Source organism: Ranitomeya imitator, chromosome 5, assembly GCF_032444005.1.
Source record: "Ranitomeya imitator isolate aRanImi1 chromosome 5, aRanImi1.pri, whole genome shotgun sequence".
Taxonomy (NCBI): domain Eukaryota; kingdom Metazoa; phylum Chordata; class Amphibia; order Anura; family Dendrobatidae; genus Ranitomeya; species Ranitomeya imitator.
In genome coordinates this window covers 451065757-451209935 of record NC_091286.1, presented here as the reverse complement: position 1 = coordinate 451209935, position 144179 = coordinate 451065757, and the positions used below count along the sequence as shown (strand labels likewise).

Sequence of the window (144179 nt, the reverse complement as noted above, 5' to 3'; positions counted from 1 at the left end):
CTGATATTCATAGCAGGCTACAAATATTGGCCCCCGGCTGTCGGCTTTCCCCCTCTGGCGCAGAGAATTGCGCGGGAGCCCACGCCGTTTTTTTCTTTATTAAAAAATTCAACGCTCATTAAGGCCTCTTTCACTCTTGTGTCGGTACAGGTCCGTCGCTATGCGTCGGGTCGACGTACCGACGCACGTTGTGAAATTTGTGTACGAAGTGGGCAGCGGATGCAGTTTTTCAACGCATCCGCTGCCCATTCTGAAGTGCGGGGAGGAGGGGGCGGAGTTTCTACCGCGCATGCGCGGTAGAAAATAGCGGGCGCAACGGCCAAAAAAACGTTCACTTGAACGTTTTTTCGTGCCGACGGTATTCCAAAACACGACTGATCCGTAGCACGATGGACGCGACTTGTGGCCATCTGTCGCTAATACAAGTCTATGGGTGAAACGCATCCTGCGAGCACATTTGCAGGATCCGTTTTTTCCACCGGAACGTTTTTTTTCCGTCGGATCCGTTTTTTTCCGCCGGATGTTTTTTTTTTTCCACCAGATCTGTTTTTTCCACCGGATCCGTTTATTTTCGCCGAATCCTTTTTTTTACGCCAGATCCGTTTTTTCTCATAGAGTTGTATCAGCGTCGGATTACACCTGATGGCCACACGTTTCATCCGTTTTTTGCAGGATACGTCAAAAAAGCTGTTTCCGCCGGACGGAAAACACATACAGAGAAACGGTTTTTCGGTACGTCGAAAAAATGTACAGCGACGGATCTAGCAAAAAACGGGTGAAATGTGTGGCCATCAGGCGCACTCCGGCGCTAATACAACTCTGAGAAAAAAACGGATACGGCAGGAAAAAAAAGATCCGGCGAAAAAAAACGGATCCTGCAAATGTGCTCGCATATAGTATATAAGACAGCCTCCCCCATAGAATATAATATACCCCCCATAGTATATAAGACAGCCTCCCCCATAGAATAGAATATACCCCCGCAGTAGTATATAACACAGCCACATCTATAATATAACACTGGGAGCGTCACTCTGTCCGAAGCCTTTATAGACTGCGCAAGCGCCGGCGCAGTCTGGACCCCAGAGTGACGCTCCCAGGAGATCGAGGTATGCGTAAACACTGAACGCACACCGCGATCTCCAACGGAGAGGCAGGGACGCGCCAGGAGGGTAAGTATAAGCTATATTCACCTGTCCCCCGTTCCAGCGCTGTGTGTGGCTCCGTCTCCCGGGTCCTCTGCCTGTGATTTTCACAGTTCAGAGGGCGCGATGACGCGCTTAATGCGCGCCGCCCTCTGACTGAACAGTCACAGCCAGAGGACCCGGAAGAAGTGGCGTGCAGCGCTGGAACAGGGGACAGGTGAATATAGCAAGTGTCGGGGGCCTGAGCTAGCGGCAATACCGGCACCTGACCCCCACAGCGCGCCGATGTCCCCGCCTGCTAAGGCCCCCCAGCACTCGGCGCCCAGCGACGATAGGTGAGTATGTTATTTTTTTTTATATATATATATCGCAGCAGCATACGGGGCATATAATACTATGGAGCATCTTATTTCAAAAATAATTGTAAACTGTTTCTAGCTTTGAAACCCCGCTCCTCTGGTGACCCCGTTCAACAGGTAAAAATCATTATTTCTTTATTGCGTGGTGACCCTCAAGACTGGGCATTTTCCCTTGCGCCAGGAGATCCGGCATTGCGTGATGTTGATGCGTTTTTTCTGGTGCTTGGATTGCTTTATGATGAACCAAATTCAGTGGATCAGGCAGAGAAAATCTTGCTGGCTTTGTGTCAGGGTCAGGATGAAGCGGAGGTGTACTGTCAGAAGTTTAGAAAGTGGTCTGTGCTTACTCAGTGGAATGAATGTGCCCTGGTGGCAATTTTCAGAAAGGGTCTTTCTGAAGCCCTTAAGGATGCCATGGTGGGATTTCCCACGCCTGCTGGTCTGAATGAGTCTATGTCTTTGGCCATTCAGATCGATCGGCGCATGCGTGAGCGCAAAGCTGTGCACCATCTGGCGGTATTCACTGAGCATAGGCCTGAGCCTATGCAGTGTGATAGGACTTTGACCAGAGCTGAACGGCAAGAACACAGACGTCGGAATGGGCTGTGTTTTTACTGTGGTGATTCCACTCATGCTATCTCCGATTGTCCTAAGCGCACTAAGCGGTTTGCTAGGTCTGCCATCATTGGTACGGTACAGTCTAAATTTCTTTTGTCCGTTACTCTGATTTGCTCTCTGTCGTCCTATTCTGTAATGGCATTTGTGGATTCAGGCGCTGCCCTGAATTTGATGGACTTGGAGTTTGCCAGGCGCTGTGGTTTTTTCTTGGAGCCCTTGCAGTATCCTATTCCATTGGGTGGAATTGATGCTACGCCTTTGGCCAAGAATAAGCCTCAGTACTGGACTCAATTGACCATGTGCATGGCTCCTGCACATCAGGAGGATATTCGCTTTTTGGTGTTGCATAATCTGCATGATGTGGTCGTTTTGGGGTTGCCATGGCTACAGGTCCATAATCCAGTGTTGGATTGGAAATCTATGTCTGTGTCCAGCTGGGGTTGTCAGGGGGTACATGGTGATGTTCCATTGCTCTCAATTTCACCTTCCACTCCTTCTGAAGTCCCTGAGTTTTTATCAGATTACCGGGATGTATTTGAAGAGCCCAAATCCGGTGCCCTACCTCCTCATAGGGATTGCGACTGTGCTATTGATTTGATTCCTGGTAGTAAGTTTCCTAAGGGCCGTCTGTTTAATTTATCTGTGCCAGAGCACGCCGCTATGCGGAGTTATATAAAGGAATCTTTGGTACCAGAGATTTAGTGGCTAGATCCTTTCGGTGGCCTTCTTTGTCACGGGATGTGTGTTCTTTTGTGCAGTCCTGTGGGATTTGTGCTCGGGCTAAGCCCTGCTGTTCTCGTGCCAGTGGACCTATGGAACACATTATGGATGGCAAAAGAAGCTGGAAAGTCCAAACGAAATGACACAGGATTAAGAACTTCAGAAATCTTATATGGCCCAATGAAACGAGGCATAAACTTAGGAGAGGAAACCTTCATAGGAACATGACGAGATGACAACCAAACCAAATCCCCAACATGAAGTCAGGGACCAACACAGCGCCGGCGGTTAGCGAAACGTTGAGCCTTCTCCTGAGACAATGTCAAATTGTCCACCACATGAGTCCAAATCTGCTGCAACCTGTCCACCACCGTATCAACACCAGGACAGTCCGAAGGCTCAACCTGCCCTGAAGAGAAACGAGGATGGAAACCAGAATTACAGAAAAAAGGAGAAACTAAAGTAGCCGAGCTGGCCCGATTATTAAGGGCGAACTCAGCCAAAGGCAAGAAGGACACCCAATCATCCTGATCAGCAGAAACAAAGCATCTCAGATATGTTTCCTAAGTCTGATTAGTTCGTTCGGTTTGGCCATTAGTCTGAGGATGGAAAGCCGAAGAAAAAGACAAATCAATGCCCATCTTAGCACAAAAGGACCGCCAAAACCTCGAAACAAACTGGGAACCTCTGTCCGAGACGATGTTCTCTGGAATGCCATGCAAACGAACCACATGCTGGAAAAACAATGGCACCAAATCAGAGGAAGAAGGCAATTTAGACAAGGGTACCAAATGGACCATCTTAGAGAAGCGATCACAAACCACTCAAATGACCGACATCCTTTGAGAAACAGGGAGATCAGAAATAAAATCCATGGAAATATGCGTCCAGGGCCTCTTCGGGACCGGCAAGGGCAAAAGCAACCCACTGGCACGAGAACAGCAGGGCTTAGCCCGAGCACAAGTCCCACAGGACTGCACAAAAGAACGCACATGCCGTGACAAAGAAGGCCACCAAAAGGATCTAGCCACCAAATCTCTGGTTTCAAAGATTCCAGGATGACCAGCCAACACCGAACAATGAACCTCAGAGATAACTCTACTAGTCCATCTATCAGGGACAAACAGTTTCTCCGTAGGACAACGGTCAGGTCTATCAGCCTGAAACTTCTGCAGCACGCGCTGCAAATCAGGGGAGATGGCAGACAAAATTACCCCCTCTTTAAGAATACCTGTTGTGAATTCTGTGGTCGAGCTCCCTCCTGTGGTCATGAGTGGTACTTCGGCTGGTTCTGTCCATGAGCTTCCTTTGGTGGATGTGAGTGGGGCTGCGGCTTCTGAGTTTCCTTCCTCAGGTGACGAGGTTAAGTTGTTAGGTGCTGCTCTATTAAACTCCACCTAGTTCTTTGTTCCTGGCCTCCAGTCAATGTTCCAGTATTGGTCTTGTTCTCTCCTGGATTGTTCTTGTGGCCTGTTTACCCTGCATAAGCTAAGTTTTGCTGGTGTTACTTTTGTTTGCTATTTTTTCTGTCCAGCTTGCTATATTGGTTTTTCTTGCTTGCTGGAAGCTCTGAGACGCAGAGGGAGCACCTCCGTACCGTTAGTCGGTGCGGAGGGTCTTTTTGCGCCCTCTGCGTGGTTGTTTGTAGGTTTTTGTGCTGACTGCAAAGCTATCTTTCCTATCCTCGGTCTATTCAGTAAGTCGGGCCTCACTTTGCTAAAATCTATTTCATCTCTGTGTTTGTATTTTCATCTTTACTCACAGTCATTATATGTGGGGGGCTGCCTTTTCCTTTGGGGAATTTCTCTGAGGCAAGGTAGGCTTATCTTTCTATCTTCAGGGCTAGTTAGTTTCTCAGGCGGTGCCCGAGGCGCCTAGGTCTGGTCAGGAGCGCTCCACGGCTACCTCTAGTGTGGTATTATAGGACTAGGGATTGCGGTCAGCAGAGTTCCCACGTCTCAGAGCTCGTCCTATGTTATTAGTAACTATCAGGTCACCTTGTGTGCTATTAACCACTAGGTCCATTGTGGTTCTGAATCACCAGTTCATAACAGTACTGGAGGTCCAAAGTACTAATGCTTCTCAATAGAGGGAAAAGAGAAGTTCTAAGACCATTTTTTTTTCTTTGCACTGTGTTTTGTCTCTCTTTTACCCTTTACATCAGGGTGGTTCAGAACACAGGTGTAGACATGGACATTCACGGTCTGTCCTCTTTGATGGATAATCTCGCTATAAGTGTACAGAACATTCAAGATTTAGTGGTTCAGAATCCTATGATAGAACCTAAAATTCCTATTCCTGAGTTATTTTCTGGAGATTGAGCTAAGTTTCTGAATTTAAAAAATAATTTTAAACTATTTCTGGCTTTGAAACCCCGCTCCTCTGGTGACCCAGTTCAACAAGTAAAGATCATTATTTCTTTATTACGTGGCGACCCTCAAGACTGGGCATTTTCCCTTGCGCCAGGAGATCCTGCATTATGTGATACTGATGCGTTTTTTCTGGCGCTCGGGTTACTATATGATGAACCTAATTCAGTGGATCAGGCAGAGAAAATCTTGCTGGCTCTGTGTCAGGGTCAGGATGAGGTAGAGATATATTGTCAGAAGTTTAGGAAGTGGTCTGTGCTCACTCAATGGAATGCATGTGCTCTGGCAGCAATTTTCAGAAAGGGTCTCTCTGAAGCCCTTAAGGATGTTATGGTGGGATTTCCTATGCCTGCTGGTCTGAATGAGTCTATGTCTTTGGCCATTCAGATCGATCGACGCTTACGTGAGCATAAAACTGTGCACCATTTGGCGGTATTATCTGAGCATAAACCTGAGCCTATGCAATGTAATAGGACTTTGACCAGAGCTGAACGGCAAGAACACAGACGTCGGAATGGGCTGTGTTTTTACTGAGGTGATTCCACTCATGCTATCTCCGATTGTCCTAAGCGCACTAAGCGGTTCGCTAGGTCTGCCACCATTGGTACGGTACAGTCGAAATTTCTTTTGTCCGTTACTTTGATCTGCTCTTTGTCATCCTATTCTGTCATGGCATTTGTGGATTCAGGCGCTGCCCTGAATTTGATGGACTTGGAGTTTGCTAGGCGCTGTGGGTTTTTCTTGGAGCCCTTGCAGCATCCTTTTCCATTGAGAGGAATTGATGCTACGCCTTTGGCCAAGAATAAGCCTCAGTATTGGACCCAACTGACCATGTGCATGGCTCCTGCGCATCAGGAGGATATTTGCTTTTTGGTGTTGCAGAATCTGCATGATGTGGTCGTGTTGGGGTTGCCATGGCTACAAGTCCATAACCCAGTGTTGGATTGGAAATCAATGTCTGTGTCCAGCTGGGGTTGTCAGGGGGTACATGGTGATGTTCCATTTCTGTCTATTTCATCATCCACCCCTTCTGAGGTCCCAGAGTTCTTGTCAGATTACCGGGATGTATTTGATGAGCCCAAGTCCAATGCCCTACCTCCTCATAGGGATTGCGATTGTGCTATCGATTTGATTCCTGGTAGTAAGTTTCCTAAAGGTCGACTGTTTAATTTGTCTGTACCTGAGCACGCCACTATGCGGAATTACGTAAAGGAATCCTTGGAGAAGGGTCATATTCGCCCGTCGTCGCCATTGGGGGCAGGGTTCTTTTTTGTGGCCAAGAAGGATGGTTCGTTGAGACCTTGTAGTGATTACCGCCTTCTAAATAAAATCACAGTCAAATTTCAGTACCCCTTGCCGCTGCTGTCTGATTTGTTTGCTCGGATTAAGGGGGCTAGTTGGTTCACCAAGATAGATCTTCGTGGTGCGTATAATCTTGTGCGTATAAAACAGGGCGATGAATGGAAAACAGCATTTAATACGCCCGAGGGCCATTTTGAGTACCTGGTTATGCCATTCGGGCTTTCCAATGCTCCATCAGTATTTCAGTCCTTTATGCATGACATCTTCCGAGAGTACCTGGATAAATTCCTGATTGTATATTTGGATGATATTTTGGTCTTCTCGGATGATTGGGAGTCGCACGTGAAGCAGGTTAGAATGGTGTTCAAGGTCCTGCGTGCGAATTCTTTGTTTGTGAAGGGGTCAAAGTGTCTCTTTGATGTTCAGAAGATTTCATTTTTGGGTTTCATTTTTTCCCCTTCTACTATCGAGATGGACCCTGTTAAAGTTCAGGCCATTTATGATTGGACTCAGCCGACATCTCTGAAGAGTCTGTAAAAGTTCCTGGGCTTTGCTAATTTTTATCGTCGCTTCATCAATAATTTTTCTAGTATTGCTAAACCATTGACTGATTTAACCAAGAAGGGTGCTGATGTGGTCAATTGGTCTTCTGCTGCTGTGGAAGCTTTTCAGGAGTTGAAGCGTCGTTTTTCTTCTGCCCCTGTGTTGTGCCAGCCAGATGTTTCGCTCCCGTTCCAGGTCGAGGTGGATGCTTCTGAAATTGGAGCAGGGGCTGTTTTGTCGCAAAGAAGTTCTGATGGCTCAGTGATGAAACCATGTGCCTTCTTTTAAAGGAAGTTTTCGCCTGCTGAGCGTAATTATGATGTTGGCAATCGAGAGTTGCTGGCCATGAAGTGGGCATTCGAGGAGTGGCGTCATTGGCTTGAAGGAGCTAAGCATCGCGTGGTGGTCTTGACTGATCACAAGAACCTGACTTATCTCGAGTCTGCCAAACGGTTGAATCCTAGACAGGCTCGTTGGTCGCTGTTTTTCTCCCATTTTGACTTTGTGGTTTCGTACCTTCCAGGCTCTAAAAATGTGAAGGCGGATGCCCTGTCTAGGAGTTTTGTGCCCGACTCTCCGGGTTTGCCTGACCCGGCGGGTATTCTCAAAGAGGGGGTAATTTTGTCTGCCATCTCCCCTGATTTGCGGCGAGTGCTGCAAAAATTTCAGGCTAATAGACCTGACCGTTGCCCAATTGAGAAACTGTTTGTCCCTGATAAATGGACGAGTAGAGTTATCTCTGAGGTTCATTGTTCGGTGTTGGCTGGTCATCCTGGAATCTTTGGTACCAGAGATTTGGTGGCTAGATCCTTTTGGTGGCCGTCTCTGTCGCGGAATGTGCGTTCATTTGTGCAGTCCTGTGGGATTTGTGCTCAGGCTAAGCCCTGCTGTTCTCGTGCCAGTGGGTTGCTTTTGCCCTTGCCGGTCCCGAAGAGGCCTTGGACACATATCTCTATGGATTTTATTTCGGATCTCCCCATCTCTCAAAAGATGTCGGTCATTTGGGTGGTTTGTGATCGCTTCTCTAAGATGGTCCATTTGGTACCCTTGTCTAAATTGCCCTCCTCCTCTGATTTGGTGCCATTGTTTTTCCAGCATGTGGTTTGTTTACATGGCATTCCGGAGAACATCGTTTCTGACAGAGGTTCCCAGTTTGTTTCGAGGTTTTGGCGAGCCTTTTGTGCTAGGATGGGCATTGATTTGTCTTTTTCCTCGGCTTTCCATCCTCAGACAAATGGCCAAACTGAACGAACCAATCAGACCTTGGAAACATATCTGAGATGTTTTGTTTCTGCTGATCAGGATGATTGGGTGTCCTTTTTGCCTTTGGCTGAGTTCGCCCTTAATAATCGGGCCAGCTCGGCTACTTTGGTTTCGCCGTTTTTCTGCAATTCTGGTTTCCATCCTCGTTTCTCTTCAGGGCAGGTTGAGTCTTCGGACTGTCCTGGTGTGGATACTGTGGTGGATAGGTTGCAGCAGATTTGGACTCATGTAGTGGACAATTTGACATTGTCCCAGGAGAAGGCTCAAGGTTTCGCTAACCGCAGGCGCTGTGTGGGTCCCCGACTTCGTGTTGGGGATTTAGTTTGGTTGTCGTCTCGTTATATTCCTATGAAAGTTTCCTCTCCTAAGTTTAAGCCTCGTTTCATTGGTCCGTATAGGATTTCTGAGGTTCTTAATCCTGTGTCTTTTCGTTTGACCCTTCCAGCTTCTTTTTCCATCCATAATGTATTCCATAGGTCATTGTTGCGGAGATACGTGGCACCTGTGGTTCCATCCGTTGATCCTCCTGCCCCGATCTTGGTTGAGGGGGAGTTGGAGTATATAGTGGAGAAGATTTTGGATTCTCGTATTTCGAGACGGAAACTCCAGTACCTGGTTAAGTGGAAGGGTTATGGTCAGGAAGATAATTCCTGGGTCTTTGCCTCTGATGTTCATGCTGCCGATCTGGTTCGTGCCTTTCATTTGGCTCATCCTGGTCGGCCGGGGGGCTCTGGTGAGGGTTCGGTGACCCCTCCTCAAGGGGGGGGGTACTGTTGTGAATTCTGTGGTCGAGCTCCCTCCTGTGGTCATGAGTGGTACTTCGGCTGGTTCTGTCCATGAGCTTCCTTTGGTGGATGTGAGTGGGGCTGCGGCTTCTGAGTTTCCTTCCTCAGGTGACGAGGTTAAGTCGTTAGGTGCTGCTCTATTTAACTCCACCTAGTTCTTTGTTCCTGGCCTCCAGTCAATGTTCCAGTATTGGTCTTGTTCTCTCCTGTATCGTTCTTGTGGCCTGTTTACCCTGCATAAGCTAAGTTTTGCTGGTGTTACTTTTGTTTGCTATTTTTTCTGTCCAGCTTGCTATATTGGTTTTTCTTGATTGCTGGAAGCTCTGAGACGCAGAGGGAGCACCTCCGTACCGTTAGTCGGTGCGGAGGGTCTTTTTGCGCCCTCTGCGTGGTTGTTTGTAGGTTTTTGTGCTGACTGCAAAGCTATCTTTCCTATCCTCGGTCTATTCAGTAAGTCGGGCCTCACTTTGCTAAAATCTATTTCATCTCTGTGTTTGTATTTTCATCTTTACTCACAGTCATTATATGTGGGGGGCTGCCTTTTCCTTTGGGGAATTTCTCTGAGGCAAGGTAGGCTTATCTTTCTATCTTCACGGCTAGTTAGTTTCTCAGGCTGTGTCCGAGGCGCCTAGGTCTGGTCAGGAGCGCTCCACGGCTACCTCTAGTGTGGTATTATAGGATTAGGGATTGCGGTCAGCAGAGTTCCCACGTCTCAGAGTTCGTCCTATGTTATTAGTAACTATCAGGTCACCTTGTGTGCTCTTAACCACTAGGTCCATTGTGGTTCTGAATCACCAGTTCATAACAAATACCTGCCGGCTCCGGAACACCCAGAGAGTCAGGCACAAAACTCCTTGACAGGGCATCAGCCTTCACATTCTTAGATCCCGGAAGGTATGAAACCACAAAATCAAAACGGGAGAAAAAGAACGACCATCGAGCCTGTCTAGGATTCAACCGTTTGGCAGACTCGAGATAAGTCAAATTCTTGTGATCCGTCAAGACCACCACGCTCCTTCAAGCCAATGTCGCCACTCCTCGAATGCCCACTTCATGGCCAACAACTCTCGATTGCCAACATCATAATTGCGCTCAGCAGGCGAGAATTTTCTAGAAAAGAAGGCACATGGTTTCATCACCGAGCCATCAGAACTTCTTTGCGACAAAACAGCCCCTGCTCCAATCTCAGAAGCATCAACCTCGACCTGAAACGGGAGCGAAACATCTGGCTGGCACAACACAGGGGCAGAAGAAAAACGACGCTTCAACTCCTGAAAAGCCTCTACAGCCGCAGAGGACCAATTGACCACATCAGCACCTTTCTTGGTCAAATCAGTCAACGGTTTAGCAATACTAGAAAAATTAGCGATGAAGCGACGGTAAAAATTAGCAAAGCCCAGGAACTTCTCCAGGCTCTTCACAGATGTCGGCTGAGTCCAATCATAAATGGCCTGAACTTTAACAGGGTCCATCTCGATAGTAGAAGGGGAAAAAATGAAACCCAAAAATGAAACCTTCTGAACTCCAAAGAGACACTTTGACCCCTTCACAAACAAGGAATTCGCACGAAGGACCTGGAACACCATTCTGACCTGCTTCACATGAGACTCCCAATCATCCGAAAAGACCAAAATGTCATCCAAATATACAATCATGAATCTATTCAGGTACTCTCGGAAGATGTCATGCATAAAGGACTGAAACACAGATGGAGCATTAGAAAGCCTGAATGGCATAACCAGGTACTCAAAATGGCCCTCGGGCGTATTAAATGCTGTTTTCCATTCATCGCCCTGTTTAATTCGCACAAGATTATACGCCCCTCGAAGATCTATCTTGGTGAACCAACTAGCCCCCTTAATCCGAGCAAACAAATCAGACAGCAGCGGCAAAGGATACTGAAATTTGACTGTGATCTTATTAAGAAGGCGGTAATCAATACAAGGTCTCAAAGAGCCATCCTTCTTGGCCACAAAAAAGAACCCTGCTCCCAATGGTGATGACGACGGGCGAATATGACCCTTCTCCAAGGATTCCTTTATATAACTCCGCATAGCGGCGTGCTCTGGCACAGATAAATTAAACAGACGGCCCTTAGGAAACTTACTACCAGGAATCAAATTAATAGCACAATCGCAATCCCTATGAGGAGGTAGGGCACCGGATTTGGGCTCTTCAAATACATCCCGGTAATCTGATAAAAACTCAGGGACTTCAGAAGGAGTAGAAGGCGAAATTGACAACAATGGAACATCACCATGTACCCCCTGACAACCCCAGCCGGACACAGACATAGATTTCCAATCCAACACTGGATTATGGACCTGTAGCCATGGCAACCCCAAAACGACCACATCATGCAGATTATGCAACACCAAAAAGCGAATATCCTCCTGATGTGCAGGAGCCATGCACATGGTCAATTGAGTCCAGTACTGAGGCTTATTCTTGGCCAAAGGCGTAGCATCAATTCCTCTCAATGGAATAGGATACTGCAAGGGCTCCAAGAAAAAACCACAGCGCCTGGCAAACTCCAAGTCCATCAAATTCAGGGCAGCGCCTGAATCCACAAATGCCATAACAGAATAGGATGACAGAGAGCAAATCAGAGTAACGGACAAAAGAAATTTAGACTGTACCGTACCAATGGTGGCAGACCTAGCGAACCGCTTAGTGCGCTTAGGACAATCGGAGATAGCCTGAGTGGATTCACCACAGTAAAAACACAGCCCATTCCGACGTCTGTGTTCTTGCCGTTCAGCTCTGGTCAAAGTCCTATCACACTGCATAGGCTCAGGCCTATGCTCAGAGAATACCGCCAGATGGTGCACAGCTTTGCGCTCACGCAAGCGCCGATCAGTCTGAATGGCCAAGGACATAGACTCATTCAGACCAGCAGGCGTGGGAAATCCCACCATGACATCCTTAAGGGCTTCAGAAAGACCCTTTCTGAAAATTGCCGCCAGGGCACACTCATTCCACTGAGTAAGCACAGACCACTTTCTAAACTTCTGACAGTACACCTCCGCTTCATCCTGACCCTGACACAAAGCCAGCAAGATTTTCTCTGCCTGATCCACTGAATTTGGTTCATCATAAAGCAATCCAAGCGCCAGAAAAAACGCATCAAACGCAATGCAGGATCTCTTGGCGCAAGGGAAAATGCCCAGTCTTGAGGGTCACCACGAAACAAAGAAAAAATGATTTTTACTTGTTGAACGGGGTCACCAGAGGAGCGGGGTTTCAAAGCTAGAAACAGTTTACAATTATTTTTGAAATTCAGAAACTTAGATCTATCCCCAGAAAATAAATCAGGAATAGGAATTCTAGGCTCTAACATAGGATTCTGAACCACAAAATCTTGAATGTTTTGTACCCTTGCAGTGAGATGATCCACACAAGAGGACAGACCTTGAATGTCCATATCTACACCTGTGTCCTGAGCCACCCAAAGGTTTAGGGGAAAAGAAAGACAAAACACAGTGCAAAGAAAAAAAAATGGTCTCAGAACTTCTCTTATCCCTCTATTGAGATGCATTAATACTTTGGGCCAGCTGTACTGTTATGGACCTGGTGGTTAGGAGCACCCGGCACGACCTGATAGTTAAACTCGCACAGGACAAGCTCTGGGATGTGGGAGCTCTGCTGACCGCAGGCCCTAATCCTATCACAACAACTAGAAATAGCCGTGGAGCGTTCCTGACACTCCCTAGACGCCTCTTCACAGCCTAAGAGCTAGCTAGCCCTAGAGATAGAAAATAAAGCCTACCTTGCCTCAGAGAAATTCCCCAAAGGAAAAGGCAGCCCCCCACATATATTGACTGTGAGTAAAGACGAAAGTCACAAACGCAGAAATGAAACAGGTTTCAGCAAAGGGAGGCCAGACTTACTAAACAGACAGAGGATAGGAAAGGTATCTTTGCGGTCAGCACAAGAAACTACAAAAGACCACGCAGAGTGTGCAAAAAGACCTCCGCACCGACTAACGGTGCGGAGATGCCACTCTGCATCCCAGAGCTTCCAGCTAGCAAGACAAAATCATGATAACCAGCTGGACAAGGAAACAATGAACAAATAATAACTATCAGGAACTTAGCTTCTGCTGGAGAAGACAGGTCACCAGAAAGATCCAAGAGTGAACTGAACCAATGCAGGAACATTGACAGCTGGCATGGAGTAACGATCTAAGTGGCGTTAAATAGAGCAGCCAACCAAAGGATAAACCACGTCACCTGTGTAAGGAACCTCAGAGGCAGCAGCTTCACTCACAGCCACCAGAGGGAGTCCATGGACAGAACTCGCCGAAGTACCATTCACGACCACAGGAGGGAGTTCGACAACAGAATTCACAACACCCAACCAAGTAATGAGTGCATTTACTGAACATACATTTCAGTAGGCCAACATTTCGGATTTTAAAATCATTTTTCAAGCTGGTGTTATAAAGTTTTCTAATTTACTGAGATAATAATGATTTTTGGGTTTTCATTGACTGTAAGCCATAATCATCAACATTAACAGAAATAAATACTTGAAATAGATCACTCTGTAATGACTCTATATAATATGAGTTTCACTTTTTGTATTGAAGAACTGAAATAAATTAACTTTTCGATGATACTCTAATTTTGTGAGAAGCACCTGTACACTATTATATACACACTGTAAGATAGCCCACTGGACATGTTCTTGAGGGGAGATATGCATCATGCAGGTTGTATAAACACCTCTTGAGAAACACATGTATCACAAATACAAATACTCTATGATCTATAATAATATAATTTACATGATCATGCATCCATGGACAGTGCTGGAAAAAATCACCAAAAACATAATAATTCAAAAGAAAAACCGCGATCAAAAATTCCAAGGAATTTTTTTATCTATGCAAAAAATCATTTTATTAAATACATAGGTACAGGAAGAAAAAGGGGGGGTTACACCAAATAGCACATGCAAAAAATAGGGCGCTCACAAAGACATAGTATGTGGCTAGAGAAATCTAATATTACATATAATCATCCTCAGTATTGCATCTTCCCCATATGGCCACATCTAACCCCATAGTAAACTCCTATACTAATCAAAACTGTTTACCAGAGTGCATCAACTGATGCTTTTACCTGAATAATAGCCAGGAGTAAGGCCAGAAGCGTCCTCCCCGACGCGTGTTTCGCCGGTAATGCCTTTTTCACCCCTTGAGGCGATCCGTGGCAGGACAACAGCCCCAACTATAAAGCCAAGTGATGACTCATACGTGAGTAAAATGGTAAGGAAAGTCTTACAAAAGATGCCCTGGGTGATGACGACGAGGCGTTCCTGTCAGTTTTTGAAAGGGTGGCGGAATGGGAGAAATTGCTTTTGGAGCATTGGGTAGAGGTTCTGGTGCCATATTTAACACGGGAACCGCAGAAGGTCTATTATGATCTGGTCTTGCAGGATGCAAAAGCGTATGCCAAGTTGAAAACTGAGATCTTGGTGCGCTTAGTAGTCAGTCAGTCAGTGACTGGGCTTATTGCAGTGACAAACCTCACGAGTCCCAAATATTCGACCTCCTACACCTGGTCCAAAAGTGGTTGCAACCTGAATCCTCCTCACGGTAGGTGAGTAAAGGCTTTTTTATTTTATCGGGGCCATGCGTGGGGAATGAGAGTAGTGGACAACCCCTTTAATACTTGCGCATATAAGACATTTGGACAATTGAATGTTCCCAACTTTATGAGGACAGTTTAAGAAAGTCCCTTTTTCTGTTCCAGCATGATTGTGCCCAGTGCACGGTCCATGAAGTCATGGTGTTCAAGAACTTGAATGAGCTCCATAAACCCCTGATCACTTTTAGCTCCACGCCGGAGTCCTGCTCTGACAGGCAGGGTCTCCAGCATGTCTCTTCACTCACCCGTGCTGTGGTCAGTTCTTCCCTTCCCCACACTCTGCATAGTCCTCTGGCTATGTTCTTAGGGCACGTGCGCTGGACCCCGGATCCTGTCCATGTACCAGATGCTTTGCAGACAGAAAGATGCACAGAAAGAGATGTCCATTCAGTTGCAGTCCTGAACCACTAAGTTGGAGGCCTTAGACATCCCTCCAGAGTTCCAGCATGTTCAAGCAGCTGCATCTTCTCCAGAGACTTCCCAGCCAGTCTGCTTAGTTCAAGATCCAGTTCCCCGACTTGCAGCCCCATCACGTTTTGACGGCAAGCTCTGTCGCGAGTTCATCAATCAGTGCCAGCTACACTTTGAACTCCTTCCTCATCACTTCCCATTAGACCGAACAAAGGTGGTATTTCTTATGTCACATTTTGGAGGTGAGGCCCTGGCGTGGTTTTATCCATTATGAGAGAGAGGACCCTATCATCTCCAATTTGTCCGTATTCTTGTAAGCCTTCCACAAAGTATTCAACAAACCTGGGCAAGCCATCTCTGCAGCTTCCCCTCTTCTTCACTTACGCCAGTCCAACTCGTCTGTGGGACAATATGCGGTATGCTTCTGAACTCTGGCGTCCGAGTTTGGTTCATCTGTAATGAAGCGTTGGTGGCAAAATTCTTGAAGGGCCTCTCTGGAAACATAAAGGATGAGCTAGCTGGTCAAGACTTACCAACTACCTTCGACGACCTGATCTCCCTCGCCATCCATATTGATCTTCGTTTCCATGAGCGTGCCTGTGAGGTGGCGTGTGAAAGAGGACCGCAGCACCTGGCTCCGTCTTTTCAAATGCTGTTTGTTCCATCACCCTCCCTTGTCGAGGACTCATCTGAACCCATGCAGATCGCCCACCTGGCCCGTGCTAGACAGTGATCAACGTGCTAAAATCCAGTGCCTGTATTGCTGAGACATGGGTCTCTCCATTCGAGTCTGTCCGGTAAAGCCGGAGAAGCTCCGGCATCTAGCATCGGTAGGAGAGGGCTTCCAAGACGGAAAAGACATCTCCCTACCCCTGACCCTTACTGTGACCGTGACAACCGGTGAATCCCAGTTTGTTGAGTAAGCATATTTGAATTCGGGGCAGCCGGAAATTTTATCCTCCAGGCTGTAGTGGATTGGTTCCAAATCCCAGTTCATCCGCTCAAGAACCCCCTGGCAAAAACATATGTCGATGGGAGAACTCTTCGAGAGACCGTTTGTCTGGCTACTGAGCCGCTTATGGTCCGTATTGGGATGCTTCATACTGAGAGGATTGCCTTCTATGTTCTTTCCCACATTTCTCACGCCTTTCTCTTAGGCCTACCATGGCTACAGCAGCATGAACCTGTGTTGGACTGGAGAACTGGAGAGGTGCTTTGCTGGGGACATTCCTGTCATGAGAAGTGTCTGGCTCCAGTACGTGTGGCTAAGGCCCTGTCTTGTCTGGCATTGCTGCCTGGTTTGCCATCTGCCTATTGGTCCTTTGCCAATGCTTTTGACAAGAAGGATGCAGAGACTATGCAGCCACACAGGCTGTATGACTGCCCTATCGACTTGATTCCCGGACCTACACCCCCTAGAGGACGAATTTACCCTCTGTCCCCAGCTGAGACTCGAGCTCTGTTGGACTATATTCAGGATAATTTGGCCGGGGGTTCATTTAGAAATCCTCCTCTACTGCTTGGGCCGGGATTTCTTCGTTAAGAAGAAGGATGGATAACTCTGACCCTGTATTGACTATCGAGGTCTTAACCAGATCACGGTGAAAAATAAATACACTATCCCACTGATTCCTGAGTTGTTCGACTGATTAAGAGGTCATGTCTGCCCAGAGACTTAATCCACGCCAAGCTAGGCGGTCTTTGTTTTTTGCTAACTTTTTTGCTTTCTTTTACATTTCAGGTCCGGTGACAAGAATGTCAGAGCCGATGCCCTCTCTCGCTCTTTTCTATCTAAGGATCAAGAGGAGGATGCATAATTTATCATTGAACCATCCAAGATGGTCACTGTTGCTCCAGTCAGTCTGTCACGAATTCCCCCAGCGAAGACCCTTGTGGCTGAATCTGAGAAGGAGCAAGTTTTGTCTTGGGGCCACTCATCCAAGGTGGCTGGTCACGCGGGACAAAGGAAGACTCTACAGTTGATTTCTTGCCACTACTGGTGGCCGTCCATGAGGAGACAGATCTATGCTTACTTGGCTGCCTGTCCGATTTTTGCCCACAATAAAGTCCCCAGACGACTTCCTGACGGTTCTCTCCTGCCATTACCCGTACCATCGGGTGCATCACAGCACATAGCTATTGACTTCATTACGGATTTGCCAGTATCTGAGGGTTGCACTGTCATCTGGGTTGTCGTGGATTGCTTCTCCAAAATGGGGCACTTTACCCCGTTATCTGCTCTTCCGTCCACTCCTAAACTGGCTGACAGCTTCATCAAACATATTTTCTGCCTGCACGGATTTCCTCGTCAGATTGTGTCTGATCGAGGTTCACAGTTCACTTCCAGATTCTGATGAGCTCTCTGTAAACATCTGGATATCGCCTTGGATTTCTCATCAGCCTATCGCCCCCAGTCACCCCAGTCCAATGGGCAAGTGGAGCGTGTCAACCAGGTCCTGGGCAATTACATGCGACACTTCATCAATGCCCACCATATTGATTGGGTGAAGTTGCTTTCCTGGGCTGAGTTCTCGTACAACAAACACGTTGGTGAAGCCTCAGGAGAATCACCGTTCTACATTGTGTTAGTTCGGCAACCCAAGGTTCCCCTCCCGGTGACGGTTCCTTCTGATGTCCCTGCGGCGGATGTAAGTTGTGGGAGAACACCAAAGGCACTTTGGAAGCATCCTCTGCCTGTATGAAGAGACATGCAGACAAAAGGTGTCTGGATCCTCCGTGCTTCCGTCCTGGTAACAAGGTATGGCTCTCGTCCAGGTACGTTCTACTGAACATTCCTTCTTACAAGTTGGGTCCTCGTTTTATCAGGCCTTTCGAGGTGCTGAAGTGGATCAACAAGGTCTCCTATAAATTGAAGCTGTCTCCTTCTTTATGGATTCCAAATTGCTTCCATATATCTCTACTAAAGCTGGTCATCCTGAGTCCCTTCTTCAAGGATCCCAGGACCACACCCATGCCAACAGCCTCGGATGATGTTTTTGAAGTGGAGAACATCTTGGCCATGAAGAGGGTGAAAGGCAAGACCTTCTTCATCGTTGACTGGAAGGGATTTGGTCCCAAAGAGAGATCCTGGGAGCCAAAGGAGAACATTCACGCTCCGATTCTCCTACGGAAATTCCTTGATGGCCTGAAGAGGAGGGGGCATAAAGGGGGGTACTGTTAGCACAACGCCGGAGTCCTGCTCTGACAGGCAGGGTCTCTGGTGTGTCTCTTTCCCCACCCGTGCTGCAGTCAGTTCTTCCCTTCCCCATGCTCTGCATGCTTCCATCCGGTCTTCTGGCCATGTCCTTAGGGCATCTGCACGTGGCACTCCCGCCCTCTTAAAGGGTCAGGGCGTGCACTTGCTATTTATGTATATACTGCTTCCTCCCCATTGGGGAGGTGCCTGAGCAACCTTCCTGTTTTGCAGTCTAAGTTGTGTAAGGTTGCACACCAGTCCCTGCTGCACTCTGGTGCAAATCCTGCCTGCTGCACCCTGATGCAAATCCTGCCTGCCTGCACTCTGATGCAGATCCTGCCTGCTTCACTCTGATACAAACACTGCCTGCTGCACTCTAGAGTAGATTCTGCCTGCTGCACTCTGGTGCAAACTCTGTCTGCCGATTCCTCCAGACTATCATAGTAACATAGTAACATAGTAACATAGTTAGTAAGGCCGAAAAAAGACATTTGTCCATCCAGTTCAGCCTATATTCGATCATAATAAATCCTCAGATTTACGTCCTTCTACAGAACCTAATAATTGTATGATACAATATTGTTCTGCTCCAGGAAGACATCCAGGCCTCTCTTGAACCCCTCGACTGAGTTCGCCATCACCACCTCCTCAGGCAAGCAATTCCAGATTCTCACTGCCCTAACAGTAAAGAATCCTCTTCTATGTTGGTGGAAAAACCTTTTCTCCTCCAGACGCAAAGAATGCCCCCTTGTGCCCGTCACCTTCCTTGGTATAAACAAATCCTCAGCGAGATATTTGTATTGTCCCCTTATATACTTATACATGGTTATTAGATCGCCCCTTAGTCGTCTTTTTTCTAGACTAAATAATCCTAATTTCGCTAATCTATCTAGGTATTGTAGTTCTCCCATCCCCTTTATTAATTTTGTTGCCCTCCTTTGTACTCTCTCTAGTTCCATTATATCCTTCCTGAGCACCGGTGCCCAAAACTGGACACATTACTCCATGTGCGGTCTAACTAGGGATTTGTACAGAGGCAGTATAATGCTCCCATCATGTGTATAGAGACCTCTTTTAATGCACCCCATGATCCTGTTTGCCTTGGCAGATGCTGCCTGGCACTGGCTGCTCCAGGTAAGTTTATCATTAACTAGGATCCCCAAGTCCTTCTCCCTGTCAGATTTACCCAGTGGTTTCCCGTTCAGTGTGTAATGGTGATATTGATTCCTTCTTCCCATGTGTATAACCTTACATTTATCATTGTTAAACCTCATCTGCCACCTTTCAGCCCAAGTTTCCAACCTATCCAGATCCATCTGTAGCAGAATACTATCTTCTCTTGTATTAACTGCTTTACATAGTTTTGTATCATCTGCAAATATCGATATTTTACTGTGTAAACCTTCTACCAGATCATTAATGAATATGTTGAAGAGAACAGGTCCCAATACCGACCCCTGCGGTACCCCACTGGTCACAGCGACCCAGTTAGAGACTATACCATTTATAACCACCCTCTGCTTTCTATCACTAAGCCAGTTACTAATCCATTTACACACATTTTCCCCCAGGCCAAGCATTCTCATTTTGTGTACCAACCTCTTGTGCGGCACGGTATCAAACGCTTTGGAAAAATCGAGATATACCACGTCCAATGACTCACCGTTGTCCAGCCTATAGCTTACCTCTTCATAAAAACTGATTAGATTGGTTTGACTGGAGCGATTTCTCATAAACCCATGCTGATATGGAGTTAAACAGTTATTCTCATTGAGATAATCCAGAATAACATCCCTCAGAAACCCTTCAAATATTTTACCAACAATAGAGGTTAGACTTACTGGCCTATAATTTCCAGGTTCACTTTTAGAGCCCTTTTTGAATATTGGCACCACATTTGCTATGCGCCAGTCCTGCGGAACAGACCCCGTCGCTATAGAGTCCCTAAAAATAAGAAATAATGGTTTATCTATTACATTACTTAGTTCTCTTAGTACTCGTGGGTGTATGCCATCCGGACCCGGAGATTTATCTATTTTGATCTTATTTAGCCGGTTTCGCACCTCTTCTTGGGTTAGATTGGTGACCCTTAATATAGGGTTTTCATTGTTTCTTGGGATTTCACCTAGCATTTCATTTTCCACCGTGAATACCGTGGAGAAGAAGGTGTTTAATATGTTAGCTTTTTCCTCGTCATCTACAACCATTCTTTCCTTACTATTTTTTAAGGGGCCTACATTTTCAGTTTTTATTCTTTTACTATTGATATATTTGATGAACAGTTTGGGATTAGTTTTACTCTCCTTAGCAATGTGCTTCTCTGTTTCCTTTTTGGCAGCTTTAATTAGTTTTTTAGATAAAGTATTTTTCTCCCTATAGTTTTTTAGAGCTTCAATGGCGCCATCCTGCTTTAGTAGTGCAAATGCTTTCTTTTTACTGTTAATTGCCTGTCTTACTTCTTTGTTTAGCCATATTGGGTTTTTCCTATTTCTAGTCCTTTTATTCCCACAAGGTATAAACCGCTTACAGTGCCTATTTAGGATGTTCTTAAACATTTTCCATTTAATATCTGTATTCTTATTTCTGAGGATATTGTCCCAGTCTACCAGATTAAGTTGTATCTGGTAGACTGGGTACAACTGCTGCAGGTCCATTGGTCTGTCTTGGAGTGGCACCTGGCATTCATCGGGAGTCTCTGACCTCACAAAGGCTCTTCTCGATGAACTGGCATAAATTCTCATAAACGGTCTCCAACATTTTCTAGAACCTTCCCAGAAGAGTGAAATCTGTTAGAATCTCAAAGTGGGCACAAATTCCATATTACCATATTACCTTTGGAAAGGGAAGTCAAAAAACTGTGGGTGTAATGAGCAAGTGTAAAGTGCAGGTGTCTCAGTACTTTTGTCCATATAGTGTATTTAACTACATGGAAACAACTTTTAGGTGAAGACAATAATGTAATTAGAAGGCTTTTACATGATGTGGAAAATTTTAGAATAGTAGAAGAGGTTATCATGTTACATTGTAAGAGCATTAGTGACTGACATCATAACTCTGCTTAATTAAAGTGCTGGCAGTTCAGGATATGCAAACCACCATCAAGCTATGAGAATGTCTTTTATTCCCTCCTGAGACTTGGCCACATTTCTTTCAGTTTATTTTAATTCCTTTAGGCTTTAAGTGAGCCTCTAGTGAGACATTTTACTATAACAGCAAGCAATCACCGCCAGGGAGAAAATTACAGAGGTCTAAGGACTGGTTTCCATGGTAATGAGTGCGATAAACTTGCAAAAATATCTGTGTCATTAACGTTATGGATGAATTCCCAGTAACTTTATTTAAAGCACTAAGGCTACGTTCACATTAGCGTTGCGCGCCGGTGCGTCGGCGACGCAACGCACGACGCACAAAAAAACGCGCGCAAACGCACGCAAAAACGCTGCGTTTTGCGACGCATGCGTCGTTTTTTGACGAAAATCGGACGCACGAAAAATGCAACTTGTTGCATTTTCTTGCGTCCGACGCTAGCGTCGGAAACGACGCACATGTCGGAAAACGCAACCAAAAAAACGCACGCGTCCCCCATGTTAAACATAGGGGCGCGTCGCCGCTGCGTCGCCGCTGCATCGCCGATGCAACAGCGACGCACATTAGCGGAACGCTAATGTGAACGTAGCCTAAACATTATCATATGCAGAAAGCAGCAATATACTGCATTCAGTCAGTTTTGTCCCACCTTTATTTTTTCCTATGATTCTTCTCTTACTGAACTTAAAGGGGTTGTCTGGTCTTCTGATGAAAGTCTGCAGGAACTCTATGTGGCTGCAGATTTCTGAATCCCTACAGTGTGCACGTTGTCAGGATTCTCTGGTGTTGTATGTGACAGTGGGCAGTCATGTGACAGCAAGCATGCGATTTGTCCTTTCTCAATAAAAGTGCATTGAAAGCGGACAATAACGTCTAGTTGGAATGTAGTTGGAAGTATGCACATTGCAGCCACGAGATCACCCTCTCTCCCTGGAGAATCCTGTCAGCGTGCGGAGAGTGCACAATTCAGAAGTCTGCAGTCACCCAAAGTAACTGCAGGCTTTTAAAGGGAATTTGTCACCCCAAAAATGGCATATAAACTAAGGCCACCGGCATCAGGGGCTTATCTACAGCATTCTGTAATGCTGTAGGTAAGCCCCCGATGTATCCTGAAAGATAAGAACATCAGGTTATATTATACTCACCCAGGGGCGTTCCCGCTGCGGTCCAGGTCCGGGACCTCCCACCTTCATACGATGTCGTCCTCTTCTTGTCTTCTTGCCGCGGCTCCGGCGCAGGCGTACTTTGTCTGCCCTGTTGAGGGCAGAGCAAAGTCCTGCAGTGCGCAGGCGCCGGGAAAAGTCAGAGAGGCCCAGCACCTGCACACTGCAGGACTTTGCTCTCCCTTCAACAGGGCAGACAAAGTACGCCGGCGCTGGAGCCGCAGTGTGAAGACAAGAAGAGGACGTCATCTGATGAAGGTGGGAGGCCCCGGACCGGACTGCGACGCCCATCTGACCGGACCACAGTGGGACCGCCCCTGGGTGAGTATATTATAACCCTTTTTTCTTATCTTTCAGGATACATCAGGGGCTTATCTACAGCAATACAGAATGCTGTAGATAAGCCCCTGATGCCGGTGGCTTTAGTTTATAGGCCATTTTTGGGGTGACAGATTCCCTTTAACCCCTTTACCCCCAAGGGTGGTTTGCACGTTATGGACTGGGCCAATTTTTACAATTCTGACCACTGTCCCTTTATGAGGTTATAACTCTGGAATGCTTCAACGGGTCTCGGTGATTCTGACATTGTTTTCTCGTGACATATTGTACTTCATGATAGTGGTAAAATTTCTTTGATATTACCTGCGTTTATTTGTGAAAAAAATGGAAATTTGGCGAAAATTTTGAAAATTTTGCAATTTTCCAACTTCCAATATTTATATCACAGAGATATGTCACACAAAATACTTAATAAGTAACATTTCCCACAAGTCTACTTTACATCAGCACAATTTTGGAACACAAATTTTTTTTTGTTAGGGAGTTATAAGGGTTAAAAGTTGACCAGCAATTTCTCATTTTTCCAACACCATTTTATTTTAGGGACCACATCTCATTTGAAGTCATTTTGAGGGGTCTATATGATAAAAAATACCCAAGTGTGACACCATTCTAAAAACTGCACCCCTCAAGGTTCTCAAAACCACATCCAAGAAGTTTATTAACCCTTCAGGTGTTTCACAGGAATTTTTGGAATGTTTAAATAAAAATTAACATTTAACTTTTTTTCACAAAAAAATTACTTCAGCTCCAATTTGTTTTATTTTACCAAGGGTAACAGGAGAAAATGGACCCCAAACGTTGTTGTACAATTTGTCCTGAGTATGCCGATACCCCATATATGGAGGTAAACCACTGTTTGGGCGCATGACAGAGCTCGGAAGCGAAGGAGCGCCATTTAACTTTTCAATGCAAAATTGACTGGAATTGAGATGGGACGCCATGTTGCGTTTGGAGAGCCACTGATGTGCCTAAACATTGAAACCCCTCACAAGTGACACCATTTTGGAAAGTAGACCCCCTAAGGAACTTATCTAGAGGTGTGGTGAGCACTTTGACCCAACAAGTGCTTCACAGAAGTTTATAATGCAGAACCCTAAAAATAAAAAATCATTTTTTTTCACAAAATATATCTTTTCGCCCCCAATTTTTTATTTTCCCAATGGTAAGAGAAGACATTGGACCCAAAAATTTGTTGTACAATGTGTCCTGAGTCCGCTGATACCGCATATGTGGGGGTAAACCACTGTTTGGGCGCATGGGAGAGTTCGCAAGGGAAAGAGCGCCGTTTGACTTTTCAATGCAAAATTGACAGGAATTGAGATGGGACGCCATGTTGCGTTTGGAGAGCCACTGATGTGCCTAAACATTGAAACCCCCCACAAGTGACACCATTTTGGAAAGTAGACCCCCTAAGGAACTTATCTAGAGGTGTGGTGAGCACTTTGACCCACCAAGTGCTTCACAGAAGTTTATAATGCAGAACCCTAAAAATAAAAAATCATTTTTTTTCACAAAATATATCTTTTCGCCCCCAATTTTTTATTTTCCCAATGGTAAGAGAAGAAATTGGACCCAAAAAGTTGTTGTACAATTTGTCCTGAGTACGCTGATACCCCATATGTGGGGGTAAACCACTGTTTGGGCGCATGGGAGAGCTCGGAAGGGAAGGAGCGACGTTTGACTTTTCAATGCAAAATTGACAGGTATTGAGATGGGACGCCATGTTGCGTTTGGAGTGCCACTGATGTGCCTAAACATTGAAACCCCCCACAAGTGACACCATTTTGGAAAGTAGACCCCCTAAGGAACTTATCTAGATGTGTGGTGAGAACTTTGACCCACCAAGAGCTTCACAGAAGTTTATAATGCAGAGCCGTAAAAATAAAACAAACATTTTTTCATACAAAAATTATTTTTTAGCCCCCAGTTTTGTATTTTCCCGAGGGTAACAGGAGAAATTGGACCCCAAACGTTGTTGTGCAATTTGTCCTGAGTGCAATACCCCGTGAGCGCGGCTGATCGCCCTGGACGTACTATTCCGTCCTTGGGAAGTAGGGCCCACCCCACATGGACGGAATAGTACGTCCAATGGCAGAAAGGGGTTAAGCAAAGCCTGATCAACCCTTTTAGAGGGGTTGTCTAACATAGAAACATGATACCATCAATGACTTGTCCCTCCCCAGCACCAGTAGCAGTCGTTCACCCCACATAAGGACACTGACACCACTATGTTTCACTGTAGTCAACATGTATTTTTCTTTCTACTCTCCACCTTCACACTATGCAGTTGTAGTGCCATCATATCCAGGGCTGGTTTCAGACAAAGTTGGGCCCTGGGCAAAAGTTTAAAGTGGGACCCCAAATACTCACATATTGCACCATCACACCGAAAAATTTCTGTTGCATTTACATTTGCTGAGTTCAGGCCACTAAATGAGCGTGATTGACAATATTGAAGTTGTTCAATGCTTGTTTCCCAGCCTCTTTACACCAGCTGAGGAAGAATGATGGGTACAGATAGTCCTCGATACAGTATAATGCAGGTCTCATATAGAATACTGCAGCACCCCTCATAGACTATAATGCAGCACCCTTGTTAGGTGTCGAGTTCCCGCCTCTGCACAGGGGGAATCTCGAACCATCTCTGCTGCGGTCTCCCTTTCTTCTTCAGCCACAGTGGAGTCTGCTCAGTGGAGACGTCGGTCCCAGCATCTAGCTCAGGCTGATACTGGACGACTGGTTACTACTGCCTTTCCAGGCTCTGTCCTTGTAGCCAGCAATGTTCAGCAGCGAGCAGGTCTTTCTGGGACTAAGTCCTGCTTTTCACATACTGAGCATGCCCACAGGACGACCTCCCATTGGAGGTCAGGGGTCACATGCTCAAGTCCTGTTGCGGCTCCTATTGGTCCATCTGGAAGGTCTTGTAGCACTACCGCTATAAAAGGTTCACATGGCCGCTCGGCCATGCGCTAGTGTACACTTGTGAACGTGTGTGTGTTGATGAAAGTTGCTCTTTAATTATCTCCTCCCTTGTGTTTGACTGCTGGCGAAAGGGGATGATTGCTATCTAGCGCCTGACTTGTTATCTGCACTAGAACACACGAAACAGCGTCTATTTGCTGTGACCGCCAGTGTGGCGCTGGGCGCTATCACAGGGCTTTCCTAACCCAAGTCTGCGTGGTTAGTGGTGTCCGCCAGTGCGGCACCGCATGCACTCTCGTGCATCTTAACTATTATTTCTGTTACTCTGACACCCCAGTTGCGGTGTCGAGCGCAAGAGGTTTAGTTGTACTCTTTCACGAGTCTTGGGGTAGAGTTCTGTGACTCCTTGCTTGCGCTCTTTGTGCGGTACTGCGGCCCTGTGACGCAACAGGGTTCGCTTCTTTCATACAGGGTGAAGTTAACCCATGTGTGAATCCATATTATACTGCCATATAGTCCGTTATTACTTAGCAGCAGGTTCCATCTCTGCGCGGTGGACCCCGTGCTGCGAACGCACCTTACACTATCTTTCTAATTATTTGGTGTGTTCCGCTAGCCCTAATACCCCTCAGAGTATAATGTACTCCCCTCAGAGCATAATGCAACCCCCCTCAGAGTATAATGCAGCCCCCCTGACAGTATACTTCAGCCCCCTCAGAGTATACTGCAGTCCCCTCAGAGCATAATGCAGCCCCCCTCAGAGTATAATGCAGCCCCCTGAGCGTATAATACAGTCTCCTCATAGAGTATAATGTAGTCCCCTCATAGAATATAATGCAGCCCCCTCAGAGTACAGTGCAGCCCCCCACACACAGTATAATGCAACCTCTTCAGAGTATAATGTAGACTCCTCAGAGTATAATGCAGCCCCCCTGAGTATAATGTAGTCCCCTCAGAGCATAATGCAGCCCCCTCAAAGTATAATGCAGCCCTCCTCAGAGTATACTGCTGATCCGCACACACAGTATAATGCAGCCCCCCAGATTATAGTGCACCCCCACACAGAGTATAATTCAGACCCCTCAGAGTATAATGAAGCCACACACGCAGTATAATGCAGCCCCCCACACAGTATAATGCAGCCCCCTCCTCTCACAGTATAATGCCACCCCCACACACATTATAGTGCAGTCCCCTCACACACACAGTATAGTATATCCTATAAGAAGGCCAACACCCACAACCAATGTGAATTAACAAAGATGGGTAGAGCAGGTTCAGTGCTAAATTGTATAAAGATCATAAAGGAGCAAGCACCAAAAAGAACCAAGTAGTAAAAAATAGAAACTTTATTGATTACAATAAGTAAAATCATAAAACTAGTAGTACATAGGGATGTGACAGTGGTAAGCTAAAAAAGGGATGGAACCACAAGCAGGGCAGGTAGCCAAAAGGTATATAAAAATAAACACTTTAGCTCAAATATTGCACATACATGATAACAATATGACATATCTACTAATAGCCTGGGAAATCATTAACCAGACCGTAAAGTGCGAGAAGTATCCAAGAGGGCTGTAAACCACATCTCAGGAAAGCGGTGCAGAGCAAAGAAAAAATAGCAAGAGATATTAATTACCTTAATGGTATCTGACACTCTATGGTGCCACCTGCCCCAACGTACGTTTCGGCAATGTGCCTTCTTCTGGGGGAGTAGTTAGCTGGTTCACTCCTGACCCATAAACTGTAGACTTTTTTTGCCCAGGAGAGGTGACAAAACAGGACAGTGACCCAATTACAAAGGACGCCTTAACATGGCAATTGATCTCACATACATTGGCCAATTTATGGGCGAAGTACCTTCCTTTCTTAATAGCAATTTTTGCAGATAAATATTTCATGTGTACATTATTTAGCGCTCTTTTCCTATTTTCTATGGCAGCAATGCATTTTCGATGTTCTAGAGTAATCATTCTTGGTAAATAAAGGTGCAACCTTTATTGTTTTTCAACTTATATGTTTTTTTGGTTGGCGCCTGTTCACACTAGCTTGGATATGCTGGTCTTTTTCTCTATTTGTATTAAAGGGAACCTGTCACCCCGAAAATCGCGGGTGAGGTAATCCCACCGGCATCAGGGGCTTATCTGCAGCATTCTGTAATGCTGTAGATAAGCCCCGATGTTACCTGAAAAAGGAGAAAAAGACATTATATTATACTCACCCAGGGGCGGTCCCGCTGCTGGTCAGGTCGGATGGGCGTCTCCGGTCCGCTCCGGCGCCTCCTATCTTCTTTCCATGACGTCCTCTTCTGATCTTCAGCCACGGCTCCGGCGCAGGCGTACTTTGCTCTGCCCTCTTGAGGGCAGAGGATAGTACTGCAGTGCGCAGTACTGCAGTGCGCAGGCGCCGGGCCTCTGACCTTTCCGGCGCCTGCGCAGAGCAAAGTACGCCTGCGCCGGAGCCGTGGCTGAAGATCAGAAGAGGACGTCATGGAAAGAAGATAGGAGGCGCCGGAGCGCACCGGAGACGCCCATCCGACCTGACCAGCAGCGGGACCGCCCCTGGGTGAGTATAATCTAACGTCTGTTTCTCCTTTTTCAGGTAACATCGGGGGCTTATCTACAGCATTACAGAATGCTGCAGATAAGCCCCTGATGCCGGTGGGATTACCTCACCCGCGATTTTCGGGGTGATAGGTTCCCTTTAAGCCTTTTTGGACATGTGCTGTTGTGAATTCCGCTCTTGGGCTCCCTCCGGTGGTTGTAAGTGGCACTTTTGTGAGTTCTGCTCTTGGGCTCCCTCCGGTGGTTTTAAGTGGAATGGCTGCTCCTTGGATTTAGCAGTCTGCAGCTGCTTCCACTGATTGTCTTTCTGCTTGGCTATTTATGCCTGGCTCTTCCCTTCAGCCAGTGCCACTTGTCAATGGTTCCTGGTTGGATTCACATCTCTCTTGGATTTCCCTGATACCCTGACCAGTTCAGCAAAGATAAGTCCTTTCTTTGCTCTTTTCTGTCCACATGTTGTGGACTTATTCGTTCTGTGCATTCTATGTTTTGTCCAGCTTGTCTGTATGGATTAATTCAGTTAAGCTGGAAGCTCTGGGAAGCAGATTTACCCTCCACACCTTTAGTCAGGTGTGGAGATTTTTGTAAACTCTGTGTGGATTTTTGTAGTTTTTAATACTGACCGCACAGTATTCCGTCCTGTCCTATCTATCTAGCTAGACTGGCCTCCTGTGCTACATCCTGGTTTCATTCTACGTATGTCTTTTCCCTCTCCACTCACAGTCATTACTTGTGGGGGGCTATCTATCCTTTGGGGATTTTCTCTGAGGCAAGATAGTTTTCCTGTTTCTATCTTTAGGGGTAGTTAGTTCTCAGGCTGTGACGAGGTGCCTAGGGAGTGACAGGAGCATCCCACGGCTACTTCTAGTGTTGTGTTGAGCTTAGGAACTGCGGTCAGTACAGGTACCACCTCCTTCAGAGCTCGTCCTATGTTGCTCCTAAACCACCAGATCATAACAGTACAAGCGGCCAAAAATGAATTAAATGCATCTCAAAAGAAGGAAAAAAAAATTCTGAGCCATTTTTTTTTCTGTGCTCTGTTTTGTCTTTTTTTTCCTCTTGATCTCTGGGTGGTTCAGGATTTATGCTCTGGCATGGATGTTCAGGGTTTCTTTTCTCGTGTGGATCAACTTGCTGCAAGAGTACAGAGTATCCAAGATTATGTTGTCCAGACTCCGGCTTTGGAGCCTATAATTTCTACTCCTGATTTGTTTTTTGGGGACAGATCCAAGTTTTTGAACTTTAAAAATAACTGCAAATTGTTTTTTGCTTTGAAACCCGTTCTTCTGGTGATCCCATTCAGCAAGTTAAAATCGTCATATCCTTGCTGTGTGGTGACCCTCAGGACTGGGCATTCTCCCTTGAATCAGGGGATCCGGCATTGCTGAATGTAGACGCATTTTTTCAAGGGCTCGGATTATTGTATGACGAACCTAATTCTGTGGATCATGCAGATAAAAACCTGTTGGCCCTGTGTCAAGGTCAGAAAGCGGCACAATTATATTGCCAGAAATTTAGGAAATGGTCTGTGCTCACTAAATGGAATGAGGATGCTCTGGCTGCTATTTTCAGAAAAGGTCTTTCTGAAGCCCTTAAAGATGTTATGGTGGGCTTCCCTACGCCTGCTGGTTTGAGCGAATCTATGTCTCTAGCCATTCAGATTGATCGGCGTCTGCGCGAGCGCAAAGCTGTGCACCATATGGCAGTGTCCTCTGAGCAGAGTCCTGAGCCTATGCAATGTGATAGGATTTTGACTAGAACAGAATGGCAGGAATTCAGACTTCAGAATGGGCTGTGTTTTTACTGTGGTGATTCTGCTCATGTTATTTCTGATTGCCCTAAGCGTACTATGAGGGTCGCTAGGTCTGTTACCATCAGTACTGTACAGCCTAAATTTCTTTTATCTGTGACCCTGATTTGCTCATTGTCGTCCTTTTCTGTCATGGGATTTGTGGATTCAGGCGCTGCCCTGAACTTAATGGACTTAGAATTCGCCAGGCGCTGTGGTTTTTCCTTGCAGCCTTTGCAGAGCCCTATTCCTTTGAGGGGCATTGATGCTACACCATTGGCCAAGGATAAACCTCAGTACTGTACGCAGATGACCATGTACATGGCTCCTGCACATCAGGAAGATTGCCGTTTTCTGGTGTTGCATAACCTGCATGATGTTGTGCTGGGTTTTCCATGGTTACAGGAGCATAATCCGGTGCTGGATTGGAAAACTATGTCTGTGACTAGTTGGGGTTGTCAAGGGGTACATAGTGACGTTCCTTTGATGTCAATTTCCTCTTCCCCCTCTTCTGAGGTCCCTGAGTTTTTGTCGGATTTCCAGGATGTATTTGATGAGCCCAAGTCCAGTTCCCTTCCTCCACATAGGGACTGTGATTGTGCTATTAGCTTGATTCCAGGTTGTAAGTTCCCTAAGGGCCGACTTTTCAATCTGTTTGTGCCAGAGCATGCCGCCATGCGGAGCTAAGTTAAGGAATCTTTGGAGAAGGGGCATATTCGGCCGTCTTCGTCACCATTGGGAGCGGGTTTCTTTTTTGTTGCTAAGAAGGATGGCTCCTTGAGACCCTGTATAGATTATCGTCTTCTTAATAAGATCACGGTCAAATTCCAATACCCCTTGCCTTTGCTTTCTGATTTGTTTGCTCAGATTAAGGGGGCTAGTTGGTTTACTAAGATTGACCTTCGAGGGGCATATAATCTTGTTCGTATTAAACAGGGTGACGAATGGAAAACTGCATTTAATATGCCCGAAGGCCATTTTGAATACCTCGTGATGCCATTCGGGCTCTCTAATGCTCCATCTGTGTTCCAATCTTTCATGCATGATATTTTCCGCAATTATCTTGATAAATTCATGGTTGTATATTTGGATGATATTTTGATTTTTTCCGATGATTGGGAGTCTCATGTGAAGCAGGTCAGGATGGTATTCCAGATCCTTCGGGATAATGCTTTATTTGTGAAGGGGTCTAAGTGCCTATTCGGAGTTCAGAAGGTCTCTTTTTTGGGTTTTATTTTTTCTCCCTCGTCCATGGAAATGGATTCTGTTAAGGTCCAAGCTATTCATGACTGGATTCAACCCACATCTGTGAAGAGCCTTCAAAAATTTTTGGGCTTTGCTAATTTCTATCGCCGTTTCAATGCCAACTTTTCCAGTGTGGTTAAGTCCCTTACTGATTTGATGAAGAAAGGCGCTGATGTGACGAATTGGTCCTCTGTGGCTGTTGAGGCCTTTCGGGAGCTTAAACGCCGATTTACTTCTGCCCCTGTGTTGCGTCAGCCGGATGTTTGTCTTCCTTTTCAGGTTGAGGTTGACGCTTCTGAGATTGGGGCAGGGGCAGTTTTGTCTCAGAGGGATTCTGATGGTTCTTTGATGAAACCATGTGCTTTTTTTTCCAGAAAGTTTTCGCCTGCGGAACGCAATTATGATGTCGGCCATCGGGAGTTGTTGGCTATGAAGTGGGCGTTTGAGGAGTGGCGACATTGGCTTGAGGGAGCTAAGCACCGCGTTGTGGTCTTGACTGATCATAAGAATCTGATTTACCTCGAGTCGGCCAAGCGGCTGAATCCTAGACAGGCTCGATGGTCCCTGTTTTTCTCCCATTTTGATTTTGTGGTCTCGTATCTTCCGGGATCTAAGAATGTTAAGGCTGATGCCCTCTCTAGGAGTTTTTTGCCTGATTCTCCTGGAGTCCTTGAGCCGGTTGGCATTCTTAAGGAAAGGGTGATTCTTTCTGCCATCTCCCCTGATTTGCGGCGGGTGCTTCGGGAATTTCAGGCTGATAAGCCTGACCGCTGTCCAGTGGGGAAGCTGTTTGTTCCTGATAGATGGACAAGTAAGGTAATTTCTGAGGTTCATTGTTCAGTGTTGGCTGGTCATCCTGGGATTTTTGGTACCAGAGATTTGGTTGCTAGGTCCTTTTGGTGGCCTTCCTTGTCGCGCGATGTGCGTGCTTTTGTGCAGTCCTGTGGGACTTGCGCCCGGGCCAAGCCTTGCTGTTCCCGCGCTAGTGGGTTGCTTTTGCCTTTGCCGGTCCCTGAGAGGCCCTGGACGCATATTTCCATGGATTTTATTTCGGATCTTCCTGTTTCCCAGAAGATGTCTGTTATCTGGGTTGTTTGTGACCGGTTCTCTAAAATGGTCCATCTGGTACCTTTGCCTAAGTTGCCTTCCTCCTCAGATTTGGTTCCATTGTTTTTTCAGCATGTGGTTCGTTTGCATGGCATTCCGGAGAATATTGTGTCTGACAGAGGTTCTCAGTTTGTCTCTAGGTTTTGGCGGGCCTTTTGTGCTAGGATGGGCATTGATTTGTCTTTTTCTTCGGCGTTTCATCCTCAGACTAATGGCCAAACTGAGCGAACTAATCAGACCTTGGAAACCTATTTGAGATGCTTTGTGTCTGCTGATCAGGATGATTGGGTGGCTTTCTTGCCGTTGGCCGAGTTTGCCCTTAATAAGAGGGCTAGTTTGGCTACTTTGGTTTCACCTTTCTTTTGTAATTTTGGTTTTCATCCTCGTTTTTCTTCGGGGCAGGTTGAGCCTTCTGATTGTCCTGGTGTGGATTCTATGGTGGACAGGCTGCAGCAGATTTGGACTAATGTGGTGGACAATTTGACGTTGTCTCAGGAAAAGGCTCAATGTTTTGCTAACCACCGTCGGTGTGTTGGTCCCCGGCTTCGTGTGGGGGATTTGGTTTGGTTGTCTTCTCGTAATGTTCCTATGAAGGTTTCTTCCCCTAAGTTTAAGCCTCGGTTTATTGGTCCTTATAAGATTTCTGAAATTATCAATCCAGTGTCTTTTCGTTTGGCTCTTCCAGCCTCTTTTGCCATTCATAATGTTTTCCATAGATCTTTGTTGCGGAGATATGTGGTGCCCGTTGTTCCCTCAGTTGATCCTCCTGCCCTGGAGTTGGTTGAGGGAGAGTTGGAATATGAGGTTGAGAAAATTTTGGATTCTAGTTTTTCGAGGCGGAGGCTTCAGTATCTTGTCAAGTGGAAGGTTTATGGCCAGGAGGATAATTCTTGGGTTGTTGCCTCTGATGTCCATGCCGCCGATTTGGTTCGTGCTTTTCACTTGGCTCGTCCTGATCGGCCTGGGGGCTCTGGTGAGGGTTCGGTGACCCCTCCTCAAGGGGCAGGTACTGTTGTGAATTCCGCTCTTGGGCTCCCTCCGGTGGTTGTAAGTGGCACTTTTGTGAGTTCTGCTCTTGGGCTCCCTCCGGTGGTTTTAAGTGGAATGGCTGCTCCTTGGATTTAGCAGTCTGCAGCTGCTTCCACTGATTGTCTTTCTGCTTGGCTATTTATGCCTGGCTCTTCCCTTCAGCCAGTGCCACTTGTCAATGGTTCCTGGTTGGATTCACATCTCTCTTGGATTTCCCTGATACCCTGACCAGTTCAGCAAAGATAAGTCCTTTCTTTGCTCTTTTCTGTCCACATGTTGTGGACTTATTCGTTCTGTGCATTCTATGTTTTGTCCAGCTTGTCAGTATGGATTAATTCAGTTAAGCTGGAAGCTCTGGGAAGCAGATTTACCCTCCACACCTTTAGTCAGGTGTGGAGATTTTTGTAAACTCTGTGTGGATTTTTGTAGTTTTTAATACTGACCGCACAGTATTCCGTCCTGTCCTATCTATCTAGCTAGACTGGCCTCCTGTGCTACATCCTGGTTTCATTCTACGTATGTCTTTTCCCTCTCCACTCACAATCATTACTTGTGGGGGGCTATCTATCCTTTGGGGATTTTCTCTGAGGCAAGATAGTTTTCCTGTTTCTATCTTTAGGGGTAGTTAGTTCTCAGGCTGTGATGAGGTGCCTAGGGAGTGACAGGAGCATCCCACGGCTACTTCTAGTGTTGTGTTGAGCTTAGGGACTGCGGTCAGTACAGGTACCACCTCCTTCAGAGCTCGTCCCATGTTGCTCCTAAACCACCAGTTCATAACAATGTGCACTCCCATTCCCAATAGCCACAGGTGATTTTTAGTAGTTAGCTGGTCCACTCCTGACCCATAAATTGTAGACTTTTTTTGCCCAGGAGAGGTGACAAAACAGGACAGGGACCCAATTATGAAGGACGCCTTAACGTGGCAATTGGGCTCACATACATTGGCCAATTTATGCGCGAAGTACCTTCCTTTTTTAATAGCAATTTTTGCAGATAAATATTTCATGTATACATTATTTAGTACTCTTTTACTATTTTCTATGGCAGTAATGCATTTTCGATGTTCTAGAGTAATCATTCTTGGTTAATAATGGTGCAACCTTTATCATTTTTCAACTTATATGATGTTTTTTTGGTTGGCGCCTGTTCACACTAGCTTGGATGTGCTGGTCTTTTTCTCTATTGGTATTAAGCCTTTTTGGACATGTGCACTCCCATTCCCAATAGCCACAGGTGATTTTAAGTAGTTAGCTGGTCCACTCCTGATCCATAAATTGTAGGCTTTTTTGCCCAGGAGAGGTGACAAAACAGGACAGGGACCCAATTACGAAGGACGCCTTAACATGGCAATTGGGCTCACATACATTTGCCAATTTATGCGCAAAGTACCTTACTTTTTTCATAGCAATTTTTGCTGATAAATATTTCATGTGTACATTATATAGCGCTTTATTCCTATTTTCTATTGCAGTAATGCATTTTCAATGTTCTAGAGTAATCATTCTTGGTAAATAATGGTGTAACCTTTATCGTTTTCCCCTTATTTTTTTTTTGGTTGGCGCCTGTTCACACTAGCTTGGATGTGCTGGTCTTGTTCTCTATTTGTATTAGGCCTTTGATGGAACAGCAGTATGTATTGCCGCGCAGAGGTCTATGTGCTGCTATACACTTCATCTGCACAGGATGCACATCCAGTTGCAGTTTGTGATGCCATTGGCAGACTCTTTACCTGCACAGGCCTGGTCGCAGTCTTTAAGACCGTGGTTGTTACCCCCTGGTATTGGGCATATATTGTGTATGTACTGGTCATGTGTTAACTATGTATTGGTCATACAGTATATTGGATATTTGTATCAACTATGTATTGATCATAAATTGGGTATGTACTGGGCATGTAATAACTATGTAGTGGTCATATATTGGGTATTGTGAGGCAGTAACTGGTGTTACATGTGAGGGTCACTGTGTGTTCCCCCCAGGATACGCACAGAGGCGTACTGAGGCCATGGGAGTGCATTGCAGTCACAGGTGTAGCTGTGATTGCAATGCAGAATAAAAGTGAGAATTGGTCCTGGGCATGCTATGTGTACAGGGCAGATTTAGGGAAAACCTGCTCTGAGCTTTTTTGTTTTGAAACAAACTGCAGGATGGTAGTGTGGCAGTCTGTTTCATTCCCAACCTGGGTTTTCCGTGTGGCCCATTGCCACAGATTCTAGTTAAAGTCCCTACAGTAAAGGGTTTGGGTGTGTCAGGGCCAGAGTCAGTTTGGTGTTTGCTAGAGTGCAGAGCAGTCAGCTCTGCAGAGCTCCACCTGTGTGAGGCAACACGGGCGAGCGGAGCCAAATAGCCAAGGGAGCTGAGAAGTCTGACACCCAGAGTATACACAGCGGTGCAGTCGCCCACGGCATCTGGTCTCGGAGGTGGACTGGCGATCCAGAGGATGTCATGTGCTGTGCATTATTTGTGAGTTAAACATTAAAGGGAACTTGTCACCCCCCCAGGGCGTTTTTAAATAAAAGAGCCATCTTCAGTAGCACTAAGGCTGCATTCTGTGAAGGTGGCTCTTATGCTTAGAATCCCTAGGAATGCTGAAATAATCACTTTTATAAATTTGGCGCCATACCTCTTCACAAATCTCATGAGACTTCGGCACTATCTTCAATGGAGCATGGTGACCCACTCCACTGCGCAGGCGCCAGATTCCCAGCCCCACAGTGCGGGGTGGGATCTGGGGTCTCAGCTACACGAAGGCGCCGGTGGCATCATGACAGAGAGGAGGCAGTGCCTGGTGGCATGATGGACGGCTGCGAGGCGCTTGAGTAAGGGAGAAATCATATCTCCCTGAATCAGTAGAGGTATGGCGCCAAATTTATAAAAGAGATTATTTCAGCATTCCTAGGGATGCTAAACATAACAGCCACCTTCACAGAATGCAGCCTTAGTGCTGCTGAAGTTTGCTCTTTTACTTAAAACTCCCTGGGGGCGTGACAGTTTCCTTTTAAAGAGACTTTTGTTTTGAACTTTGCTTGGTCACTGCCTCATCACTACAGTATGTGCAGGGCATTAGCTATGCATTGGTCACATATTGGGTATGTACTGTTCATATAGTAGCTATATATTGGGTATACTAGCTGTTTCCAGCCAGCTAACGCTCGGCACGCTCATTGCTATCTAATATAAACCTTGTGATATCTCTCTCTGTCCTTATCAATCTGCTCAGGTGTTCGTTGCTGATAACCAATCCTACGATTTTGTCGATATTGTTGTTGTTGATCAGCTACTGCATCGTTGTCCGGATTTTCCTACGGCCTGTGAGATGGACCTGGCGACTTTTCTTGGCTCATTTTGTTTGGGAGAATGCGGATGCAATTAAATGTACATTTACCTTGGCTGAAGTGGTTGAATTACATAGAAAGGAAGTGCTGCTTGTGGTAATGTGGGGGGCGGAGCCTCATGTGGTAATGTGTGGGGATGGAGCCTCATATGGTAATGTGTGGGGACAGAGCCTCGTGTGGTAATATGTGGGGACGCAGCCTCGTGTGGTAATGTGTGAGGACGAAGCCTCATGTGGTAATGTGTGGGGATGCAGCCTCGTGTGGTAATGTGTGGGGACGGAGCCTCGTGTGGTAATGCGTGGGGACGCAGCCTCGTGTGGTAATGTGTGAGGACGAAGCCTCGTGTGGTAATGTGTGGGGGCAGAGCCTCGTATGGTAATGTGTGGGGACAGAGCCTCGTGTGGTAATGTGTGGGGACAGAGCCTCGTGTGCTAATGTGTGGGGAAGCAGCCTCGTGTGGTAATGTGTGAGGACGAAGCCTCGTGTGGTAATGTGGGGGGACAGAGCCTCGTGTGGTAATGTGTGAGGACAAAGCCTCGTGTGTTAATGTGGGGGGACAGAGTCTCGTGTGGTAATGTGTGGGGATAAAGTCTTGTGTGGTAATGTGTGGGGACAGAGCCTCGTGTGGTAATGTGTGGAGACGCAGCCTCGAGTGGTAATGTGTGGGGATGCAGCCTTGTGAGGTAATGTGTGAGGACGAAGCCTCATGTGGTAATTTGTGGGTGGTGATGGGTGGGGGGCGGGATTGTGGGTGGTGATGGGGTGGGGGGCGTTATTGTGGGTGGTGAAGGGGTGGGGGGGCAAGATTGTGGGTGGTGATGGGTTGGGGGGCGGGATTGTGTGTGGTGATGGGTTGGGGGCGGGATTGTGTGTGGTGATGGGTTGGGGGCAGGATTGTGTGTGGTGATGGGTTGGGGGGCGGGATTGTGTGTGGTAATGGGTTGGGGGCGGGATTGTGTGGTGATGGCTTGGGGGCGGGATTGTGTGTGGTTATGGGGTGGGGGGCATGATTGTGTGTGGTGATGGGTTGGGGGGCGGGATTGTGTGTGGTTATGGGGTGGGGGGCAGGATTGTGTGTGGTGATGGGTTGGGGGCAAGATTGTGTGTGCTGATGGGTTGGGGGGGTGTGATTGTGTGTGGTGATGGGTTGGGGGGGCGGGATTGTGTGTGGTGATGGGTTGGCAGGGCGGGATTGTGTGTGGTGATGGGTTGGGGGGCGAGATTCTGTGTGGTGATGGGTTGAGGGGTGAGATTGTGTGTGGTGATGGGTTGGGGGCATGATTGTGTGTGGTGATGGGTTGGGGGGCGTGATTGTGTGTGGTGATGGGTTAGGGGACGTGATTATGGGTGGTGAAGGGGTGGGGGGACAGGATTATGGTTGATGAAGTGGTGGGGGGCGGGATTATGGGTGGTGATGGGGTGGGGGCAGGATTATGGGTGGTGAAGGGGTGGGGTGGGGGGCGGGATTATGGGTGGTGATGGGGTGGGGGCAGGATTATGGGTGGTGAAGGGGTGGGGGTGGGATTATGGGTGGTGACGGGGTGGGGGGCGGGATAATGGGTGGTGATGGGGTGGGGGCGTGGGATTATAGGTGGTGAAGGGGTGGGGGGCGGGATTATGGGTGGTGATGGGATGGGGGTGGGATTATGGGTGGTGAAGGGGTGGGGGTGGGATTATGGGTGGTGACGGGGTGGGGGGCGGGATAATGGGTGGTGATGGGGTGGGGGCGTGGGATTATAGGTGGTGAAGGGGTGGGGGGCGGGATTATGGGTGGTGATGGGATGGGGGTGGGATTATGGGTGGTGATGGGGTGAGGGGGCGGGATTATGGGTGGTGAAGGGGTGGGGGGGCAGGATTATGGGTGGGGGGTGGTATTGTGTGTGGTGATGTGGTGGGGGGCGGGATTGTGGGTGGTGATGGGGTGGGGGGCAGGATTGTGGGTGGTGATGGGGTGGGGGGCAGGATTGTGGGTGGTGATGGGGTGGGGGGGCAGGATTGTGGGCAGTGATGGGGTGGGGGGGCGGGATTTTGCGTGGTGTTGGGGTGGGGGGGCGGGATTGTGGGTGTTGGGGTGGGTGGTGGGATTGTGGGTGGTGTTGGGCTGGGGGGGCGGGGTTGTGGGTGGTGTTGGGCTGGGGGGGCGGGGTTGTGGGTGGTGTTGGGGTGGGGGGGTGGGATTGTGGGTGGTGTTGGGGTGGGGGGGGTGGGATTGTGGGTGGTGATGGGTGGGGGGGGCGGGATTGTGGGTGGTGATGGGGTGGGGGGGCGTAATTGTTGGTGGTGATGGGTTGGGGGCGGGATTGTGTGTGGTGATGGGTTGAGGGGCGAGATTGTGTGTGGTGATGGGTTGGGGGGCGTGATTGTGTGTGGTGATGGGTTGAGGGGCGAGATTGTGTGTGATGATGGGTTGGGGGCGGGATTGTGTGTGGTGATGGGTTGGGGGGGCGGGATTGTGTGTGGTGATGGGTTGAGGGGCGTGATTGTGTGTGGTGATGGGTTGGGGGTCGAGATTGTGTGTGGTGATGGGTTGGGGGGCGAGATTGTGTGTGGTGATGGGTTGGGGGGGTGATTGTGTGTGGTGATGGGTTGGGGGGTGTGATTGTGTGTGGTGATGGGTTGTGGGGCGAGATTATGTGTGGTGATGGGTTGGGGGGCGGGATTGTGTGTGGTGATTGGTTAGGGGGCGGGATTGTGTGTGGTGATGGGTTGGGGGGCGGGATTGTGTGTGGTGATGGGTTGGGGGGCAGGATTGTGTGTGGTGATCGGTTGGGGGGCGGGATTGTGTGTGGTGATGTGTTGGGGGGCAGGATTGTGTGGTGATGTGGTGGGGGGCGGGATTGTGTGTGGTGATGTGGTGGGGGGCGGGATTGTGTGTGGTGATGAAGGGGGGGCGGGATTGTGTGTGGTGATGTGGTGGGAGGCGGAGCTACTGTGCAGGGGGTGGGACTAGCGAGTAATCACGATGCCTCTTATATATATAGATACTGGGCATTTATTAGCTTTGTTTTGGGTATATATTGGGTAAGTACTGGGCAAGGGCATTGCTAGGGTCCTAAAATATCAAAGGCCCAAGCCCAAAAGTACATGTCTCCTCATATGACCTCCCCGCCAATTAAGAGAGGATCTATACACATATAATTACAGTATACCACTGTTGCTAACCCTAAAACACACTATACAAAAAACAATATTATCAAAATTACTACTATACAAGGTCAAAATAATACCGCTACACAATGTCCCGTGAAATTACCACTACACAGTTAGTACATAATATTATATATGACCATTAACTCTGCATAACAAAACATAATATACAAAGACCAATAGTGCCAATATTGACATACACCTACCGCTTCATAATGACTGAGATGCATAAGGCTGTTATTACATAAAAAAAATGCTATTATAAAGACTGATATTACCACCATATAGTGATGGATACCAGTCCTGCTGACTATATTACAGAGAGTACAGTACAGATATATATAGTATAAGGTTTTACAGCTGATGTTCTTTCTGATGCAGTCGTTCACTTTTTCCTTCTTTTCCATCTGGCTCAGACCGACAAGACGTCTTCTCCAGCCACCACTCGTCTGCAGAAATTACAATAAAGTCACATTTGACTTCTCATATTTCCAGCACCATTTCTATCTTGCACATCCTCCCCATGCTGCCTGCTCTTCTGGTGCAGAAGAACGACCTTAATACTTTAAAAAATTGCCGTTACCATGATTACCCCTCCACCAATTAATTCTACGAAGACAGCATGCCAGATAGTTAGCCTCTAAAAACAATTGTCCCATAGAAAGTAGTAGTGCCCTCACTGTGCTACCTAGCAAGTTATAATGCCCGATATGTTACCTTGAAAGTTATAATATCCCAAGTCCCACCTTCAAGCAACAGTGTTCCCTTTAAGTAATAATACCACACGCCCAAAAAAGTAATAATGCCCCTGAAAGCCCCAATCAAAGCTAATAATGCACCTATTTAAAATGAATAATATGCTGAGTGCCACCACAAGCTCCCTATATACTGTATGATATTCCCACAGCTCACTTTATAACTTGTATGATGGTCCCCACAGCCCTATATACACTGTATTATTGTCCCCACAGCCCGATTCCTACTCTATTGTGGCCCCAACAGCTTATATACTGTATTATGACCCCAACAACCCCTTGTATGCTGTATTACGACCCCATAGCCCAGTATATTATTATTATTATTATACATTATTATACATTTTTATAGCGCCATTTATTCCATGGCGCTTTACATGTGAATACTGGGCAAGTATAGACAAATACATTAAACATGAGCAGATAACAAGACACACAGGTACATAAGGAGGGAGGACTCTGCCCGCGAGGGCTCACAGTCTGCAGGGGATGGGTGATGAAACCCTAGGAGAGGGTAGGGCAGGTTGTGCGGCGGTTCAGTAACTTCAGGATCACTGCAGGCTGTAGGCTTGTCGGAAGAGGTGAGTCTTCAGGTTCTTTTTGAAGGTTAATATGGTAGGCGAGAGTCTGATGTGTTGGGGTAGAGAGTTCCAGAGTATGGGGGAAGCACGGGAGAAGTCATGGATGTGGTTGTGGGAAGAAGAGATGAGAGGGGAGTAGATAAGGAGGTCTTGAGAGGATCGGAGGTTGCGTGTAGGTAGGTACCGGGAGACCATGTCACAGATGTATGGAGGAGACAAGTTGTGGATGGCTTTGTATGTCAGTGTGAGGGTTTTGAACTGGAGCCTCTGGGCGATAGGAAGCCAGTGAAGGGCTTGACACAGGGGAGAGGCTGGGGAATAGCGGGGAGACAGGGAGATTAGTCGGGCAGCAGAGTGTAGGATGGATTGGAGTGGTACCAGAGTGCTAGAGAGTAGGAGGTTGCAGTAGTCGAGGCGGGAGATGATAAGGGCATGCACTAGCGTTTTTGCAGTGTTGCGGTCAAGGAAAGTGTTCTGTCCCCACATGAGGCGAGTGGAGGTGTAGTTGATTAATAAGCATTGTGAGAGAAACGTACCTTCCATATTTTCCTCCACGTGAGGCAGACAGGACCAATGCTGCTCAGCGTCTGAAGAGATGATGCACTCCAGGGATTGTGTAATCCAGACTTGTTTATTTTGTATATCTGGACATACAGCATATAACTGGTAATACAGTACTTTCTCCAGAAATGCAGATGTAGACAATGTACAGTATGATGTAGCACCAAGTATGTCTGCAAGTGTGAGCAAGAAAGGGCAGCAAGAGGTCGAAAGACTGATGCCTTCCTAAGCCAGTTAAAGTGTGTCTTCTCACAACAGAAAGTAAACTGGAAATGGCTGCCAGAGGAAGAGAAGATTTGACCCCTGAACCGGAAGTAAGACATGCCCACAAGAAATAATGAATAACAAGCTGCCATACGGAAAAAGGCCATTGGGTGGCAGCAGAGTAAAATATAACAACATACATGGAAACCGAGGAAGATACATGGAAACATATGTGGGACAGCACCGAAAGCACGGATCCGGGAAATATTTTTGAGTTTAAGACGACAGGAGGAGGCAAGGGCTTGGATATGTGGCTTGAAAGAGAGGGCAGAGTCGAGGATCACCCCGAGGCACCGAGCGTGCGGGATCGGGGAAAGTGAGCAGCCATTGACATTGATGGATAGGTCTGGTGGAGGGGTAGAGTGAGATGGGGCAAAGATGATGAATTCTGTTTTGTCCATGTTCAGTTGTAGAAAGCGAGCAGAAAAGAAGGCTGAAATAGCAGACAGACAGTGCGGGATTTTGGTAAGTAAGGAGGTGAGGTCAGGTCCAGATAGGTAGATCTGCGTGTCATCAGCGTAGAGATGGTACTGCAAACTGTGGGATTCTATGAGCTGTCCCAGGCCGAAAGTGTAGATGGAGAAGAGTAGGGGTCCTAGAACAGAGCCTTGCGGAACACCGACAGACAAGGGGCGAAGTGAGGAGGTGGTGTGGGGGAGGGAGACACTAAATGTTCGGTCTGTCAGATATGACGAGATCCAGGAAAGGGCCAAGTCTGTGATGCCAAGAGATGAGAGGATTTGTAGCAAAAGGGAGTGGTCCACAGTGTCAAAGGCAGAAGACAGGTCCAGGAGAAGGAGAACAGAGTAGTGTCGCTTGCTCCTGGCAGTTAGTAGGTCATTGGTGATTTTAGTTAGGGCAGTTTCAGTTGAGTGATGGGAACGGAAGCCTGATTGTAACCGATCAAAGAGGGAGCAGGAGGAGAAGTGGGAGGACAGTTCAAGATGGACGTGTTGCTCCTGCAAATTGGAGGCATAAGGGAGAAGAGATATCGGGCGATAGCTAGACACAGAGGATGGGCCAAGGGAGGGCTTTTTGAGGATGGGTGTGATCTTGGCATGCTTGAAGGATGAGGGGAAGACACCTGTTGTGAGTGAAAGGTTGAACAGGTGTGTTAGGGTTGGGATGAAGACCGTGGAAAGGTTAGGGATGAGGTGGAATGGGAGCGGGTCAAGCGTGCAGGTGGTGAGGTGTGATCTTGACAGGAGGGTGGAGAGCTGATCTTCTGTCATGGTGGAGAAGCTGGTTTTGGAGGAGCAGGGTTGAGCACCTAAGAGGGGCAGTGGGTGCTGTGGGCCAAAGCTTTCTCTGATCGTATCGATCTTCTGTTTAAAGAAAGAGGCAAAGTCTTCAGCAGAAATGAGGGTATATAGTGTATTATAGCCCAACAGCCCCTTATATACTGTATTATGGCCCCATATAATACTGTGTTATGGGCCCCACAGCCCCTTATATACTCTATTATGACTCCCAACAGACCCAGTTATACTACAGTTCTGGCAAAATTTAAGAGACCACTGCAAAATTGTCAGTTTGGCGGATTTTTCTCTTTATTGGTATATTTTTGAGTACAATGTAAATGGTTCTTTTAGTCTATAAACTACTGACAACATGTCTAAAGTTCCAAGCAATAAATTTTGTATTTATTTTCTGAAAATGAGAAATGGTCAAAATAACAAAAAAATGCATTGCTTGCAGACCTCAAAGAATGCAAAAAAAACAAGTTCATAATCATTTAGAAACAGCAATACTATTGTTTTAACTCAGGAAGAGTTCAGAAATCAATATTTTGTGAAATAACCATGATTTTTAATCACAGCTTTCATGCGTCTTGGCTTGCTTTCCATCAGTCTTTCACACTGCTTTTGGGTGACCTTATGCCACTACTGGTACCAAAGTTTAAGCAGTTCTTCTTTGTTTGATAGCTTGTGACTATCCATCTTCCTCTTGATTGCATTCCAGACGTTTTCAATGGGGTTCAGGTCTGGAGATTGGGCTGCCCATGACTGGGATTTGATGTGGTGGTCCTTCATCCACACCTTTATTATTCTAGCTGTGTGGCATGGTGCATTGTCCTGCTGGAAAAAACAGTCCTCAGAGTTGGGGAACATTGCCTGAGCAGAAGGAATCAACTGTTTCTCCAGGATAACCTTGTATGCGGCTTGATTCATTGCATCCTTTGCAAAGATTAACCTGCCCAATTGCAGCCTTGTTGAAGCATCCCCAGATCATCACCGATCCTCCACCAAATTTCACAGTGGCTTGTACGCCTCTCCAGGTCTCCGTCTAACCATTAGACGACCAGTTGTTGGGCAAAGCTAAAAATTAGACTCATCAGAGAAGATTACCTTACTCCAGTCCTCTAAGGTCCAATCCTTATGGTTTTTGGCAAACTTCAGCCTGGCTCTCCTTTGCTTCTCATCGATGAAAAGCTTTTTTCTAGCTTTACATGACTTGAGCCCTGCCTGTAGGAGCCTGTTATGAACTGTTCTTGCCATGCACTTCACCCCAGCTGCCATTTGTCATTCCTTTTGTAGGTCACTTGATGTCATTCTGCGGTTGCTGAGTGACATTTGAATAAGATGACGGTCATCCTGGTCACTAGAGAGTCGTTTTTGCCCTCTGCCGGTCTGTAGCTTTGTTGTCCCCAATATCTGCTGCTTGACCTTGTTGTAATGGACTGCCGTCTTATAAATTTTAAAGATGGAGGCAACATGACACTCACTGCTAGTAAAGCCAGAACTGAGCCCTTCTTTTTCTCACTCAAAACTTTTCTTTTCAACTTCTTTGGCATGGTTAAAAGTTATTTTTTCATTCCTATTACTTTTGGGATATTACTAGCACTTGTTTTGCCATCAAGCTTGTCCTATTGCAAGAGGATTGTGAACACCACAGCAGTGTTTTTAATACGTTCCTTCATTAAATGAGATTTGGGTCAGGTGATCACCTACTCAGAAGCACATTAAGTAGAATGAGGTGTACTCTGGTTGGAATTCAACTGACACTGGAACCGAATGGCTGTCAGGCATGTATAGAAGCTGATTTTTATAAAATTGTGCCGTGGTCTCTTAATTTTTGCAAGAGCTGTATATATCCCCCATCCTGGTATTTGTCCTCCATTCTGCCGCAGTTGTTTAATGTATGTTACCTATGCCGCTTCTCGGCATCGTCGCTCCTCCGCTGCTCTGTCCGGGCGCCGCGGCTCTCGTCGCTCTGTCCCCGGGTCTGCCCCTGCCCGTCCTGCTCCTCGTAGCACCGGATCCTTCTCTGCCGCAGCGCGCTCCCGGCGTTCCACTTCCAGGTCTGCGCGTTCCTGTGCTCCCTCTGCATTTCCGGTGTCCGGGTCCTCGGCTGGTGCGCTCTCTTTGCGCAGGCGCCCTAGCTTTCCTCAAGGACACAGGCGCAGGTTCTCCGTTACCTCTTCCTGAGGTCATAGGTCAGTCTTCTCTTAACCAATCCTGTTCCAGCCTCTACTATAAGAGGTAGGCTCTCCGGTTCTCTGGTGCCAGATTGTTTTATTGTCTTTGGCTCTCCCAGGTTTTCCCTGCTCCGTGCTCTCCGTTTTTGTCTGTGGATTCGCCTTCCCTCTGTTCCTGCCCTCTTTTGGTTTTGCCCCTTTCCTCTGCTGGTCTTTCCGCCTTTGTTGTTTAATCCTTCTTTGTTCTTTTGTTTTGTTCCTCAGCGTCCTCTTCGTTTCAGCTTCCAGTGTTCCGGTTTATCCAGCCTTCTCCTTCCCTTCTTCCTGGAGCCGTCCCTTCTGGTATCTTCACCGTGGGCAAGTGACCTCTGGGCCTGCCCCTAGCGGTCCCTGTATAGGGGTCGTCTTCCACCTTAGGTTGCTCGCCCAGGGGTAGGTCTCCTCACGGTCCAGAGAGTCCACTCTAGTTTCCTCTCAGATCGCTACAGTACAATCTGGCCATGGACCCCGCGGGTACCCCTTTTTCGGCTCAGAAGGAGTTAGCGCTTTTGCGTGAGAATCAGCAGCGCATAATGGCTTTTTTTAAGTCCTTGGAGTCACGCTTAACCTCCATTCAGACCTCTGACCCTGTCAACGCCACTCAATTGGCTAGTCTCCAACAGGAGCTCTCTCAGCAACGGGATACTCAGACCCGCATGCTGAGCTATATGGCTTCTATCGATGACCGCTTGTTCAATCTCCAGTCTGCCCCCGCTGCAGCTGTGCAAGCTCCCTCTCTCGCTCCCACTACCGTGTCTACTCCGCCCCCTCGCTTGGGTAAACCTCCCAGATATTCCGGCGATCCTAAGCTTTGTCGGGGGTTTCTAAATCAATGCCGTCTCCATTTTGAGCTTCTACCCCTTCAGTACCCCTCTGATCGGGCTAGGGTGGCATTTATAGTATCTCACCTGGAGGGAGAGGCGTTGGCTTGGGTGAATCCCTTGTGGGAGCGTGATGACCCCGTAGTCTGCCACCTGCAGGATTTTCTTGAGACCTTTCGTAAAGTTTTTGATGAGCCCGGTCGTCTTGCCTCTACTACCGAGTCTCTCTTTAATTTATGTCAAGGCTCCTCTTCTGTTGGACAATATGCCATTCGCTTCCGTACTCTGTCCTCAGAACTGGGATGGAACAATGAGGCACTTGTGGGCGCTTTCTGGCGGGGTTTGTCCAGCCGGATTAAGGACGAGCTAGCCGGTCGTGATACCCCAACTTCTCTTGAGGATCTGGTCTCCCTCGCTACCCGGATTGATCTCCGCTTTCAGGAGCGGTCTCGTGAGTCAGCTAGAGAGAGAAGACCTAATCCCATCCTTGCTACTTTCCGTCAGCCTAGCAGCTCTCGTGCTTCCGTTTCTGTTCCTTCTTCTGTGCCCACCTCTGAACCCATGCAAGTGGATCGAGTAAAAATGACGGAACAACGCCGCAAGGAGAGGCGCACCAGGGCCTATGCTTTTACTGTGGCAGTGCCGCTCACTTGCTCCGCAGCTGTCCTGATAGACCGGAAAACTCTTCCGCCTAGGACAGGTAAGAGAGGCCTCCCTAGGTGTTCGTGTTTCCTCTCATCCTTTAACTCTTAATGTACTTTTTGTCTCCAATCAGTTTCGGTCTTCCGAAGTGGCGTATGTGGATTCAGGCGCAGCAGGCAATTTTATCAGCCTTGAGGCGGCTCGGAGGCTTCGCGTTCCTGTAATCTCTTTGGACTCTCCCTGCCTGATTGCTTCGGTGGATGGAAGACCTTTACAGGAGGAGATTTCTTTTGTTACAGAGGAGGTGGAGATTCAAATCGGGGCTCTGCATCAAGAGAGGATCGCTTTTTATGTTTTACCTAACCTCTCTCACGCCTTTTTGCTTGGTCTTCCCTGGCTTCGAGTTCACGAACCTACCCTGAATTGGCGCACAGGAGACGTGCTTCGGTGGGGTCCTTCGTGTCATGGTCGCTGTCTTCAGCCTATATGTCCTGTTTCCCCTTCTCAGCCTACTGGAATTCCTGTTGGTTTACCTACTCCCTACTGGTCGTATGCTGATGTCTTCAATAAGAAGGAGGCTGAAAATCTTCCTCCCCATCGTTCCTACGATTGTCCGGTAGATATTCTTCCCGGTTGCTCTCCACCCAAAGGGAGAATTTATCCACTTTCTGCAGCGGAGACCAAGTCTATGTCTGAGTACATACAAGAAAACCTGGCTAAAGGATTCATCCGCAAGTCCTCTTCTCCTGCCGGAGCTGGGTTCTTCTTTGTGAAGAAGAAGGATGGTTCCTTAAGACCATGTATAGACTACCGAGGATTGAACAGTATCACGGTCAAAAATAGGTATCCTCTGCCCCTTATACCGGAGCTCTTCGACCGCCTTCGAGGTGCTCGTATTTTTACTAAGCTTGATTTACGAGGTGCCTACAATTTGGTCCGGATCCGCGCAGGCGACGAGTGGAAGACTGCCTTTAACACCCGAGATGGACATTACGAGTACTTAGTTATGCCCTTCGGCCTCTGCAATGCTCCCGCGGTATTCCAAGAGTTCGTTAACGACGTGTTCCGGGATCTTCTCTACTCTTGTGTTTTGGTTTATTTGGATGACATTCTTGTTTTTTCTTCCGATCTTCCTTCGCATCGCAGGAGTGTTCGTGAGGTCTTGCAACGCCTAAGAGACAACCACTTGTATGCCAAGTTAGAGAAATGTGCGTTCGAGCAGACCTCTTTGCCATTCCTTGGATACATTGTTTCGGACTCTGGTCTTAAGATGGATCCTGAGAAGTTGAATGCCATAATTAACTGGCCGCGGCCCTGCGGAGTGAAAGCCATCCAACGCTTCATTGGATTCGCCAATTACTACAGGCAATTCATCCCGCATTTCTCTACTGTAATCCGTCCTCTTTCCTCTCTCACTCGCAAGGGTTCCAGTTCCAAGGAGTGGACTCCTGAGGCAGAGGAGTCCTTTGCTCTACTTAAGAAGTCTTTTTCTTCCGCACCTGTCCTGCATCACCCGGAGAAAAACAAGCCATTTATTCTGGAGGTTGACGCCTCTTCCACAGGTGCAGGAGCCGTGCTCTCTCAAAAGACCCCAGAGGGTCGAATGGCTCCATGCGGCTTCTTCTCTAAAGCCTTTTCGACTTCTGAACGAAATTATACCATTGGAGATCGAGAGTTGTTGGCCATCAAATTGGCCTTAGAGGAGTGGAGATACTTGCTTGAAGGGTCTGTTCATCCTTTTATAATCTTCTCCGATCACAAGAATCTTACTTACCTACAAACTGCGCAAAGATTAAAACCACGTCAAGCCAGATGGTCTTTGTTTTTTGCTCGTTTCGAGTTTGAACTTCGTTTCCGGCCCGGCAACAAGAACATAAAAGCTGACGCCTTGTCCAGGTCTTTTCTATCGTCAGATGCTGTGGAGGAACCAGCATACATCATTGATCCTACTAAAATTGTAACCGTCGCTCCACTTCAGATGTTCCGTCCTCCACCGGGCAAGACGCTAGTCTCGGATGAAGACACTAGAAGGGTTTTATCGTGGGGCCACTCCTCCAAGTTGGCCGGTCATGCAGGCACCAAGAAAACTTACCTTCTCATCTCTCGGTACTATTGGTGGCCTACTCTACGTCTAGATGTTAAAGAATTCGTAGCTTCATGTCCCTCATGTGCCAGGAACAAGGTACCTAGACGACTACCACTTGGGAATCTGCTTCCTCTTCCAGTTCCATCTGCTCCGTGACAGCATATTGCCATGGATTTCATCACCGATCTTCCTTGCTCCTCCGCATGTACAGTCATCCTTGTTGTAGTGGACAGATTCTCTAAGATGGCTCACTTTATTCCGCTGGCTGGTTTACCTTCTGCTCCTGAGTTGGCAAACATTTTTATTCAAAACATCTTTAAATTCCATGGACTACCGCAGCACATCGTGTCTGATAGAGGGGTACAATTTACTTCTCGCTTTTGGAGAGCCTTGTGCAAACTTTTGAAGGTGAACCTGGACTTCTCTTCCGCATATCACCCGCAAACCAACGGTCAGGCGGAACGAACCAACCAAACTCTTGCTATTTATCTCCGGCATTTCAACTAATGCTCATCATAATGACTGGGTCAATTTGCTTCCTTGGGCAGAGTTTGCCTACAACAACCACTTCAGCGAGTCCTCTGCAAGGACTCCGTTTTTCATTGTTTTTGGACAGCACCCCTGTGTACCCCTACTAGTCTCTCCTGCCTCTGGTGTTCCAGCAGCTGACTCTATGGCTCTCAAGTTTTCTTCGATCTGGGACGAGGTCAATGAGACACTAAAACAAGCTTCGTCTAAAATGAAGAGACAAGCAGACAAGAGGCGTTTAGATTCTCCTCCTTTCTCTCCTGGTGATATGGTCTGGCTTTCTTCAAAATTCATCAGACTCAAGATTCCTTCCTACAAACTTGGTCCACGTTTCATTGGTCCTTTTGAGATTCTGCGTCGAGTCAACGATGTCGCTTACAAGCTGAGATTGCCTGCTTCGCTTCGTATACCCAATACGTTTCATGTCTCTCTTCTCAAACCAGACATCTTTAACCGTTTTCATCCCTCCTCTGGTGCCCCTTCTCAACCAGTCAGCACTGGCAACGTCTTTGAGGTGAGGGATATCTTGGCTGTTAAGAAAATTCGGGGAAAGGAGTTTTTCTTGGTTGATTGGAAGGGTTTTGGTCCTGAGGAGAGGTCCTGGGAGCCTTTGGAGAACATCGATGCTCCTCGTATTCTTAATACATTTTTTGCTGCTTTACGTAGGGGGGGTGTAAGGAGGGGGGTACTGTTACCTATGCCGCTTCTCGGCATCGTCGCTCCTCCGCTGCTCTGTCCGGGCGCCGCGGCTCTCGTCGCTCCCGACGTTCCACCTTCGGGTCTGCGCGCTCCTGTGCTCCCTCTGCATTTCCGGTGTCCGGGTCCTCGGCTGGTGCGCTCTCTTTGCGCAGGCGCCCTAGCTTTCCTCAAGGACGCAGGCGCAGGTTCTCCGTTACCTCTTCCTGAGGTCATAGGTCAGTCTTCTCTTAACCAATCCTGTTCCTGCCTCTACTATAAGAGGTAGGCTCTCCGGTTCTCTGGTGCCAGATTGTTTTAGCTCTTTTGCTATTGCCTTTGGCTCTCCCAGGTTTTCCCTGCTCCGTGCTCTCCGTTTTCGTCTGTGGATTCGCCTTCCCTCTGTTCTTGCCCTCTTTTGGTTTTGCCCCTTTCCTTTGCTGGTCTTTCCGCCTTTGTTGTTTAATCCTTCTTTATTCTTTTGTTTTGTTCCTCAGCGTCCTCTTTGTTTCAGCTTCCAGTGTTCCGGTTTATCCAGCCTTCTCCTTCCCTTCTTCCTGGAGCCGTCCCTTCTGGTATCTTCACCGTGGGTAAGTGACCTCTGGGCCTGCCCCTAGCGGTCCCTGTATAGGAGTCGTCTTCCACCTTAGGTCGCTCGCCCAGGGGTAGGTCTCCCCACGGTCCAGAGGGTCCACACTAGTTTCCTCTCGGATCGCTACAATGTATGGAAAAAGCAAACAATTATACTCACGTTCCCTCTCCTACCCCTATGCGGGGGTCCTTGTCTGAAGCTGATAGTTTATATCCGTTAAATGGATAAGCCAGACACATAGCGATCACCTGCTGTGCGGTTTATGTCCGGTCCAGACCACACATCTGCTCGGAATCCCCTTCTGCAAGTCTCCTGTGCTCCATGACATCAGGAAGGGAGATGTGGCCATGCAGAGCATGATGTGTGCCACTAACTTGGCAGTGCCGCACATTTAAAAGAGTAGTGCCTGCCCACGGCTACTAAAACAGCAGACCCTCAACAGCTGATTTGGGATCAGTCTTCCTCTGCTTGGCATTATGTTGACGTCGACACAGTTAAGTGTGGCGGTTGCAGGAGTTCTAGGGCCCTGTCCAAGAAGTTTGGGGCCGAATCCCTGAATCTTTGATGCTGGCGACACCTAGTAACAGGTGAGGGCAATCTGAAAATTACACCTGAAACCAGATAAAAAGGGAAGAAGTTTACTCAATCTTTGCATTGTGTGTCTGTGTGTGCCACAACAGTTTCAGCCAACACTTTCGGCCATGACGGTATACTGGGCATGTAATAGTTATTGTAACATCCCTGCCGGCATCACTGCATGGCTTCCCATCTCCCTTATTACTCACCACTCCGGGCCATGCTGTGAGTCCTGTCCTCTGCCGGCTCCATGCTCTGGGCCTCATATCCTTTATTGCTACATACTTCCTGGCTGTATGCTTAGGGAGGCGGCCCTGGCACTTCCTGTTTCTTATACAGACTGTGTGCACCTTTCTAAGGTGTCCCCAGCCAATTGCCAAGAGGCATCAGGTACTTAAAGCATCTCCACCCCTAGGGGGATGCCTGAGCAAAGTACTTTCTCAGTTACTGTCTTGCTGCTGAGTTGCCAGGTCCTGTCTTGCTTTATCTCTCATGTCTGCCACCCTGGGGGCTTCGTACCCTGGTCTGAATCCTTGTTTCTGTGTCTTGTCCCATACCTGACCCTATCTGAACTAAGTCTTATACCTGTGTCCATTTGTATCCCTGTCTGTAGCCTTTCCTATCCCGCTATGTTTCCTTGTGTTCACTCCCGTATTGCCACCTGTGGCTCTGCTCTTTGCTCCGCAACCTGTGGCTCTGCTTTTTGCTCCACAACCTGTGACTCTGCTTTTTGCTCCGCAACCTGTGGTTCTGCTCTTTGCTCCACAACCTGCAGCTCTGCTCTTTGCCCCGCAACCTGTGGCTCTGCTTTTTGCTCCGCAACCTGCAGTTCTGCTCTGTGCTCCGCAACCTGCAGCTCTGCTGCGTATCCTGTGTTTCTGCTTTGCACCGCATCCTGGGGTTCTGCTCTGCACCGCATCCTGGGGTTCTGCTCTGCACCGCATCCTGCAGTTCTGCTCTGCACCACATCCCGCGGTTCTGCTCTGCTCCCGCTCCACGCCCTGTGTGTCCTTGTCCCTCCTGTCTGAACTGGTTCCTACCCACTCCTTTATCCTACTCATTCTTACCTGTGTTCCCGTGTCTCCAGAAGCAGTTCCTGTCCCTCCAGTCTGAACTGTTCCCTGCTCGTTCCTGCTTGTGTTCCTGCCGTACCCGTTACCATCCCGATTCCTTCAGTGTGTTCCGTGCTTGCCTGCCTGCCAAGAGTGCCAGCTGTGCCCGCCTGCCTGCCAAGAGTGCCAGCCGTGCCCGCCAGAGTACCAGTCGTGCCCGTCTGTGCTTGCGTGCACCTGTTATCAGAGTTCAGTCCCTCAGTGGGATTAGGTGCCATAGGCAGACACCGCCCTGGAGTGGTACCTGGCAGCTACCTGCCTCACAAGCCTGACCTCACCATCAGAGGCTCCAGTGAACACCAAGGTAGCTGCTTTGTCACGCTCCTTCCAGGGTAGTCTGGTTTGTGGCACAGTGGGGCCACAAGCCCTTCGCTCACGCCACCCAGTAAGGGTGCGAGCGTAACACATATATTGGTCATATATCGGGTACTGCATGTATTATATATATATATATATATATATATATAGTATGTACCGAGCATGTATTTGATATTCCTACGCAAGGCTAGAGAGACAAAGTATCGCACAATCAGTCCAAGGTGCCGGTTATGTCCCAATGGAGAAACAAGCAGTTGCCCAAGCGGTATCCGGGTGCAAACTCAGAAGTAAATAAGTTTTTCCACAGAAAAATCAAGTAAGAAAAGAGACCACTCACCAACCGTTGTGATCGTCCTTTACTTTATTGTGGCGTTAATGCAAACATATCAAAATGCGGCAGGGAGAAACTGTGGTTCCTTCAGACTACGGCCGTTTCGCGCCGGTTGCGCTTCAACGGGTCTTAACCAAAGACCCGTTGAAGCGCAACCGGCGCGAAACGGCCGTAGTCTGAAGGAACCACAGTTTCTCCCTGCCGCATTTTGATATGTTTGCATTAACGCCACAATAAAGTAAAGGACGATCACAACGGTTGGTGATGTATTTGATATTATTTATTTTTAGAGTACCATTGATTCCATGATGCTGTACATGAGAAGCGGTTACATACATAAGAAAACATATAAAATATGAACAAACTAACAATGACAGACTGGTACAGATGGGATAGGGTCCTGCCCTTGTGGGCTTACAACCGACAGGGTAATGGGGAAGGAGACAGTAGGTTAGGGAGAATGCTGCAGCTTTGGTGGTGGTGAAGTGGCAGTTGGGTCATTGCAGGCTGTAAGCTTTCTTGAAGAGATGGGTTTTTAAGTTCCGTCTGAAGGTTCCGAGGGTGGCAGCAAATCGGATGTGTTGGGGCACAGAATTCCAAAGGATGCGGGACACTCGGGAGAAGTCTTAGAGGCTATTTGGTGAGCAACGTATCAGTGTTGAGGAGAGGAAGAGGTCTTAGGAGGACGGGCGGGTGTGTGTAGGAAGGTATCGGGGGATTATTTAGGAGATAGAGGTGCTTCTCACAAAATTAGAATATCGTCAAAAAGTTAATTTATTTCACTTCTTCAATACAAAAAGTGAAACTCATATATTATATAGAGTCATTACAGAGTGATCTATTTCAAGTGTTTATTTCTGTTAATGTTGATGATCATGGCTTACAGCCAATGAAAACACTAAAGTCATTACATCAGTAAATTAGAATACTTTATAACACCGGCTTTAAAAATGATTTTAAAATCCGAAATGTTGGCCTTCTGAAATGTATGTTCAGTAAATGCACTCAATATTTGGTTTGAGCTCCATTTGCATCAATTACTGCATCAATGCGGCGTGCCATGGAGGCGATCAACCTGTGGCATTGCTGAGGTGTTATGGAAGCTCTGGTTGCTTTGAAAACAGCCTTCATCCCGTCTGCATTGTTGGGTCTAGTGTCTCTCATCTTCCTCTTGGCAATATCCCACAGATTCTCTATGGGGTTAAGGTCAGGAGAGATTGCTGGCCAATCAAGCACAGTGATACTGTTGTTTTTAAACTAGGTATTGGTATTTTGGCAGTGTGGACAGGTGACAAGTCCTGCTGGAGAATGAAATTTCCATCTCCATAAAGCTTGTCTGCAGAGGGAAGCATGAAGTGCTCTAAAATTTCCTGGTAGATGGCTGCGATGACTTTGGTCTTGATAAAACACAGCAGATCTACACCAGCAGATGACATGGCTCCTCAAACCATCACTGATTATGGAAATTGTGGAAATTTCACACTAGACCTCAAGCAGCTTGGATTGTGTCTCTACTCTTCCTCCAGACTCTGGGACCTTGATTTCCAAATGAAATGCAAAATTCACTTTAATCTGAAAATAGCACCTTGGACCACAGAGCAACAGTCCAGTTCTTTTTCTCCTTGGCCAAGTAAGACACTTCTGGCTGTTGTCTATTAGTCATGAGTGGCTTGATGCAAGGAATGCGACAATTGTAGCGCATGTCCTGGATTTCTCTGTGTGTGGTGGCTCTTGAAGCAATGACTCCAGCAGCAGTCCCCTCCTTGTGAATCTCCCCCAAATTTTTAGTCTTTTCTTAACAATCCTTTCAAGGCTGTGGTTATCCCGGTTGCTTGTGCACCTTTCTTTACCACACTTTTTCCTTCTCACTCTACTTTCCATTAATATGCTTGGATACAGCACTCTGTGAACAGCCAGCTTCTTTAGCAATGACCTTTTGTGGCTTATCCTCCTTGTGGAGTGTGTCAATGACTGCCTTCTGGACATCTGTCAAGTTAGGAGTCCTTCCCATGATTGTGGAGCCTACTGAAACAGACTAAGGTCCTTTTAAAACACTTAGGAAGTTTTTGCAGGTTTTTTTTTGTTAATTATTCTAATTTACTGAGATAATGACTTTTGGGTTTTCTTTGGCTGTTAGCCATAATCATCATTAACCGTTCTGTCATGTGCTGCTCCCATCCTGCGCCACCATTCTGTAATTTGCTGCTCCCATCCATATGCCCTATATGCTGCTCCATAAAGGTTGATGGCCCCCATAAGATGCTCTATAGTATATACCCCGTATGCTGCACCATTATGGTTGATGGCCCCCATAAGATGCTCCATAGTATATGTCTCATATGCTGCACCATTATGGTTGATGGCCCCCATAAGATGCTCCATAGTATATGCCTCATATGCTGCTCCATTATGGTTGATGGCCCCCATAAGATGCTGCATAGTATATGCCCCGTATACTGCTCCATAAATTTGATGGCCCCCATAAGATGCTCCATAGTATATGCCTCATATGCTGCTCCATTATGGTTGATGGCCCCCATAAGATGCTACATAGTATATGCCTCATATGCTGCTGCATTATGGTTGATGGCCCCATAAGATGCTCCATAGTACATGCCCCGTATGCTGCACCATTATGGTTGATGGCCCCCATAAGATGCTCCATAGTATATGCCTCATATGCTGCAGCACTATGTTTGATGGCCCCCATAAGATGCTCCATAGTATATGCCCCGTATGCTGCACCATTATGGTTGATGGCTCCCATAAGATGCTCCATAGTATATGCCTCATATGCTGCACCATTATGTTTGATGGCCCCCATAAGATGCTCCATAGTATATGCCTCATATGCTGCTCCATTATGGTTGATGGCCCCCATAAGATGCTCCATAATATATGCCTCATATGCTGCTGCATTATGGTTGATGGCCCCCATAAGATGCTCCATAGTATATGCCCCGTATGCTGCTCCATTATGGTTGATGGCCCCCATAAGATGCTCCATAGTATATGCCCCGTATACTGCTCCATAAATGTTGATGGCCCCCATAAGATGCTATGCCCCGTATGCTACTCCATTATGGTTGATGGCCCCCATAAGATGCTCCATAATATATTCCCCGTATACTGCTCCATAAATGTTGATGGCCACCGTAAGATGCTCCATAGTATTATATGCCCCGTATGCTGCTGCGATATATATAAAAAAAAAAACATACTCACCTATCATCGCTGGGCGCCGAGTGCTGGGGGGCCTGAGCAGGCGGGGACACCGGTGCGCTGTGGGGGTCAGATGCCGGAGTCACCGCTAGCTCAGACCCCCGACACTTGCTATAGTCACCTGTCCCCGTTCCAGCACTGCGTGCCGCTCCGTGTTCCGGGTCCTCTGGCTGTGACAGTTCAGTCAGAGGGCGGCGCGCACTAAGCGCGTCATCGCGCCCTCTGAACGTCACAGGCAGAGGACCCGGAAGACGGAGCGGCACGCAGCTCTGGAACGGGGACAGGTGAATATAGCTTATACTCACCCTCCTGGCACGTCCCTGCTTCTCCGTTGGAGATCGCGGCGTGCGTTCAGTGTTTACGCACACCGCGATCTCCTGGGCTGCGCCGGCTCTTGCTCTTACGCAGTCTATAAACACTTCTGACAGAATGACGCTCCCAGCGTTATATTATAGATATTTCGGGCATGAATTAGCAGTTTATTGCTGTTATGAGCTCTGTAGTTGATATCTATTGTGCATGCATCATCTGTGATAGTCTCGTCTGTATTTCTCAGCAGGGGAGAGGACCCCATTTCCTCTGGAGACGCAGCTCTCTCTAGTGACTCTCCATCTCCCAGCCTGTATTTGGCGGAGTATTTGGGTGTGACCAGTGTATGTCGCGACACATAACACACGGAGGGAGGACAGGAGAAGTCAGCACACGCTGCGCGAGAAGGCGGCGGTCACATGACTCAGTGATGTCACTGGTAGGTCCGGTCACATGGCTGCTCGCTTACTAATGTTGCTGGCGCGGGCAGCCACGTGACCGGGAAGTGATTGGCGCGGTTTTGGCGCGCTGGCTGCCGGAGTTGAAGCCGAGAGCGGCGGTCGTGCAGTGTGCGGCGGTCAGCGCGTCCCTCGCCTCCAGCAGGAGAATGCAGGCGTTTCTGAAAGGCGGGACGTCCATCAGCACGAAGCCACTGAAGGAGAAGACTTCAGCCTCCACATCTGGCGCTGACGGCAAGAAGCAGAAGCCAATTCCTTGGGTGGAGAAATAGTGAGTTTTCCCGGCAGTCTGCCAGTCACAGCCCTCGTCGCCCCCATGTCAGTCATTTCTAGCGTCTGCCGATCATGTAAATGGCTATAAAGCAGCGGCCACTTCCAGGGGTCTTCACTGCTAGGACAGTATCCTATCCATCCCTGATACTCCTCTCCCCGGGTCCAGTGCTGAGTCTCCACCGCTGCTCCCAGTGTCTCCTGTTGTCCCCAGCGCTGCAGACAATCACTGAGCTCAGCGGCTTTCCCCAAGTAGTTAGTACGAACCTCTCTGAGCCACTGAGTTCACTGATTGGCTGCAGCGCTGCTGACCATTACAAACACTGGGATCAGTGGGAAAACTCTGAGCGCCCTTCTCATTTCCAGTGTTCCCTCATACTGCCCCACAGTGGCACCTGGGCTTGTGTGATGGTATGCCACATGACCCCAACAGCCAATCAGCGACCACTATCACCCAGCATCGCAGAGGGAGGGAGCTCCTATCAGCACAACGTGTCCCGCTGGTTAACCCCTTCAATAAACACTAGTAAAAAAAAATAAATGATGCTTTATCATCAAACCTTGGAATAAAATGTGATCAAAAAGACAAATGTAAATAAAAAGGAAATCTCTGAAAACATCATCTTGTCCCGCTAAAAACAAGTCATCATACAGCTCCTCCAGTGGAAAAATAAGCTCTAGCTCTCAGAATAAAGCAAGGCAAAAGTAATTGTTTTTTTTTTTTTTTTTTTTTTACCATAAAATATTTTTTGTGTAAAAGCACCAAAATATAAAAAAAAAAAAGCTATATAAATGGGGCATCGCTGTAATCGTACTGACCCGAAGAATAAAGCTGCCTTAATGGGACTCGGTCACCCCCTCCAGCCGTTATAAACTAAAAGAGCCCACTTGTGCAGCAGTAATGCTGCATTCTAACAAGGTGGCTCTTTTAGTTTTTGGTGCATGTATTCCCAAAATAAAGCATTTTATAACTTCTCCAAAATACCTGTCTTTAGCCAGGGAGGCTGGTCCTCACCCCCTGCTTGAACCGCCACTCTGCTGTCACTCAAATATTTAGGGGCTTCGGGCGCCGCCCCCTCCGTGCTGTTTTCCCATGAAATCCGGCGCCTGCGCTGTGTAGTACTGTCTGTTGGAGGCGCAGTGAGCTCTGGCCATCTGACGTCCCAGCCAGGCTTGCAGACTACGCCTGTGCGGCCACCCACCTTGGGAATCCCAGCCCCGCAGTGTGTTATGCATTATGCACAGTGCGGGGCTGGGATTCATAGGCAGGGCGGCCGCACAGGCGCAGTCTTCAAGCCTGGCTGTGATGTCAGACGGCCAGAGCTCTTTGTGCCTGCCCCACACAGTAGTGCACGGCACAGGCACCGGATTTCAAGCGAAAACAGCGCGGAGGGGGTGGCACCCGGAGCCCCTGAATATTTGAGTGACGGCAGAGTGGCGGTTCAAGCTGGGGGGTGAGGACCTGCCTCCCTGGCGAAAGACAGGTATTTTGGATAAGTTTGAAAACGCTTTATTTTGGGAATACATGAACCAAAAACTAAAAGCCACCTTGTTAGAATGCAGCATTACTGCTGCACAAGGTGGCTCTTTTAGTTTATAACGGCTGGAGGGGGTGACAGTGGCCCTTTAAAGGGAACCTGTCACCCCCCCAACCAGGCGTTTGTAACTAAAAGAGCCACCTTGTGCTGCACTAATGATGCATTCTGTCAAGGTGGCTCTTTTAGTTGGGGTCCCTTCCACCGCTGAAAGAATCCCTCCGCCTCTTTCCTACTGTGCAGCGTCAGAGGCGGAGGGAGAGCCGCAGAGAACTACTGCGCATATCCAAGATTCCCAGCCCCACAGTGTGAATAAATCAGAAGAGACTGTGGGGCGGGATCTCGGGCCACGCGTACACGCAAGCGCGAGAATGAAGACATCATGTGATGTCAGTGGTAGGGCAGTGCTAACTGCATGCCCGAGAAAAAATAATAAAGCGCCGGGGACGTAACTGAACACTGTGTCCTAGGAGGAAAGACATGCCCCCCCTGACAAACTACAGGTTTGAGGGGCAAATTATAAAAATTCTTTCAGCGTTGGAAGGGACCCCAACTAAAAGAGCCACCTTGACAGAATGCAGCATTAGTGCAGCACAAGGTGGCTCTTTTAGTTACAAATGCCTGGGGAGGGGGTGACCGGTTCCCTTTAACAATTTTACCACAACCCGAACGGTATTAAAAAAAACAAACAAAAAAAAAAAACCCACAATTCCTGAATTGCTGTCTTTTGTTAATTCTGACTCTCAAAAATCAGAATAAAAAGCAATCAAAAAATATCATGTGCTTAAAAATGGTACCAATAACAACTTCAACTCCTCTTGCAAAAAACAAGCCCTCATGTGACTATCGGCCAAACTATGGAAAAATTACAGCTATGAAAATATGGTGATGCAAAACTTGTTTTTGCAATAATAAGCGTTTTTTAGTGTGTGATAGAAGCCAAACACTAAAAAAGGCTATAAATCTGGTATAGCTGTAATTGCACAAACCCGAAGAATAGTCATCTAATCACTTATACCACACAAAACGTATCAGCATGCACAAGAGTCAATAAAAACACAGCAAAACTTATTTGTAAGCAGCTTCTTTACTGTCAAGAGAGCAGGTTTTGCCTTCTGAAAAATGCAGCAAAAAACGCGTGTGAGTGTTGCCTTAGAGCAGTGGTCCGCGGTCCCACCCAAAAGCAGTATACCGAGATCCAGGGGTTCCCACCACATTCAGCATTCTCCCATCACGCACTCCTAACAGTCACATCCAGCTTCAAGCACCTCCAGCATCCCATCAATATGTCTTTGACATTTTCCAAATCGGTCAGAAAAAAAACCAAAGCAATGTGTGTGCATGAGAAATGAAATCTCATAGCTTTTGCTGGTACTGTAAAATGCAGCTGAAGATTTGCGTAAAAAATGCAGCAAAAACCCAACTTGTGAACATAGCCTAAATGTGTCCAAAACTAGATGTGACAACTTGCACCAACATGTCGTATTCTGCAAAAAATTCGAGTCATACTACTAATAATGAATCTGCCCTTATGTTCTCCTGCTTGAGTTCCTGTGCTCCAGTTTTACAGCATAGCTGTAGACACTTAACACCATTTTTTTTTTTTTAAATAAATGTAGGTATTTGCCTTTTTTATTGACCTTGCTTCAACTTTGCCACTCCATATTTATCAAAGCTTAATGATAAATTTGATGCAAATTGCTAAGCATGGTAGTACGTGCCTCACTGTTAGGCTGCCGTCACACTAGCAGTATTTGGTCAGTATTTTACATCAGTATTTGGGAGCCAAAACCAGGAGTGGGTGGTAAATGCAGAAGTGGTGCATATGTTTCTATTATACTTTTCCTCTGATTGTTCCACTCCTGGTTTTGGCTTACAAATACAGATATAAAATACTGACCTAATACTGCTAGTGTGACGGCAGCCTTATTAGGCTTCTTTCACACTTCCGTCTGCGTTGCCAAGCAGGAAAGATCGTGAGAGCGCAGTCTGAAACACTGGATGCGACGTACAGAAAAACGTTCCCTTGAACGTTTTTCTGTGACGATGGCCCGCCAAAACCCGACGCATCCAGTGCACGACGGACGCAACATTTGGCCATACGTCGCGATCCGTCGGCAATACAAGTCTATGGGAAAATGCAGGATCCTGCAGATTTTTTTTTGCAGGATCCTGCATTTTCAAAAATCGAAGGATTGCGACGGAAGCAGAAAGACTGAAGTGTAAAAGAGGCCTTAGAGAAAAGATTGAGAATAGTGTGATAACGAAATAATACATTTTGGACAAATTGCAACATTTTTTGACATCCCAATGTTCAAAAGAACAGGTAACCAATATCAAATGGCGCATGGTAGTGTAGACCTTTTGCACAAACTGCTAATTCTTCTGCATGTTAAAAATTATTGCAATACAACGATATCACCTTAAAGGGGTTGTCCACTTCTAGGACAACCCCTTCTTGATCAAAATGTTTGGCCTCCATAAAATAATAAAGCTTATACCCTGCCATGCCGGTTCTTTTCCTGCGGTGTCGGCACTCTGTCTCCCCAGGGCTCCCGTGCAGGTATTGTGCCACATGATGGCGCGCCCAATCATTGATAAAACTGCAGGACACTTGGTGGTCCCATGCAACCTGTCCATTAGTGTCCTAAATTAAATTCAATTGAATTAGGAATTATCCTGTTGACTTTAATTTTTGTTATTATTATAAATTAGTTGTGGCTTTGAGAAGTAATACAGTCAGCTTGTGCTCGCCTCCCCGGGTCTTTTCTGCTACTGCTCTGGTGATTTTTGTAAAGGCTGCAGAGGTGACATGTGTACAGTGCTGCAGTCAATCGGTGTGAGCCCAGCAGCTCTGCCAATGTAGACCACACGAGTCAGTGAGCTCAGTGATTGGCTGCAGCGCTTTAATAACCATATGCACCATATTACTGCTTTTATTGTTGGGAGAATGAGGAGCTCGCCTAGGGTTTATAGGTAGTTCATTACAAGTGGGGGCGCAATTGCCTCCTGGGGTTGCTGAAAACTGCAGAGGACTATATAGCAGGTATTTTTTTGTAGTTAACAACCCGGCACACACAAGATGTTTTATACTGATATTTCACCTGGGATGGTAAGTACACTTTAATAAAGAGCCTTCAATATAGTTGGATAAAGTTACTGCAACATTAATAACTAGATTGGATTTGGTAGGAATATTCATTAAAGCGGATCAGAATAAAGATGCCTGGAATATCTAAAACTGATTGCTTTGTAAACCTACTTTATCAGCTTTACTCTTGGTGCCTTCTGCGTTTGTGACATGACTAAATTTAGAGAGTATTTTCCAAATTGGTGTAACTAGACTGTAATCACTTCTGAGGAGAGATATAACTGGATGTAGCCAGAGACGAGGACACACAAGTTGAAAGCGACTGAAGCGCATCAAGCAAAGGCAGGCTCCCAGTGCTGATTTACTGGTCAGTGTCACACAGCTTTGGTGGAAATGTGTTAGGGCTTGTGCACACGTTGCAGATTTGTTATCAGAACCTGAAGCAAACCTGATGCCAGAAAAGTGAATGAGAATCCTGAAGTGCTTATTTTTTTTGACTTGCAAATTTGGTGCAGAAAATAATCTGCGCCATTTCAATTTTGTGTGTTTTTTTTGCCCTGCGTTTTTCACTATTGACTTCACTCAAATCAGTCAAAAGCGCAGGGCAAAAATACACGTTTTTTGGGAGCTGCGGTTTTCCTGCTGAGAGATTAGAAATTGTGCTGAATTTTCTAAACATGGGCACATAGCCTTACACCGTTACATTGTTTTCCAGTTCTGTAAATTGTTGCCTGATCCTGAAGATAAGCCATCGTTATCATTAGATTGGTGGAGTCCTGACTTTATACACCACACAGCGGAGCCAGTCTAGTGTCACTATGACTTGGGCTGCATTCACACATCCGTTATTCTTTGTGTGCGGACTCGTCCTGACGGCATACAAACCTATAGTTTCTTCAGTCTTTTCACATAAATAGATGAGAAATGGAAACACCCGTTTTACTACTATTATTGGATCCATTGTGAAGTTTTAAAAACTTCTGAGGAAAAACATAAAGAAATGTTCTGTTTTTCACGGATATAAAAAAACCTTGTGTGACTTTGGCCTTAAATATATTCTGGTTCCAGAAAGTGTTACTCCTTGTAGAATGAAAATTCCTAAGATTGTTTGATATTTTTTCTATATCAATCTTTCACTGTTTTCGTAATGTTTGTATATGCCCTTTCTGATGTAGGATGCAAGCCTGTGGAGGTGGTAAGCCAAACCTCCAACCCCTCAATTTCCCTGACTCCGACTCCCCCAGCACTGGTCACTACTGAGCCTGTACATAAAGTGCAGCACAGATTCATCTCCGCAGAACAGACATTTATAGGACATTTCATAACTTTCCCAAATTCTTATAAAAATATTTACAGCACATTCTGCATTGTACTGCTGTACCCAACTTATTATATATTTTGGGAGTCCATCCATTTTATACCGACTCCAACAGAATGGACACCGACACCACAGTTCCCGGTAGGATGTAGCAGTGCAATCTATATTGGGTACTAGAGCTGAGCCCATTCCATACACAGTGTGTGCCGGCTGTGCTGTGCAGGAGGCATCCATTGATAACTGCAGCACTGTGCGCACTTCACATGTCTGCAGACTTTCATGATAAACCTTGAAACCCCTTTAACAAATTGCACTACTGTTATCAATAAAAGTTTTCATCTTGAATCTTTTGTTCTTTCAGAGACTGTTGGACTGTTGGATTTATTCATTCCTTTTACTTCAGTTGTCGTCTTTTTTTTTTTGTGTAATGTTATCCAGACCGCTTAATTTGGAGATGACCATTTCATTAACACTATGTAAATCTGTTTGTGTACTAAGGATACACTTTATACTACTTGAGGTGGTTGATGTTTTTTTTTTTTTTTTTTTTCATTATTGGCATCCACCTCGGTATCATGAGATTTGTTTTCACAAAGTATTTGCTGTACTGATTAAAAGTCCTACGTCTTTTTGGATTTGCTGGTAATCTGGTTTGCTTTCTTTGTTTTGTTTTTTTTTTTGTTTCACATTATCTATTTGGTGTAATGTTTGTAGTTGTCCATATGAGGGCACTCTAACGTAACATTTTATTACCTTTACAGTATCCTTTATTGTACGGTAATTGTCTTTTTCTTTTTCTTTGATTTTATAAACCTTTTAATACTCTACTCGACTAATGCAATTGACTACAAAACCTACATTAGTTTTGTGACAGTAAGATGCATGGCTTGAATTCCTGATTGTGATTGCATATCGTGCTTTTTGTTTCATCTTGTATTCATCATATGGTTTCTGTGCAGCCGTCCCAAATGTGTGGATGAAGTTGCTTTCCAAGAAGAGGTGGTGGCTGTGCTGAAGAAGTCACTGGAAGGAGCTGATGTAAGTAAGTCATATCATAGAGAGCTTGTTTTGGATTACCAAAACAATATATTCACAAGTATCTTTAATGCATACTAAAACACAAGGACAGGCATAGACAGCGACATGATTTTCCTGCAAAATCCACAGGTTGTGTACAGAGATATGGATTTTTAGTTCTATCAGCCACTGTAGTCAGTGAGACCCAAACACACAAATATTCAGGGTTTTTTTTTCTGTTTTTTCCCCTTTCTCCATTTGAAATGTATGTCATCTCCAAATTGTTTTTCTTTAAGGAGGTAGTCTTTTGCAAAAGCTTTCACGCCCTTGGCATTTTCTGTCTCTTGCTACCTCACAACCTGCAATTTCACGGTTTCGTTATTATTTTTTTTTTTTTTTTTTTTTGAGGGTTTGCATCAGTTCATGTAAATAACATGCCTACAACTGTGAACATTTGATTTTTTTTTTTTTTATTATTGCAAAGCAAACAACAAATAGGACAAAATACCTGAAAACGTATTTGTGCATTTCGCCCCACCCCGCCACTAAAGTCAGTACTTTGTAGACCCTCCTGTTGTGGCAATTTACAGTTGCAAGTCGCTTTTGATACGTCTCTGAGCTTTCCACATCTTGTCACTAAAGGTACCGTCACATTTAGACGGTATAGACAACGATGCCGATCGCTGCAGCGTCGCTGTTTGGTCGCTGGAGAGCTGTAACACAGACAGCTCTCCAGCGACCAACGATGCCGAAGTCCCCGGGTAACCAGGGTAAACATCGGGTTACTAAGCGCAGGGCCGCGCTTAGTAACCCGATGTTTACCCTGGTTACCATTGTAAATGTAAAAAAAAAAAAAACACTACATACTTACATTCCGGTGTCTGTCGCGTCCCTCGCCGTCATCTTCCCGCACTGACTGTGAGCGCTGGCCGGAAAGCAGAGCGGTGACGTCACCGCTGTGCTCTGTTTTACGGCCGGCGCTCACAGTCAGTGCGGGAGGCTGAAGGCGAGGGACGTGACAGACACCGGAATGTAAGTATGTAGTGTTTTTTTATTTTTTTTTATTTTAAACATTTACAATGGTAACCAGGGTAAAGATCGGGTTACTAAGCGCGGCCCTGCGCTTAGTAACCCGATATTTACCCTGGTTACCAGTGAACACATTGCTGGATCGGCGTCACACACGCCAATTCAGCGAGTGATCCAGCGACGAAATAAAGTTCGGGACTTTCAGCTCCGACCAGCGATGTCACAGCAGGATCCTGATCGCTGCTGCGTGTCAAACACAACGATATCGCTATGCAACGTCACGGATCGCTATCGTTATCGTTCAAAAGTTGCTGAGTGTGACGGTACCTTTAGATTTTGGGTTATTCTTCAATGCAAAACTGCTCCAGCTCCTCCTTTCCTCTGGTGAACAGCAATCAAGTCTGGCCATAGATTCTGAATTGGATTAAGGTCTGGGCTTTGACTAGGCCACTCCAAAATATTTACACGTTTCCTCTTAAATCACTCTCCAATCACTGACAAATTAAGACAGATTTTGATCAAGGATATCCCTCCATTTCGCCCCATCCACTTGCCCCTCAACTTGGGCCATGTTCTCTGTTCCTGCTGCCGAAAAACATCCCTGCACCCTGATGTCCCCACCATGTTTCACTGTCGGGATGGTATTATTGGGGTTATGAACTGTGTTGGTTTGATGCCAGATATAGCGTTTACCTTGGTGGCCTAAAATTAAATTGTGGTCTCCTCTGACCAGCACCTTTCTCCATACATTTTGGGAGTCTCCCACATGTCTTTTAGCAAACGCAAAGCAAGCCATACACACACAAACTGTAAGTAAAGACTTTTTTCTGCTCACTCTCCTATAAAAAGCCACCTCTATGGAGCGTACGGCTTATTGTGGTTGTTTTGGTGGGCGGCCCTCTCTTGGCAGGTTTGTTGTGGTACCATGTTTTTTCCATTTGATGGTGCTCCGGGGGATCATCAGAGATGGGGATATTTGTATTACCCCACCCTGACTTGTACGTTTCAGCAACTTTGTTCCTGACTTGTTTGGAGATCTCCTTGGTCTTCATGGTGTTGTTTGGTTAGTGGTGCCTCTTGCTTATCCCCCTTAGGATTGTAGATATGCCTTTTTAATGGTTGGTAGTTAAGGGTACTTATTCCTCAGCGCTGCTTTTTAACGGTGCTGAAAAATGAGGCTATAGCCCCCGCCGTCGGAAAATCTCTGGGGTCTTGGCTACCGGGGGTTACTGAGATCCTAGAGAACATGATCAGGGTTGATCCCCGTCCTGTGATTGCCATTATATACCGAATAATGGCAGTCACAAAAAAGGCCTGATTTATCACTCCTCTGACTATGATCTAACATCAGAGAAGAGAGAAATACCTTCGCCGTCCTCCGTCATCTTTTTTTAATTTTTTATTTCTAAATGTAGAGTGCACGCTCAGTGCGTCCACAGAGATCTGCATTCATGACAACAGTAGGGAACTTTTCCTATAGGTTCCTTTTGATGGCTGGGGTAGATCATAGGTCTAGGGTTGTGATGGGGTTAGGGTTAGAATTGGGGTTGTTTTCAAAAGTAAAACAAATGACAATATAGCGGCTATTGCTGAGCGCAAGTGCTCCCTACTTGAGTTTGCATCAGGTGCTCGGGTATGCACATGGTATGGCGGTTCCCCCGGATTTTTTTATTTTTTTTTGGTGTGTCTAACAACCGTGAAACATGCAGGGCAGGGACTTAAGACAAAATTTGATAACATTAAATTATCTGTGGGTTAAAAATGGTCACTATACCCCTTTAGGCGTCTGGTATTCAAAATGGCATAACTTGTAGGGAGTTTAAACTGTTCAGGTACATCAGGGGCTCTCCAAACGCGACATGGAGTCCGCTCGCGATTCCAGCCAATTTTGTGTTCAAAAAGTCAAACGTTGCTCCTTCCCTTCTGAGCCCAAACAGTAGATTTCCCCCACAAATGGGGTATCGCCGTGCTCAGGAGAAGTAGAACACCACATTTTGGGGTCCATTTTCTCCTGTTAATCTTGTGAAAATAAAAAAAAGTTTGGGTTTAGAGTACCGTATTTTTCAGACTAGAAGACGCACTTTTCCCCCCCAAAAAAAATTGTGAGGAAAATGGGGGGTGTGTCTTATAGTTCGAATGCAAGCTTACCGTTGGTTACGGCAGAGGTGCGGTGATGCGGTGGGCGGTATGGCGTGCCACCTGAGCAGGGACCCTTTCTCAGGCGAGGTGACGCTGCAGCCCGGTATCCAAGGCGAGAGGCAGAACCGGGTGAATTCACGGGTTTCTTGGCAGTGGCCATCTTACTGAGGCCGCGGCGGCCATTTTCCTGAAGCAGAGTTTGCAGACTGAGATCTTGGCTTCAGGAAAATGGCCGCCGCGATCTCTATCTGTGCACGCGCTGCTTCCTGGAGCCCTGGGAAGCAGAGTACTCAATCTGCGCACGCGCGGCCTCAGGAAGATGGCCACCGCCACCGAGAAACCAGTGATTAACCCAGCTCTGCTGATCGCCTTGGATACCGGGCCGCGGCGTCACTTCACCTGAGGAAGGGACCCTGCTCTGGTGCACGCCGTACCGCCCACCGCTCCTCAGCATCACTGCACCTTTGCCTCCACTATGCCTCCTGTGACCCTGCTGTGACCCTGCTGTACCACCACCAGCCCTAAGGTAGGATACCTTAAATTTGGACAAAAAGACCGACCCCGTTCTTTTTTCTTTTTTTTTTTTTTTTTCTGCTTTTTTCACCCCAAAATTTGTGACGTGTCTTATAGTCCGAAAAATACGGTAAATGTCTTATGAAAAAAAGTTAAATGTTCCTTTTTTTTTTTTTTTTTTTTTACTTTCACGTTGCTTCAGTTCTCGTGAAGCAACTGAAGGGTTAATAAACTTCTTGAATGTGCTTTTGAACACCTTGAGGGGTGCAGCTTTTAGAATGATGTCACTTTTGGGTACTTTCTGTCATATAGGCCTTTCAAAGTCACTTCAAAGGTGAAGTGGCCTTAACGACCGCCGATACGCCTTTTAACGGCGGCAGTTAAGGGTACTTAAACCACAGCGCCCCCAGAGTCCGATTTTTCTCTGGGGTCTCGGCTGCCGGGGGTAGCCGAGACCCCAGAGAACATGATCGGGGTCGGTTTTACCGATCCCTGTTTTGCGATCGCCAGTAATTAACGGTTTACCGGAGACCGCAAAAAAAAAAAAAAAAGAAGTAATGTGTAATTCTCTGTCCTCTGATGTGATCGCACGTCAGAGGACAGAGAAATAGGGGGATTCGTGGACCCTATTATACTTACCGGTGTCCCTGGGTCCTCCTGCGTCCTCTCCTGCCCGCCGGCGTCTTCATGGGGAAAGAAAATGGCGGGCGCATGCGCAGTGCGCCCGCCATCTGTCGCCATCTGCTGGCCGGCAGGAGAAGAGCAGTTGGGGCTAGGGTTAGGGTTGGGGCTAAATTTAGGATTAGGCTTCTTTCACACTTGCGTCGGTACGGGGCAGTCGCAATGCGTCGGCCCGACATACCGACGCACGTTGTGAAAATTGTGCACAACGTGGGCAGCGGATGTAGTTTTTCAACGCATCCCCTGCCCAATCTATGTCCTGGGGAGGAGGGGGCGGAGTTACGGCCACGCATGCGTGGTCAGAAATGGCGGACGCGACGTACAAAAAAAACACATTACATTGAACTTTTTTTTGTGCCGACGGTCCGCCAAAACGCAACTGATCCAGTGCACGACGGACGCGACGTGTGGCCATCCGTCACGATCCATCGGCAATACAAGTCTATGGGCAAAAAAGGCATCCTGCGGGCACATTTGCAGGATCCGTTTTTTGTCCAAAACGACGGATTGCGACGGATGCCAAACGACGCAAGTGTGAAAGTAGCCTTAGGGTTGGGGCTAAAGTTAGGGCTAGAGTTGGGATTAGGGTTGGTATTAGGGTTAGGGTTGGCATTAGGGTTGCGCTTGGGATTAGGGTTAGGTTTGGGATTAGGGTTAAGGTTAGGGTTGTGATTAGGGGTGTATTGGGATTAGGGTTAGGTTTGAGGTTAGGGTTGAGATTAGGATTAGGGGTGTGTTGGATTTAGGGTTTTGATTAGGGTTATGGTTAGGGTTGACATTAGGGTTGTTTTGGGGTAAGGGTTGTGATTATCGTTAGGGTTAGTGATTAGGATTATGGATCGGGTTAGGGGTGTGTTGGGGTAAAGGTTGGAGCTAGAATTGGGGGGTTTCCACTGTTTAGGTACATCAGGGGGTCTCCAAACACGACAGCCAATTTTGCGCTCAAAAAGTCAAATGGTGCTCCCTCCCTTCTGAGCTCTGCCGTGCGCCCAAACAGTGGTTTACCCCCACATATGGGGCATCAGCGTACTCAGGATAAATTGGACAACAACTATTGCAGTCCAATTTCTCCTGTTACTCTTGTGAAAATAAAAACTTGGGGGCTAAAAAAATCTTTTTTGTGGGAAAAAAAAAATATTTTTTTATTTTCACGACTCTGCATTCTAAACTTCTGTGAAGCACTTGGGCATTCAAAGTTCTCACCACACATCTAGATAAGTTCCTTAAGGGGTCTAGTTTCCAAAATGGTGTCACTTGTGGTGGGTTTCTACTATTTAGGCACATCAGGGGCTCTCCAAACGCGACATGGCGTCCAATCTCAATTCCAGCCAATTCTACATTGAAAAAGTAAAACTGCAGTCCTTCTCTTCCAAGCTCTGCTGTGCGCCCAAACAGTGGTTTACCCCCACATATTGGGTATAGACGTACTCAGGAGAAATTGCAGAACTTTTGTGGTCTAATTTCTCCGGTTACCCTTGTGAAAATAAGAATTTGTGGGCGAAAAGATCATTTTTGTGTAAACTAAAGCGATTTTTTATTTTCACGGCTCTACGTTATAAACTTCTGTGAAGCACTTGGGGGTTCAAAGTGCTCACCACACATCTAGATAAGTTCCTCAAGGGGTCTAGTTTCCAAAATGGTGTCACTTGTGGGGAGTTTCCACTGTTTAGGCACATCAGGGGCTCTCTAAACGTGACATGGCGTCCAATCTCAATTCCAGCCAATTCTACATTGAAAAAAGTCAAACGGCGCTCCTTCACTTCTAAGTTCTGCGGTGCGCCCAAAAAGTGGTTTACCCCCACATATGGGGTATTGGCGTATTCAGGAGAAATTGCATATCATAATTTATGGTTACATTTCTGTTTTTACACTTGTGAAAATAAAAAAAAAAATGGTTCTGAATTAAAATGTTTGCAAAAAAAGTTAAATGTTCATTTTTTCCTTCCACATTGTTTTAGTTCCTGTGAAGCACGTAAAGGGTTAATAAACTTCTTGAATGTGGTTTTGAGAACCTTGAGGGGTGTAGTTTTTAGAATGGTGTCACACTTCATTATTTTCTATCATATAGACCCCTCAAAATGACTTCAAATGTGATGTGGTCCCTAAAAAAAAAAATGGTGTTGTAAAAATGAGAAATTGCTGGTCAACTTTTAACCCTTATAACTCCCTAACAAAAAAAATTTTGTTTCCAAAATTGTGCTGATGTAAAGTAGACATGTGGGAAATGTTATTTATTAACTATTTTTCGTGACATATCTCTCTGATTTAAGGGCATAAAAATACAAAGTTTGAAAATTGCAAAATTTTAAAAATTTTCGCCACATTTCCGTTTTTTTCATAAATAATTGCAAATAATATCGAAGAAATGTTACCACTAACATGAAGTACAATATGTCACGTAAAAACACTCAGAATCAGCGGGATCCGTTGAAGCGTTCCAGAGTTATAACCTCAAAGTGACAGTGGTCAGAATTGTAAAAATTGGCTCGGTCATTAAGTACCAAATTGGCTCTGTCACTAAGGGGTTAATTTACAAAACCAAATTTATTTTTTTTGGGTTGTTGGAAAAATGAAATTGCTGATAAACTTTTAACAAAAAACATTGTTTCCAAAAATGCTCTATGTAAAGTAGAAGTGTGGGAGATTTTATTTATGAACGATTTTGTGACATAATTTTTGTGCCTTTAAATCAGTTAAGTTTGAAAATCACTTTTTTTATTTTTTCTTTTTTCCCATAAATAAACACAAGTCATCTACTATATAATTGTCTAAGGGTCACTTCCGTCTGTCTGTCACGAAAATCCCGCGTCGCTGATTGGTCGTGGCCCGAGGCCGCGACCAATCAGCGACAGGCACAATCCGTCCGCAAATTAGCCCCTCCCTCCTCCCCTGCAGTCAGTGCCCCCTCCCTACTCTTAAGCCCCCTCTCCCTCCCAGTCAGCGCCCACGCTAGCGTTAACCGGACTGCCTTACACCGCGGCATAACACTGTGTAAGGCAGTCCGTTAACGCTGCCATTAACCCTCTGTGTGACCAACTTTTTATTATTGATGCTGCCTATGCAGAATAAATAGTAAAAACATATAATGTTCAAAATAATTAAAAAAAAAAAAAAAAAAAATCATTACATACTCACCCTCCGACGGCCCCTGGATCCAGCCCAGGCATTTCCCGCTCCTCACACGCCGCTCCAGTCCCCAGAATGCATTGCGGCAATGACCGGAGATGACAGAGCGGTCTTGCGGGACCGCAGCATCATCACGTGTTATTGCCGCTTGGGATCGGAGCGGGAAAGGCCTTGGCTGGATCCGGGGGCCATCGGAGGGTGAGTATATGACTTTTTTATTTCAATTCTTTTTTTTTTTTTTTAACAGGGATATGGTGCCTACATTGCTATATACTGCGTGGGCTGTGTAATATACTACATGGCTGTGTTATATACTGCATTGGCTCTGCAATATACTGCGTCGGGTGGGCTGTGCGATACGCTAGGTGGGCTGTGCTATACACTAGGTGGGCTGTGCGATACGCTAGGTGGGCTGGGCTGTGCGATACGCTAGGTGGCCGGCCGCAAACAATCAGCGACAGGCGCAGTCCGGCCGCGAATTGGTGCGGGATTTGAACCACGCTTCGCTAATTGGTCGCGCCCGGCCAGCCGAATTCTGTGTATTCATGGATTGTATTATTCTGAAATCTTCATAAATAAACTACACATATATTCTAGAATACCTGATGCGTTAGAATCGGGCCACCATCCAGTACCTAATAAAATTTGCCACCATCATGAAGTGCAATGTCACGAAAAAACAATCTCAATCAGTGGGATTCTTTGAAATGTTCCAGAGTTAAAACCTCATAAAGTGACACTTGCCAGAATTGTAAAATTTGGCTTGGTCATACAGGTCAAAATTGGCTTGGTCACTAAGGGGTTAATGGTGTAGTGGCCTTTAAAGAAAAAAAAATGTGTGCTTACTGACAGACCATGTGGCACTTTGCACACACTTCCTTGAATTATCTAAGCTTGTGACTTATGTAGGTAATTGCTTGCATCAGAAATTTTTAGGGGCTTCATATCAAAAGGGGTGAATACATATGCACAGGCCAATTTTTAGTTTTGATCCCAAAAATGTAATTTATGCTTTCATTTTTCTCACTCCACAAACATAGACTATTTATTGCTGATGGATCACACACAAATTGGAGAACAAAAATATTTAAACACAGGTTGTAATGTAGCAAAATAGTTAAAAAGCCAAGGGGGTGGACGGCGAATACTTTAGCAAGCCACCATATATTCTTCCTAATAGATCAGTACATGTCCCTACCAATGTGAATTTTCTGCTTTGATACCTGGAGACAACCTCCTTTAACAAGAGAAATGGGTATACTGTAGTGTACAAAGGTTTTGGGCCGGTGTGGGGAAAAATGCTGCATAGTACAAATTTGTTTTGGTTATTGATAAAATTAAACAAGCTAGTGATCAATCATGAGAACTGTAAAATGAATCAATAGCTGGTGTCGCCGAACTTTGCCTTCTGAACAGCATCAATTCTTCCAGTTTGCACTTAAACACAGCTTTTGAAAGAATTCGGCAAGGAGGTTATTCCAAACATCATGGATGCAAGCTTGTACAAGTCGTTTTATTTCTTCACGTAATCTGAGACAGAAATGTTGAGATTAGGGCTGTGTTTTCAGCTTCCTGATCAGGCCAAATTTTCCAATTCTGACCAGTCATTTTGTGCTAATAACTCTGGAACACGTCAACGTATCCCAGAGTTTTTTAGGATGTTTTTTTTGTTAAACATTGTACTTTATGGTAGTAATAAATTTAGGTCAATATTTTTTGTTTGTAAAAATATTGGAAATTTGGCAAAAAAATCGCAGTTTTAACATATGCCCTTAAAACAAACGAGTTATCACACAAAATAGTCATAAATAACATTTACCACATGTCTGCTTTACATCTGCATCATTTTTGTTGTTAGAAGTTAACTCTTATCTTCCTATCAGCAATTTTTTTTTTTCCCCCATAAAACTTGAAAAACCAATTTATTTTTTAGGCATCTCGTCACGTTTGCAGTGACTTTGAGGGGCCTATAAGAAATGTTAAGTCCTTCTCAGTCCCTGGCTTACTAGAGGTAGGGATCCTGAGTAAATGACACGCAAACAAGGTATTGTGTGATCATATACAGGGGAAGCCCAGGAGCACATCTCTCTCTCTCTGGGCTTTGCCCTTCCTTTATATAGAAAATAATTATTCTTTTACAGACATGCGCACAAGCGCTCATATTTCACTATCTCTTACATAAACAATCTATACCAGTCTTTATCAGTAGAAAGTTACATCATCTGGAAGGTGAATGAAAGGCTGCTATTGAAAGAAGGAATGCACACATGATTACTTCCATAAAAGGAAATGTCAAGTCAGCAGAAATGTATCTTGTTGTAAGCGAGATTTCTCAGGAAGAAGACAAGATGGATTCCTTTAGTTCAGTCTGATCTCCACAATTCCCCCCTTTGACATTTTCTTTTATTTATTTTATTTTATTACCACAGGGCCAAAGACAAAGCCTTTATTTGGTATTACACATGTACATGCTTGTATTCAATAAGAGAATCAAATCTAGTATTAATTCTTCCGTTTAACTCTCGCAACCTTTTCTTTGTTTTGCAATAAGTACAGATATTACAAAGGGATAGCAAAATAAGCGCAATAATCAGTATTAGCAAAGGATAACATAAGAGAAGAAGGAAAAAAAACTTTATACTCTTGCATCTATTACACAAAGTTTATCTGTGCATACTGAGATACTCTTGAGCACAATCTGGAATAGTACGTATATGACTACAATAATCATAACTATATGTATTATGCTCTGCATAATCCCAGCAACCCACCCACCGATTCCTCTGAACCAGTTGGCTGGGTTAAGAAAAGAAAAGGTATCTGACCACCAGCTATCCTTATTCTGGTCATTGTCTTTGTCATACTGATCTCTGAGTCGTTGTACGTCCTTTAATTTAAATGTCATACTCATAGTACTATTCGGGTCTATATAATGACAGCAGGTGGGTCCGATGATTTGACACATACCCCCTTGTGAGGCAGTTAGGTAATCCAATACCAGGGTATGTTGGTTAGTGACTATTATAAGCTGATTCTGTACAGCTATACTAGTGTTTAGTATATCCAATATATCCCAGATCTGATCATCTAGATAATCCGTGGCTCTAACTAATTTATCCCACATCTGTGTTAACATAGGATAAATAAAAATGGTACTAGCAATTTTGTTAGGAATTCCCATTTGTACTATATGTGGCCTCCCCGAGGGACGTGGTGAGTTATCTGCAGCTCTTTTATACAGTGTGTGCTTGGGCACGGCTCGCATATTCACTTGTTTATTTGAAATTATGAATGTAGCCGGGGTTAGGCGTCCTAATGTACAAGTACCCTTTATACCTACGGGAAGCCATTTATATGCTCCTTCTCCGCATATCCAAAATGTACCTTCAGGCAGATCCCATAGAGCTGAGTGCTGCAATACCAATCTGTGAGCCAAGTCCACAAATCTAGATACATTCTGAAGCATACACCAAGAGGGTTTTTGTCCCAAGGGGCTACAGTACCCGGCTGCGGGATTCCCACATACAGGCATTCCTTTGATATACTCATCGGATTTATTACAAACCAGGTTCCCCAGCTTACTTGTACAACTGTTTGCATCACCTTGGGGGAACAATTTAGAATGTTTCCATTTTCTATTATGTATGTATCTTTCCAATACTACAGGTTTGAAAGCATCAGAGGGGGGGACGGTTGTACTGAAACTAAGCTGTAGATTTTCTGTGGGGACCTGTCCTAAATTGGTTAATCCAGTCTTATTTCTAGGTACCCATTTTCCTCCCCTAAATGCTAAATATTGTAGATGTGTGTTACTCCCTGAGAGATTACCCTGCCACCAAGGAAATTCTACCCATCCCACAATTGGTATGGCGATTGTAGTATTCCACAGCCTAGCATTACCAATTTGGTTGTTGGCCAGGTTGTCTGAACAATTAGGCCAAGCGAATATTTCTTCTGCTAATACGGGAACTGCTAGAAAAGGTATACTTGTGGCTGATACCGGCGAATGGGTACAGATCCAACAATCTGTCAGGGTTTGTGTATTGTTTAACAAGTCATGCACTAATTTTCTATGATGTTGTACGAATCTATTGTTCAAAGGGGCTAGAGAATTCAGTCTATCCCACGCCTCCGTTGAGGTTATCATTATTAACATCAATATCATGAGTTTATACTGCTTTTCTTGCAATGGCTTGCATGTATCCATGATGCCTTTCCTTCAAGCTTGACTGATGTAGGTGTTGTCAACAGGACTTGGAAGGGTCCGTCAAACCTTGGTTCTAGAGCCTTTCTGGTGTGTCTTTTTACATAGACTTGATCACCTGGTTCCAACTTGTGACTTCCTTCTGTGTTGTCAGGATCTGGAAGGGAAGCAAAAACTTGTGCATGCACCTTAGTTAATTGTTTCTGAAGATTTTGCACATAAGAAGTCAATGACTCAATATTTAACACAAGTTGCTGTGGAAAATAACATCCTAAATTGGCAGTCCTGCCAAACAAAATTTCATATGGAGACAGTTTAGTCTTACCCCTTGGGGTATTGCGTATTGAGTAAAGGGCCAGTGGAAGGCATTCTGTCCAAGGCTTTCCTGTTTCAGCCATGGCTTTCTGTATTTTTAATTTTAAAGTTCCATTCATGCGTTCCACCTTACCAGAACTTTGAGGATGGTACGGAGTGTGTAACTGACTTTCAACACCCAACATTTTCAGTACATTTTGAAATATTTCTCCAGTGAAATGAGTACCCCTATCTGACTCGATCACTTCAGGGAGACCGTAACGGGGTATCAGTTCGGCAACTAGCTTTACAGCAGTGTTTTTAGCTGAAGCCTTCCGAACTGGATAGGCCTCTGGCCACCCCGAGAACATGTGTACACATACCAACACATACTCATACCCATTACTTTTTGGCAGCTGGATAAAGTCTATTTGTAATCGCTGAAACGGGTAGAGAGGTCGGACGTGGTGCTTCATAGGGGTCTTTGTTGTCTGTCCGGGATTATGTGCCAGGCATATAGCGCATGCAGCACAATAGTCTCTTGCATAGTTGCCAAAACCTGGAGCCAACCAGACTTGCTTTGCCAGTAGTGTCATTGCATTTGCAGACACATGAGTAGGGTGGTGCAGTCCACCAACTACAATCGGATACCAGGCTCTAGGTAGACATATTAGTCCATCTTTCTTCCAAATTCCCGCTTGTTCTTCTGCCCCTTCCTTTTTCCACCTGTCCCTCTCCTCTTCTCCTGCATCTTCCTGTGCTTGTCTCAGTCTATCTTCAGTATTTTCTGTGGGGTTTACAGTATGAACCTGTTGTAAGGGTTTGACAGCTGCTGCTTTGGCTGCTTTATCAGCCCTATCATTTCCCCTAGATTCCCTAGTGTCGAGTCTCACATGTGCAGCTACCTTGATTACTGCTACTTCTTTTGTTTCTTGTGCAGCCTCTAAGATCTGTTTGATCAGAGAAGCATGTTTTACAGGTTGTCCTGACGCTGTCATGTAACCTCTAGCTCTCCAGATTACTCCAAAATCAAACACAATACCATGTGCATACCTAGAATCAGTGTATATATTAGCTGTCTGGTTCTCAGCTATTTTAAGAGCTTCAATCAATGCTGTTAGTTCTGCTTCTTGTGCAGACTGTTTCGGTGGAAGTGGTTCTGCTTTGAGAGTTTCAGATTCTGACACAACTGCATACCCTGTATGGAAGTTACCTGTGTCATCTGCAAACCTACTACCATCTATAAACAGCTCTAAATCTGGATTTTGAAGTGGTGTTTCGGATACATTGGGTAAGCCTACCGTTTCTTGTAAAATGAGCTCTGTACAATCATGTGTGTCTGTAGGGAAAAAATTTGCGTGTGGATCAGTGTCCTTATTCCCCCCTTCAGACTCGAGAGGTAGCAGTGTAGCTATATTGAGAGTCTGAAGCCTAGCAAATGTGATAGTAGAGGGGAGCAACAAAGAACACTGTAGCCGCAAATGTCTGGCCATGGAAATGTGTTTTGGTTGGACCTGGTTTAATATCCCATAAACATCATGTGTAGTTTGAACTGTGAGTGGATACTCTAGGACAATTTCTGATGCTTTGTCCAACAATAGTGAGACAGCAACAACTACACGTACACAGGTTGGCGCTGCTCTAGCTACGGGATCTAACCTTGCTGAAAGATATGCAATTGGTCTTTGTTTCCCTGCATGCTTCTGGGTAAGAACTCCTGTAGCATGGGAATCAACTTCTGCAGCCATAAGCTGAAACGGTTTGGTGTAGTCTGGTAGCCCTAACGCTGGAGCTGAAACAAGGGCATCTTTTAATTGTTGGAACGAAATCTGACCTTCTTTTGTCAACAAATAAGGTTCACTTTTTACACAGTCATACAGTGGTTGCATTAGTTGACTGGCATGTATAATCCATTGTCTACAATGAGACACTATTCCTAAAAATGCTCGTAGCTGTTTGATTTCTAGGCTCATTCATCTGTCTTATTGCTTCAGTTCTTTGTGGTGTAAGATGCTTTTTACCTTGAGAAATGCAATGACCTAGAAAGACCACTTTGGTCTGACAAACTTGTAGCTTTTGTCTATTCACTTTACACCCTTCTTTTTCTAAAAAACATAGTAAACTCACAGTGGACCTTTCTGCAGTTTCTAGATCTGGGCAGCAAAGTAGTAGGTCATCCACATACTGCAAAATTACTACCTGTGGTTCGGGTTCAAACCTCTGAAGGACTGTTTGTAGGGCATTTGAATAAAGAGTAGGGGAGTGTATCATTCCCTGTGGAAGGCGTGTCCACGCCAACTGTTTGCCCTTAAATGTAAATGCAAACAAATGCCAACTATCTTGGTGTAAAGGAACCGAGAAAAATGCATTTGAAAGATCTATTACAGTAAATACTTGAGAACTGGCTGGTATCTGTGATAGTAACGTATGAGGATTGGGTACAACTGGGGTGATTGGATCTAGAACTTTGTTTATTTCTCTTAAATCATGTACCATACGATATTTGGGCATAGAACTCTTATCAAGAGTTCTCTTTTTGACTGGATACAGAGGAGTGTTAGCAGGTGATTGTATCTCTACCAAAACTCCTTTCTCTTTATATCCCTCTATCTGTTTTATAATCGCTAGTTCCTGCTGGGCACTCACAGGGTATTGTCTGAGCTGTGGGAGAACAGTTCCTGGTTGCACAGATAGTTTTACAGGAGAGATATGCAATAGTCCCACATCGGTGTCACCCTGTGCCCACAGTGTTTCTGGGACCATTGAGAGGTCTAGATCTGTGGTGTACTCTTTTTCTTCAGCATAATCCTCAAAAGCCTGAATTCTAACATATTGTTCTAATGTTTCTGCATCATCAGGGATAGTCAGTATAACTGTGCCATCTTCCCTAAAATTGATGTTAGCTTCTAATTTCTTTAGGACATCAGTTCCTAACAAACATGTTGGGGCACCTCTGGCATACAAAAATCTGGATGCAAAACATTTAGGTCCTAATGAGACCTCTAGGGGCACAGTATATGGCAGTGTTCGAATTACCCCATCATAACCCTCAGCAAAAGTTGTTTGTTCTGAAATATCTTCCGGATTCGGAAGAAAATCTTGATTCAAAATTGAGGAAGTTGCACCTGTATCTATCAAAAATGGAATCTCTCTCCCCCCCACATTCACCTGTATCATAGGTCTTCTAGCTGGTAGGGAAGTTTGTAACACATCGAGTCAATCTGAATCTGGTATGGGACCATCTATGATGGTAGATTTCTGCTGGTTGTCCGTTTGGGGAGGGTTATTTCTGGGAACAAATTTGCCTGACTTTATATCTGCCAACTTCTTCCTGCACTCTCTTTGGAAATGACCTGGCTTTTTACAGTAGTGGCAAGGAAAGTTGTGTCTCACTCTTCCTCCTGTATTAGCTTGTGCTATTCTAACAGGCTTACGATTCTCTCTCATATCCATGACTATTCCTAAACATCGTTGTTTCACAATATTTGGTTGTTCAATTGTTCTCCAATCTGGAGTAGAGGATTTAAATTTTTCTCTGATTTTCGGATCTAGCCCCTCTATTAATTGTTTTGTAAAAAGTCTCCTTACTGAAGCATCAGTCAAATCCAATCCTTCATCCCTAAAGCTATTTTCTAATTCTTGACTATATTCTTCAATACTTTGCCCAAATTTCTGCATAATCACACCCGTAGATCCCCTTTCCCTCTGTTTTTCTCTCATGAAAATTATTAATGCCTCTGTGAACTGGGTACCTGATGCTTCTGTCTGTAAGGCACCCCCTTCTGCCACTGGTCTATTGGGCTGTAGGTGTGTCAATAATTCCTGAAAAAGTCCGGGGGACATTTTCATTCTACATAATTCTTCCCCGTCCGCCCAGACCCCAGCATGAGTCTGCATGATTTGTTGTATGTATTGTGCAAATCGGATGGGATATTGAGTGGGATCAGGCGCATTATGCAGGAGGGACATACCTTCAGCAGGGGACCAAGGAAAATACTGTCGGGTCTGGTGATATCTAGTTCCCATTACCCCGTCAGCACCAGGTTCCCTAAAGGGTCTTGGTACTACCCTAACAGGGGCAAGTACAGCGCCATGTCTAGGTGTACCACAGACTAGGCAATCATTTCTCCAATCTGGATTTTGTTGTCCACAGTGTGAACATACCCATCCTCCTACCCCACCAAGATTGGGATACAAGGCTGGAAATTGTTTTCCTCCTTCTGCTCCTCCAGATGGTACAAATGATTGGGCTTTTGGATCTAGGTAAGGTGGTGGGATTATGTCACAACTTTTTCCCTTCCCCATAATCCATTTGGAAGTGTCTGGATCATACTTCCAATTCTCCTCTTTAGCTGTTTTTGAGACCTCTATCATACAGTGTATGATTTCTTCCCACCCATTGTCTTTGATAATTCCACCTCGTTCTTTACTCAGTTTTTCCCATTCTGTACTGAACATAAGTGCTTCTGAAATTCCCAATTTTTCTCTTACCCTTCTAATCTGACTTCTGACTGTCTTCCCACATCTTTCCTGTATGATATCTGCTGCTTCCACTTGTCCTAAGACGGTTTTTGTCTGTTTATTTCCCATTTTTCTTTTTTTTTTTTTTTTTTTTCAATATTGGCTATTTCTACCCCAGGTGACGTTTGGACAATCACTTATCCTAGGTGATGTCTCGTTGCCTTCTCTCCTAGGGAGCTAAAATATTGAAGGGCTGATCTGCTCCATTCTTTCTAATGTGCAGAATGTACTTAAGTGCTATTATGCACGCAAACAGACCCAGCAACACCATACAGATCACAAAACTTTCTGTCAGTTAGCATACTTGTCCCAGGCTCATGGACCCGCGTCCTGGGCTCATTCTATCAAACCTTATCCAGAAATGAAGGAGGTTAAGCACTTAAATGAGAGTCAAGCATGGGCGGAGGTCTCCCCGAAAGGACGCAACCACATGACCCAGTTAGGCTGACTTCCGTGTATAAGGCTTATACCCCAACTATTTCGGCTTATTTTTCTACGCACTTTTGCTCTTCTTTCACAACATACCACAACCTTCACACTGTTCACACACTGCCAGGGACAGGACTCATAAATCTATACAATATAGTAACCCGAGTTTTATAGGTATCTACTCACTACTAGACTAACCCAGCGTGACACGGCTCATAGAGATCTTTCGGATAATACAAGGCAGATAAAAGAGAACTAATAATGTCTCTTACCTGGCCAGGTTTTTCAGTTCATTTGCCGTCCATTATCCCAGATCTCCATTGTCCGTATCTGCAGGTGAATCTCGAGCAAATACTCTCATCTCGGGTCCCTGTTCGGTGCGCCAAAGAAATGTTAAGTCCTTCTCAGTCCCTGGCTTACTAGAGGTAGGGATCCTGAGTAAATGACACGCAAACAAGGTATTGTGTGATCATATACAGGGGAAGCCCAGGAGCACATCTCTCTCTCTCTGGGCTTTGCCCTTCCTTTATATAGAAAAGAATTATTCTTTTACAGACATGCGCACAAGCGCTCATATTTCACTATCTCTTACATAAACAATCTATACCAGTCTTTATCAGTAGAAAGTTACATCATCTGGAAGGTGAATGAAAGGCTGCTATTGAAAGAAGGAATGCACACATGATTACTTCCATAAAAGGAAATGTCAAGTCAGCAGAAATGTATCTTGTTGTAAGCGAGATTTCTCAGGAAGAAGACAAGATGGATTCCTTTAGTTCAGTCTGATCTCCACAATGACTATACCCATAAGTGACACCATTTTAAAAACTGCACCTCTCAATGTGCTCACAACCACATTCAAGAAGTGTATTAACCCTTTAGGTGCATTGCAGGAATTGGAGCAATGTGGAATGAAAAAATATTAATACATTTTCCCACAAAATATTGAGTAATCCCCAAATTGTTCATTTTCACAAAGATGACAGAACAAAATGGACCCCCAACTTTGTTGTACAATTTCTCTTGAGTACACTGATGTGGGGAAAAAAAATATTGTTTGGGCACATGGCAGGGAAGGAGCACCATATGACTTCTTACACGTAAAATTGGTTGGGACAGATGAGGGAGCCATGTCGCGTTTGTAGAACCACTGACGTGCCTAAACAGTGGAAACTCTCAAAAGTGACACCGTTTTGGGAACTGCAACCCCCTTCCCCAGGAACGTGTATAGAGGTGTGGTGAGCACCTTGAATCCACAGGTGCGTTAGAGAATTTGATAAAGTTGAGCTATGAAAATAAAAAAAATATAGATATTTTTCACAGAAGAATGGTTTTTGGCACCACATTTTGCATTTACACAAGGGTAACAGGAGAAAATGGACCCTGAAATTTGTTGTGCAATTTTTCTTGAGTACGCTGAGGCCACATGCACACGTTGCGAAAAGTGGTGCAGATTTTTCCAGACTGATTTTGGTAAATCCGCCGGTAAACCGCACTGTGGATTACCTGCGGAATCACGGCGGATTTGCCGCATTTTTTGTGCGGATGCCACCTGCGGTTTTACACCTGCGGATTTCGATTATGGAGCAGGTGTAAACCGCTGCGGAATCTGCACAAAGTATTGACATGCTGCGGAATAAACAATACTACATTTCTGTGCGTTTTTTTTTTTTTTCCACAGGATGTGCACTGCGGATTTTGTTTTCCATAGGTTTACATAAACTCAGGGAAAACTGCGAATCTGCAGCGTCAAAACCGCTGCGGATCCGCAGCAAAATCCGCAACAAGTGCGCATAGCCTGATTTCCCATATGTGGGGGGAAAACTATTGTTTGGGCACCTGGCATGCCTCCGGAAAGGAGTGACATTTTGGAACGCAGACTTTGATGGAATGGTCTGCGGGTGTCATGTCGCTTTTGGAGAGCCCATCATGTGCCTAAACAGTGGAAACCCCCCCACAAGTGACCCCATTTTGGAAACTAGACCCTTCAAGGAATGTGTCTATAAGTGTGGTGAGCACCTTTAACCCCCAGCTGCTTCACAGAAGTTAATATAGAACCGTGAAAATAAAAAAATAAAAAAAAACATTTTTCACACATCTCTTCTTCTAGCTTGAAATTTTTTTTATCTTCACGAGGGGAACAGGTCAAAATGGACCCCAAAAATTGTTGTGCAATTTATCCTGAGTACGCAGATACCCCAATTGTGGTCGAAAACTACTTTGGAGGTACAGTGCAAATGTCAGAAGGGAAGAAGCGCCAGATTTTTCTGCACTGGTTTGAGGTTGCGATGTCACATTGGCAGATTCCCTGAAGTGCCAGAACAACCGAAATTCCCCAGTCGGTGACATCATTTTATAAACTACCCTTCTCAATGAGTTCATCTTTGGGTGCAGTGATCATATTAACACCACAAGTGTCACAGAATTTTATACCATTTGGCAGTTAAGAAGAAAAAAAATTACATTTTTTTACCACCAAAAAGTAAGTTTTTGCACCAGATTTTACATTTTCACAAGGTGAAATGGGCAAAAATAGCACCAAAATTTGTCCCACAAAAATTTCTGCCGAATTTAGAAATACCCCCATATGTGCCTGTACAGCGCGTATGGATGTGCCAAGGTCGTAAAGGGGTTAAATCCTAATTCTGTGGGTGTACTCTGAGGTACTCAAGCAGCTTGTACAGTTTAATTCCGTATCTGGCCCTCTTATGGGGCAGGTATTGTCAACATTTTAGCTTCTCTTTTGAAATGAACCAGAGATTCATCTATCAGGAAATTTTCTGCTGAAGTGGTCCACTATTGGCCACATTTTGTTTAGATGATCAAAGTTGGGATATTCTCAGGAAGGGCACTGCACATTATCACTATCATGCAAACTTTTTTTGGAACGCCTCAAATTGTGTTCTTGTCATGGCTATATGGAATACTGGTGTGCTGTACAGTATATCAGTACTTCAATATTGCCAAAGCTCTGGTTTTCTGACTATGCCTATATGCAGCACAATGCCCCAAGATGCCATAATTTCTGCATTTACTGGGGTCCATCTGGCACATGATGACATGGGATTTTGGGTGAAAAATTGGGCATATAAATTTGTCTGGGCCACAATAAGATTTATTGTATCCTCACTGAAGAATAATTTGAAAAAGTCAATTTCAGTGAGGCGTGCAACGTCAAATTGGGTTCTTGAGCTGCCTATGAAATCTGAAATAAGAGGCTAATAATTTCCAGGGGGGATTCCATATGAGCTCAATTGTTGAAGTGGTTGCCTCTGTCCTAGGACGCCTTGCAGAGGGTCCCTCCTCACTAGAGGAGAAGCAAGAAAAAAAAAAAAAAAAAAAGTGGGATCTTCCTCACTGCCTATGGGCAGTCCCACACGTCCAGATAATTCCGGTACTGGAAAAATCGGTACCGGAATTATCCGTGTCCGTGTGCCGGTGCGTTTCTGTGGTACATCAGTGTGGCACACGTGCGGAACACGTGTGCTGCCCGTGTGCCCACTGGGTACCACAAGCACCGTGCCGGAGACGGCGCTAAAGTTTAGCGCTGTCCCTGGCATCGTGCTGAAGCCCCATTCATATCTTCCCTGCAGCAGCGTTTGCTGTAGAGAAGATATGAATAATAGTGTTTAAAATGCAGATCCAGGTCCCTCCCCCCGCTCTGATTAAAATACTCACCTAGCTTCCGGATCCCTCGCCGCAGCGTCCTCTCCTGGCCGCAGCTTCTCCTGTATGCGGTCACGTGGGGCCGCTCATTTACAGTACTGAATATGCGGCTCCACCCCTTTGGGAGGTGGAGCCGCATATTCATGATTGTAATCGCCAGCCACACGTGACCGCATACAGTACATGGTGCGGCCAGCACAGGACGCTGCGGCGAGGGATCCGGAAGCTAGGTGAGTATTTTAATCACAGCGGGGGGGGGGAAGGGGGGGCGCACAGGGGGTGGGACACCTGGATCTGCATTTTAAACACTAATATTCATATCTTCTCTACAGCAAACGCTGCTGGAGAGAAGATATGAATCGCGGCTTCAGCACTAGTGGGGGGGACAGCGCTTAACCCCTTTACCCCCAAGGGTGGTTTGCATGTTATGGACCGGGCCAATTTTTACAATTCTGACCACTGTCCCTTTATGAGGTTATAACTCTGGAACGCTTCAACGGATCCCGGTGATTCTGACATTGTTTTCTCATGACATATTGTACTTCATGATAGTGGTAAAATTTCTTTGATATTACCTGCGTTTATTTGTGAAAAAAACGGAAATATGGCGAAAATTTTGAAAATTTCGCAATTTTCCAACTTTGAATTTTTATGCAATTAAATCAGAGATATGTCACACAAAATACTTAATAAGTAACATTTCCCACATGTCTACTTTACATCAGCACAATTTTGGAACCAAAATTTTTTTTTTGTTGGGGAGTTATAAGGGTTAAAAGTTGACCAGCAATTTCTCATTTTTACAACACCATTTTATTTTAGGGACCACATCTCATTTGAAGTCATTTTGAGGGGTCTATATGATAGAAAATACCCAAGTGTGACACCATTCTAAAAACTGCACCCCTCAAGGTTCTCAAAACCACATTCAGGAAGTTTATTAACCCTTCAGGTGTTTCACAGGAATTTTTGGAATGTTTAAATAAAAATGAACATTTAACTTTTTTTTCACTTCAGCTCCAATTTGTTTTATTTTACCAAGGGTTACAGGAGAAAATGGACCCCAAACCTTGTTGTACAATTTGTCCTGAGTACGCCAATACCCCATAAGTGGAGGTAAACCACTGTTTGGGCGCATGACAGAGCTTGGAAGCGAAGGAGCGCCATTTGACTTTTTAATGCAAAATTGATTGGAATTGAGATGGGATGCCATGTTGCGTTTGGAGAGCCACTGATGTGCCTAAACATTGAAACCCCCCACAAGTGACACCATTTTGGAAAGTAGACCCCCTAAGGAACTTATCTAGATGTGTGGTGAGCACTTTGACCCACCAAGAGCTTCACAGAAGTTTATAATGCAGAACCGTAAAAATAAAAAATAATTTTTTTTCACAAAAATGATCTTTTCGCCCCCAATTTTTTATTTTCCCAATGGTAAGAGAAGAAATTGGAACCAAAAAGTTGTTGCACAATTTGTCCTGAGTACTCTGATACCCCATATGTGGGGGTAAACCACTGTTTGGGCGCATGGGAGAGCTCGGAAGGGAAGTTGCGCCGTTTGACCTTTCAATGGAAAATTGACAGGAATTGAGATGGGACGCCATGTTGCGTTTGAAGAGCCACTGATGTGCCTAAACATTGAAACCCCCCACAAGTGACACCATTTTGGAAAGTAGACCCCCTAAGGAACTTATCTAGATGTGTGGTGAGCACTTTGACCCACCAAGAGCTTCACAGAAGTTTATAATGCAGAGCCGTAAAAATAAAACAAAAATTTCTCTGATCGCCCATGACGTCACCACGGAGAGAAGGGATCCGCCCACCAAGGACAGGAAACCTACGGATAAAAAGGCGGTACCACTCTCCTGCATCAGTTGGTTTCCTGTCCTTGATGGGAGACCTACGGACTTACCAGTTCGACGTTGGAATTCCGGGGCCAACGAGTCCGACTCAGGCAGCTGGGGTCCCTCTGCCTCGGCTGGGGTGGTGACCCGAAGCACCACCGCTGGGGGCTAGTGGGCCTCTAGGGTGAGTGGGGGAGGTGACAAGGAGTTCGCGGTCACCTCCCCAGGTAAGATGCAGGAGCGGCAACATCCAGGGGGGTCCCTCTGTGGTTGCGGGAGGTGCGGCGCGGCCCTCCCCTAGCACGCGTCAGCCTGCACACTGCACTGCCATCGGGCATGCAGAGCCGCGCGGTAGGGTCTGCATAGGACCGGGGGTGCCGGTCAGCAGCGCCATATCTGCACTCTGGGCGGCCATCTTGAGAGTCCGGCGCATGCCCGGAGTTAAGCTGGCCTCGCGAGACGCTGGAGGAACCCGACTGCGCAGGCGTCGGCGTTCGGCGCTCCTCGCCGTTGTTTGGACGCCGCTGCGCAGGCGACGCCGATCTGACGCTTGTGCGTTCCAAAGGCGCCGCAGAAGCGTCTGCGCAGGCGTTCAACGCTCCTCGCCGTCGGCTGAGCGCTACTGCGCAAGCGCCGGCGTTCAACGCTCCTCGCCGTCGGCTCAGCGCTACTGCGCAGGCGCCGAAAAAAAAAAAAAAAAAAAAAGCGGCGGGAGCTTTAAAAGGGAGAATCTACTTCCTCCCAGTGGCTCTGCAGTATTGGCAAGAGCCTTAGGAGCTACTAGTTGTCGCAGCAGCAACGCAGCACGCGTTATTGACAGCAGACCAGCAGCAGTATGAGCGACCCGGCATCTCCCTTGCCTGAATCACCTCCACCTATAGCATCGCCGCAGCAGCCGCAAAAGAGGCGACAGCAGAAAGGTCACCAGGACACCAGCAAAGAACGCCAAAGGTCTCAACACAGCAAGGAGTCCAGCACGGCGTCGGGGAAAAAGCCAGAGGCAGAGAATCCCCAACCGGTATTTATGGGTCCTGGAGGTGGTAAGTTGATCTTCGTGAAAGTTAGAGACATAGGGGAGGAAAAGCGTAGGTAAAACAAAGCACAAAATTTGTGCCATCTGTAAAGAGGATCTTCCACCCGCATGGGAGAAGCAGCTATGTAATTCCTGCATACAGCAGACTTTATCCGAAAGCCTGCCCGGGTTTGCAACAGATCTTAAAAACCTGATTAAAGAACAGGTGGAAGACACCTTTAGATCCCTTTAAAAGGGGAAAAAAACGGAGAAGGACCAGACACAGGTCCCCGTCCCCAGTCTCTAAATCTGACAGCGATAGTGCAAGTTCAGTATCCTCCTCCTCCTCCTCATCTTCATCATCCACTTCTTCCTCAGGAGGTCACAATTGTTTCCCGCTAGAGGACACCGATGGCCTCATAAAGGCAGTGAGGAGTACTATGGGATTAGTAGACTCCCACCCTAAAAAGTCAGCACAAGACATCATGTTTGGGGGCTTGGAACAAAAAAAGAGAAGAGCTTTCCCGCTTAATGAAGCAATTGCAGCGTTAATTAAGAAGGAATGGAAAAAACCCATGAAAAAGACTCTCCTAACTCCAAAAAGGAAATACCCCTTCGAGGATGAATCCTGCTCCTTTTGGGAAAAAGCCCCCAAATTAGATGTAGCAATAGCTAAAGCATCAAAGAAATTCGCTCTCCCGTTTGAGGACATGGGGGTCCTAAAAGACCCTATGGATAAGAAGGCGGACGCCTTCCTCAAGGGCTCTTGGGAGTCAGCGGGAGGAGGCCTGAAACCGGCAGTGGCAGCAGCTTGCACATCCCGCTCCCTAATGATCTGGTTAAATCAACTAGAGGGTCAATTAAAGGGGAAAACTTCCCGAGACTCGATGCTGAAGACATTACCTGTAATAAGGGGAGCTGCGGCTTTTCTGGCTGACGCCTCGGCAGACTCTATCAGATTAGCTGCCAGGTCAGCAGTGTTTGCCAATGCGGCCAGGCGTGCCCTCTGGCTTAAGAATTGGCCTGGCGATCTGCAAACAAAAACAAAACTGTGTACTATCACCTGCGAAGGAGAGTTTTTGTTCGGTTCCACATTAGACGACATCTTGGAAAAAGCAGGGGACAAGAATAAGTCCTTTCTCTCTCTAGGTCTCCCCTCTTACCGGAAGCCCTTTCGGAACAAGAGGTTTTTCCGCAAGAACCCTGGGAGAGGCCAGGGAAAGTGGGAGGATAAGAGGAACAAAAACAAGGGGTTCATCTTTAACAAAAACCCCAGCGATAACAAGAAACCTTCTCAATGAAGGTTCGCCCAGGTGGGAGGGAGATTATCTCTTTCTCCCAGCCTGGAAAAAGATCACCTCCAGTCAATGGATTCTGAATATTATAGAATCACGTCTGAGGCTGACATTCAAAAGACGCCCCCGTCCCTCTTTTACGATGACATCTATAAGATCTTCGGCAGAAGAACAGCTGGCACTGGAAAACGAGGTCATCGGGTTAGTAAAAAAGGGAGTACTCCTGGAGGTTCCCCCACAAGAAAGAGGGCAAGGGTACTATTCCCCTCTATTCCTGAGGAAGAAACCAGACGGTTCCTTCAGGACCATTATAAATCTAAAAAAAACTAAACGATTACCTGGAAGTTCAAGCATTCAAGATGGAAACGATAAAATCATCTATCAAGATGTTGTTTCCCCAATGCTTCATGGTGGTCCTGGACCTAAAGGACGCATATTATCACGTCCCAATACACAAGGATCACCAGAGATTCCTCAGGATGGCAGTTCACATCAGGGGAGTCATAAATCACTTCCAATTTTCAGCTCTACCATTTGGTCTTGCCATAGCCCCGAGGGTTTTCACAAAGCTGATAGCAGAGGTAATGGCTCACCTCAGAGAAGAAAATACCCTAATCGTTCCATATCTGGACGATTTCTTGGTGATAGGCTCCTCCCCGCAACATTGCGAGGATCAACTGGCAATAGTGATACACTCCTTAAAGAATCTGGGTTGGCTAATAAACATAGAAAAATCCAGACTAATGCCTTCGCAGGTCCAGGAGTACTTGGGTCTCACTCTAGACTCCAAAAAGATGGAATGTCTGCTCCTGGAGAACAAGATACAAAAACTAAAAAGTTTAGTATCGAGAACCCAATCTCTCCCCTCCATAACACTCCGTCAGGCCATGTCCCTCTTAGGCTCTATGACCTCTTGCATCCCCGCAGTCCAGTGGGCCCAATTACATTCAAGAGATCTTCAATGGCAGATATTGTCGGAGCAAATCCATCTAGGAGGGCATTTAGACGGGCAGTTAACTCTATCTCCTCGCACCAGTCACACTCTGACATGGTGGAAATCGCAGGAAAATCTTTCCCAGGGAGTCCCATGGGTAATACAGATCTCGAAAGTCCTGACTACGGACGCAAGCCTTTCAGGGTGGGGGGCTCATCTGGGCGACCTTGTAACCCAGGGCATTTGGTCTCCGTCTACAGTAAACAAATCCTCCAACATGAAGGAGCTCCTTGCAGTAAAATATGCCCTTCAGGAATTCTTGGGGGTCCTTCACTCTCACCATGTAAGAGTAATGTCGGACAATCGGGTGGTAGTATCTTACCTTAAATCACCAGGGGGGTACCCGTTCCAAAAATCTAATGGAAGTGACCAAATCAATCCTGCAAATAGCCGAGAGCAACCTCTTATCCCTAACAAGCCTACACATAAGGGGAGTAGACAACTACAAAGCAGACTTCCTCAGCCGGTCCAGCCTAAAACAGGGGGAATGGGAACTAAATCAGGTGATATTCACCCAGATCACAGAAAGATGGGGTGTTCCCAAAATAGATCTCTTTGCGAGTCATCTAAACAAAAAAGTAACCTCCTTCTGCTCCCTATCTCCCCTGGGGAACCCAGTAGCTGTGGACGCTTTCCTGATATCTTGGGGTCACCATCTGGTCTATGCCTTCCCTCCTCTTATTCTGATTCCAGCAGTGCTGAGGAAGATGCGGGAGGACGGGGCGCTGGTCATCTTAATTGCCCCGTTCTGGCCGAAGAGACCTTGGTTCTCATGGATGAGGAAGATGTCAATATCCGACCCTTGGGTATTGCCAGACCACCAGGATCTATTGTCGCAGGGCCCAGTCTGTCACCCTCGAGTCAAGAACTTGCACTTGACAGCTTGGCTTTTGAAAGGAAATTATTAGAAAGCAGGGGGTTCTCTCCAGGGTTAATCTCAACTCTGTTACAAAGTAGGAAGCCGGTTACAACAAAGCAATACGGCAAAGTATGGAAAAAATTTCTGTCTTCTTCAAGTGAAAAAATAGGGAAAGAAATTCCCCTTGCTTCCATACTAGAATTCCTACAAAATGGGTTGGAGATGGGTTTAGCCACTAGCACCCTAAAAGTTCATGTGGCGGCATTGGGAGCTCTATTTAACTTTGACTTGGCTTCAAATAGGTGGGTCTCTAGATTCATCAGGGCGGCAGGAAGATCAAGGCCTCTTCCAGTAAAAGTAGTTCCTCAATGGGACTTAAATTTGGTCCTTAAAGCCCTGACTAGTCCGCCATTCGAACCATTACACGAATCTACAATAAAAAACCTGTCTCTCAAAACAGCTTTATCAGTCGCCCTTACTTCTGGCCGTAGGGTTAGCGATTTACAGGCTCTCTCAGTTAACCCTCCTTACACACAATTTCTAGAGGATAGGGTTATTTTAAAAACAGACCCAGCATATCTCCCGAAAGTGGCTTCTAAATTTCACAGGTCTCAAGAGATATCTCTCCCCTCCTTCTGTCCCAATCCTAAAAATAAGGAGGAACAAACACTACATACACTAGATGTAAGAAGATGTCTCTTACATTACCTAGAAGTCACTAGAGAGAGTAGGGAGGATTCCTCTCTGTGTGTTTCCAGGGTCCCCGGAAGGGGAAAAAAGCATCTAAAGCCACCATAGCAAGATGGATCACGGACGCCATCAGTCTCTCATACTCGGCAAGTGGGATGTCCATTCCCGGGGGGTTAAGGCTCACTCAACAAGGGCAGTAGCGACTCCCTGGGCGGAGAAGGCCGGAGCTTCCATTGACCAGATATGTAGAGCTGCTACCTGGTCCTCACCATCCACATTCTATAGGCACTATAGATTGGACCTAATCTCCTCTTCAGACCTTACTTCTGGTAAAAGGGTTCTGGAGGCGGTGGTCCCTCCCTGAATGTACTATCTATGCAATTCTCTCCGTGGTGCCGTCATGGGCGATCAGAGAAAAATATAGTTCTTACCGATAACGGTATTTCTCTGAGCCCATGACGGCACCCGTACATTCCCTCCCTTCACTTGTGGGTGCTCACATCAAAATAGTGCCATAGTCTACTCATAGTTTTAAAGTCACGCGGTATCTAGTTATGATAAACAGTTAAAATTAACAAATGTTTAGTAGTCTCCCATCATTCTCTATGTAAAACAACTGATGCAGGAGAGTGGTACCGCCTTTTTATCCGTAGGTTTCCTGTCCTTGGTGGGCGGATCCCCTCTCTCCGTGGTGCCGTCATGGGCTCAGAGAAATACCGTTATCGGTAAGAACTATATTTTTTTTCCCACAAAAATTATTTTTTAGCCCCCAGTTTTGTATTTTCCCAAGGGTAACAGGAGAAATTGGACCCCAAAAGTTGTTGTCCAATTTGTCCTGAGTACGCTGATACCCCATATGTTGGGGTAAACTCCTGTTTGGACACACGGGAGAGCTCGGAAGGGAAGGAGCACTGTTTTACTTTTTTCAACGCAGAATTGGCTGGAATTGAGATCGGACGCCATGTCGCGTTTGGAGAGCCCCTGATGTGTCTAAACAGTGGAAACCCCCCAATTATAACTGAAACCCTAATCCAAACACACCCATAACCCTAATTCCAACGGTAACCCTAACCACACCTCTAACCCAGACACACCCCTAACCCTAATCCCAACCCTATTCCCAACCGCAAATGTAATCCAAACCCTAACCCTAACTTTAGCCCCAACCCTAACTGTAGCCTTAATCCTAACCCTAGCCCTAACCCTAGTCCTGACCCTAGCCCTAACCCTAACCCTAATGGGAAAATGGAAATAAATACATTTTTTTATTTTTCCCTAACTAAGGGGGTGATGAAGGGGGGTTTGATTTACTTTTATAGCGGGTTTTTTAGCGGATTTTTATGATTGGCAGCCGTCACACACTGAAAGACGCTTTTTATTGCAAAAAATATTTTTTGCGTTACCACATTTTGAGAGCTATAATTTTTCCATATTTGAGTCCACAGAATCATGTGAGGTCTTGTTTTTTGCGGGACGAGTTGACGTTTTTATTGGTAACATTTTCGGGCACGTGACATTTTTTGATCGCTTTTTATTCCAATTTTTGTGAGGCAGAATTACCAAAAACCAGCTATTCATGAATTTCTTTTGGGGGAGGCATTTATACCGTTCCGCGTTTGGTAAAATTGATAAAGCAGTTTTATTCTTCGGGTCAGTACGATTACAGCGACACCTCATTTATATCTTTTTTTTAATGTTTTGGCGCTTTTTTACGATAAAAACTATTTTATAGAAAAAATAATAATTTTTGCATCGCTTTATTCTGAGGACTATAACTTTTTTATTTTTTTGCTGATGTTGATGTATGGCGGCTCGTTTTTTGCGGGACAAGATGACGCTTTCAGCAGTACCATGGTTATTTATATCTGTCTTTTTGATCGCGTGTTATTCCACTTTTTGTTCGGCGGTATGATAATAAAGCATTGTTTTTGTCTCGCTTTTTTTTTTTTTCTTACGTTGTTTACTGAAGGGGTTAACTAGTGGGACAGTTTTATAGGTCGGGACGTTACGGACGCGGCGATACTAAATGTGTACTTTTATTGTTTTTTTTTTTTTTATTTAGATAAATATTATTCCCATAAATACATTTCTTTATCTAAATAAAAAAAACAAACAATAAAAGTACACATTTAGTATCGCCGCGTCCGTAACGACCCGACCTATAAAACTGTCCCACTAGTTAACCCCTTCAGTAAACACCGTAAGAAAAAAAAAAAATCCTAAATAATGAAAGAAAATAAATAAATATTATTCCCATAAATACATTTCTTTATTTTTTTTAACAAAATGCAAACATTTTTTTTTTATTTTTTAAAGCATTCTTTGCAGCATTTTTTTCTATAGCTGCCTAAAACCTTTGCACCTTATTGTGCATGGATGTGTGTGCATAAGTAGTAGTAGTAGTAATAATGATAAAAAAAAAATAAAAAAAAAATTGTACATATATTCGTATGTCTGTATGTTCGGAGAGAAAATGATATACCTCTTGCACTCTGTCCTTTTGTTTGCTGTACAGAACTACTTTAAAATCTATCCACTGTAAAGGCACAAGTATATTCTCAAGGTAGCTAGTGATACCAATAACCTTTTTGGCTGTGTAAAAATGTTCTTATGGTGATGGTAAAAGACACTGAGCTTTTTGGCTTCTAAAAATATAGTAGGTAGCTATCCAAGACATTTAAGTAAGCTTAGTAGGTCAATATTTAAATGCCAGTTGTAATTTTAGTATTCAGATTTATTTACAAAGTAGTAGAATCTCACTAGCCAAACATCATTCTATCTCTGTTAAATGATATTGTTATTGTGCTACTGCAGGATGCCATGGATGTTTTGACCAAAATTATATTCAGAAAGTGACTTATGGTTTGTTTAAATTACATTTTGTTTAATGTTTTAAAAATGTTGGCAATGTGTTTTTTTTATTTATTTTTTTTTGCTGATCACCGTCTGTCTTTTTGTCACTTTTAATGAGTCCAAATCCATTAAGAAACTGAAATTCTATTGAGGGGGGGGGGGAACTAAAATAATGTGGTTGCAGAATTGTGAACACCCTCTTGTAATTGGGGATGTGATTTTTGCATTTTACAGCAAAAGCCACGGTCCCTAAATGGCTTACCGCACAGTAAGGGTATGTTTCCACGTTTAGGAAACGCTGCGTGGGGGGCAGGGGGGGCAATAACCATGGCCCCTCTCTAGGCTATGAATATCAGCCTGCAGCTGTCTGCGTAGCCTTTCTGGCTATAAAATATAGGGGGACCCCACGTCATTTTTTTTTTTTTGGGGGGGGGGGGGATCCCCCTATTTTAACAGCCAGTAAAGGCTACGCAGACAGCTGCGGGCTTATATTCATAGCCTGGGAGGGGCCATGGGTATTATTCTCTTCCCAGGCTACAAATATTGGCCCCCAGCTGTCGGCTTTCCCCCTTTGACGCAGAAAATTGCGCAGGAGCCCACGCCAATTTTTTTTTTTCAAATTTTTTTTCTTCAAACTAAACATTGAGTTTAAGGCCGGTGTCAATAACCGGCACTGCTGCGGGCACTCGGGTCCGTAGCGTTTAGCTGCATAGAAATACATGCAGCCGCACACTCCGCTCCCGAGTGCCGGTGGCAGTGCCGGGTGTTGAAGCAAGAGACTTGTGTAAGTTTCCCGCGAGTGTGACCCCGGCCTAACTCAGATTTCGCGTGTGTGTCTTTATTTAAGGCCGGGATTACACATGCGAGAAACTCGGACGAGTCTCGCATCTTAATACCCAACACTGCCGCCGGCACTCGGGAGTGGAGCGCGCAGCTGCATAGAAATACATGCAACAGCACACTCCCACTCCCGAGTGTCGGCGGCAGTGCCGGGTATTAAGATGCGAGACTCGTCCGAGTTTCTCGCTTGTGTGATCCATCTATCGTATCCATCTATCATATCAATCATCTGTTTATTTATTTATCGATATATATATATATAGATAGATAGATATATACATAGATAGATAGATATATACATAGATAGATAGATAGATAGATAGATAGATAGATAGATAGATACGATAGATACGATACGATAGATATATAGATAGATACGATAGATGGATACAATAGATAGATATGATAGATGGATATCCCTCTATCGTATCTATTATCTATCATCTATCTATCAATATATCGATATATCTATGTATAGATATATTTATAGATGGATATATCGGTACATAATAGATTTATATATCGATAGATACCATAGATAGATACGATAGATCCATAGATATGATGGATAGATACGATAGACAGATACGATAGATATGTATCATATCTATCTATTGTATCCATCTAACGTATCTATCTATCTATCTAGCGCCGTGTGTATATTCTTCAATGGAGTATGTAAATGAAGAGGTTGGACAAGAAATGACATCACGATTCTTTTTTTTTTTTTTTTTTTGTATATCTTTATTGAGCTTACAAAAACACACACAAATCCGCATGAGAAAAACGCATGAAAAACGCAGGTGACCTCAGGTGCAGATTTTACCTGTCAAATCCTGATGCAATCCTGAACGTGGACACATACCCTAAGGCTGTGTGCACACGTTCCAGTTTTTTCGCTATAAAAACGCGTAAAAAACCATCCACTTTGAGGGAAGTTAAATATCTTCAAAGTGGAGCAGAAAGATTCAGTGTTATTTCCCAGGTTAAATTGTAGTTTATTGCATTAACACCGAACAGAACATAATACAGTTCTCTATCCCTCATTAGAGCACTAATTGACTTCCCATTATTCTCTTTAGGCCGGGGTCACACTTGCGAGTGCAATGCGAGAAACTCACACGAGTCTCTTGCATCAATACCCGGCACTTGGGACCGGAGTGTTCAGCTGCATAGAAATACATGCTTCCGCATGCTCCGGTCCCGAGTGCCGGTGGCAGTGCCGGGTATTGAAGAGACTCGTGCGAGTTTCTCGCATTGCACTCCGGAGTGTGTCCCCGGCCTTATTCTAGTGCTATAACATGAAGGGCTTTTCTTTAGGATAGGCCACAGTATTAGACTATTGGGAGAATGCTTATCCTCCTTTCCTTCAGTAAGCTGTTTGAAAAAGCTGTGGGGTGTCTAGGAGGCAGATGTTTTCCCTTCATGTTTATGGTGCCCTGTACTGCATAACTTTGGTGGCTGAGCGGTTTGGCAGCTTTATTGTATTGGCTTGAAGAGGACAAAGGTATAGGACGAGGCACAGCCACTACAATGACTAGAGGACACAGCTTGCAGCTGGTCAATGGACACCACAAATCTAAGGGTATGTGCACACGTTGCATATTCTCTGCGGATCCGCAGCGTTTTTTGCGATGCAGAAACCCTGCAGATCCGCAATTGATTTACAGTACAATGTAAATCAATGAGAAAAAAAAAATGCTGTGCACACTTTGCGGAAAATCCGCTGCGGAAACGCTGCGGTTTAAAAGAAGTAGCATGTCGCTTCTTTTTTGTGAATCTGCAGTGTTTTTGTACCCATTCCATTATAGAAAATCGCAGGGGTAAAAATTGCAGCAAATCCGCAAGAAAACCGCAGCAAAAACACACAAAAAAATGCTGCGGAACCGCACAAAAAAAGCGACACATCCGCAGGTACATTTTCTGCCAGGAGAGGCAGAATCCGCACCAGAAATTCCTAAGCCTAATCCGCAACGTGTGCACATAGCCCAATACTGGCTGCTTATCCTAAATGCATGCACAGTGTGTTAGTGCCATTGGCGTTATTAACTAGTCACATGATTTCCTGTTTATTGCACATGTGATGTGAACATTTAAAAAAAAAAAAAAAATATCTATTAGATTTCTTGTGCTCCCTGAGTGGCAGGTGCATAAAATATAGATGTAGCCAAATTTACATGAACGCAGATAACGCATTACTGGGTCTATCCTCTGTTATGCTCAGAATCCCTTTAAGGTAACATATGGTAATCCTCGTAAAGGGGTTGTCATACTTCTATGCTGGTGCCTTAGCATAGGTAATTTAAGACCATATATGTGAGAGTGCTGCACTGGCAACCCCAGCCGATCAGCTTGTCGGGTGCGGCAGGTTGTGATCAATTGCCAAGTGGAACAGTACAGCTCCTTCCACTGTGTAGTGACCACGGCTGACTACCCCATTCCTGCTCCTATCCAAATGAACAGCGGAGGATCTGTAGTGCCCTACTGCGGCCATTAAACAGATGACACTGCTGAGCTGTTCCGCTCCACAACTGATCACATCCAGCCTCCATCAGTGCGCTTCTGTAACAAGTTATCAGGATGGATCATTATTTGTCACAGTAAACTTGATCACATTGGTTTCTTGCAAGTCTGTTATATAAAGATTAACATCCATAGCCCTCCATACCACATAGGGATTTGCCTCACTTGAAATGGCTGTCTAAATAGCGTAAATTACCCCATCAACATTTGTGCTTTCAACAAACTAGATATAAATGCAGCATGTGTATGGAGGTTTTACAGCAGGTGCTCTGTGGGGGTGATTCCAGCATGTTGGAAATAAGCCACTGTCAGCGGATGCTTTCCCACTACCTAATGTGTGTGGCAACTTTAGATTTAGCAAAAGCAAGTAAATCAACATGAGACAAGGTACAGCACAAAGTACAATATATGGAATAATGTAATGTCAGTCACAACCATCTATAACACTGGGCAGCAGTGTGAGCTCATGGGAGGGCTAAGGGGGTAAAAGTGGGTTTTGTGTGCAAAGATGTAGACACTGCCCGAAACACCAATAGTAATATGGAAAAATGCATATAAGAAAAATGCACTGCAAGGTAACCGAACATGGTCAGGTGTGTGATCCTTAACCCTTTACCTGCCATGGTACACTTTGATCTCTCAAGCTGGATCACACGTGCCATAAGTAGAACTAGTTGAGTATCTTGTGGTTTTCTTCTGATATGTTGGAATGTGCTGTCTGCACTGACTGTTTTGATGTGTTTGCTTACAAAGTCTTTTCTTCTACCCCTTTACCAGCTCCCTAATCTGCTATTCTATGGGCCACCTGGAACTGGGAAAACATCTACAATTTTGGCAGCAGCTAGAGAGCTGTATGGGTATGTGACAATGGAAAACAAAGTGCAAAACCCCCATTACTTGCCGAGTCTGATTCTGGTCATTTCATTGCCTCCTGCTTTGTGCTCAATTCTTCAGCATTATGTGTAAAGATGTATTTGTTTAGCTGGATTATTATACCAATGTCCTATGTACACTGCGTATGAGAAACTTCGAGCCTGTTTACCTGCAAAATTACTAGGTTATGGTTGAGTGCAAATTATTGCCTATATCTTTAAAAGTGTAGCTTCGTAAGGAAATTCTTATTACTTCTGGCCCACCACGTGTCGGAGACACAGGAATTTTTTTTTTTCTTTTACTGTATATACTCATGTTTAAGATGAGTTTTTCAGCACCTTTCTTGTGTGCTGAAAAAGCCCCCCCTGAGCTTATACATGAGTCATTGTCCAAGAAGACTGAGGGGGAGCAGAGGGTCACAGAAGGCAGGAACGTGTGACTGCTGCTGACAATGCCCGCTGTTAAAGAGAAATGAATTTTCACAGCACTGGCAGTGAATATTCATTTCTCTTAAAGCGCGCACTTTGTCAGCCGCCTGCTTCCAGCAGCTGCTGGGCTATCATGGGTGCTCGCTCATTAAGGTAACGAATATTAATCTCTCTCCACTCCCATAGGCGTGGAGAGGTGAATATTCATTACCAGCAGGTACACGTGATCGCTCGGCCGCAGATGCTGCTGGTGCGGGAACAAGATGCTGCGAGGGCTTGCAGAGAAGGCAAGTAGTATGGTTTTTGCTTGTGTGGGTTTTGTTTTTATGCTTTTCCATTGGGGTCCATACATACAAGGATAGGTATGAGAAACCATGCATACCAGCGCAGGTATGAGGAGCCATGCAGACAAGTATTGGGATGAGGAGCCATGCAGACAAGGATGGGGATGAGGGGACAATGCATACCCGGCTTATACTCGAGTAAATAAGTTTTCCCAGTTTTTCGTGGCAAAATTAGGTGCCTCGGCTTTAAACACGCGTATATACGGTAATATAAAGTATACACTAGTAAGGCCATTTTCGTACTTCCAGCATTCACAGTCTGAGTACTTACTACCTTGTCCAGACCACGAATGTCAGGCTGGTTTCACAAGTCCAACAGTTACAGGCCTGAATAATGCTACTTCCCACAGTGGTCAGACTGTGATTTGAGGATTTTACATAGAACATTGCCCTCTTCAATACTCATACTTCTCTGGGAACATGGAAATGATAGGTTTTCCTGACTCACAAACCATGCACAAGTGAAATATCATAGTTATGTCTCTGGGGGTCTATTATGAAGGCACACGGGCCATGGACAAACGGGCGTGCACACAATCGAAAACTTGTGTGTGTGTGTGTGTGTGTGTGTGTGTGTGTGTGTGTGTGTGTGTGTGTAGCCTTCACACAGGCAATGCAGTTTTAGTCCAAACACGTGCAGTTTTTTTGTTGTTGCTTTCCACAGGGTGCACAGCACCAAAACAATCTTGTAAACATAAATCCCTAATAGTGATGAGCAAGTGTACTTGTTGCTCGAGTTTTCCCGAGCATGCTCAGGTGATCTCCGAGTATTTGTTAGTGTTCGGAAATTAAGTTGTCATTTCCTCAGCTGAATAATTTACAGCTATTATCCAGGCTGAGTACATATGGGGGTTGCCTGGTTGCTAGGGAATCCTCACATGTAATCAAACTGTCTAGTAGCTGTAAATCATTCAGCTGCCGCGATGAAAACTTAATCTCAGAACACTAACAAATACTCGGCGATCACCCGAGCAACGAGTATACTCGCTCATCACTAATCCCTAACCTTGTCCAGGTGCCGACTAAACAGAACAGACCCTGGCTACTCACACAACTGTGAGCTAGCCTCAGCTCAGTTGAACAAAACTGCTATTGTCCATAGCACCCACTGATGTTTTCTGTTCTCTGAACATGGCCTGTGTAGACTCCTCTCAGAAAGGGATTATGGACAATCTCTCTTCAGCTCCAAGACACCCCCTGTCTGGTCAGCTTCCCTAGGCTAACTGACTAAGGAGAGCAGCTAGCTTGGTTATATGCAGGGCTGGCCAGGTGATCTAATCAGAACCTGTAGAGCTAGGATTTAACCCTAGCATACTTGGTTTTGTTACAACACATACATGTCTCATTTAAATATAGTGTTTTACATAATATATTATACAGTGTGTGTGTTATTTTTTTACAACTGTCCTGATTTTATTAAATATTTTCAGGCCAGAATTGTTTCGACAACGTGTTCTGGAACTAAATGCATCTGATGAAAGAGGAATACAAGTGGTTCGTGAGAAAGTGAAGAACTTTGCTCAGCTGACAGTTGGCGGGACGCGTTCTGAGTAAGCAATAGATTGTTCTTTCCTCATAAGATGATTTATATGCAAGGCAAAAATAGTTTGTCTGTCAAATATCCAGTGCCAAAGCACTGTTTACCATTAAGCGTGTCTCATTGTCTCAAAGGGATCCAGTCAGCAAGATTTTGCTCAGTAACCTACGGACAGTGTCAAGTTGACGCCGTTATACAGGTTACAATACCTTGGTTGATGATATCAATCATGTGGTTGTTGTATAATCTTTATTTGCAGTTTTAAGTTAATGAGATTCACGTGCTTCGTGGCGGCCTGTGGGGGGCTTTATATGTTGCTCTGCATACATATGCATCTGTATGGCTAATAACAGGTCACTGATTCCTCACTGACCCACCCCCTATTTTACATACTGCAGATAAAAAATTACATTAATCATGCAGGTGGCGGTGCCTGCGCAGTAGCATGATACGATCTATAATATCCATATTTTCATTTGATTTTGTGATAAATTTCTTGATAGTGGGAGGGGGTTATCTTAAAATGGCGGTGGCGCCTGTGCAGTAGCATCTATCATGTTCCTATAGATGCTACTGCACAGGCGCTGCCTTTATGGAGCCTTTTTTTCTTTCTAGCAAAATGTTGCCAGCGGCGCCTGCGCAGTAGCATCTACTGCATTCCGAATAGCACAGCCGCCGCCACCATTTTAATTAAGCTGACTTTTTTTTCTCCCCTCCCCCCCCCCCCCCCCCCCCCAAGAAATTTATATGACCAAATCAAATAAAAATATGGATATTATAGATTGTGTTTGCTACAGCATGGGCGCCTGTATGACTGTTTTTTTTTTTTTTTCCCCCAAACAATAAGATGCTGAATGTAAAATAGGGGGCAGGTCCCTGAATGATCAGTGACCTGTCATAAGCCTAGAAGGATGAATATGTAATCATAACACCACACAAATCTCATTAACTGAAAACTGCAAATAAAGATTGAAGAACAACCACAAGATGGATTTCCTCAACCAAGGGATCATTTTATTCAGTATAACGGCGCCGACCTGTCACTGTAGGTTACTGTGCACAATCCTGCTGACAGGTTCCCTCTAACAATCATTGTACATGTCCATGATTTAATGGGATTGTCCAGGATTAAAAACAGTACTGCGCATAAGTTTGGCTATTACATGCATGTTATTCCAGCTCTTTAATATTAACTTCCAGCTTCGGGCTTAGTCTCCAATATTTGTGTCCCTCACTGTAGAATTTACATGGCACCTATATCTGCGACTAGCATGTTGTTTTATACGGATTTTTACAAATTACATTTCTCTTGTTTTTAGTGGCAAAGCATGTCCCCCATTTAAAATTGTTATTCTGGATGAAGCAGACTCCATGACATCAGCAGCACAGGCTGCTTTGAGGCGCACCATGGAAAAAGAGTCCAAAACGACCAGATTTTGTCTCATTTGTAATTATGTCAGTAGGTAAGTTCTTCTAATATTTTGGACAGAATGGCTGGCACATGATGAGCAGTCCGCTTTACTGAGAGTCACTCTCTAGTAATGGAGTGGAGGGCAGGATGTTGTGTAACTGAGACAAACTGATGCTGACAATTTGCAGAGAAGTCATGAAAAAATATTGAGGACAAACACGCCCCGTGCCTGTGGATTGCTCCAATCAATGTTTCATATTTTTTGTTTTTTTCTGAACTCAAACCAGAGGCAACTAGTAAAAAGTATCTGTAACATACACAGAGCCATGTATACTGTATACATTGCAAAAATACATTTTTATCTGAGCTGCCTGATTGTCTATAAAGGGCACTTCTAAGTTAATAATTTGGTTGGCCTATACGTAAGGTGGACCATTATCCCATCTGGCTATGGCTCCCTATTAATCAGCTGTTTTAAGGGGGCCATGCAGCTTGTCTAACGCTGCAACCTATTCGGCTCAGTTTTCCCGCATGCCATCTGCATAGTACGGTGCTTGGCAATGCAGAGTTGTCCCAATCACCTCTCCATTTTGCATTGTTGGGGTCTCTATGCCAAATCCAGGAGTGGAAGCTACACAAAGTATAATGGAAAGGTTTTCTTTACCGCTACCTTATCTTGGCCTGCAAATTTTGATGCAAAATAGTGACTCCCAGGAGAAAGTAACCTAAGGCGTTCTAATCTTTATCTATGTCTGCTTGGTATTTTTATTTTTTTTTGTCCATGGTGCTATATTGACTTTTTCTTAATGTATAACTGACATTTTATAAAGGCTTTTATGTATTCCAGATGTGCCTATTGTTTCTGATTGGAGTGGGCTAGGGCCTGAATAGTAGTTGGGTCAGTACATTTACCCTCACAGAGCTGTATATGGATCCATAGAGCTACTAATGCAGAGCTCATGCAGGGCCTGTGGAATTCTGAGAGGTATTTTAAGTAGTCAATGGAGGTCTCGCCACAGATCCTCAACACTGCAGCATCTGAAATGCATAAAAACTTATAAAATGATAATTTCATGTTAACCTTGGTATATTCCTATGTGACTAATGCGTATTGGAGCTGTTGACACCAGTGCTCTAGCTTAAATGGGCAGCATCAGCAATAAAACACAATTACAATCTTCTTTAGTTCCTACTTAAAATTTTTCGGTGGGGCAGTAAATGACAACAGCTAAACCACTTTTTTTATCTGCTAGAATTATTGAACCTTTAACATCTCGTTGCTCTAAGTTTCGCTTTAAACCTCTTTCGGATGAGATACAAACAAAGAGAGTTCTTGACATCTGCAAAAAGGAAAATGTACTCATTACAACAGAGGTATGTGTTTGTTTGTTTTTTCTTTTTTTGTCAGTTGTAAAATTATTTAATCTTTCTCACTACAAGAAACATTGTTATATTGAATGACAAAATAAGAAAATATCCAGCTTTTAGGGTTTTAAAAAAACAAAAATGAATTTGTTTGCACTGAAGTTTTTCCTTTATTTACCCAAATAAATGCTAAAGGTACATTGCACAATAGGAATGGGTTTGAGAAGGGAAACGTAGGAACTTCATAGAATTGCTATTGCCTTGCATTTTTATTCTTGGTTGTGTAATTTCAAACATACAATTAATAATCCACAACATACCGTAATTACCATTTTACTGTTTGTAGAGTTTCTAGAAATCCTTTATCTAGCTCATTGTCTGAAAAACTGTTATAAAACGGTCAGTTCCTGGTTGTGACTGCTTTCTGCCTTCCCCCACTTTTACATCAAACCAGCAGACAAAGTAGGATCTGTAGTCATAATGAACACGACCGATTACATCCAGGAAGCAAACAGACAACTCTTGGATATAAAATACTACACTCCACTTCAGGGAGATCCGACCAAAAAGTACACAGAGGACCTAACCAATATCATCAAGGGATTTGATTCTACTTCATCCTCACTGCTGGAACTAATAGAAGACAATCCCCAAATAGGTACCTTCTACATGTTGCCTAAAATACATAAAGAAGGTAATCCTGGAAGTCCTATCATCTCTGGTATTGGGACTCTGAGAATATCTCGGGCTGGGTGGAGAACATTCTGAAACCCTTGATGAGGCGCACAGCCAGCTATATCCAGGATCCACGGATATTCTTTGCAAATTGTCAGCGCTGGGCTCACTTCCAGAGGACATGATACTAGCCACCATGGATGTAGAGTCTCTCTATTCCAACATTCCTCATGAGGATGGAATTGCAGCATGTAAGTATTTCCTTCAAAAGAACAATCTGGCCACAGAACCAACACTGCAATTTATCAGGTTTGTGCTCCATCACAACTATTTTTCTTTTGGGAACAATTTATACTAACAGTGTATGGGTAGCGCCATGGGAAGCAAAATGTCCCCACAATATGCTAAGTTATTTATGGCGAAACTGGAGGAAGAATTTTTGTCATCTTGCTCTGTTAAACCTCTTGCATACTTCCGCTACATTGATGATCTGCTAATAATCTGGACAGGCTCGAAAGATGATCTGCTCAGCTTCCACAATAATTTCAACAAGTACCACCCAACCATCAAGCTCACCCTTAACTTTTCAAAGACCCAAATACATTTTCTGGGCATGACCATACACATCAAGGACAATGCCATACAGACATCCATTTACCGCAAGCCCACCGGGCGTCCGGCTTATCTTAGATGGAACAGCTTTCATCCAAGACACACACAAAAAATTCATCTACAGTCAAGCTCTGAGGTATATTCGGATCTGTTCAGACAGCAAAGACAGGGAACTACAGCTGCGATCATTGAGGAATACATTCCTACAACAAGGATACCATCCACTGGTAATAGATGAGCAGATCCACAGGGCTACAAGGATCCCAAAAAAGCAGCCTGCTGGAGTACAAACTGAGGGGATAACAGGGTGCCTCTTGTCACATTCAACCCCCACATGAGCATCCTAAGGAAAATAGGTGCTGATCTCCGACCCATATTCAACAGAGACCACAAATTAAAAGACATATTCCAAGAACTACAACTTCTTTCCTACAAACAGCCCCCTAACTTAAGGAATCTGCTGGTCAGAAGTGTCCTCTCATCATAATCAGTGACTGGCACATTCCCCTGTAACAATAAAAAATGCAAGACGTGTACCCACATAGTACCAACAGATATAGTCCGTGTACCAAACATAAATCAGGACTATAAGGTAATGGACTTTTTTTCATGTACATCCTCCAACGTGGTATACACGATACAATGTATGAGGTGCCCTGGAAGTATCTATATTGGGGAAGCTATGCAAAGACTGCAAACAAGGATGAATCTACACAGACACACAATCAGGAATGAAATGGACACACCTGTGGGAAAACATTTCTCTGGACCTGGACACAGTATGACAGATTTAAAGTCTTAATACTAAGAGGTCATTTTAAGGACCACAGGGAAAGAAAAATTTGGGAATTCAAACTAATGAAGATGTTCAATTCTTTAACATTAGGACTCAATTTAACACCTGGATTTATGAGTCACTACATGGATACAATTCACACCTCCACCTGATGTACTCCAGATAACTAAGAACATTATTCCCACTGCCTCTCCATTTATAAGAGAATGCTTAATTTGATTTCCTTGGCTTATCTATGGACTCATCCCACTTCCCACCCCCTAACAAATGTCCTCCTGTAGTATAATTTAAATGTTGTGCTTTCTTATTAACCCCTTTACCCCCAAGGGTGGTTTGCACGTTATGGACCGGGCCAATTTTTACAATTCTGACCACTGTCCATTTATGAGGTTATAACTCTGGAACGCTTCAACGGATCCCGGTGATTCTGACATTGTTTTCTCGTGACATATTGTACTTCATGAGAGTGGTAAAATTTCTTTGATATTACCTGCGTTTATTTGTGAAAAAAAAAGGAAATATGGCGAAAATTTTGAAAATTTCACAATTTTCCAAATTTGAATTTTTATGCAATTAAATCAGAGATATGTCACACAATACTTAATAAGTAACATTTCCCACATGTCTACTTTACATCAGCACAATTTTGGAACCAAAATTTTTTTTTGTTAGGGAGTTATAAGGGTTAAAAGTTGACCAGCAATTTCTCATTTTTACAACACCATTTTATTTTAGGGATCACATCTCATTTGAAGTCATTTTGAGGGGTCTATATCAGGGGTCCCCAACTCCAGTCCTCAAGGCCCACCAACATGTCATGTTTTCAGGATTTCCTTAGTCTTGCCCAGGTAATAATTGCATCACCTGTGCAATGCAAAGGAAATCCTGAAAACATGACCTGTTGGTGGGCCTTGAGGACTGGAGTTGGGGACCTCTGGTCTATATGATAGAAAATACCCAAGTGTGACACCATTCTAAAAACTGCACCCCTCAAGGTTCTCAAAACCACATTCAGGAAGTTTATTAACCCTTCAGGTGTTTCACAGGAATCTTTGGAATGTTTAAATAAAAATGAACATTTCACTTTTTTTCACAAAAAATTTACTTCAGCTCCAATTTGTTTTATTTTACCAAGGGTTACAGGAAAAAATGGATCCCAAACCTTGTTGTACAATTTGTCCTGAGTACGCCGATACCCCATAAGTGGAGGTAAACCACTGTTTGAGCGCATGACAGAGCTTGGAAGCGAAGGAGCGCCATTTGACTTTTTAATGCAAAATTGACTGGAATTGAAATGGGACACCATGTTGCGTTTGGAGAGCCACAGATGTGCCTAAACATTGAAACCCCCCCACAAGTGACACTATTTTGGAAAGTAGACCCCCTAAGGAACTTATCTAGAGGTGTGGTGGGAACTTTGACCCACCAAGTGCTTCACAGAAGTTTATAATGCAGAACCGTAAAAATAAAAAAAAAATTTTCACAAAAAAGATCTTTTCGCCCCCAATTTTTTATTTTCCCAATGGTAAGAGAAGAAATTGGAACCAAAAAGTTGTTGTACAATTTGTCCTGAGTACTCTGATACCCCATATGTGGGGGTAAACCACTGTTTGGGCGCATGGGAGAGCTCGGAAGGGAAGGAGCGCCTTTTGACTTTTCAATGCAAAATTCACAGGAATTGAGATGAGACGCCATGTTGCGTTTGGAGAGCCACTGATGTGCCTAAACATTGAAACCCCCCACAAGTGACACCATTTTGGAAAGTAGACCCCCTAAGGAACTTATCTAGATGTGTGGTGAGCACTTTGACCCACCAAGAGCTTCACAGAAGTTTATAATGCAGAGCCGTAAAAATAAAACAAAAATATTTTCCCACAAAAATTATTTTTTAGCCCCCAGTTTTGTATTTTCCTGAGGGTAACAGGAGAAATTGGACCCCAAAAGTTGTTGTCCAATTTGTCCTCAGTGCGCTGATGCCCCATATGTGGGGTGGAACCACCGTTTGGGCGCATGGGGGGGCTCGGAAGGGAAGGAGCACCATTTGGAATGCAGACTTAGATGGAATGGTCTGCAGGCGTCACATTGCGTTTGCAGAGCCCCTAATGTACCTAAACAGTAGAAACCCCCCACAAGTGACCCCATATTGGAAACTAGACCCCCCCCACGAACTTATCTAGATGTGTTGTGAGAACTTTGAGCCCCCAAGTGTTTCACTACAGTTTATAACGCAGAGCCGTGAAAATAAAAAATCCTTTTTTTTCCCCACAAAAATTATTTTTTAGCCCCCAGTTTTGTATACCCAAGTGTGACACCATTCTAAAAACTGCACCCCTCAAGGTTCTCAAAACCACATTCAAGAAGTTTATTAACCCTTCAGGTGTTTCACAGGAATTTTTGGAATGTTTAAATAAAAATTTACATTTAACTTTTTTCACAAAAAATTTACTTCAGCTCCAATTTGTTTTATTTTACCAAGGGTAACAGGAGAAATTGGACCCCAAAAGTTGTTGTCCAATTTGTCCTGAGTATGCTGATACCCCATATGTTGGGGTAAACTCCTGTTTGGACACACGGGAGAGCTCGGAAGGGAAGGAGCACTGTTTTACTTTTTTCAACGCAGAATTGGCTGGAATTGAGATCGGACGCCATGTTGCGTTTGGAGAGCCCCTGATGTGTCTAAACAGTGGAAACCCCCCAATTATAACTGAAACCCTAATCCAAACACACCCCTAACCCTAATTCCAACGGTAACCCTAACCACACCTCTAACCCAGACACACCCCTAACCCTAATCCCAACCCTATTCCCAACCGCAAATGTAATCCAAACCCTAACTTTAGCCCCAACCCTAACTGTAGCCTTAACCCTAACTGTAGCCCTAACTCTAGCCCTAACCCTAACTCTAGCCCTAACCCTAACTCTAGCCCTAACCATAACTCTAGCCCTAACCCTAACCATAACTCTAGCCCTAACCCTAGCCCTAACCATAACGCTAGCCCTAACTATAACTCTACAATACAGATCGGTGATCTGCCAGTTTGCACAGCACTCAGAGTGCTGCAGCGTTACCAAGTGCCTGCTCTGAGCAGGCACTTGGTAAGGCACCTCCCTCCCTGCAGGACCCGGATCCGCGGCCATCTTGGATCCGGGACTTGCTGCAGGGGGGAAGGTAGGAGACCCCCGGAGCAACGCGATCACATCGCGTTGCTGCGGGGGGCTCAGGGAAGCCTGCAGGGAGCCCCCTCCCTGCGCGATGCTTCCCTGCACCGCCGGCACATCGTGATCATGTTTGATCGCGGTGTGCCGGGGGTTAATGTGCCGGGGGCGGTCCGTGACCGCTCCTGGCACATAGTGTCGGATGTCAGCTGCGATAAGCAGCTGACACTCGGCCGCGCTCCCCCCGTGAGCGCGGCCGATCGCCTATGACGTACTATTCCGTCCTTGGGAAGTAGGGCCCACCCCACATGGACGAAATAGTACGTCTAATGGCAGAAAGGGGTTAATCTATTTGTAATCCTGCCTGAAGAAGGAGCCTCTGTGCTCTGAAAGCTCGCAAACATATTATTTTCTGGTTAGCCAATAAAGGGATCACTCCCAGAATACTTTTGTCGTCATTGGGCAGAAAATTATTCACATAGATTTTTCTGGCTAACAAGTCCCCACAATATAATTTATTGTACATCCCACTTTTTCCTAAATTGTATTGGCGTTGTGTGACAGGAGGTGTTACACAGATCTCAACAGTGGTGAGTGGGGAAACTGTATACAGTGTCTGCAGGGGCAGAGAAAACAGAAAAGCTATTTGCAGGCCTCCTGTCCAGCGTCACACATTACTGACCTGGCCGATGGACTAGAGTCCTGCAAATTGATTCTTTCATGGGTGCAGCGGTGTTGTGATGCCACAGCTCACCTTATCCATGACGAATGACTGTTTCTTTCACCACAAATTTTATTCCAGTTCCTGACTTCAGTAAGATTAGTGGCAAGATGCATGCCACTTGTCAGACATTTCTAATTCATTAAGAGGCATTACTTTCTTAATGTATTGGGAGTGTCTGATTCCACTACACCCCCTCATCAAGACTGGTGTGAACACTTGAATTTTTACATAAAATGTACCCATCGATTACTCCCCTTTTGCTGGCAGTGCACCTTATCTAGAGGTTCTATTTTTCATATTTTTTGGGACTGCCCTTTAAATATACTGTCCAAAACCTCAGTAAGCAAGTTTTCAGGGGTAGAAGTCCATCTAGATCCTCGACTCTGTCTATTGAATATTTCCCCCGAGTCCATATCCAAGAGATCCATTAGACTGCCTTTACATATGCTGACAGCAGCTCCCTGTTTGATTGTTTACCACTGAAAGCAAACCTCTCCACCTTCCCAACTAGATCTATATTCTCGCTTCAAGGATGTCAGGAGTTTTGAGTACCAGCAGCCCTTAATGACAGTACTGTAGAGAGATTTAACCTTGTTTGCTTTTCTTGGGATTCTTTTTGGGCCATGTTAAAAATATGACCTCTATGAGCTGGATAATAGTAGGTCACAACATTCTATATCATATTCCCTGTTTTCTTTTTGTCTGAGTCTGTGTTTGTTCGTTCATGAGCTTTTACACTTTATGCACTTGAAAATGTTTAAATGTTATTATGGAATAACATTGGTTGACAACCTATAAATGATGGTAAGAAATTTAAAATGGCTATATATGTTTTCTTTTCCTGTAAAAATTGAAAAGTGTATTTAAATAAAAAAAAAAAAAAATACAGTTAAAGAAAAAATACTGTTGTGAAAATCTCCGGTCTTGATGAATTGGGGCCTTGGTAGCCTAAGATCCAATCACTAAAGGTATTTACTGGAATGACTCTGTAGTGTGTTTAGAAATGGCTGTATATTAAAACCTTATTAACAGATGCAGAGCTCCAATATTGATGGACTCTTCTTGAATGTACTTTTCTGTAGGCAGTAAGTCATCTGGTTGAGGTTTCGGAAGGAGACTTGAGGAAAGCCATTACATTTCTTCAAAGTGCCACCAGGCTTAATGCAGGAAAGGAGATCACAGAACAAGTGGTAACAGAAATAGCTGGGGTAAGATGCTACCATGTTTCTATTTTTTTTCCCCTGCACATTAGGCTACTTTCACACTAGCGTTTTTTCCCCATAGACTTCTATTGACGACGCATTTGCGATGGATTGGCACACTTCGCATCCGTCTTGCAATGGATGCGTCGTGCTTTGGCGGACCGTCGGGAGAAAAAAACCCTACATGTAACGTTTTTTTCTCCCGACGGACCGCTTTTTCCGACCGCGCATGCGCGGCCGGAACTCCGCCCCCACCTCCCCGCACCTTACAATGGGGCAGCGGATGCGCTGGAAAAATGCATCCGCTGCCTCCATTGTGCAATGCAGCAAACGCTAGCGTCGGAATCTCTCCCCGACGCATTGCGACGGGGAGATTCCGACGCTAGTGTGAAAGGAGCCTTACTTCTCCCTCTCAGTGATTTACTTGTTTAGAACTTCTGTTAATAGAGGATGTGCTAATATTAGTTAATAAATGCATCTGTTCTTTGTGTATCTATACATTTATCATTTCTATTGAACATCAAATTCAGATGAAATTTGTAGTTCGGTAACTGAAATATTGGGATTAATGTTGTCTTTCTCCCTACACTTTCATGTAGGTAATCCCAAAGGAAACCATTGAAGGAGTCTTGGCAGCTTGCCAGAGTGGATCCTTTGAGAAATTAGAAATTGTAGTGAAGGTAAGAAAGTTAATAATGGTTTTATTTGATATTTGGTCAATATACTATGCCCTAATTATTATAGTAATCTATATTAACCACTTAATGGCTGGCAGTACACCTCTTCACAGCAGTCATTAACCCCTTAATGACTGACGATATGTCTTTTTACTGACCTGTGATATAAAAGAATAGCATTCCCATACAGGTGACAATCCAGCAGCTGTCGGCTGAACACTATAGCTGACAACTTGCTGTATCAGCCACAATCAGTGCTGGCATCAAATATGGTCGTTTAACCCCTTAGATGCTTCTGTCAATAGTGATTACATCATATAAATGGTTATCAGTGTGGGGGTTTCCTCTTTAACACTATCGGCACCCTGAGATCATGATTGTGTGGTCCTGATTTTTGCCATGGCAATTCACGGCCGCAGAGTCTGCCGGATATAGTGACGTGTTCAGAAGTTAACAACATTTAGGTGGGTAAAAATACACTTTTTCATTCCTGTCATGCCACTTTGCATTCATTCCTGAAAATCACTTTAAGGGTAGTGATGAGCGAATATACCGTTGCTCAGGGTTTTCCAGAGCACGCTCGGGGGTCCTCCGAGTATTTGTTAGTGTTCAGAGATTAAGTTTTCATCGCGGCAGCTGAATGATTTACAGCTATTAGCCAGGCTGAGTACATGTGGGGATTCCCTAGCAACCAGGCAACTCCTACATGTACTCAGCCTGGCTAATAGCTGTAAATTATTCAGCTGCGACGATGAAAACTAAATCTCCGAGCACTAACAAATACTCGGAGATCACCCAAGCGTGCTCGGGAAAACCCAAGGAATGAGTATACTCACTCACTACTACTTAAGGGCTAATAAACAACCCTGACAGCAGTTTTCGACATGTCGATTGGTGCTGTTTTTAAAATTGTATCATTTTTGGGGTTTTCCAATATCTAGGACCCTCAAAGTCACTTCATACCTGGATAGGTCCCTCAAAACAATAAATTTTGTAAATTTCCTTGAAAAAATGAAAAATTACTGCTACATTTTTAAACCTAAAAGGCTAACAAAAAAAAAAAACATTTTACAAATGGTGCTTCTGTAAAGCAGACGTTGAAAATATTATTTATTCATGTCTTTCTGTGGTATAACTATTTGGATTAAAGAGATAAATCATTCAAAGTTTAAAAAAAATTGCAATTTTGTTTTTACATTTTTGGGAAATTTTTGATACGTTTTGTTTTATTTAAAAAAAAAAAAAAAAAAAATCAACCTAAATTTACCATCATAAATTATAATGTGCCACAAAAAAACTCCCAAACTCACTGGGATTTGTTGAAGCATTCCAGAGTTAACATATAAAGTGACTTTCGTCAGATTTAAAAAATTTGGCCCAGTCACTAAGGGGTTAAAGGACAGTTTTCCTTCCCCCCCCCCCTTTTTTTTTTTTTTTTTTTTTTTTTTAAATTTACAGCGCTTTTGAAAAATCTGAATAAAAAGCAATCAGTGTTGCCGAGCCCAAAATGGTATTTACCCCTCTCTGACCTAAGACATACTGTCCCGTCAAGGTGACCTGGGCCTATCTGACCCTCGACGGGGTAGTACGTCATATGTGATCAGCTGCACTCACGGGGGGAGCACGGCCGGGTGTCAGCTGATTATCACAGCTGACATCTGGCACTATGTGCCAGGAGCGGTCACGGACCGCTCCCGGCACATTAACCCCCGGAACACGTTCCGGCGGCACAGGGAAGCATCGCGCAGGGAGGGGCCTCCCTGCGTGCTTCCCTGAGACCCTCGGAACAACACGATGTGATTGCGTTGTTCAGAGGGTCTCCTACCTCCTCCTCCCTGCAGTCCCCGGATCCAAAATGGCCGCGGGGCTCCTTCCGGGTCCTGCAGGGAAGTGGATTGCAAGCGCTTGCTCAGAGCAAGCGCCAGCAAGCCTGGAGCACTGCCTGTCAGATCGCTGATCTGACACAGTGCTTTGCAAAGTGTCAGATCAGCGATCTGACACTATATAGTGATGTCCCACCCTGGGACACAGTAAAAAAAACAAACAAAACCTAAATAATGAAAAAAATATATATATTGTTCCAATAAATACATTTCTTTATCTAAATAAAAAAACAATAAAAGTACACAAATTTAGTATCGCCGCGTCCGTAACGACCCGACCTATAAAACTGTCCCACTAGTTAACCCCTTTAGTGAACACCGTAAAAAAAAAAAAAAAAAAAAAAAAAACAGGCAAAAAACCAACGCTTTATTATCATACCGCTGAACAAAAAGTGGAATAACACTCGATTAAAATATCGGATATAAATAACCATGGTACCGCTGAAAACGTCATCTTGTCCTGCAAAAACGAGCCGCCATACAGCATCATCAGCGAAAAAATAAAAAAAGTTATAGTCCTCAGAATAAAGCGATGCAAAAATAATTATTTCTTATATAAAATAGTTTTTATCGTATAAAAGCGCCAAAACATAAATCAGGTATCGCTGTAATCGTTTTCACCCGAAGAACAAAACTGCTTTATCAATTTTATCAAACGTGGAACGGTTTACACGCCCCCCAAAAGAAATTCATGAATAGCTGGGTTTTGGTCATTCTGCCTCACAAAAATCTGAATAAAAAGCGATCAAAAAATGTCACGTGCTGAAAATGCTACCAATAAAAACGTCAACTCGTCCCGCAAAAAACAAGACCTCACATGACTCTGTGGACCAAAATATGGAAAAATTATAGCTCTCAAAATGTGGTAACGCAAAAACTATTTTTTGCAAGAAAAGGCGTCTTTTAGTGTGTGACAGCTGCCAATCATAAAAATTTGCTAAAAAACCTGCTATGAAAGTAAATCAAACCCCCCTTCATCACCCCCTTAGTTAGGGAAAAATAATAAAATGTAAAAAATGTATTTATTTCCATTAGGGTTGGGGCTACAGTTAGAAATCCTGTTACCCGTAAGTAACTATGTCTTTTTTAAATATATTGGGGTGACAATGCATTCTATAGAAAAAAATAAAAACTTGAATAAAACGAAGTCTCACCACCTATAATCATGTGTAATATCCTTTAGAAAATAGTTTCTTTTGGTTGTCTAAAAGGTTGCTCAATATCAGTTCTTGACCACTTAAAGGGACACTGTCACCTGAATTTGGAGGGAACAATCTTCAGCCATGGAGGCGGGGTTTTCGGGTGTTTGATTCACCCTTTCCTTACCCGCTGGCTGCATGCTGGCTGGAATATTGGATTGAAGTTCATTCTCTATCCTCCGTAGTACATGCCTGCCCAAAGCAATCTTGCCTTGCGCAGGCGTGTACTATGGAGGACAGAGAATGAACTTCAATCCAATATTCCAGCCAGCATGCAGCCAGCGGGTAAGGAAGGGGTGAATCAAACACCCAAAATCCCCGCCTCCATGGCTGAAGATTGTTCCCTCCAAATTCAGGTGACAGTGTCCCTTTAATAGCCATTAAAATAAGATTTGCAGCAATACGGGCCTCACCGATCCTTGAAACCCTCTCCAATGTACTTATTTGTAATTTTCTAAAGAAAATTATTAGTTTATATTTCTTGTTTTAAAGCAAATTTGCCAGATTAGACAACATTCATTATTACTCACTGGTTTAGGTAAAGGTACCTTCACACTGAACAACTTTCCAACGAGAACGACAGCGATCCATGACGTTGCAGCGTCCTGGATAGCGATCTCGTTGTGTTTGACACACAGCAGTGATCAGGATCCTGCTGTGACATTGCTGGTCGGAGCTGAAAGTCCGGAACTTAATTTGGTCGTCAGGTCGGCATGATTCCTCCTGTTTGACAGCAAAAGCAACGATGCCTGCAATGTTTTTTCATGGATCAACGACCAGCGAGAACGATAAGTACGTCACTGGATCGCTCCTGCATCGTTTTGCTGTTGCCGGTGTCTGACGTCTCCTAGCGACCTAAACAGCGACGCTGCAGCGATCGGCTCGTTGTCTATATCGCTGCAGCGTCGCTTAATGTGACGATACCTTTAGTCTAATCTCTAAATATTTACACAGCAGCCTACACCACTTCCATGTGTCTTTTACTGTTTAATGAAAATTTTTGCCAGAAATTCACTTGCAAATTACGATACTAAATTAAAGTAAGTGTTGATGAGCGATATTAAGGTGATTTGCAGCAACTAGAGATAAGCGAATTCCAGGGTTTTTGGCTTCGGCCACTATCCAGCCCACCCTGAAAGTGAATGGAACGGGGAAGGCATGCATGCGCAGTAGTGCCCATTCGCACTCCATTCACTGTCCCGGCTTCTGTCCCAGACAAACTCAGGGCAGCTCAGTGTTTAGCACTAGAGCCTTGCAGCGCTGGGGTTCTGAGTTCAGTTCTGAGGGAACTGATTGTGAGCCCCATTGAGGACAGTGATAATGTCTGTAAAGCGCTGCGTAATATGATAGCACTATATAAGCAAAGCATAATAAAAATAGTTTGGCTGCCCTGCACTCAGCCTTTCAACAATCAACAAACTTTGAGGCTCTATCCCCTCCCTCTGTCATTAGCATAGGTTGCTAATCGGGAATGAGAAGGTGCACAGCCGAATACTAAACCCCCAGCAGCAACGTATCAAATTTTAATTTTTTTGCGTGCTATTTAAGCCTCCCACAGTTTCACTTGTAAGAACAAAATGGCATCTTCAAATTGCAGTGTTAGAAGAATGACGTTAATTGGATGGACAGTAGGCAGTATTATTTAGTCTAAACTGCCATCAAATCGGCAGGTGTTGGCCAGGTTTTATTTCCTGCACTGTACAGAATCACAGCCAACAAAGTACTTTGGTTCTGGGAAAGTGAGACCAGGCAACAATATCACGTGACCAGTGATGTGAACAGTCTGTTTGGTCAATGGAAGAGTTTCCATAAGAATGCTAAACGGTGAACCAAAACACAAATTCCTTCTCCTTGGATTCTTAACAAACTTGATGATTTGTTTGATGTCGCCCATGTGGATGCCACGAAACGTATAAAACGTCAGGATGACGTTGACTTCATGATTGCTGAAAGAGAAAAAGGTTGTCGTGGAAACATGGGACAAATAGACAGAAAGCTGGCCTAGGTCAGAAGACCGAAGATTTGAGAAAATTGCGGGCAGAGAAACAAAGCATACTGAGCATGTTCAGCAGGCGACTGCATCGGCTGTACTTTGCAGTAGTAGTTACAGCAACAATGATAGTGATGAGGGTGAAGGGCATTTTGGTCTCAAGAAACGTAAGTTAGTAAGATCTGTCAATATTGTGAATCTGGAAGTTGCTGCAGCTCTAAAAAGAACGAATACCAGTGATAGAAAAGTGACCTCCCGCCTTGCTGCTGCTGCTCCAGTCTCTTGTCCATGGTCCAGACAGTGTTATGTTCAATAGGGAATCTATCAGGCTCATAGCCCGCATCGAGAGATTGCAGCAAATGCTATTAAAGCTTCATTCAATAGCAGTGGTCCACTGACTGTACACTTTGATGGGAAAAGGTTTGCAACCTAGATCCGCAATAAAACTGCTGGCAGTACTTGTGTCAGGAGGAGACCCTGAGAAGTTGTCTGTCCCAGAGATGCCTAGCAGCAGCGGAGCAACACACGCTAAGACTGCATTTGAAGCATTGGCAGCTCTTGAATGAAGTGAAGTTTAATGTTGTTCGACACGACCAGTAGTAATGCTGGTACAATGGCTTTTGCATTCGTCCTCTTGCAGCAGAAACTGCAGAAAGGACTACTGAGTTTGCCGTTAAGGCACCACATTCACGTGCAAATTATTGCAAGCGTGGTTGATAAAATGTGGCTGGCATCAACAGGTCCACATGTAAAGTTTTTAGATTTTCGGCTGGTTGAAATGGAAGATAGCTCAGTTGAAACGGTCATGTCCACTTAAGGAGTGTCTTTGCACCAACCAGATTGCACAATGTCATCTTAGAGATGATTACAAGGAATAACACTGGCACTCCTGTTCCTTAGTTCACTGGCAAACTAAGACGTACACACCGATACTCCAGGTGCCTTCCATCGGGCCCTTATGGATGGCCAAAGTGATATATACGGTCTGAAGATCTTCATGTTTCATCAGCAATTTCGTTTAACCCTGACAGTTAAAAATAAATAAAATCTCTGACAATTTTTGCACTTTTACTGTAAACTTATACTTGAAGGCTTGGTACCTCTGTGAGATCCCAGTCACATCTCAGCGAAATGACATGACTGCAAGAATTTGTAGCATACAAAGGATATATATATTACACACACACACACACACACCTATCATCATATATGTGTGTATGTGTATATATATATATATATATATATATATATATATATATATATTGCATCTGAAGAAAGGTTGGTATTGGCTCTACAGAAGGAAGGCAATGATGTCTGCGCAACTCACGTGCAACTTGCCAAGAACCTTTCGTTACACAAAAAGCTTCATCAATTCATGTCATCCAGCAACAAAAAAAGCTGTTTGTTGCACTGGAAATAAACCAGCATTTTTTTCATCAAGGTGCTTGTCTGTGGGAACACTAATGCAAGTTACATCGGTGCATCTTCAAAAGTCGCCAGATTTAAAATCATGAATGATGCCGTTGAATGCTCCATTGCACTCATGAGTACTTTCAGTTTGTTACTGACCAGAAGCCGTTTATTCTCCAGTGTGTGGAGAAGCATTGCCAGGACTATGCTGAACCAAAGAGTGTTTTGTTAAAAAAAAAAAAGTCAAACTACTGTAAAATTGTATGATTACTTTGCTGCAAGACATTAATTACAAATAATTTAGTTTTGTGATTGAGCCACCAATAAAAAATGTTGCAATGTTACAAAATGTTATTAAAAATTAGTCCTGGGGTGAGACCTAAGAAATGTGCACACAATTTGACTGACACTCTAAAATATAAAAACAAAATTATCCAAAGAAATCTTGAACTGCCGTTTAGTTGTTCATTCTGTCTCCCAAAAATTAGAATAATGCTCGGTTCACATTAATCTTGCGCTCCTACAATTTATAGAAAAAGGTACCAGTGAACTTTTGTTTCTTACACTAATCTACATTAAGCACTTGCATGGTGCTAAACTCCCAAAAAACAACTCTGACGAAAACAGACTGCACCATTCACTATGAGGCAGATGAAGTCTCTTTGGACTTTGTCTGGCCTCCGTCCTTGCAGTTTTGTGGGTTAAAATGCTCACCAACATCCCTAGATTCCTTATGTGATCGTTTTCCAAATCGGGTCACTTGTGAGGGATTCTGCTTTTGTTGGCACCAAATGGGCTCTGCAAACTCAACGTGGCGTTCAAATTTGCACTCTAAATATCAAATAGCGCTGTTTCCTATCCAATCTCTTAGTTTCCCAAGCATTTGATTTTTACCACGTATAGGGTATTTCCACATTCCAGAAGAATTATGTAACAAATTATGGTGTAAATTTCTCATTTCCCCTGCTCGTGAAAATTAAAAATTTGGTTTTAAAAGAACATTTCACTGGAAAAATGCAACTTTTCATTTTAATGTCCAAATGTTCTAGAATTCTGTGAATCAATAATAGGTGCAAAATAGTCTTCACATCCCTAGATGAATGAAGGTTCTAGCTTCCAAAATAAGTTCAGGTGTAGTTTTTAAAATGGTAAAGGTTTCCAGTATATAGGCCACATCAAAATTACATCACTTTGTAAAAAAAAAAAAAAATTTAGGAATTTGCTTGGGAAAAAATAATTAAAGCAAATTTTTTTCCGAACATCCTAATAAAATAGGAAGCTGTTTTTTTTTTTTTTTGTTTTTTTTTTTTTTTACTTGCAGTACACATATGGAACATGTTAAAAATTCTTTTTTCTGTGGTATGATTATCTTTTTTTGTGTTGTAAGACAATCTTTCATTTAAGGCTACAGAAGCTTTCAGAGTTTGAAAAATATCTGAAATTTGATGAAACTACTGAAAAATTTTCAAACAATAGAGAAAAAGGAAAACCTTTGTATCTAAATTTATTGCTAAGGCTAGTTTCACACTAGCATTTTGAGGAGCTGCGGACTTCCTCCGTGAAGCCGCTCCTCCGCCTACTTCTGCATGCGGCCTGTGTACCTATCTTTAACATTTAGGTACGCAGGCTGTATGCGGATGCTTAAGCATGTGTCGTTTTGACGATGCGGAGAAAAAAAGCAATTGCAACCAGCTGCGTCCTACGCTGTTCGCCGCATCGTCAAAACGACGCATGCGGAAGCATCCGCATACAGCCGCACGACCTGCGTACCTTATGTTAAAGATGGGTACGCAGGCTGCATGCAGAAGTAGGCGGTGCTAGCGATGGAGGTGTGGCCGAGGGAGGGGCTTCACGGAGGAAGTCCACAGCTCCTCAAAACGCTAATGTGAAACCGGCCTAACGAAGTACAATGTTTAACAAAAAACAGAATCCATGAGATATCTTGAAGATATCTTGGATGAATTTCAGAATCCATGATATATCTTGAAGTATTCCAGTTTAGATATGTTGACAAATATTTGCTATCAAAGTAACACATAATGAGTTAGTTTAAGTCCAAGTAGGTGTTATCAGAGTTTTCACTTGGGGTATGCATTTCCCCTGTATGACATTGCACAATCATAACCAGAAAACACATGAGATAAAAATACGCCCTCACCATAGCTTAGTGCCAGCTTCTCACTGTTTGACAGATGAAATCTACTGGTGTTACCTGTTGCATGATAAGAAAGTGCTGGGAATAAAGCATAGATGACCAACACCTTTTCAAATAAGGACGCCAGCAGTTTGTTTGAGGGATGGGGAAGGCAGGCTGAGTTTGTCACATTACATACCTGTCAATCAGCTGTATAGAAAGGGATGGGGACAAGGAAAGTCAGATCACCATTTGCAGTCTCTTCCTAGGAATGCGTTCCACGCACGGAGCCGCCCTGGCTTGGACGTGCAGGTGCCAAAAATGAGGAAAAGATGGTTCTCCAGCGTGGAAAAAGTAAAATTTCGTCTTTAATGAAAAATTCATTAAAAAAAGGCACAATGTGGATAACATGTAGATCCTGGGGAATTAAGACTGTATTGTCGAAACGCGTCAGTTGGTAGCCCCTCGGGATCTACATTTTATCCACATTGTGCCTATTTTTATGAATTTTTCATTAAAGACGAAATTTTACTGTTTCCCCGCTGGAGAACCATCTTTTCCTCATTGCCGATCAGCTATTTCCTCTCTTGCATTTTCACCACTGCTGTAATACCCCCTCCTTCCACACTGCTTGGAGCAAAAGAACTCGAAGGTGTCAATAATCAAACTTTTGTCTGCTGTGCTCATAGCAACTTGTAATCCCTCTGCAATGAGATTGGATTGTCTGTCATTATGTCTCCCACAAGAGTAAACCTGCCTGTTCTGAGCTACTCTTGTATGAGACTAATGAGTTGACACCTTGTTCTGATCTCACTTCAGAGGAATAACAAGTTGCCCTGAACACAACAGACATAAGTTTAGTTACTGACACTGTGTCCTTGGCTCTGAACAGACAGTGTGGTGTGAGGTACAGTACAGCTGAGGTTACAGTACTACGAGAAGAGATGGGCCAATAGAAGGGTTTATAATGTGACACAGCTAAACTCGTCTGTGCTGCACCCATGGTCTGACAGGACCTTATCTAAAAGGTGCGAGTCATCTGTACTCTATTCACAGCACTTTATAATCATTCAGGAGGTTAGACCAGGATATCAGGTCTGTGTTGTACTTCTCACGTGCTGAGAAACCTGCTATTGGGGTGTGTGTTCTACTTTCTCCAGTGTGTTGCTGCCTTCTTTTGGTTGAACATCATCATACAGGGAAAAGTACAGAGTCCCAGTGAGGAGAGAAAGTTGAAAAAAAAAAATAAAAATGCATATATACGGTACATATTAAACACATATTATACATAATATACACGCATTGTATGTCAAGTTCAGCATGAAAAATTTGATGAAAGGTGCTCACCATCAAGATTCGATTTGTTCTATCAATACCATAAATGCTGATCGTGTTTTGTTTTTTGTTCCCTCTCAATTTGACTTGGCAAGAATTTGATAAATAATGGCCATGCTGCAACCCAGCTCGTAAACCAGCTTCATGATATTGTACTGGAGCGAGAAGATCTGACTGATAAACAGAAGGCAGTCATTACAGAGAAACTTGCCGTAAGTCTGATATCACAGTGAATGTTTATTGTGACAGTATTCTAGATAAAGTGACCAAAGTTTAAGGGAAAAACTGAGAATTTTTTTTCACTCATTGTTCACCAGTACTTGTGAGCAGTACACGAATCTTTAGTTCTTCAGTGGACTTTTTAGCGTGTGCTACTTTTCTTCTATTTCTGGCTAGAACATCGGCCACCCAGCCTTTGAAACCATTACACCCACGCACTCTGAATGTTATTGTTCTCCGAACATTAAATGCTTTTAGTCTTGTTTATAACATTTACTGAGCACTAAATATATAGGCTTTGTATGGGATGTATAAATAGGGTTTTCGGCCTGTGTACATACAATCTGTGGCAAAAACGGCTAAGGTGGATTTCAAATATGCTTTCACCCATGTACACGTATTTTGTGCTAATCTAGTTCTGGCAATAAACCCAGCATTGAAATGGCATGCATGAAAGCACCTAGAGTAACGTTCTTTAACCCCTTCCCGACCTTTGACGCATACGCTGCGTCATGAAAGTCGGTGCCATTCCGACCCATGACGCAGCATATGCGTCATGGAAAGATCGCGTCCCTGCAGATCGGGTGAAAGGGTTAACTCCCATTTCACCCGATCTGCAGGGACAGGGGGAGTGGTAGTTTAGCCCAGGGGGGGTGGCTTCACCCCCCCGTGGCTACGATCGCTCTGATTGGCAGTTTCACTTTCAACAGCCAATCAGAGCGATTTGTAATATTTCACCTAAAAAAAAAATGGTGAAATATTACAATCCAGCCATGGCCGATGCTGCAATATCATCGGCCATGGCTGGAAACACTAATGTGCACCCACCCCACCCCACCGATCGCCCCCCCCCAGCCCCCCGATCTGTGCTCCGTTCCCCTCCGTCCTGTGCTCCGCTCCCCCCCCCCCCGTCCTCCTGTCCGCTCCCCCCCGTGCTCCAATCCACCCGCCTGCACAGCGATCCCCCACTCCGTGCTCCAATCCACCCCCCCGTGTTCCGATCCACCCCCCCAGTGCTCTGACGCCCCCCCCCCCCCCATGCCCTGATCTCCCCCCCCTTATACTTACCTGGCCTCCCGGGGTCCGTCCGTCTTCTTTCCTGGGCGCCGCCATCTTCCAAAATAGCGGGCGCATGTGCAGTGCGCCCGCCGAATCTGCCGGCTGGCAGATTCGTTCCAGAGTGAATTTTGATCACTGAGATAGGTTATATCTCAGTGATCAAAATAAAAAAAAAAAGTAAATGACCCCCCCCCCCCCCCTTAGTCACCCCCATAGGCAGGGACTAGGGTTGAGCGAAACGGGTCGTTCATTTTCAAAAGTCGCCGACTTTTGGCAAAGTCGGGTTTCATGAAACCCGATCCGACCCCTGTGCGGGGTCGGCCATGCGGTACGCGACTTTCGCGCCAAAGTCGCGTTTCAATGACGCGAAAAGCGCCATTTCTCAGCCAATGAAGGTAAACGCAGAGTGTGGGCAGCGTGATGACATAGGTCCTGGTCCCCACCATCTTAGAGAAGGGCATTGCAGTGATTGGCTTGCTGTCTGCGGCGTCACAGGGGCTATAAAGGGGCGTTCCCGCCGACCGCCATGTTACTGCTGCTGATCTGAGCTTAGGGAGAGGTTGCTGCCGCTTCGTCAGAAGCAGGGATAGCGTTAGGCAGGGTCCATTAACCACCAAACCGCTTGTGCTGTAGCGATTTCCACTGCCCAACACCACCTTCGGTGTGCAGGGACAGTGGAAGCTACATTTTTTTTTTTTTTTTTTTTCCCCTCAGCGCTGTAGCTCATTGGGCTGCCCTAGAAGGCTCCCTGATAGCTGCATTGCTGTGTGTACGCCGCTGTGCAAACCAACTGCTTTTTTCAAAGCACAAATCCTCTTGTTCCTTCCTTTCTGCACAGCTATCTTTTTGGTTTGTACACACTTTTTATTTAATTTGTGCATCAGTCCACTCCTTATTGCTGCCTGCCATACCTGGCTGAGATTACTGCAGGGAGATAGTAATTGAAGGACACTCCCTGTTTTGTTTTGTTTTTTGTGGGAGATTAAGATTGACATTTCTGCTAGAGTGCCATCCCTGTCTGTCATCTCTCACTCAGTGGGCCATAGAAAGCCTATTTATTTTTTTGCTTGATTTTGGTTCTAAAATCTACCTGAAAAAACCACTACATCAATCAGTGGGAGAAAAATATTGGCCTCAGGGCTTGTGTGCCACTCCTGACTCCTGTGTGCATCATCACTCACTCAGTGGGCCATAGAAAGCCCTTTTTTTTTTTTTTTTTTGTTTTTTTTTTTTTGCTTTATTTGGGTTCTAAATTCTACCTGAATAAATCAATCAGTGGGAGATTAATATTGGCCTTTGGGCTTGTGTGCCAGTCCTAAGTGTGCCATCTCTCTCTGTCTCTCAGATAGTGGGCCATAGAAAGCCTATTTATTTATTTTTTTTATTGGGTTTATAAATTTTCCCTGGAACAAAAAAAAAAAAAAGGGAGATAAATATTGGCCTCTGGGCTTGTGTGCCACTCCTGACTCCTGTGTGCGTCATCTCTCACTCAGTGGGCCATAGAAAGCCTTTTTTTGTTTTATTTGGTTTCTAAATTCTTCCTGAAAAAATCATTTTATTCTATTTTTTTTTTCCTAAAGTCTCCCTTAAAAAAAACATCAAATCAGTGGGAGATTAATATTTACATTTGTGCTTCAGTGACAGTCCTGCGTGTGTGGCATCTCTCTCATTTGTTGCCACCAACAACAGAGTGTGTAACATTGTGCCTGATTTTCGTTGTGGTCTCACTCACCTGTAAAGGGGTAGCTAAATCATACTGAAGTTATAGCTCACCGTGTAATTTGTGTGACAGCAACAAATACCGTTAGTTTGTTTACGTTTTTAAAACAATGAGGAAGTATGGTGGAAGAGGTCGTGGCCGGGGGCGTTCATTGTCAGCTGGTAATGAGGGTAGTGGTAGTGGTGGAGCATCAGCTGGTCGTGGGAAAAAAAATATTGCACCTAAGTCTGGAGCTGTGGAGCCAGGTTCGTCGTCTGGCTACACAAGGCCTCGAACGCTCCCTTTTCTGGGAGTAGGAAAACCGCTTTTAAAGCCGGAGCAGCAAGAGCAAGTTTTGGCTTATCTTGCTGACTCAGCCTCTAGCTCTTTTGCCTCCTCTCGTGAAACTGGTAAATGTCAAAGCAGCGCATCGTTAGTGGATGTTCACGGTCAGGGACAAGTCGCTTCCTTGTCCTCTTCAGCAAAAACAACAACAGAGAAGAATGCAGCAGGCGACACAACGGGTTACTCCATGGAGCTCTTTACACATACCGTCCCTGGCTTAGAAAGTGAAGCAGTTAACAGTCCATGCCCATTACAAGTTGAATCTGACATGGAGTGCACTGATGCACAGCCACAGCCAGACTACTATGCTGGTCCTTTGACTCAGACCACAACATTGCCCTCGCAGGGTGCTGATCAAGAATCAGACCCTGATGAGACTATGTTGCCCCATCACGAACGCTATACCACCGACCGACACGGTGACACAGACGAAGTTGCACACGAGCTACAAGAAGAGGTAATAGATGACCCAGTTCTTGACCCCGATTGGCAGCCATTGGGGGAACAGGGTGCAGGCGGCAGCAGTTCTGAAGCGGAGGAGGAGGGGCCGCAGCAGGCATCAACATCGCAACAGGTTCCATCTGCCGGGCCCGTATCTTGCCCAAAACGCGTGGCAAAGCCAAAACCTGTTGGAGGACAGCGTGGCCATCCGGTTAAAGCTCAGTCTGCAATGCCTGAAAAGGTATCCGATGCTAGAAAGAGTGCAGTCTGGCATTTTTTTAAACAACATCCAATTGATCAGCGCAAAGTCATCTGTCAAAAATGTTCAACTACCTTAAGCAGAGGACAGAATCTGAAAAGTCTCAATACAAGTTGCATGCATAGACATTTAACCACCATGCATTTGCAAGCCTGGACTAACTACCAAACGTCCCTTAAGGTTGTAGCACCCTCGGCCAATGAAGCTAGTCAGCAACGCAACATCCCTTCCGGCAGTGTAGGGCCACCATTTTCCGCACCACCTGCAGTATCTGTGCAGGTTTCTTTGCCAGGCCAAAGCAGTCAGGGTCAGGGAATCACCAGTTTCGTAGTAGGAAACACTGCATCTAGGGCACCGGTGGCAACAATACCATCTCCCACCGTCTGTCTGCCATGTCCACCGGCACCCCCGCTAGTTCCACGATCTCCAGCTCTCCAGTCCAGCTCACCCTACATGAGACTATGGTTAGAAAAAGGAAGTACTTAGCCTCGCATCCGCGTACACAGGGTTTGAACGCACACATAGCTAGACTAATCTCGTTAGAGATGATGCCCTACCGGTTAGTTGAAAGCGAAGCTTTCAAAGCCCTGATGGACTACGCTGTACCACGCTACGAGCTACCCAGTCGACACTTTTTTTCCAGAAAAGCCATCCCAGCCCTCCACCAGCATGTTAAATAGCGCATCGTCCATGCACTCAGGCAATCTGTGAGCACAAAGGTGCACCTGACAACAGATGCATGGACCAGTAGGCATGGCCAGGGACGTTACGTGTCCATCACGGCACACTGGGTAAATGTGGTGGATGCAGGGTCCACAGGGGACAGCAAGTTTGGGACAGTTCTGCCTAGCCCACGGTCTAGGAAACAATTGGCTGTAGCTGTTCGCACCCCCTCCTCCTCCTCTTCGTCCTCCTGCAGAAGCGAGAGCTCGTCCACAGACCGCAGTCGCACAACCACTCCATCTGCAGCTGCCACTGTTGCACACCAGGTCTCCCATTATGGGGCAGCTACTGGCAAACGTCAGCAGGCTGTATTGGCTATGAAGTGTTTGGGCGACAACAGACACACCGCGGAAGTTCTGTCCGAGTTCTTGCAGAAAGAAACGCAGTCGTGGCTGGGCACTGTAGATCTTGAGGCAGGCAAGGTAGTGAGTGATAACAGAAGGAATTTCATGGCTGCCATCTCCCTTTCCCAACTGAAACACGTTCCTTGCCTGGCTCACACCTTAAACCTGGTGGTGCAGTGCTTCCTGAAAAGTTATCCGGGGTTATCCGACCTGCTCCTCAAAGTGCGTGGACTTTGCTCACATATCCGCCGTTCGCCCGTACACTCCAGCCGTATGCAGACCTATCAGCGTTCTTTGAACCTTCCCCAGCATCGCCTAATCATAGACGTTGCAACAAGGTGGAACTCAACACTGCACATGCTTCAGAGACTGTGTGAACAGAGGCGGGCTGTTATGTTTTTGTGGGAGGATACACATACACGGGCAGGCAGTAGGATGGCAGACATGGAGTTGTCAGGTGTGCAGTGGTCGAAGATTCAAGACATGTGCCAAGTCCTTCAGTGTTTTGAGGAATGCACACGGCTGGTTAGTGCAGACAACGCCATAATAAGCATGAGCATCCCCCTAATGCGTCTGCTGATGCAAAGTTTGACGCACATAAAGGATCAGGCGTCTGCAGCTGAGGAAGAGGAAAGCCTTGATGAGTCAGCCATTGTCTGGCCAGGGCAGTGTACAGGACGAGGTAGCGGGCGAAGAGGAGGAGGAGGACGAGGAGGATGATGGGGATGATTATATTTTTAATGAGGAAGCTTTTCCGGGGCCACTGGAAATTGGTGGCGCGGCAAGGCCGGGTTCTGGTTTTTTGAGGGACACAAGTGACGTGGATTTGCCTGAAACTGCCCCTCAACCAAGCACAACCGCAGATTTGAGAACTGGAACTTTGGCCCACATGGCGGATTATGCCTTACGTATCTTCAAAAGGGACACACGCATAACTAAAATGATGAATGATGACGATTACTGGTTGGCCTGCCTCCTTGATCCTCGCTATAAAGGCAAATTGCAAAATATAATGCCACATGAGAACTTGGAACTAATATTAGCAACCAAACAATCAACTCTTGTTGACCGTTTGCTTCTGGCATTCCCTGCACACAGCGCCCGTGATCGTTCTCACACGAGCTGCAGGGGCCAGCAGACCAGAGGAGTTAGAGGGGCAGAAATCAGAAGTGGCGTTGGCCAGAGGGGTTTTCTGACCAGGTTGTGGAGTGATTTTGCTATGACCGCAGACAGGACAGGTACTGCAGCATCAATTCAAAGTGACAGGAGATTTGTCCAGTATGGTTACAAACTATTTTTCATCCCTTATCGATGTTCTCCCTCAACCGTCATTCCCATTTGATTACTGGGCATCAAAATTAGACACCTGGCCAGAATTGGCAGAATATGCATTGCAGGAGCTTGCTTGCCCGGCAGCTAGTATCCTATCAGAAAGAGTATTCAGTGCTGCAGGTTCAATACTAACAGAAAAAAGGACTCGTCTGGTTACCCAAAATGTAGATGATCTAACCTTCATTAAAATGAACCACAACTGGATTTCGAAATCTTTTGCCCCACCTTGCCCGGCTGACACCTAGCTTTCCTATGAAAAGGTCTTGCCTGTGGACTATTCTGAATGCCTTTTCCAATCTCGTAATTTTCTGCACCGGATTGTCCAGCATACGACATGTTTACACCTCACTAAATGGCCAAACTCCCCACACGGGGCCATGGTATCGACACTTGGCGACAGCACCCGTGAGAGTGCAGTTTGTCTGAAGAGGTGGGTGAGCCCGCTTTTGGTCGACGGCACTGCCACTGGGTCCCTCCTAGTACAATAAAGTGTCTCTGGCGGTGGTGGTGCGCACCCAACGTCAGACACACCGTTGTAATATGAGGGGCCCTGGGCCTGTACCGCCGGCCACAAGACAGTTCCCCCCCCCCCAGCTCAAACAGTGCTCTACCACTTGCAAAATTATCTCACAGCTCCACCAATGTTTAGTCTATGCGCTGACATCCTTCAATGCCTGCCACTGACAATACCATTGTATTGACATTTTTGTTATGTTAGGCCTTCGATGCCTGTCTGCGGTCACTCCTTCCACTAGGCCTCCACTGACCACACCACTGCTGCCCGTGTACCCCTGGAACCAACATCAGAAAATATAAAAATAAGTATTTTGCTTATAAAAAAGAAAATACTTGAGAGATATCAAATGCAGACATTTTAACATTAAAAACAAACACATACAACAAAAATCTGGTACAGTACTAAAAATGACCACCAGCTACAATAACTTTCTCCTGCAAGTAGTTAACTGAAAGGTTTTTTCAATTTTAAACACAGATATGGCATCCACCGAGTGTTGTCCTGTCGCGTCTTCTTTATATTATTGCCAAGAAGATGCAAAACAATGAAAATAATAAAATCATTATTTACCAAAAAAATAGAGTAAGTCAAAACCACATTGCAAATAAACATTCATTACAAATAAAGAAGCAGGGCGCGTCCGAGGGTGAGTATATACCTAATAAGAATATAATCACCCTCGGACGCGCCCTGCTTCTTTCCGACAGCCTTCCTTCCTAAGAATCAGCCCTTCCGTGGTGTAGAGAGAGGGTTTGTTACACTCCAAGGTGTTCCCCAGGTTGCCTTTCCTGAGCTTCGATCTTCCGGCTCTCGTTTAGTAGTTGTTGGAAACTACGCTGCATTGGGCCTACAAATTGGGTATGGGGTGTAGAGAGATGGTGTGTTCCACTGTAGAGAGATGGTGTGTTCCACTCCAAGGTGTTCCCCAGGTTTCCTCGCCAATGCTTCGATCTTCCGGCTCTCGTTTAGTAGTTGTTGGAAACTACGCTGCATTAGGCCTACAAATTGGGTATGGGGTGTAGAGAGATGGTGTGTTCCACTCCAAGGTGTTCCCCAGGTTTCCTCTCCATTGCTTCGATCTTCATGCTCTCGTTTAGTAGTTGTTGGAAACTACGCTGCATTAGGCCTACAAATTGGGTATGGGGTGTAGAGAGATGGTGTGTTACACTCCAAGGTGTTCCCCAGGTTTCCTCTCCATTGCTTCGATCTTCCGGCTCTCGTTTAGTAGTTGTTGGAAACTACGCTGCATTAGGCCTACAAATTGGGTATGGGGTGTAGAGAGATGGTGTGTTCCACTCCAAGGTGTTCTCCAGGTTGCCTTTCCTGAACTTCTATCTTCAGGCTCTCATTAAATTGTGGTTAAACGGAACAACTGCATTTGGCGTACTAGTTGGTTTGGGGCCTACTATCGGTGTCTGCCGATCCTTGCTGTGCTCCTGGTTTCCTGTCCTGAAATTCCGTTTTCAGGCGCTCGTTAAGTAGTTGTTAATGTTAGACTGCATTTGGCCTACTAGTTGGGTTGGGGCCTACTATCGGTGTCTGCCACTCCTTGCTGTTCTCCTCCACTGAACAAAGCTGTGCCGCCTGTTTACTACTGTTGCCAATTTTGAACTGCATTTCGACTACTTACTGATTTGGGCCTACTCTCTGTGTCAGCCTCTCATTCCAGTTGTCCTCCACTGCAATGCCCCCAGATTAGTCCTGTGTTACCAATTTTGAACTGCATTTAGCCCACTTTATTCTTTGGGCCTATATCTGTGTTTCCTCCTCATCCTGCCCATTGCCCAGCCAGTGATAGATGAGTCTGCTGGTACATTGACCCATAACGCAACTTTTCCCGTGCACGCTACACTGCAAGATTGTGACCCTGCTGAAAGTCAGGTCCCCCTTCCCGCATACCATACCACCTTACACGGGGTCAAACAGGAAGGTGCAGATGAAAGTGCAGGTTCCTTCATCAGGTGGGGGGAGGAATACTAGTTGGCGACGTCACTGGCACAGGGCCTCTCATGGTACGCAAAAGTGTTGCTGCCGGTGGGAGGCGCCCCCGCCGTGCAAACACACCGCTGTACTTTGAGGGGCCCTGTGCCAGTGCCAATGCCAACGAGTGGGCCCCCCCTGCTTGCTCAGGTTCACAGCACTTGCAAAGTTGAAATACTTACCTCTCCCTGCTCCACTGCCGTGACGTGGTCCAGATTTCCTGGGCCCACTAATTACTTGAACCAGCCCTACCCACCACAACTTTAGCCAAATGACCCCCAATTTCAAATGCCTTCCAATTATTATAAGGTAAATTACGCTTGACAAGCTTCATTAAGAAGAATGGATGGTTTTGACATTAAAATGGGCACTCTAGGTGTTTTCCTGGCCCCCACTCACTGCCGACTATGCTGCCCCATTGACTTGCATTGGGTTTCGTGTTTCGGTCGATCCCGACTTTACGTCATAATCGGCCGATTTCACTCGACCCGACTTTTGAGATAGTCGGGTTTCGCGAAACCCGGCTCGACTCTAAAAAGGTCAAGGTCGCTCAACTCTAGCAGGGACAATTAAAAAAATTTTTTTTTTTTCCACTAAGGTTGGGGTAAGAACTAGGGGTAGGGTTAGGGTTCGGGATGTGCACACGTATTCTGGTCCTATGCGGATTTTTCAGTAGAGGATTTGATAAATCCGCAGTGCTAAACCGCTGCGGATTTATGGCGGATTTACCATGTTTTTTCTGTGCATTTCACTGCGGTTTTACAACTGCGATTTTCTATTGGAGCAGTTGTAAAACCGCTGCGGAATCCGCAGAAAGAAGTGACATGCTGCGGAATGTAAACCCCTGCGTTTCCGTGCAGTTTTTCCGCAGCATGTGTACAGCGATTTTTGTTTCCCATAGGTTTACATTGAACTGTAAACTCATGGGAAACTGCTGCGGATCCGCAGCGTTTTCCGCAGCGTGTGCACATACCTTTAGAATTAGGCTATGTGCACACGGTGCGGATTTGGCTGCGGATCCGCAGCGGATTGGCCGCTGCGGATTCGCAGCAGTGTTCCATCAGGTTTACAGTACCATGTAAACATATGGAAAGCCAAATCCGCTGTGCCCATGGTGCGGAAAATACCGCGCGGGAACGCTGCGTTGTATTTTCCGCAGCATGTCAATTCTTTGTGCGGATTCCGCAGCGTTTTACACCTGTTCCTCAATAGGAATCCGCAGGTGAAATCCGCACAAAAAACACTGGCAATCCGCGGTAAATCCGCAGGCAAAACGCAGTGCCTTTTACCCGCGGATTTTTCAAAAATGGTGCTGAAAAATCTCATACGAATCCGCAACGTTGGCACATAGCCTTAGGGTTGGGTTGGAATTGGGGTTACGGGTGTGTTGGGGTTAGGGTTGTGATTAGGGTTACGGCTACAGTTGGGAAAAGGTTTAGGGGTGTGTTGGAGTTAGAATTGAGGGGTTTCCATTGTTTAGGCACATCAGGGGGTCTCCAAACGCAACATGGCGCCACCATTGATTCCAGCCAATCTTGTATTCAAAAAGTCAAATGGTGCTCCCTCACTTCCGAGCCCCGACGTGTGCCCAAACAGTGGTTTACCCCCACATATGGGGTACCAGCATACTCAGGACAAACTGCGGGGTCCAATTTCTCCTGTTACCCTTGAGAAAATAAAAAATTGCTTGCTAAAACATCATTTTTGAGGAAAGAAAAATGATTTTTTATTTTCACGGCTCTGCGTTGTAAACGTCTGTGAAGCACTTGGGGGTTCAAAGTGCTCACCACATATCTAGATAAGTTCCTTGGGGGGTCTAGTTTCCAAAATGGGGTCACTTGTGGGGGGTTTCTACTGTTTGCAGAGCCCCTGGTGTGCCTAAACGCAACGTGACGCCCGCAGACCATTCCATCAAAGTCTGCATTTCAAAAGTCACTACTTCACTTCCGAGCCCCAGCATGTGCCTAAACAGTGGTTTACCCCCACACATGGGGTATCGGCTTACTCAGGAGAAACTGGACAACAACTTTTGTGGTCCAATTTCTCCTGTAACCCTTGGGAAAATAAAAAATTCTGGGCTAAAAAATTATTTTTGAGGAAAGAAAACGTATTTATTATTTTCACTGCTCTGTGTTATGAACTTCTGTGAAGCCCTTAGGGGTTCAAAGTGCTCACCTCACATCTAGATAAGTTCCTTTCGGGGTCTAGTTTCCAAAATGGGGTCACTTGTGGGGGGTTTCTACTGTTTAGCCACATCAGGGGCTCTGCAAACGCAACGTGACGCCCGCAGAGCATTCCATCAAAGTCTGCATTTCAAAACGTCACTACTTCACTTCCGAGCCCCAGCATGTGCCTAAACAGTGGTTTACCCCCACATATTGGGTATCAGCGTACTCAGGAGAAACTGGACAACAACTTTTGGGGTCAAATTTCTCCTGTTACCCTTGGGAAAATAAAAAATTGCGGGCGAAAAAATCATTTTTGAGAAAAGAATTTTTTTTTTTTATTTTCATGGCTCTGCGTTATAAACTTCTGTGAAGCACTTGAGGGTTCAAAGTGCTCACCACACATCTAGATTAGTTCCTTTGGGGATCTAGTTTCCAAAATGGGGTCATTTGTGGGGGATCTCCAATGTTTAGGCACACAGGGGCTCTCCAAACGCGACATGGTGTCCGCTAATGATTGGAGCTAGTTTTCCATTTAAAAAGCCAAATGGCGTGCCTTCCCTTCTGAGCCCTGCCGTGCGCCCAAACAGTGGTTTACCCCCACATATGGGGTATCTGCGTACTCAGGACAAACTGGACAACAACATTTGTGGTCCAATTTCTCCTATTACCATTGGCAATATAGGAAATTCCAGGCTAAAAAATCATTTTTGAGAAAAGAAAAATTATTTTTTATTTTCATGGCCCTGCATTTATAAACTTCTGTGAAGCACCTGGGGGTTTAAAGTGCTCAGTATGCATCTAGATAAGTTCCTTGGGGGGTCTAGTTTCCAAAATGGGGTCACTTGTGGGGGAGCTCCATTGCATAGGCACACAGGGGCTCTCCAAATGCGACATGGTGTCCGCTAACAATTGGAGCTAATTTTCCATTCAGAAAGTCAAAAGGCGCGCCTTCCCTTCCGAGCCCTTTTTCATTTCTACGGATCAATTTGTGAAGCACCTGGGGGTTTAAAGGGCTCACTATGCATCTGTATAAGTTCCTTGGGGGGTCCAGTTTCCAAAATGTGGTCACTTGTGGGGGAGCTCCAATGTTTAAGCACACAGGGTCTCTTCAAACGCGACATGGTGTCCGCTAACGATGGAGATAATTTTCCATTCAAAAAGTCAAATGGCGCTCCTTCCCTTCCGAGCCTTACCATGTGCCCAAACAGTGGTTTACCCCCACATGTGAGGTATCGGTGTACTCAGGAGAAATTGCCAAACAAATTTTTAGGATCCATTTTATCCTATTGCCCATGTGAAAATGAAAAAATTGAGGCTAAAAGAATTTTTTTTGTGAAAAAATAGTACTTTTTCATTTTTACGGATCAATTTGTGAAGCACCTGGGGGTTTAAAGGGCTCACTATGCATCTAGATAAGTTCCTTGGGGCGTCTAGTTTCCAAAATGGGGTCACTTGTGGGGGAGCTCCAATTTTTAGGCACACGGGGGCTCTCCAAACTTGACATGGTGTCCGCTAAAGAGTGCAGCCAATTTTTCATTCAAAAAGTCAAATGGCGCTCCTTCCCTTCCAAGCCCTGCCGTGCGCCCAAACAGTGGTTTACCCCCACATATGAGGTATCGGCGTACTAAGGACAAATTGGACAACAACTTTCGTTGTTCAGTTTCTCCTTTTACCATTGGGAAAATACAAAAATTGTTGCTGAAAAATCATTTTTGTGACTAAAAAGTTAAATGTTCATTTTTTCCTTCCATGTTGCTTCTGCTGCTGTGAAGCACCTGAAGGGTTAATAAACTTCTGGAATGTGGTTTTGTGCACCTTGAGGAGTGCAGTTTTTAGAATGGTGTCACTTTTGGGTATTTTCAGCCATATAGACCCCTCAAACTGACTTCAAATGTGAGGTGGTCCCTAAAAAAAAATGGTTTTGTAAATTTCGTTGTAAAAATGAGAAATCGCTGGTCAAATTTTAACCCTTATAACTTCCTAGCAAAAAAAAATTTTGTTTCCAAAATTGTGCTGATGTAAAGTAGACGTGTGGGAAATGTTATTTATTAACTATTTTGTGTCGCAATACCTCTCTGGTTTAGCAGAATAAAAATTTGAAATGTGAAAATTGCGAAATTTTCAAAATTTTCGCCAAATTTCCGTTTTTATCACAAATAAACACAGAATTTATTGACCTAAATTTACCACTAACATGAAGCCCAATATGTCACGAAAAAACAATCTCAGAACCGCTAGGATCCATTGAAGCGTTCCTGAGTTATTATCTCATAAAGGGACACTGGTCAGAATTGCAAAAAACGGCAAGGTCTTTAAGGTCAAAATAGGCTGTGTCATGAAGGGGTTAAAAAAAAAAAATCTTTTTTTTTTTTTTTTTTTTTTATACATTTTAATTTTACACTGACTGGTAAACTTTGGGCTATGCCTTTTTTTTATTTTGATAGATTCCCTAAATTGCCATGGCTGCTATTGACCACAGTATTTTAGGTGGTGGTTGACACACTGGCTCTGCGATATCATAGATGTACTGAGCAGTACATCCACTAGATCTAGAAATGGCTAAATCCACCCTTAAAGAGGATTAGGCACTTACCAGTGACGGATATCACTTGCTTGTTGTTTATGGGTTTCTCTGCTGATGGTTCATGGGAAAAATTGGAGCCTTTTCTTTTAATCTTTAGTTAGATTTCTTTATATTTTGTGACTCTACCATGCTTTGCACCCACTGTGAGGGAGGAGGATTAGGCTATGTGCACACATTCAGGTTTTTTTCGCGGTAACGCTATAAAAACTCATTAAAAAACGCATACATTATGCATCCTATCATTTAGAATGCATTCTGCATGTTTCTTTATCGCCTCTCATTGGGGGACACAGGAACCATGGGTGTATGCTGCTGCCACTAGGAGGCTGACACTATGCAAATAAAAAAGTTAGCTCCTCCTCTGCAGTGTACACCCCACCGACTGGCATTATACTCTTCAGTTTAGCTTAGTGTCAGTAGGAGGTGGACACGGGTCTTTCATTAGACCCTTATCTACCTCAATGTGCGTCGTTTTCTTTCAGGTTTTTCCGGAGGGATACAGGGTGAACAGTCACACCTGTACTCCCACAATGCGGACTATGAGTACGGCGTGTACTGCCACCCCGTATCCTCATAGATCCCTCACCAGGACCAAGAGCCTAGCACACAAGCGTGCTCAGAAGTCCGGTTCTGGCTCCGTCCCCCACCCACTCGCCCACCAGAGCCTGTCGGTTGGAGGAGACGAGGACGTCCATCGTAGCTCCCTGGACGTCTGATATCTTCACCGGTTTGAGGTTAGTAACAGACGGCGTGGGATGTTTAGGTGAGTATTCCTGCTCCCCTTCCTCTGGGTCCTTCTCGGGAGGCATGGTAGGAGTCGTGTCTCCTTCGCGCGGCGGCCCCTTTGGACAGCCACGCTGCTCCCCCGCACTGTCTGGGCGACCGCACTACCCTTTTTGCTGCGGCCACTCCTGTTCCCGAGTGGCGCGGCGGTCCTTCTGGCTGTCGCGCTGAATTTTACTGCGGCCGCTCCTTCCTCTCTGGCACAGCAGCGCGGACGTCTCCTCGCGCGGGGCCGCGCTGCTTCCCCCCACACTGTCTCGGCAGCCGCACAGTCCCTTTTTGCTGCGGCCGCTCCTTTACCCGAGTGGCGCGGCGACCCTTCTAGCCGTGCTTAATTTTACTATGGCCGCTTCTTCCTCTCTGGCGCGGCGGCCGCGCTGCCCCTCTTTGCTGTGGCCACGCTGCCCCTTTTTGCTGCGGCCGCTCCTTGCTCTGGGTGGCGCGGCAGCCCTATTGGCACCTACGCTGTTTTTTTGCAGCGGCCGCTCCTCTGGCGCGCACACAGCCGCGCCATTTTCCACCGGCGACCGCGCTCTTTCTGTGGGGCCGTTGCGGCGGGCCTGCGGGCAGCCGCGCTGCCTTTTTCTGTCCTGGCGCGGCCGTCTTGCGGGCGGCCGCGCCGCTTCCTGGCTGCACGTCCGCCGCTGCGGCCCTCTCCGGCGGCCGCCGGCTTCTAATTTAGGCCCCGGCTTCTCCTGGGGCCTACTTCCGGCCATGACTCCGCCCACTTCCTTCTCTCCATCGGGCGGGCTTTTCGCCCGCCCGACTGATTCTTTTCGGCGCATTGGGGGACACAGCAGGCGGTCCTGACATGGCGGTTAGCCCCGCCCACTTTCCCTGCGCCCCCAAGTTTTGTTTTTCGGCGCCAAGAACGCCTTGCTCCACTCTTTGTGGCTGCAGTTGGTCCTGGACTGAAGGTGCCAAACAGCAGTGTCCCAGAAGTCTGCTGTCTGTCTGCATTTCTACGTTAAGGATCATCGCTGAGGTGCATCTTCTATCAAGATCCTCCTCTTGGCAGCTATGCAGCTTTTCTGTCCGAAGATCGCTCCGCCTGTCGTGAGTAGCTCTGCTCTGCAGACGGACACTTTCCTCTACCCTTCTGTCCCATTTCTGCCTTAGGCAAACACTTTGCGTTGTCATCTCTCTGTCAGACCTGTAGCAACCCCCGCCCAGGACCCTCCCGCTGTTTTGCTACAGAGCGAAAACTCCGCTCCAGCCTGGGTTTCCTCTCTATCACAGTCCATAGCGGATCTAACACAGGTGTCTAAAACCCTTGTGTCTGTGGTTGATAGGTTGCCCCTGCAGACCCCCGCAGTAGCCAACGGGTCGCAGGAGGCTCCATCTGAGCCTTCCGTTATAGGCCGCAAAAGGTCCAGACAGGAACGCTGGTCTGAGTCCTCTTTCAGTTCCATCTCGCCCCACGGTCCTTCTCTGCGGTCGGCTTCCCCCCGGTCCTCCCTGAGTCAGGCGAGGCTTTCTCTGATGCGCCTTCATAGGTCGGCGCAGGAGTTGAACCAAATTTATAGCATGGGGGATATGGTTCAGAACCTCATTGGAGCGATAAATCAGACCTGTGGCATCAAAGCTTCCGCTACGGAACCCGCAGGCCAGGCGGTTTCGTTTAGACGGGCTAAACCACCTTCAAAGGCTTTTCGCTCCTCACCCTGATTTAGAGGAAATCATGATGAGAGGAGAGAATCCAGCTGGACGCTTTCAGAGAGGAAAGCGCCTTGTCGTTTTTATATCCCTTTTCTCCGGAGCTCACCGCTAATTGGATTTCTCCCTCGGTGGATCCTCGGGTTTCCAGGCTGTCGAAAGACCAATACTGTCCTTCCTCTATCTGGCGGAGCATCTCTGAAGGATTCTAATGATAATCATAGAATCCTTTGCGAAGTATCCAAGTGGGCCAAACTGCTCCGTCAGGGCATCCCGGATGGGGCTCCACTTGGACAGCTAGCTGAGCTTGCCAGACAGATTTCTCTTGCAGGTGAATACCTGGCCTCCGCTTCCCTGGATGCCGCGTCCTGTGCGACTCAAGCTTCCAGCAATGCTGTTCCCTTCCGTCGGACCGTTGGCTCAAGGCCTGGCAGGCGGATTTGTCTTCCAAAAAAAAAAAAAAAGTCCCTTACCAGCTGGTCTTTTTTTCTGGGTTCACGCAGCAGAGGCCACAGGCACGTCAAGAGAAGAAGAGGGTATTTTGTTTAGACCCACTCCTTCTTAGCGTTCTCGCTACTCCCAAGGTGGATCCTCCAGGTCTAGGACTGGAAGATCCACCTCGGCATGACTCTCTGCAAGACTCCAGCCCAACTGGCGGCCGTCTTCTCTTTTTCTGGGACGTCTGGTTTTCCGCAGTAGACGCATGGGTCAGGGAAGTTGTATCCTCTGGATACAAGATAGAGTTCGTTTCACGACCCCGGGATCGTTTCTTCAAATCCCGTCCTCTACGAGATCCCGCTCTAGTTCCGGGTTTCTTCGCAGCCATCGCTTCTCTTCTCAAAGCCGGGGTAATCGTTTCCGTCCCAGAAAAAGAACGGTTCACGGGTTTCTACTCGAACCTCTTTGTGTACCGAAAAAAGACGGCAAGGTTCGCCCCATTCTGGACCTCTTATTGCTGAACAGAAGAGTTCGTCTGAGACACTTCAGGATGGAATCCCTTCGTTCAGTAATTGCTTCCATGGAAGCTCAGGAATTTCTGTGCTCAATAGACATCCAGGACGCCTACCTCCATGTCCCGATATTTCCCGGATATCACCGTTTCCTGCACTTTGCAGTGCTCCGGGAACATTTTCAGTTCGTCGCCCTGCCATTTCGCCTCGCAACCGCTCCAAGGGGGTTCACGAAGATCATGGCGGCACTGATGGCCATCACGAGAGTCAGAGGCCTGGTCCTATAGCCATACCTCGACGACATCCTCATCAAGGCTCCGTCCTTTTCTCAGGCTCACGAAAGCCTGTCCATTGTTCTCGACACCTTAGCCCATTTCGGGTGGCTGGTCAACCGGAAGAAGTCCTGCCTTATTCCTTCTCAGCGCATCATCTTTCTGGGCATGCTCTTCGACACTCCTCAGACCAGAGTCTTCCTTCCCAAAGACAAGAGATCCACCTTTTGTCGGGACATACGCTTGCTCCAGGGTCCTCGGCCTCCCTCCCTCCGATCGGCCGTGAAGGTTCTGGGGAGGATGGTAGCTACATTGGAAGCGATTCCCTTCGCCCAATTTTATTCGCGACCCATTCAGCTAGCCATTCTGTCTCCATGGGACAGGTCTGCCTTCTCCCTGGATTGGCCGACCCGACTCTTCTCGGGTCAAACGGCCTCTCAACTGGTGGCTGACGTCACCTCTCTTCTCCCAGGGCAAGTACTTCCTTCCAGTTCACTGGCAGTTGGTGACGACGGGCGCCAGCCTGTTCGGCTGGGGTGCGGTTTTTCGCCACCTGACGGTCCAGGGCCGTTGGTCGTCGCAGGAGTCATCTCTGACAATCAATGTCTTCGAAATTCGGGCCATCTTTCTGTCCCTCCGCCCATGGGAAAGGATTCTCAAGGGCCTGCCAGTCCGGATCCAGTCGGACAACGCCACGGCTGTGGCATATGTCAACCATCAGGGGAGGACCCGGAGCTCCTTGGCCCTTGCTGAGGTATCAAAGATCCTCCTTTGGGCAGGGGTAACAGTTCCGGTGATATTCCCGGCGTGGACAACTGGGCCGCCGACTTCCTCAGCCGCGAGGGCCTCGTGGCAGGGGAATGGTCCTTGCATCCGGAGGTCTTCCATCAGATTTTTCTTCGATGGGGGACTCCGGACGTGGATCTCACGGCGTCTCGAATGAACAGGAAGGTTCCGCAGTTCGTCTCGAGGTCTCGCGATCCTCTCGCAGTGGGCGTCGACGCTCTGGCCATCCCTTGGTCACAGTTTGTGCTGCCCTACCTGTTCCCACCCCTTCCATTACTTCCCAAACTGTTGAAGATCAAAGCGGAAGGGGTGCCAGTCATCTTGATCGCCCCGGGTTGGCCCAGGAGAGCTTGGTTCGCGGAGCTCGTCAACCTTCTCGCGGACGCTCCCTGGCGCCTTCCAGACAGGCCCGATCTGCTGTCTCGGTGTCCGATCTGCCACCCGAATTCTCGGTCGCTCAGTTTAACGGCGTGGCTGTTGAGACCGCGGTTCTAAGAGCGTCCGGCCTTTCGGACCGGGTAATTCACACCATGATTCAGGCTTGGAAGCCTTCGTCTTCCAGGATCTACTACCGTACCTGGAAGGCTTACATCCGTTGGTGCGAGTCCAACCGCGTTCCATCCATGTCCTTTTCTCTGCCTTCTCTTTTGGCCTTCCTTCAGGCAGGACTGGATTCGGGCCTGGCTCTTGGCTCCCTGAAGAGCCAGGTTTTCTGCGCTTTCCATCCTTTTTCAGAAGACTTTAGCTTCTCGGCCACAGGTTAAGACCTTCCTTAAAGGAGTAGCCCACGCCGTACAGGGCCTCTGTGGATGCATGGGGTTTAAACCTGGTACTGGACGTTCTGAGGGTTTCTTCCTTTGAGCTCCTTAGGGAGATTTCTCTATCAGTTCTATCTTGGAAGGTGACTTTTCTTGTGGCCATCGCGTCTATTCGCCGCGTTTCCAAGATGGCGGCCCTGTCTTGCCGTCCTCCGTTTTTGGTCATTCACCAGGACAAGGTGGTCTTCCGGCTCCCACCTTCCTTTTTTCCTAAGGAGTTTTCCTCCTTCCGCCTCAACGAGGACATCGTTCTCCCTTCCTTTTGTCCAGCTCCGACTCATCCTCTGGAGCGATCGTTGAACAAGCTGGACCTCGTCAGGGCAGTGAGGATCTACCTGGATAGAACCTCCATTTTCCAGAAGACGGATTCCCTTTTCGTCATTCCTGATGGCATGCGCAGAGGCCAACCGGCTTCTGAGGCGACTATTGCTCGATGGATCAGAATGGCAATTTTGGAGGCTTACCGGGTCAAGAACAGAGTGCCCCCTACTGGGATTAAGGCTCACTCTACCCGGGCAGTCGGCGCCTCCTGGGCGGTGCGCCACAGGGCTTCCGCCCTACAGCTTTGCAAAGCGGCAACTTGGTCTTCCTTCCACATGTTCGCCAAATTGTACAAGGTCCATACCTACGCATCGGCGGACGCCAGCCTAGGCAGAAGGATCCTGCAGGCGGCAGTGGTGAGTCCTCTGACCTGATGGAAGTCTGTTTTCCCGCCCTAGGGACTGCTTTGGGACGTCCCATGGTTCCTGTGTCCCCCAATGAGAGGCGATAAAGAAAACAGGATTTTTGGTTGCTTACCGTAAAATCTGTTTCTTGAAGCCTCCATTGGGGGACACAGCTCCCTCCCAATGTTTCTGTTATATGTTATATGACTGTTCTCACGTTTACAGTTCTCATGTTTGTGGTTATGGTTTTTCAACCTTGTTCATTATCTCCTACTGCTTTCTCACTAACTGAAGAGTATAATGCCAGTCGGTGGGGTGTACACTGCAGAGGAGGAGCTAACTTTTTTATTTGCATAGTGTCAGCCTCCTAGTGGCAGCAGCATACACCCATGGTTCCTGTGTCCCCCAATGGAGGCTTCAAGAAACAGATTTTACGGTAAGCAACCAAAAATCCTGTTTTTGTGCACATGATGCGTTTTTTTCCTACGAAAAAAACGCATTGCGGTAAAAAAAAAAAAGCAGCATGTTCATTAATTTTGAGGATTTTCTGCGTTTTTCCCGCTATTCTATGCATTTGGGAATAAACGCGTGAAAAACGCTGTAAAATCGCGGTAAAAACACAGGCGGATTTCTGGCAGAAATGTCCGGTTTTTGTCAGGAAAATTTCATGTCAGAAATCCTGACGTGTGCACATACCCTTAAGGTACCTTCACACATAATGATTTCGTTGCAACGTCACGCTTTTTGTGATGTGGCAACGATCCCGCTAACTATCTCGTTATGTGTGACAGCGACCAACGATCAGGCCCTTGCTGGGAGATCGTTGGGGAATGATCAGGACCTTTTTTCGGTCGCTGATCACCCACTGTCATCGCTAGATCGGCGTGTGACATCGATCCAGCGATGTGTTCACTTGTAACCAGGATAAATATCGGGATACTAAGCGCAGGGCTGCGCTTAGTAACCCGATCTTTACCCTGGTTACCATTGTAAAAGTTATAAAAAAAAAAAAAAACAGTACATACTCACATTCCGATGTCTGTCACGTCCCCCGCCGTCCGCTTCCCTGCACTGACTGTCAGCGCCAGCCGTAAAGCGGAGGACAGCGGTGACGTCACCGCTGTGCTCTGCTTTACGGCCGGCTCTGACAGTCAGTGCGGGAAGCTGACGGTGGGGGACGTGACAGACATCGGAATGTGAGTATGTACTGTTTTTTTGTTACTTTTACAATGGTAACCAGGATAAATATCTGGTTACTAAGCGCGGCCCTGCACTTAGTAACCTGATGTTTACCCTGGTTACCCGGGGACTTCGGCATCGTTGAAGACAGTTTCAACGATGCCGAAGTCTTTCCCCTGATCGTTGGTCGCTGGAGAGAGTTGTCTGTGTGACAGCTCCCCAGCGACCACACAACGACTTACCAACGATCACGGCCAGGTCGTATCGCTGGTCGTGATCGTTTGTAAGTCGTTTAGTGTAACGGTACCTTTACTCCTGTACTGGATAGACTTGAGCCTGCTGTGATAACTGTCTCCAGCTGTGCTCAGATAACCATAGGCAAACACATGTTAAAAATGGACAGCACATCACATGGACCGTTGACGTGTGCTGTAGTTTTCAGGATCTGTAAGATTTGTATTGGTGATTTTTGAAGTTTAAGATTTTTTCCTTTTTTTCTTTAGATTTTTTTTTTTCTTGTTTGCAGACACTGTAAAGAAACAAAACACATGTAAACTGTAAACTTTGAAAACACATACAACATACTTGTTAAAAAAAACAAACAAAAAACTTGACTGTGAAAGTTACCTTGTAAATTTTAAATTAAGAGATTTTTTTGTTGGTTTTGTTTTACAGGAAGTGGACAAGTGTTTGGCCGATGGAGCTGATGAATACCTACAAATGCTCAGTCTTTTTGCAGTTGTAATGCAACAGATGACGCAGAACAACTAATGTAGTCTCTTGGATTTCATGGAGGAGTGACAATTGTTGGAATTTTTATAAAAGTGAACCTTTTGTTTAAAATATGCTTTTGAAGCTTCTATTCTTTTAGACAGTGTAAAAGTTTGTTCTTTAGAAGGTTTTTAACCCCTTTCTGCCATTGGACGTACTATTCCGTCCATGTGGGGTGGGCCTTAATTCCCATGGACGGAATAATACGTCCAGCGCGATCGGCCGCGCTCACGGGGGGAGCGCGGCCGGGTGTCAGCTGCCTATCGCAGCTGACATCCGGCGCTATGTGCCAGGAGCGGTCATGGACTGCCCCGGCACATTAACCCCCGGCACACCGCGATCAAACATGATCCTGAGACCCCCGCAGCAATGTGATCGCGTTGCTGCGAGGGTCTCTTACCTCTCCTTCCTCGCTGCAGGCCCGGATCCAAAATGGCCGTGGCATCCGGGTCCTGCAGGGAGGGAGGTGGCTTACCAAGTGCCTGCTCAGAGCAGGTAAGCCTGCAGCGCTGTAAGTCAGATCGCTGATCTGACAGTGCTATGCAAACTGTCAGATCAACGATCTGTGATGTCCCCTCCCCCCCCTCTGCTTCCATCGTACGCAACCATTCTGTCATATGCTGCTCCCATCCTGCCTCCATCCTGTCATGTGGTGCTCCCATCCTGTGCCCCCATTCTGTCATATGCTGTTTCCATCCTGCTCCCCCATTTTGTCATGTGGTGCGCCCATCCTGCACAACCATTCTGTCATG

General features: G+C 45.5%; 1 protein-coding gene across 1 annotated transcript; it reads left to right on the top strand.

Annotated features, from left to right (window-relative positions):
* Positions 1-57285: 57285 nt before the first annotated feature.
* On the top strand, positions 57286-143499 carry RFC4 (replication factor C subunit 4). Its single transcript, XM_069727235.1, has 10 exons — positions 57286-57654; positions 64557-64635; positions 98904-98983; positions 101202-101321; positions 102628-102771; positions 103973-104093; positions 111130-111255; positions 111849-111929; positions 121973-122089; positions 143332-143499. The coding sequence occupies exons 1-10, from the start codon at positions 57533-57535 to the stop codon at positions 143425-143427; spliced, it is 1086 nt and encodes a 361-aa protein (XP_069583336.1). The 5' UTR covers positions 57286-57532; the 3' UTR covers positions 143428-143499.
* Positions 143500-144179: the final 680 nt, after the last annotated feature.

Bases quoted from the DNA above. Each gene is read 5' to 3' on its own strand.
- RFC4 (XM_069727235.1), top strand. From the start codon at position 57,533: ATGCAGGCGTTTCTGAAAGGCGGGACGTCCATCAGCACGAAGCCACTG. The intron at 102,772-103,972 runs GTAAGTTCTTCT...TTTATCTGCTAG, and splicing joins ATTTGTAATTATGTCAGTAG to AATTATTGAACCTTTAACAT. The intron at 111,256-111,848 runs GTAAGATGCTAC...ACTTTCATGTAG, and splicing joins TGGTAACAGAAATAGCTGGG to GTAATCCCAAAGGAAACCAT.